At 47.2% G+C, this 143012-nt stretch overlaps 4 protein-coding genes across 4 annotated transcripts; 2 read left to right on the top strand and 2 right to left on the bottom strand.

Annotated features, from left to right (window-relative positions):
• Nucleotides 1–81867: 81867 nt before the first annotated feature.
• On the bottom strand, nucleotides 81868–83608 carry LOC132585123 (septin-7-like). Its single transcript, XM_060256881.1, has one exon. The coding sequence runs from the start codon at nucleotides 83419–83421 to the stop codon at nucleotides 82129–82131; it is 1293 nt and encodes a 430-aa protein (XP_060112864.1). The 5' UTR covers nucleotides 83422–83608; the 3' UTR covers nucleotides 81868–82128.
• A 147-nt stretch (nucleotides 83609–83755) lies between these two features.
• On the top strand, nucleotides 83756–91712 carry C16H2orf69 (chromosome 16 C2orf69 homolog). Its single transcript, XM_060256880.1, has 2 exons — nucleotides 83756–84116; nucleotides 90476–91712. Exons 1-2 carry the CDS (start codon nucleotides 83760–83762, stop codon nucleotides 91307–91309), a joined length of 1191 nt encoding a protein of 396 aa, XP_060112863.1. The 5' UTR covers nucleotides 83756–83759; the 3' UTR covers nucleotides 91310–91712.
• A 5478-nt stretch (nucleotides 91713–97190) lies between these two features.
• TYW5 (tRNA-yW synthesizing protein 5) lies at nucleotides 97191–112217 on the bottom strand. Its single transcript, XM_060257007.1, has 8 exons — nucleotides 111807–112217; nucleotides 110716–110870; nucleotides 106539–106608; nucleotides 104881–104925; nucleotides 102995–103132; nucleotides 101662–101749; nucleotides 100202–100318; nucleotides 97191–97467 (listed from the first exon to the last, which is right to left on the bottom strand). The coding sequence occupies exons 1-8, from the start codon at nucleotides 111930–111932 to the stop codon at nucleotides 97211–97213; spliced, it is 996 nt and encodes a 331-aa protein (XP_060112990.1). The 5' UTR covers nucleotides 111933–112217; the 3' UTR covers nucleotides 97191–97210.
• A 1962-nt stretch (nucleotides 112218–114179) lies between these two features.
• On the top strand, nucleotides 114180–131523 carry MAIP1 (matrix AAA peptidase interacting protein 1). Its single transcript, XM_060257044.1, has 5 exons — nucleotides 114180–114554; nucleotides 124051–124122; nucleotides 126006–126132; nucleotides 128418–128568; nucleotides 131290–131523. Exons 1-5 carry the CDS (start codon nucleotides 114180–114182, stop codon nucleotides 131366–131368), a joined length of 804 nt encoding a protein of 267 aa, XP_060113027.1. The 3' UTR covers nucleotides 131369–131523.
• The last annotated feature ends 11489 nt before the right edge of the window (nucleotides 131524–143012 follow it).

Genomic DNA, 143012 nt, shown 5'->3' with positions numbered 1-143012 from the left:
GAAGGCTTGGGTCCGTAGCTCTGCTGTGTGATTGACAGAGCCTGGCAAAGAAGAAGAAGATGATGATGATGATATTGGATTTATATCCTGCCCTCCACTCCAAATCTCAGAGTCACAGAGCAGCTCACAATCTCCTTTACCTTCCTCCCCACAACAGACACCCTGTGAGGTGGGTGGGGCTGAGGGGGCTCTCACACCAGCTGCCCTTTCAAGGACAACCTCTGTGATAGCTATGGCTGACCCAAGCCCATTCCAGCAGGTGCAAGTGGAGGAGTGGGGGATCAAACCTGGTTCTCCCAGATAAGAGTCCATGCACTTAACCACCACATCAAACTGACTCTCCCTCCCAGCAAGCTCTCCTTCCCCCACTTCCTCCCCAAGGGAGGAGCCTCAGTCAATGGAGAAAACAGACACTTTGCTCTGTAGCTCCTGTGCAATTGAGCAAACCTTGCAAAGCAAACTGTGATGCAGAAGGAAGCAAGAGGGAGGGAGAAGAAAGCAGACAACAGCCAGTTGTTCAGGGGCCTGATAGGAGCCCTTGGGCCGCTTATGTTTGATACCCCTGCCCTAGAGGTTCAAGGTGGTTTCTGTATAATACGCCAAAAAAAACCCCAAACCCACACCTGTATAAACAACAATAAAACCAAAAACATCTATATCAAATAATCCAAGCACAGATCCTACAATACGGAGAGACAATAAAAAATGCCCACTAATATGCATCTTCAGTTTATGTGTCAAAGTGACAAAAGTACAGAAACTAAATCTCACTCTCCACCCCCCTAAACAAGAACATTGTGCTTCTTGGGCAAGCAGGAAGAGTTTCTACCGGATGCCTAGACAACATGTTATTTCATGTGATGGCAGCAACGTTAACAGTTTCTTCTCATGTGAGCTTTGAACCCAAGTCCACGCACCATCTGGAACCACTAATGGTGTGTTTAGATCATGTCAGGGAATGCACACTCATTATTTACTCTCTGAAACCCTTCCTAATGAATGTGTATTTTCTTAGAGAGGATGAACTGATTATGGGGTAGGTGGATTCACTGCCCCAGCACTCAAGAGAGAGATCACCTGATTCCTTGGGGCTTGCTTCTGTGTTGTATGGTGTAGACTAAGCCAGGCAGCTGAAAAATAGGGTTGCCAACTTTTTAGGTGGGGGCTGGAAATCTCATATGAACATATGAAGGTGCCTTCTACTGAATCAGACCCTGGGTCCATCAAAGTCAGTATTGTCTACTCAGACTGGCAGCGGCTCTCCAGGGTCTCAAGCTGAGGTTTTCCACGCCTACTTGCCTCGACCCTTTTTAGTTGGAGATGCCGGGAATTGAACCTGGGACCTTCTGCTTACCAAGTAGATGCTCTACCACTGAGATCAGGTCCCCTGGAGAAAATGGTCACTTTAGATGGTGGACTCAGTGGCATAATACCCCATTAGGTCCCTCCTCTCCATAAGCCCCTCCCTCTTCTGGCTCCACCCCCCCCTCCAAATATCCAGGCATTTTCCAGCCCAGAGCTGACAACCCTACTAAAAAAAAGATGTTGAGTCCAGCAAGTCTAGCTACTACTAGATCTACTTCTGGCTTCCTGAAATTTTATTTGAACGGGTACCTGGCGCACCACAAAGTAGAGGTGGATGCAGGTAGGGGTGGAATTCTATTAGAGGCTCCTTTGAGTATTTGGCTACACCCCCCTGATGTAGCCAATATTCCAAGAGCTTATAAGGTTCTTTTTTGTAAGCTCTTGGAGGATTGGCTACATCAGGGGTGTGTAACTTAATATGCAAAGGCACTCCTGCTAGAATTCCACCCCCGGGTACAGGGTTTGTTTGTTTGTTTTTTGTAGCAGGAACTACATATTAGACCACACATATATCCAGTCCTCCTGGAGCTTACAGTAGGCTTTGTAAGAAGAGTCCTGTAAGCTCTTGGAGGATTGGCTACATCAGGAGTATGTGGCCTAATATGCAAAGGAATTCCTGCTACAAAAAATCTTTGGGTGGGTGTAAACTAATCTCCTGCTTTGTCCTGAGCTCTGGTCCAGCTTCAGGGGTGAGATCCTGGAGGGTTCAGAGAAGGGCTGGCACTGGACTTTGAGAGCTCTTGGAATGAGTACAAAGACGATGCTCCTGAATGTCTCCAAAGGTCTAGGAAAAAACCAGGGACGATACCCAGTCACTTTTGATGCATGGAATTTACGGCCCAAGGGTCTTATTTTTGACCTCATGCTTTCCTTCAGAGGAAACAGCAAGAATTCCAGATGTTTACGAGAAGGGGTGGAATTCTAGCAGGAGTTCCTTTGCATATTAGGCCACTCACCCTTGATTTAGCCAATCCTCCAAGAGCATAAAGGCTGCAGGAGGTGTGACAAAGCTCCTGCTGGGTCAGACCAGTGGTCCATCTAGTCCAGCATCCTGTGTTACATAGTAGCCAAGCAGTTCCTCTGGATGGCCAACAGCAGGGCACAAAGTCTGAGGCCTTCATAGGAACACCAGAAGAGCCCTGCTGGATCAGAACATTGGTCCATCTAGTCCAGTATCTTACCTCACAGAGTGGTCAACCAATTCTTCTGAAAGGGCATAGAGGCTGAGGCCTTCATAAAAACACCAGGAGAGCCCTGCTGGATCAGACCAGTGATCCAACTAGTCCAGTATCTAGTCTCATACAGTGGCCAACCAGTTCCTCTGGATGACCAACAGCAGGGCAAAAAGGCCAAGGCCTTCATAAGAACATCAGAAGAATCCTGTTGGATCAGACCAGTGGTCCATCTAGCCCAGTATCCTGTCTCAAAGAGTGTCCAACCAGCTTCTCTGGAGGGCCAACAAGAGGGCATAAAGGCCAAGGCCTTCATAAAAACATAAGAGGAGCCCTGCTGGATCAGACCAGTGGTCCATCTAGTCCAGCATCCTGTCTCATACATTGGCCAACTGGTTCCTCTCAAGGGCCAACAACAGGGCATAGAGGATGAGGCCTTAATGTATGGATCAGGCCTTAATGTAACTGGATCAGACCAATGAGAACATCAGAAGAGCCCTGCTGAATCAGACCAATGGTCCATCTAGTCCAGCATCCCGTCTCATACAGTGGCCAACCAGTTCCTCTGAAGGGCCAACAACAGGGCATAGAGGATGAGGCCTTAATGTATGGATCAGGCCTTAATGTAACTGGATCAGACCAATGGTCCATCTAGTCCAGCATCCTGTCTCAAGGAGTGGCCAGCCAGTTCTTCAGGATGGCCAAGAGCAATCATAGAGGCCAAGACCTCCCCCTGATGTCCCTTCCTGGCTCTGGGATTTAGAGGATTAGTGCCTCTGAATGTGGAGGTTCCCCATGATCACCATGGCTAGTAGTCACTGACAGACTTTTCCTCCATGAATCTTTCTAATCCACTTTTAAAGCTGTTTATTCCCATGGCCATCTTTGCAGCCTGTGGCAGCGAATTCCACACTTTAATTTCTCTCTGTTTCCAAGCCATCCCTAGGTCTCCTTAAACTGCCAGTCTGGAACCAGTCATAATAATATTGTATAAGGTGACATATGGGGGTGGAATTCTAGCAGGAGCTCCTTTGCATATTAGGCCACACACCCCTGATGTAGCCAATCCTCCAAGAGCTTACAAGGCTCTTTTTTGTAAACTCTTGAAGGATTGGCTACATCAGGGGGGGGTGTTCTAATATGCAAAGGAGCTCCTGCTAGAATCTCACCCCTGGTGACATATAAAGACTTTGTTGTATAGTTTGAGATACGTGGAGTTTTATGGTTTAGTGAGGAGTGATTGCAACAGCCTTTTGGCTTTTTTGTGCTTGACTTCAGGATACCAGACCCTCCCCGGTTTGGCCCACTTGGTGACTGGCAATCCTAGGGTCAGGGGACATATTGAATACTGGTCAAGGGCATGAGGTAGCCAAAGTTGCACACTTCTGAGCACGTGCAGAAATGGGTCTCATTGAAATGACTAGAAAAGGCTCACATTTGACTGGATGGTACCTCATCCTAGGGCTGCCAATCCCCAGGTGGATAGCAAACAGGTAAATGACTATGGAAAATCACGAAATGCAATAAATAGTAATTCCCAATACTTTAAACAAAATTCAAAAAGCAGCAGCAATAATAATTTCATAGAAAACTTAGTAAATATACAAAACACTAATCACTACAGCATCTATAAGATGATACTCACAACAATTCAACTAATAACATCACTCATAAATCATTATAAACAGTTCATTAATGTCCTAAAGTATGTTGTCCCTCCAGACGACTTCCAGAAGTTTAGCAAGGCGATCCTGCCGCTTCTCTTGCGGTGGATTAAAGGGCTCGTGCGCTCCAGCAGTCCTGCGGCCAATATCGGTCTTATATGTTGATAGATGTTTCAATAAGAAATTCAATCCAGTCAAAATCAAGGCTTCAGTTCTTGAAAAAAGAAACAAGTGGGTGTGTGGAAAACCTCTGACAGGGACGTGCATTTATCACCGTTTCCGACCCAGTCTTTTATTGAAGAGACTTCTCCCACTCATCAGCTAGCCCAGGTAACAACCTCACAGCGCTACACACGGAGAAACTCTCGAGAGGGGGGCTGTTTTTTTAGATAGTGGCACTGGATTTTCAGCATAGCATCCAGTGCCTCTCCCCAAAATGCCCTCTAAGTTTCAAAAAGATTGGACAAGGGGGTCCAATTCTATGAGCCCCCAAAGAAGGTGCCCCTATCCATTATTTCCAAAGGAGGGAAGGGTTTTAAAAGGTGTGCTGTCCTTTTAAATGTGGTGGCCAGAACTCCCTTTGGAGTTCAATTATGCTTGTCACAGCCTTGCTCCTGGCTCCACCTCCAAAGTCTTCTGCTTCACACCCAAAGTCCCCAGATATTTCTCGAATTGGACTTGACTGACACGCGAGTATCTGAGGCTCGGGGGGGGTGGCTGTTTTTTGAGATAGTGGCACTAATTTCCCACATAGCATCCAGTGCCTTTCCCCAAAATACCCTCCAAGTTTCAAAAAGATTGGACAAAGGGGTCCAATTCCATGAACCCCCAAAGAAGGTGCCACTATCCTTCATTATTTCCAGAGGGAAGGCATTTAAAAGGTGTGCAGTCCCTTTAAATGTAATGGCCAGAACTCCCTTTGGAGCTCAATGATGCTTGTCACAGCCTTGCTCCTGGCTCCACCCCCAAAGTCTTCTGGCTTCACCCCCAAAGTCCCCAGATATTTCTCAAATTGCACTTGACTGATATGGGAGCATCTGAGGCTCAGGGGTGGCTGTTTTTTGAGATAGTGGCACTAAATTTCCCACATAGCATCCAGTGCCTTTCCCCAAAATACCCTCCAAGTTTCAAAAAGATTGAACAAGGGGGTCCAATTCTATGAGCCCCCAAAGAAGGTACCCCTATCCTTCATTATTTCCAATGGAGGGAAGGCATTTAAAAGGTGTACGGCCAGAATGTGATGGCCAGAACTCCATCACAAATTGAACTTTGGAGTTTAATTATGCTTGTCACAGCCTTGCTCCTGGCTCCACCCCCAAAGTCCCCTGGTCCCACCTCAAAGTCTCCTGGCTCCACCCCCAATGCCCCCAGATATTTCTCGATTTGGGGTTGGCAACCCTACCTCATCCACAAGAGCATGACCTGAGAGCAGGGAAAGTCCATGGCTAAACTTTCCTTCAGACATGAAATCACCAAGGGTGGGAGACATAGGTAAGCCATTTGATCTCCACCTCTCTCCTCACAGCAATGTGGGTAAAATCAGGGCTTTTTTTGTAGCAGCAACTCCTTTGCATATTAGGCCACACACCCCTGATGTAGCCTGTTCTCCTGGAGCTTACAGTAGGCCCTGTAAGAAGAGCCCTGTATACTCTTGGAGGATTAGCTACATCAGGGGGTGTGGCCTGATATGCAAAGGAGTTCCTGCTACAAAAAAAGCCCTGGGGTAAAATAATCCCCATCGACCGTATAATGGTACCGCTGCTGAGATACCCGCCGTGCAGTAGTGGGAGCATCTGAAAAGCGCTACAGAAATGCTACTAAATCCTGGTGGCCACAAAATATTGAAATGTGTTCTGCAAGACTGAAAATCCAACAGATCATCGGCACGAAAAACAGGCAGGGAAGGATTTAGGGGCAGCGAATTGCACCGCAGCTCTGATCCCGTATCATTATGGGATGTTTCGAAGAGTAAACAAAGCCTGGATGTTTTGAGGATGAGCTTTGAGACTTTGCGGGTGTCGGGTGATCTGCGTTTCTCTGAGCTCGCTTTCAGGCTCCAAAGCTTATACCTCGGAAAACTGGTTAGTCTTTAAGATGCTACTGGACTCAAGTCTTGCTCTACCTCTTTATGTTTTGCTGTCAGGTCACAGCTGACTTACGGCAACCCCTGATGGGCAAAGCAAGAGATGTTCAGAGGTGGTTTACCCCTGCCTGTCTCCACGTCATGGCCCAGGTATTCCTTGGTGGTCTCCCATCCAGATATGAGCCACGGCTGACGCTTCTGGGCTTTCCAGGTCAGGGCCTTCTTTTGCTTCCTACCAGTTCGCATCAGTGGCATAATAAATCAGTTCTGAAAAGGGCTGCCAAGCTCTCACTGGGGTTGGGGGATCCCCCAGTCTGGAGGGCCCCAACTCGTCGGCAGGGAGCAGGCTGCCTGGGGGATCCCTGCCCCCAAAGAGCCCCATCGCTGCATGCCATCCACAGTGCAATGACGTCACCCAGAAGTGATGTCAATGTGCACAGAAATCTGTGTCAGACAACTCCAAAGGAATCAGGCAAAGCTTCTCTGAGGGAAAAGAGGCTGACAGAGCTGTGGACTGGTTGTTGTTAGGTTTTATAGTTAATCAAAATTGTGCTGCCTGAGACAAGCCTAAAACACAAAGAGACCGCTTCATACAAAAGCTTTGATACCTTTCACAGACACTCTTGCTTCACATATCAGCTCTCCAAAATAATTTAGCCTCAGATTTCTAAAGATCTGAACACCTGAGAGCCAGTTTGGTGTAGCGGTTAAGACCTGTGAACTCTAATCTGGAGAACCGGGTTTGATTCCCCACTCCTCCACATGCAGCCATCTGGGTGACCTTGGGCCAGTCACAGTTCTCTCAGAGTTGTTCTCTCAAGGGCAGTTTCTGTCAGAGCTCTCTCAGCCCCACCTACCTCACACAGTGTCTGTTGTGGGAAGGGGAAGAGAAGGAGACTGTACGCTGCTCTGAGACTCTGAGACCGATTCCCCACTAGCCTTACTCTGCTCTCACTCTCCTCCTCTCCATGGGGCTTCCATCAGATTTCGCACAAGATGCCCGGAAGCTGTAACTCGCTCCGCCTCTTTCGCGCAGCAAACAGAAACCGGTTTGTAAAGGATCTTGTTTGCTCTGTGAAAGAGGCAGAGCGAGTTGCAGCCTCGGGGCAGCTTGTGCGAAATTCGACGGAAGCCCTGCAGAGAAGAGGAGAGTCAGAGCAAGGTAAGGCTTAGTGGGGAATCAGTTCCAGTGAAGGGTGGGCTATAAATCCAATCTCTCCTCCTCCTCCTCCTGCCTCATAGCCACTAACAGACCTCTCAGCCATGAAGCTTTCTAATCCCCTTTTAAAGCTGTCTATGTATATTAAAGCCTATGTGTTTCCCAATCTCAAAGGAACTGGTTAGGGGGAATCTACGCATAGGACCATGGCTCTTTTTGTAACAGGTGCTCCTTTGCATATTAGGCCACACCCCCTTGATGTAGCCAAGGAGTTCCTGCAACAAAAAGAACCCTGCATAGGAATATCCTATTTTATCATCATGTCCAGACAGTAGTGTTTGCTCTGTTACACCCAGTGAACCTGGAGATTGAACAGTTCTTGAACTCGGGTCTCCCGGATCCAAATCCAAGATTAGGAGGTGATGGGGAAGTAGGCCTACTACTATTACAGAAAAGGTATCCCCTTGCTTTTCATTTTATGGAGCGTTCTTAGGAATTACTCTTCCGTTCATATCAGAAGTTTCAGATTCCATCTGTTTTGAGCAGGGCTTTTTTTGTAGCAGGAACTCCTTTGCATATTAGGCCACACCTCTCTTATGTAGCCAATTCTCCAAGAGCTTACAGGGCTCTTCATACAGGGCCTACTGTAAGCTCTTGGAGGATTGGCTACATCAGGGGCGTGTGCTTAATATGCAACCAAGTCCCTGCTACAAAATAAGCCCTGGTTTCGAGTCCCTTGCCCTTCAGAATCAACACATCAATTTCACCCTATAACAAGAACGCCGTTTTTCTGCGTTGGAGGAGAAACTCATTTTAAAATGTTGGCATTCCTGATAAATAAAACATTAATGCTTTCTGAAGACTAGTTATTATCTTTATAAAGAAACCATTCCAAGCAAACACGCACACACACCAATGCCCTCACAAGACTAGCTGGTGAGGCACCCAAGCCAAAAACAGTTCTCGGAGTTCTGCTGACTTATTAAAAGCAGAGGAAGTGGTTCAGTTAGCTGGTGGGTGTTCTGGCTGAGGAAGGTCATGACCATTTTTTCCCTCTCTCTTTCTCTCCCTGCCATACTGATTCCCCGACCTCTGAGGATCCTGACTAATACGTAGTTCTGCCAAAATAGTTCAAATCACATTTCTAATTGGAGATGTAACCAAACACTGTTTCCAGATGAACTGTTCATGCTAAGGCTACAGTAAATCCTTGGGCCCTGCCGTGAGGGAAAACTGCCGTTGTTGAAATTTTCATTTTTTGGAGCTGGCAAACAAATTTAAGGGTCGCGACGTGTTGTCTGCTGTGAGGAATCCATTTTGGGCTTTATCGGAGCTGCTTCGACCCTGTCCGAAAGAGTTCAGGGGCTGGTTGTTTAGAACTTTTTTATTTCAACGCTATCGGGTTTCCTTGAGGGGAGTAAGCAGAAAGAGTTGCCTGCTGCCCTTTGTGGTTGGGACTGTGAACTGAAGCAAGCTCAAATTCTTCAGGACTGCCCTGAATTTGTATTGAGCAAGTGGGCCACACAAGTTGGGCAGAATCTCTCAAAATCCCAGTACCCACACAGGGCTTTTTTTTGTATTTTCAAATAAAAGGAAACCACAGAATACAGCAAAACACTCAGGACGCTTTCATTCAGAATCAACCACCCTCGTAATATGTATGTTTCTCAAAGCTTTGAACAGAGAAGCTAGTTTGGAGGTATGTGCTTACTTCCTTCAATGTGTGTAGAACATCAAGTATGTGCACCCAGCTGTGGACACTGCTTATATGACCAATCTTCTAGTCTAGTGTAGTGCTTAAGAGTGCAGACTTTAATCTGGGAGAATTGGGTTTGGTTCCTCACTCCTCCACAGGCAGCTGCTGGGTGACCCTGGGTCAGTCACAAGTTCTCTCAGAGTTGTTCTCTCAAGAGCAGTTTCTATCAGAGCTCTCTCAGCCCCATCTACCTCACAGGGTGCCTGTTGTGGGAAGGGGAAGGGAAAGGAGATTGTAAGCTGCTCTGAGATTCCAAGTGAAGGGCAGGGTATAAATACCACCACCTCGTCCTCCTCCTACTCTTCTTCTTCTTCCTATTTTTCGTCAACTGGCCAAGCATACATTATATTACATATAATGCAAGTTTGGTGTAGTGGTTAAATGTGGGGACTCTTATCTGAGAGAACTGAGTTTGATTCCCCACTCCTCCACTTGCAGCTACTGGGATGGCCTTGAGTTAGCCACAGGTCTCCTAGGAGTTGTCCTTGAAAGGGCAGCAGCTGTGTATACCATCGCTTTGACTATACAGACTTTTGTTGGCAGGGTGAGGTCTCTACTTTTTATTATACTGCCCAGGTTCGCCATAGCTGTCCTTCCAAGGAGTAAACATCTTTTAATTTCATGGCTACAGTCACCATCTGCAGTGATCTTGGATCCCAGGAGTATGTAGAGAGAGGTTAAGATTATCCAATGGCTTCCCAGCCAATGTTCTCTCTAAGCTGCAGAGTCAAAAATTCTACTTTGTGAGCTACTAGCATGAAAGTTGTGAGCTACTGCAATTATTGTGCCCTGGGGTCATCCCTGGAAGGTCAGATGCTGAAGCTGAAGCTCAAATCCTTTGGCCACCCAATGAGAAGGGAGCACTCCCTGGAGAAGACCCTGATGCTGGGAAAGACAGAAGGCAAAAGAAGATGGGGACAGCAAAAGAGGAGAAGGCTGGACAGCATTACTGATGTAACTAGCATGAATTTGAGCAGACTTCAGAGGATAGTGAAAGACAGGGGCCTGGCATATCAGGGGGGCCTGATGGTACTCCCAGTAGTAATGTATGGCTGTGAGAGTTGGACCATAAGGAAGGCCGAGCGCAGAAGAATAGATGCTTTCGAGCTGTGGTGCTGGAGAAGACTCTTGAGAGTCCCTTGGACTGCAAGAAGATCCAATCAGTCAGTCCTAAGGGAAATCAACCCAGACTGTTCCCTGGAAGGTCAGATGCTGAAGCTGAAGCTCAAATCCTTTGGCCACCCAATGAGAAGGGAGCACTCCCTGGAGAAGACCCTGATGCTGGGAAAGACAGAAGGCAAAAGAAGAAGGGAACGGCAAAAGATGAGATGGCTGGACAGCGTTACTGATGTAACAAACATGAATTTGATCAGACTTCAGAGAATGGTGGAAGACAGGAGGGCCTGGCGTGACTTTGTCCATGGGGTCGCAAAGAGTCGGAGTCAATTGTGGAACTGAACACACAAAAAAGAGGGGCCATCCTTCCTGAGCTAAGACAAAAATATGTGAGCTGGAGGCTAAAAATCTGTGAGCTAGCTCACACTAACTCAGCTTACAGGGAACACTGTTCCCAGTATCTTCAAATTCTTGTGTTCAGCATTCCTCAATAAGACAATGATGAGTATTTCTAATTTTCTGTGGCATGTTTCTAAGTGTAACACTTTTTTTTTTTTTAGCTCCAGATTGCTGTTATTCCTTGTAAAATATATCTGTGATTAGTCAGGATTGCAGACCCCCGCCCATATTAGTTTCATAGCTTCTGAGCTTCAGGGTGTTTCTTCCTAACAGTCCCCCCACATTCCACTAGGCAGGCATGAAAGAGTTTGGTTTATTACATCTTCAGCCCTGGCTAGGGACTATTTTCTGGATGGCACTATAAGTAGAGTACCCCACTGTTCCCCAAACACACAGTGGGTGTTTGACTTTCCACAATTACAGATGGGAGACAGCAAAGTTGTGGCAGGATCAGTTTGGAGTTAACATCTTGATATTCACAACATCTGAAACCGGTTATTTTTTTTCCTTCCCCCCGCCACCCCCCTGCTGAGGTTTATCCTGCAGCTTCATAAACTTTCCATTTCAAATTACAGAGCTTCCTTTTTAAAACTATAATAAACTTTTATCTCGAAAAATGGTGTGCGCCTTTTAATCAGTCCGACGTATTTACTTTAATTAGGTTTTTAAAGCCGTACAGAAGACGGCACTGTTCTTAATTTGGGTGGGAAGGGGTTTTTTTCCAAAAAAGTTCAGCCATCAGCCGCTCGCAGCACCCCTGCAATCAGGGCGTTTCCCCCGGAAAAAGAGGTGCCGGAACTCTCTGGAAGGAAACGAAGGAGGAACACACGGGTGCCCCTCATGAACTTTTAAACGTTTTTTGAGAATTTCGTTTCCACAAAAAAGTTCCAGAACACCGTTCCACCATGTTCCTTCAGAAAAAAAACACCCTGCCTGCGATGATCCAGTGTTAGCTTGACATGTCATGGCTCACAACTCTATGTTAGGAGGCAGCGATGCTCACAGAGCCAATCTTCACCGGTGCTGATTGGATTCCTTCATATAATTCTGTCTGAAGCACGCAGACAGCAAAATGTATATTGTCCACGTTCCTCCTTTCCACACGGGATTCCGTTCAAATGTTAATCAGTTTGTTACTAGGCAGCCCAACAGCGTGACTTCATTCTTTCCTCAGTTCTAATTGGCCCAGGGACCAATTAGAAGAGGCAGAGGCATGCGTATCGTTATTAGCGCTTTCCATTGCAGAAGTTCAAAAAGAAGTCACTCTATACACATTTGCTGAAGTCATAATCCTAGCCTCGTTTACAAGCCAAATATTGTTTCCCCGAGTTCTACATTACTTGTTAATGCATAAGGAGTCTCTGCAAAAATACTGAATGTAGAGAATGGCCTATAACTTATACATCCCTTTGATATTTGCCCACAGTAGGGCTGTTTTGTAGCAGAAACTTCTCAGCGCAGCACATTTGAACCACATGATAACCATGGGCCTCAGTCAGAAGCTAGAAACAAGAAAACCCGACACTTGGCAATCAACTACCGTTATAACTGTCACTCCTATATTTGTTATATTCCTCATTCCTATATTTGCTATATTCCTCGTTTAAACCATTAGCGAGGTACTCCTGTCCTTAGTTGAAACATCATTGCCCAATCAGACATCCCAAACATAATCCACCTTGCAGAGTGCCTGTCCCATCGTTGACCAATCAGACAGCCTGGTCTTTGCGCATGCGCATAAGCAATGCCGCTGAAGGACAGGGTCTCCTCCTCCTCTTCTTCTTCCTCATGCTCCATCATGTTGGAGCTCTGGCTGGAGTTTATTTTGTAAAAAGAATGCTTATATTCCTTGTCTTCAGTATGGCTTCCCTGGTGGCTAATATACCATTTGGATACATCTAAAATTTCCCCCACTGACTGGACGTTTGTACAGTTAACATTTCTTGGGGTTCTCTACTGTACAATAAAGAATATTACTAAAGTATCTCTTATGGTGTGTACATTTATAATTGCTCTCCTGTGAGAGTTCCCTGGTGTCTAACAAAATCTGACCTCTTTTTTTATATGCTTTGGCACAGAGCTTTTTCTGTAGCAGGAACTCCTTTGCATATTAGGCTACACCCCCCTTATGTAGCCAATCCTCCAAGAGCTTACAGGGCTCTTAGTACAGGGCCTACTGTAAGCTCCAAGAGGATTGGCTACATCAGGGGTGTGTGGCCTAATATGTAAAGGAGTTTCTGCTACAGAAAAAGCACAACGACTGAGCATTTCCCCTGCAATCAGTGTAAGCGTGTAATAGCAGAAGAAGCAGGGGTGAAATTTTAGCAGGAGCTCCTTTGCATATTAGGCCACATCCCCTGATGTAGCCAATCCTCCAAGAGCTTACAAAAAAGAGCCTTGTAAGCTCTTGGAGGATTGGCTGAATCAGGGGTGTGTGGCCTAATATTCAAAGGAGCTCCTGCTAGAATTCCACCCCTGAGAACAAGCAGCAAAAAAATGTGGAGTTCCTAAAAACCAGTGACATCTGCATGTTTGCCAAAAACAAAAATATTTTTTAAAAAACCCCAAAGACATCCAGGGCAGCGAGATAGTCCAATATGACGTTCTATAACCTTATTTAAATTTTGTCCATAATTTTGTGGACTGAATTTTTAAAAGGTACCTCGTTCCCAGCTTATTTCAATAGGAATTGCAAAGTGTCATGCAGAAAAATCTGAAAAATCAACATTACATCACTTCGGCCCTGACCTGGATATCCCAGGCAAGCCTGATCTTGTCAGATCTTGGAAGCTAAGCAGGGTTGGTCATGGCAGGTACTTGGAAAGGAGACCTCCCTGAAATACCGGCAGTTGGGAGGTGGGGAAGGTGGGGGCAGCCAGTTTGGTGTAGTGGTTGAGTGTGCAGACTCTTATCTGGGAGAACCGGGTTTGATTCCCCGCTCCTCCACTTGCAGCTGCTGGAATGGCCTTGAGTCAGCCATAGCTATCACAGGAGCTGTCCTTGAAAGGGCAGCTCCTATGAGAGCTCTCTCAGCCCCACCTACCTCACAGGGTGTCTGTTGTTGGGGAGGAAGATAAAGGAAATTGTAAGCCACTCTGAGACTCCTTTGGCTAGCTAAATCCAATCTCTTCTCTTCTTCTTCTAGTCAGCCACCTCCCTGAATATCCTCCAGGCCCTCAGTAACCAGAGGTCACCATGACTTCCAGGTGTGCGCACGCATACACACACACATTTATTTATTTAGTCGATTTGTATTCCGCCCTTTCCCAAGAATGGGCTTAGGGCGGGTAACATCATTTAAAAATAACAATTTAAATTATACAGCTAAAAACAAATAAAATAGTATATCAAGTAACACACAAGTTATAAACCAAATTGTAGATGGTGGCATAGTTAATACATTTGCAACATGCTAAGATCTGTGACTGTTGCTAATAAGCGAAGGTAACACAGCAGATGGTGTCATAGCATCGAGGTTAGTCAATAGAGTGCACACGCACACATATATAAAATACAAAACATAAAATAACTTTGGTGAAATCATCACAGAGACTGAGAGGTTGGGCTAAAACTACTTCAGAGCTATTTCCTGCCACTTACCCTATTCGTGGGTCAAAACATTCTGAATTGGAATTCACGAGAGCATTGCCTCCAGAACAGCTATACAGTTCAGCTGTAAAATGAATGCAGAGCTGAAATAAATATCTCTCTCACATGCACACAAACCCTTTCCAGTCAATCTTTTCTGCTATCTTTGAGTACCATTCATAAAGCAGCTATGTGATCATGGAGATCAGAATTTTCTAGATCAGGGTTTCCCAAACTACGCCCCCTCCCCCATGGCCTGGTTTTTTCCCCATGGTCCAGGCAGAGGTTTTTTCTCTGTGGTCCAAACATCAGGGAGAGGCAGAGGAGCATGCCTGGCTGGCATGCAGTCTCAGTATCGCTCCCTGAGTGACACAGAGACTGCCTGTTGGCCAGGAGCTTTCCTCATCCTTCTCTGATGTTTCCGAACATCAGAAAGGAACAGGGGAGGGCTTCTGGCCAGTGCGCAGTCTCAGTATCGCTCCCTGAGCGTCCTCCAGGTGGAGGATGTTTAGGGAGCAATATAGAGACTGTGTGCTGGCCAGGAGTTTTCCCCACCCTCTCTGATGTTTCCAAAACATCAGAGAGGGACAGGGGAGGGCTTCTGGCCAGTGCACAGTCTCAGGATTGCTCCCTGAGCATCCTCCATGCAGAGGACAATCAGGGAGCGATACAGAGGCTGCACGCTGGCCAGGAGCTTTCTCCGTCCTCTCTGATGTTTCCAAACATCAGAGAAGGATGGGGGAGGGCTTCTGGCCAGCGCGCAGTCTCTGTAGTGCTCTCAGAGCGTCCTCCACCTGCACTCAGAGAGTGCAGTTGGTGGCAGCGTGAGGGGCAGGGGCTTGAGCACAGCGCCACATTGTGGCACCAAAGATAGATAGAGAGGGGAGGGGAGAGGGGGCAGTTGGGCCACCCCTGGCGACCTGGCATTGAGGCTTCTGTGGCCCGGTACTGGGTCACAACCCTGCAAATGAGAAATGCTGCTCTAGATGTATGGATCAGGGAACAATACAGACAATTAAATGAAATGTAAAAAATAAACATTACCAAACTGAGAAGAGTTCTTCGTTATTCTCAAGAAACTATCCAGGGCCACATAGAACTTTATTTCTGTATAATATGACAATAGCGGCAAGACTATTATAGGCTCAAAAATTGAAATCTTCAGTAATACCCACAATAGAAGAATGGACAGTGAAGATGATGGGACTTTCAGAGTTGGCTAAATTTACTTCTTTGATTAGAGAAAAGACATTATCCAAATTTATAGCTAACTGGAAACCCCTAATGGACTTTTTGCATGAAACAGAAAAAAATGAACTGATAATTTATGGTTTTGAAGACTAAAAGGATGAGAAATGGATTATAGACAAAAGAGAGGAGTTTTTAATGTACCAATAGGGAGAGTGAATAGAGAATTGAGTTGTATCAGTCACAGATGAAAATTGAGATTTATTCCCTCCTTTTCTCTCTTTTTCTTTTTTGCTTTCTTTATGGCTTCTCTTAATTCGAAATTTCATGTGGTTTGTGCATTTTGTTTAAAATCTTGATAAAAATTCATCCCCCCAAAGGAAAGAAAATATCCAGAGCAATCCTGTGCATTTCCTTCAATTGACCTAAACTTAACTCTGTTTAGGATGGTACAGTATGTAAGATTTTCCAGAAAAGATTCCAGAATGTATAGAATTTCCATTTATATTCGCTTCTCCTTACTCTCAAAATAATATCTTTTAAGGAGATTTTTTCTTACAGAACATTAAAATAGAGACGGATGCACACACAATATCAGGAGCTACTGCTAGGGGAATCTGTAAGTACACTTGAATCACAAGGGTTTTGTATTATTTCCTTCCTGCAACCAATTTATCAGGATAATTTTGTTCCTGAGGTAATTGTGTGTGGGGAAGATTTGTCTTGACTTATCATTTAGCCATCTCCAGAGTTCTAACCATTGGTGGACACTGAATCCAAGGTTGGGAAGGAAGTCTTGCAACTTTTTTGTGGCCAGCCATGATTCGCCACAAATAACAAACACTTGTAGCAGTAGTCACAGTGAGTTATTCATGAGGAACTCTCAGCACAAAATCCAGTCCTATAAACAATTTGTCAAAAGGATTTTTGAGTCACGGGCTAATTAGTAACAAGCGATGGCTGCGGAGGGAGGGTTAACTCATGAAGAGAAATCAGTCACAAACTTCCTGAATTAATTGCATGCTGGGATAGATCGAGTTGATTTGAGGAGAATTGCTTGCAGAATAGTTTAGTCCATTTTTCCTGAAGGATGTGAGATGCTCCAAGAGTCACAAAGCCAGGTTAAGAACAATGAAAACAACAGCAGGACATTTTGTTTGACAGTTGACCTTACTGTGTTCAGCTGTGGTGATCAGATGAGCCAACCACCAGTAGGTTTGGAAGTTCTTAGAGATTTAGGGGTGGGTCTTGACAAAAGCAGGGGAGGGGCCTTAGAGGGGTATAGTGCTATAGAGTCTGCCAATCAAAGCAGCCATTTTCTCCAGGTGAACTGGTTTCTGAGGTCTAGAGCAGGGGTGGCCAAACTGCGGCCTGGGAGCCACATATGGCTCTTTCACACATATCGTGTGGCTCTCAAAGCCCCCACCACCATGTCAGCCAACTTGGAGAAGCCATTATTCTCTTTAACTCACTTCTCCAAGCCAAGCCAGCTGGTAGTTTGGAGAATGCATTTAACATTAAAGTTGCTTTCTTTCTGCCTCCCCCTCCTTCCACCTCCCCATCTATTTGCCTGCCTTCCTGCCTTCCTTCCCACTCTCAAACATCTGACGTTCATGTCTTGTGGCTCTCAAACACCTGACATTTATTCTATGTGGCTCTTCTGTTAACCAAGTTTGGCCACCCCTGATCTATAGAAATGTAATTTTCATGTGCAAAGACACTGCTGATCCAAACAGGCAGGCAGTCAATAATTACTATCTGGGTTTATCCCAGACTCCTGGGTTTTTAGCTCCCTATTTCCTCTTTTTAACTGATCCTCACCAAAGAAGAGCATTCATGCTGGCCAGATTTAATGCACTACCATCGGCCATCCTCTCCGGAAGATACCACAGAATCCCCCGCAATCTTAGACGATGCCCTTGTAGCCAAGGAGTCATTGAAACGGTCTCTCATGTTCTTCTGGACTGCCCTTTCTATAGCAGTCCACGAGCAAGATACCTAGATGCTCTGCTCTTTGACCATCAAGGCCTCTCTGTTACTCCACGGGAAACACAATTTTGTTATTACTCACGTTGCTTGCTTTTTACAGGTTGCGATCCAAATCAGAGAGGCTTTTACTCATGCATAGCCCACAGCTATTTTATGTAATTTAACTTTTGCTGCTGTTTTTTTTTAAGGTTTTATCATATCCCACAGTGTTATTGTTGGTTTTTAAAGTATACTGTACCCTTATATCAATGCCAATAAAGGTCTATGATGATACTGATACTCAGATAAACCGGGAACTATAGGGTTTGAGAGTCTCAAAGCTCCCCCTTCTCTCTCCACAATAGGCGCCTTGTGAGGCAGGTGGTGCTGAAAGAGTCCCAAGAGAACTGAGACTGCCCCAAGGTCACCCAGCAGGCCTCATGTGTCTCAAAGCAGCTCACAATCTCCTTCCTTTCCTCTCCCCACAACAGACACCTTGTGAGGGAGATGGGTCTGAGAGAATCCTGAGAGCTCAAAGTCACCCAGCAGGTTTCATGCGGAGGGGTGAGGAATCAAAGCCCATTCTTCAGATTAGAGTACGCTGCGCTTCATTGCTATGCTACACTGGTCAAAAAGACACACAGAACCATCTCAAATGGTGACGAAGGTCTCAAATCACAGCCTTGCCATTTCTGTCCTTGCCAACAAACTTTTTTTCCCTCCAGGACCTTAATTCATCAGAACTTTTTGTTTGTTTGACTTGAATAATGCTCGCTCGCCTGCCAACGACAATCAAAGCAGTGCCACCCTCGTTCACCCGGTTCGAGGCGCTGCCGGAGCCGTCAGGAAATGCTAAATGAAGCAATCTGAAGCAAGCGTGGCTTCCACCGATGTTGAATATTTCATTCGCTGGGGTTTCAAACAGAAAGTCATTTGCAGTGGCATAACCGAAACCCATATTTATACGGAGCTGCGCCTCACTTTCCATCTAATGGCCTCAGCGATATACAGAAATTCACTATTTGATCAGCGGATCTGACTCCAGGGGCTTCATGGCTTGCAAACCACAACTCGCTAATAAGTACCCTGCAGCTTGTTTGTTAAAACAGATCTGAGCTGGCGGGGACTCAAAAACTCTCGCCTTTGAAAACTTAGAGCTCTTTAACTGGCCCAGCCTATTGTGCGGGAAGAAAGACAATAAACGCTCCAGCCCTTCTCAAGACTCAAACAATTAGACATAAGTTAGTTATCCAGCTGTGGTAAGCGAGATGGCTCGTTTCAACCTGATAGATAATTTAATTTCTTTCTTTCGGGAGGGAGAGGGTCATGTTTGCTGGAAACCAAAAGAGATCAGAGCGCATTTGTACGCATGCTAATGAGGGCATTTCTCTTCTGGAACAAAATGGCGGCTTCCTGTGAGGAGAAATCCATCAGCTGGGTGGCAGCAGGCTCTGCCTTTCATGGCTCTGAAGAAAACCAAGACCAAAATGACTCAGGCCTTCCTCTTCTAGACTGGAAAGACTTTATTCTTTGTTATCAGCAGTTGATGAATAGTAGGAAAGCAATGGATCCAGATTCACGTTTAAGAGGATTTTAAAAGTGACCATCACTGTAAATGACCTTGGTTTGCATGTAACCAGTTTGGTGTAGTGGTTGAATGCGCGGACTCTTATCTGGGAGAACCGGGTTTGTTTCCCCACTCCTCCACTTGCAGCTGCTGGAATGGCCTTGGGTCAGCCATAGCTCTCACAGAGTTATCCTTGAAAGGGCAGATTCTGTGAGAGAGCTCTCTCAGCCCCACCCACCTCACAGGGTGTCTGTTGTGGGGAAAGAAGGTAAAGGAGATTGTGAACCACTCCAAGACTCTGAGATTCGGAGCGGAGGATGGGATATAAATCCAGTATCTCCTTCTAACGTCATCTCCTAACAGAGAGATCTGTGCCATTAATTATAGGTGTGATTCATAAAATATGAAAGAGATTTTGAGATTTATGATAATAAAGGGTGCCCGGGTGTGCCGGGTCCCTCTTGATAATGGATGGGGGAACAAGGCAGGGAATCTTACTTCTCTCTCTCTCTGGCTCTTACTGCTTCTTATTAGTTTTAAGCAGATTACTAAAATATAGAAAAAGCTAGACCCCATTTGAATGAGTGAGAAAATCTGGGTCCTTTCACACACTAACTTACTCATTTTAAATCCACATTCAATGCACTTTGCAACTGGATTCTACTGTGTGAAATGGCAAAATCCACTTGCAAATGAAGTGGTTTGAAACAGCATAATTTAGTATATGTGAAAATGCCCAGTCTATCACTGATGCATAAAATGTTGCAGTTAAAAAATTGATGAATGGGTCTGCTATGATCTTCTAAGAAAAGAGGCAATGACTCCATGGGCGTTTTCGCACTCACCTTCAGCCGGCGCGACCCCCCTCTTCACTGCGCAGGATCTGTGCGGATTTCGCACTAAATGCCGCGGAGCAGCCAGAAGAGCTGGAAACTGCTTTTTGGCGGTTTACGTTTGAGCGGCTTTTGCGCCGGGAGCTTCCTGCGCGGTGAAGAGGGGGGTCGCGCTGGCTGAAGGTGAGTGCGAAAACGCCCCATATGATCCATATGGGGATCCATATTTTGGAGCAAAGGAAGAATCAAACGGTTTCTAGACTCAGAAAAGTAATTACATTCACCAGTTATGAGATAGAGGGGGTCTACACTACCTGCACCACAATCACATACTCTATCAGAGTGGAAGAAGAAGAAGATATTATAGCACTGGAAAAAGTGCAGAAAAGGGCAACTAGAATGATTACAGGGTTGGAACACTTTCCCTATGAAGAAAGGCTAAAATGCTTGGGGCTCTTTAGCTTGGAGAAACGTCGACTGCGGGGTGACATGATAGAGGTTTACAAGATTATGCATGGGATGGAGAAAGTAGAGAAAGAAGTCCTTTTCTCCCTTTCTCACAATACAAGAACTCGTGGGTATTCAATGAAATTGCTGAGCCGTCGGGTTAGAATTGATAAAAGGAAATACTTCTTCACCCAAAGGGTTGGATCAGGCCAATGGCCCATCCAGTCCAACACTCTGTGTCACACAGTAGCCCAAAAACCCAAGTGAGGGAGGCCCACCAGTGGGGCTCGAAGCCCTCCCACTGTACCCCCACAATAGAGGGAGACATTAATTTTCCTGGGGAGGAAGTTCCAGCATTTTGGTGCCACAACTGAGAAGGCCCTTTCTTGGGTTGCCACCCATCAAACCTCAGATGGGGGGTGGTACCCAAAAGAGGGCCTTCAAAGGTGACCAGAGTGGACGGTTGGGACCATAAAGGAAAAGGTGATCCTTAAGGTAGGGCTTTAACGGTCAAATCTGCTCTATTTGGGTGAGCCATAGCTCTCACAGAGTTTGTCCTTGAAAGGGGTTTGATTCCCCACTCCTCCACTTGCATCTGCTAGCATGGCCTTGGGTCAGCCATAGCTCTGGCAGAGGTTGTCCTTGAAAGGGCAGATGCTGTCAGAGCCCTCTCGGCCCCACCTACCTCACAGGGTGTCTGTTGTGGGAGAGGAAGATAAAGGAGATTGTGAGCCACTCTGAGACTCTTTGGAGTGGAGGGTGGCTTATAAATCCAATATCTTCTTCTTCATCATCTTCTGCACCTGCTGGAATGGCCTTGGGTCAGCCATAGCTATCACAGAGGTTGTCCTTGAAAGGGCAGCTGCTGTGAGAGCTCTCTCAGCCCCACCCACCTCACAGGGTGTCTGTTGTGGGGGAGGAAGATAAAGAAGACTGTGATCACTCTGAGATTCAGAGTGTAGGGCAGGATATAAATCCAGTATCTTCTTCTTCTCTACGTGCCAATATAGAACACCTTTATTGGCATAAGCAAAAGAGATATACAGAGACTTATCAGCCAAACAACAATCCAATATATCTGTTCAAAGCATGAAAGGCTAAAATAAGATTAAGAATCACAATAAAACCTGCTTAGAATCATTTTTGACAATTTCAGCCAAGAATTTGGCAACACCTCTTGTGATATCAGTTATGTTGTCATTTGGTAGGAAATGGCAATCAATCCTATTTTCTTAATTATGGTAAGGTCCACGGGTGGAATTCTAGCTGGAGCTCCTTTGCCTATTAGGCCATACATCCCTGATGTAGCCAAACCTCCAAGAGCTTACAAGGCTCTTTTTTGTAAGCTCTTGGGGGATTGGCTACATTAGGGGTGTGTAGCCTAATATGCAAAGGAGCTCCTGCTAGAATTCCACCCCTGGTAAGGTCAAATCCAGCATCTTGAATTAGGCTCAGAAGCAGATTAGGAGCCAGTGTAGATGGGAGAAGACTAAAGTGACCTGGTCCCTATGACGCATTCTAGACAACATTGTAGCCGCAGTGTTCTTTACCAACTGTTGCTTCTGGACAGTCTTTCAGGGCAGCCCCACATGGAGTACGATGCAGTAATCTAATCTAGATATTTCCAGTGCAGCTGGCACTTCAGGCCACCGCTGCCAACAGGAGGCCCGGGGCTAGCAGCATCCCCAAGCTATCAACCTGCTCCTTTAGGGGAAGTGCGACCCAATTCAGAACAGGAGATATCCAAATGGCCTCTCCCAGGGGCTCTATGTAGATGCTGAAAAGCATGGGGGGGGGGCAAGATAGGACCACATGCCTGAGGCCCTATACTGTCTGACTCCCTAGGCAAAGCTAACTTCTGGCACCCCCTCACACACACTGATAATGTCACTGAGTCACATGGGAGCACCCAATTTGGCACCCCCAGAAGGCTGGCGCCCTAGACGATCAGCTAGTTCACCTAGTGGCAGGGTCGGCCCTGCCTGAGGCCACAAGGTGCAGCAAGAGTCCCCCAGCTCCTCACTCAGAAACCAGCCTTTGAGGTAGGGCTGAAATCACTGCAGAAGACTCCACCCCGTCCCCAAAAGGCAATCCAGAAGAAGAAGAAGATATTGGATTTATATCCCGCCCTCCACTCCGAGCGGCTCACAATCTCCTTTACCTTCCTCCCCCACAACAGACACCCTGTGAGGTGGGTGGGGCTGAGAGGGCTCTCACAGCAGCTGCCCTTTCAAGGACAACCTCTGCCAGAGCTATGGCTGACCCAAGGCCATGCTAGCAGGTGCAAGTGGAGGAGAAGAAGAAGAAGATGAAGAGTGGGGAATCAAACCCGGTTCTCCCAGATAAGAGAGCTCTGGCTGACCCAAGGCCATTCCAGCAGGTGCAAGTGGAGGAGTGGGGAATCAAACCCGGTTCTCCCAGATAAGAGAGCTCTGGCTGACCCAAGGCCATTCCAGCAGGTGCAAGTGGAGGAGTGGGGAATCAAACCCGGTTCTCCCAGATAAGAGAGCTCTGGCTGACCCAAGGCCATTCCAGCAGGTGCAAGTGGAGGAGTGGGGAATCAAACCCGGTTCTCCCAGATAAGAGAGCTCTGGCTGACCCAAGGCCATTCCAGCAGGTGCAAGTGGAGGAGTGGGGAATCACACCCGGTTCTCCCAGATAAGAGAGCTCTGGCTGACCCAAGGCCATTCCAGCAGGTGCAAGTGGAGGAGTGGGGAATCAAACCCGGTTCTCCCAGATAAGAGTCCGCACACTTAACCACTACACCAAACTGGGTCTCCAAGAAGGATACAGTGATCAATCCTATCAAAAGTTGATGAGAGGTCCAGGTGAATTAACAGGGTCAAATTCGGCCCGTTCAATTCCCAGCACAGGTCATCTGCCATTTTTCTGTTATGTTGCATGTCTGAAACCTGCACTGTTTTGGAGGGGCCAGGGGGGCACCCGGTTTGGCAGCCCAGGGCTCTCGGCACTATAAGCTGCCTTGAGTTCCGCAAGCCATACCCCCCCCTTCGCCTGGGCAGTCACAGCAGCTGTGCTCCCCCCACCCCTTTCTTATGTATCCATCTCGCAGAGAGACAGAGAACACTTGACTCTCCCTCCCCTTTTGCTCTGCAAGGTGTGTTAGGGAAGGGGAGAGAAAAAAAGCAAAAAGACCAGCAGCAATGCTACTACTTGTTCAGAGTGGCAGTGAGCAAAGGGGACAGATTGGGGTTGAAAGGATGGGCCTAGCCCCTCCCAGGCCCCACTGTAGAGAAGACGACTGCAGATGTATACCCCGCCCTTCTCTTTGAATCAGAGACTCAGAGCGGCTTACAATCTCCTCTACCTTCTCCCCCCTCAACAGACACCCTGTGAAGTGGGTGGGGCTGAAAGGGCTCTCCCAGCAGCTGCCCTTTCAAGGACAACCTCTGCCAGAGCTATGGCTGAACCAAGGCCATTCCAGCAGGTGCAAGCAGAGGAGTGGGGAATCAAACCCAGTTTTCCCAGATAAGAGTCTGCACACTTAACCACTACACCAAACTGGGTCTCTACGGGCCTGACTGAAACCTGTCTTCTAATCATCTTTCCACAGGATATATAGTTTCAAAAGCAGAAACACACATTCTCTAGGATGCTGGTTAAATATGCATTCTGAGGACAGGATGAGTTTTTAATTTCATCAGTGGGGGTCCAGCTACATACCCCTATGAGTAAATGTGATAGTGATAGATCCAGGCGGGCAGCTGTGTTGGTCTGAAGCAGTAGAACAAAGCAGGAGTCAAGTTGGACTTTTAAGACCAACAAAGTTTTATTCAGAATGTAAGCTTTTGTGTGCTAGAAGCACACTTCATCAGACAATAGGATGGAATGGCAAGCAGTCCTAAATATAGAAAGTATGCAAAGACAGTGAGTATGCAAAGACAGTGAGTATGCAAAATCTTGGAATTTTTTTTTAGCAGATTAAAAGAATCACAAATTGGGGTCTGGTGATTTGTGTTGACTGGGCTGAAACAACAACAAAGACAATATACGTCGGAATAGCAGATTGATGTCTATGTCATTCGATATCCTGAGTGCGAAGTGCAATAAATAAGGGTCTGTTGTAATGTTAGCTCTGGGTTAAAATGAGGGCATTAGTTTCTCAGAGGTTTAATTTAAACATGTAACAAACATATTAAACATCATTTTAGTTTGCCATTAGAAAAAAAGAATACATTAAAATATAGTGGAAGATGGATTAATATATGTAATGAGTTAAACGGCCAACATCCCTTATTTGAGTACGTCAATATGAAAAACATTAATCTGATACACTATTCTAAAAGAGAAATACATTGGAAGACTGTGGATATATAGCTATATTTGGTGAAAGTGGGTTTAGTATATGCAGGGCTTTTTTTTTGAGCAGGAACGCACTGGAACGCAGTTCCGGCTGGCTTGGCATCAGGGGGTGTGGCTTAATACGCAAATGAGTTCCTTCTGGGCTTTTTCTACAAAAAAGCCCTATGTGAAACAATGGTGACATCAGGGAGTGTAGCCTAACATGCAAATGCTTTCCTGCTGGGCTTTTTCTACAAAAAAAGCCCTGCGTATTTGTAATAGTGATAGTTTCAATATCTTCATACCATCTGTTAACCCATTTTATGCTAAGTTACTGTGGCATTATAGACAATTATGAATTATGTAAGGAAATACATTGTTTTTGTAAAGTCAAACATCTTTCTCCAGTTAGCCAGTGTGTGACTTGTAAGGAAAGCTCTTTTTCCCTCAGTAGTCAATTATCACGTTACTGAGGAAATACAATTCCTTATTCCCTCGATGAAGATGCATTCAATGGAGTTTGCGAAACTGGAGATGAAAGAGAACAAGAGCAGCAAAATCAGAAGTTCGGAATAATTGTGCCTTCTCCAAACGATACCAAACATTTTTTTTTTTTTCTTGCAAGGGACAGTCTTGGCTACCAGTTTTGTCCAACAAAGGCGGCTTCGGCTCTCGAAAGCTGATACCCTGGAAATCTTGTATGGTCTCTATGCTACTGGACTTTAATCTTGCTCTTGAGACTATAAGAAGAGCCCTGCTGCGTCAGACCAATAGTCCACCTAGTCCAACATCCTGTCTCACACAGTGGCCAGCCAGTGCCTCTGGACAGCCAACAACAGGGCAGAGAGGCTGGAAAGGAAAGGAAAGGAAAGGTCCCCTGTGCAAGCACCAGTCGTTTCTGACTCTGGAGTGACATCGCTTTCACAACATTTTCACGGCAGACATTTTTTGTGGGGTGGTTTGCCATTGCTGTCATTGCTGTCCCCAGTCATCCACAAGCTGGGTACTCATTTTACCGACCTCGGAAGGATGGAAGGCTGAGTCAGCCTCGAGCTGGCTACCTGAAAACCCAGCTTCTGATGGGATCAAACTCAGGTCGTTAGCAGAGCTTAGGACTGCAGTACTGCAGTTTTAACACTCTGCATCATGAGACTGAGGCCTTCCTAAATCAGAAGAGCCCTGCTGGATCAGACCAGTGGGCCATCCAGCTCAGCATCTTGTCTGACACTGTGGCGAACCAGTTCCTTTGGAGGGCCAACAACAGGGTATAGAGGCCGAGGTCTTCATAAGGGGGAGGGACGGTGGCTCAGTGGTAGAGCATCTGCTTGGGAAGCAGAAGGTCCCAGGTTCAATCCCTGGCATCTCCAAAAAAAGGGTCCAGGCAAATAGGTGTGAAAAACCTCAGCTTGAGACCCTGGAGAGCCGCTGCCAGTCTGAGAAGACAAGACTGACTTTGATGGACCGAGGGTCTGATTCAATATAAGGCAGCTTCATATGTTCATCAGAAGAGCCCTGCTAGACCAGACCGATGGTCCATTTAGTCCAGCATCCTCTCTCACACAGTGGCCAACTAGTTCTTCTGGACAGCCACCAACATGGCATAGAGGCCAAGGCCTTCCTAAGAACATAAGAAGAGCCCTGATGGATCAGACCAATGATCTATCTAGTCCAGCATCCTGTGTCACACAGTGGCCAACCAGTTACTCTGGAGGGCCAACAACAGGGCACAGAGGCTGAGGCCTTCCCCTGATGTTGCCTCCTGGCTCTGGGGTTCAGAGGTTTAGTGCCTCTGAATGTGGAAGTTCCCCTCAGTTGCCATGGTTAGTAGCCTTTGATAGGCTTCTCCTCCATGAATCTATCTGATCCCCTTTGAAAGCTGTTTATTCCTGTAGCCATCATTACATCCCCTGGCAGTGGTCTACATTTTAATCACTCTCTGTGTAAAGTGGTATTTCCTTTTGTTTGTCCTGAACCTACTGCCCATCAGCTTCACTGGTTGTCCTCCGGTTCTAGTCTCTTGGGAGTGAGAGAAAATGTTCTCTTGGTCAGTGCTCTCCACCCCATGCACAATTTTATATCATGCCTCCCCCTTTTCTTTTCATGTCTCTTTTCTAAACTGAAAAGTCCCAAACTCTTCAGCCTTTTCTCATAGAGAAGGTGCTCCAACTGTATCCCCTCATCTGAAGAAGTTTGCATGTATACAGAAACTTACACTTTGAATAAAACTTTGTTGGCCTTAAAGGTGCAACTTGACTCTCAGTTTGTTAAAAAGACAGATTCCTTCTCCAAGCTGGCCGATGGGTTGGTGGGGGCTTCAAGAAGAAGAAGAAGAAGATGATATTGGATTTATATCCCGCCCTCCACTCCAAATCTCAGAGTCTCAGAGGGGCTCACAATCTCCTTTATCTTCCTCCCCCACAACAGACACCCTGTGAGGTGGGTGGGGCTGAGAGGACTCTCACAGCAGCTGCCCTTTCAAGGACAACCTCTGCCAGAGCTATGGCTGATCCAAGGCCATTCCAGTAGCTGCAAGTGGAGGAGCGGGGAATCAAACCCAGTTCTCCCAGATAAAAGTCCGCACACTTAACCACTACACCAAACTGGCATCAAAACATTCCACTGAAATTTCATGGGTTTTGTTGAGTCAGGCTGAGTTAACCTGGAACCGGCTACCTGAACCAGCTTCCACTGGGATTGAACTCAGGTCGTGAGCGGAGCCCTCTGCTCATGACCTGAGTTCAACTGGTGCTTGCACAAGGGACTACCTTTACCTTTAACAACAACTGGCGAGCTGTGAGTGGGAGAAGAGCCACACAATATGTGTGAAAGAGCCACCGTTTGGCTACCCCTGGGCTAGCCAGATCAGAGCATGCTATGTGGTGATATTTCCTTACCCTGACCTGGGTGGCAGGGGGATCCCCAGAGAGCCTCTGGAATCCATTCATTTGGCGTCCATCTTCACATCAAAAATTTTCCACCGAAATTTCCTAGGTTTTGTTGCTTTTTTACAACAACCGGTGAGCTGTGAGCGGGAGAATAGTCATCCATTACTTTATCGGGAAGCCAGAAGCACATAATGTTTATTAATAAAGAGCATGGTTTACATACATTTTACTATTATTGACCATAAACCGGTGTCTATTACAAGCAAGGGTGAAATTACGGGCTAATTAGCCTGTGAAGAACATGTTTAATGGAATGTATAAATCTCGCCTCTCCCGCGGCCATAAGAGTCTGATTCATTAAGTGTGCACATAGGCAACCTTTATGCTGAAGCAGGGGATTTTGAGACATAATTCAAGGTTAAATTATCCACCTTGAGATCGACAAAAATCAAAAACAGCTTAAGGCTTCAGTTCCTTTGACTCTAGAAAGCGGCCTGCTTCAAAAAACGAGGGTGTCTTTTTCAACGTATATTATTTGGGGCTACGGGAAACAGACATTTCAAATTTGTTTCCCTCGTTTATATCTCAGTGGGGACCCAAAATTGGCTTACATAATTCTCCTTTCCTCTGTTTTATCCTCACAACAGCCTTGGGTGGGAAGGTCCCCTTGTCACTCCAACGGGGAGGATTTGGGGAATGTTCCAGGGATGTCCAGGGTCGTTTGCGCAACATTGCGCAATGCACTGATGTCACCTGGAAGTGATATCATCACTTCAGCAATGACAGGGACAACACTCTGGCTTCAGGGCAAAGGAAAGGAAAGGTCCCGTGTGCAAGCACCAGTCGTTTCCGACTCTGGGGTGACGCCGCTTTCACGACGTTTTCACAGCAGACTCTTTTATGAGGTGGTTTGCCATTGCCTTCCCCAGTCATCTATGCTTTCCCCCCAGCAAACTGGGGACTCATTTTACTGACCTCGGAAGGATGGAAGACTGAGTCAACCTCGAGCTGGCTACCTGAAAACCCAGCTTCTACCGGGGATTGAACTCAGGTCGTGAGCAGAACTAGAACTGCAGTACTACGGCTTTAACACTCTGTGCCACGGGGCTCTTCTCTTTGGGGCAAAACTCTATAGTAAATTCACCCTCCAACCATAGAGTTTTGCCCCAAAACCACAGCGTTTCTACATGACATCCCTGATGTGATGACATCATTTCCAGGTGAAGTCATCGCATTGGGAATGTTGCAGATTAGGGGTGTGGCTTCCCTCGCCGGCCAGCTGTGGTGAGAAGCCCCCAAAACCGTGTGTTTGTGTGTGCATGTGATCCCCTGCTCAGACCTGGGGACTGGGAACCATAAAAACGCCCCGTGAAGTATTGCACCAGTCTCAGTGAGAGTGGGTTACATGGGTAAGCATCACCAATCAATGGGCTTTTGAAGTGCATTGGCTCTGTAGCATCCTGACTCCATGTGTGACTATACTTGCTGATCTGCTTGATTTAGTATATGCAAAATGCCCTCCACCCCCTCCCAAAAAAATCCCAAAATGTGTGTACACCGGGTGTGTTTTTTTAACCGTGAAAGGAAGACATATCCAGGTACAAAATTAGCCTCTGCTGTCCTCACATGAAACAAAAGGGAGGCATTCAAAGTGACGCTATTCCTAGTGGTTGGGTTGTTCACACATGGGCTGTACTCTTGGTGCTTGGGGGGCAAGAGTGGGAGGGCTTCTGGAGTCCTGGCCCCACTGATGGACCTCCTGATGGCACCTGGGTTTGGGCTGCTGCATGACACAGAGTGTGGGACTGGATGGACCAATGGCCTGACCCAACATGACTTCTCTTATGTTCTTATGCCTACAGCAGTAATGCTCTGCACTCTTGGTGCTGTAGACATAAGAACATAAGAGAAGCCATGTTGGGTCAGGCTCTAACCCAGAAAGTTCGCAGGCTCAAAAAATGTGGCAACCCCTGCTTGAAGTAAACATCTTCATTGACCTTCTGTGAACAGGACAGGTGAGATATACGGAAGTGTAGTTCTGACAGGGCCTTTGGCGTTCAGTCAAGAACTTGTTGAAGGGGGACATTTGTCAAATGCCACTTTTAAAATTCAACCTTGAGGGACATTCTTCAGAACTCTTCATCTCAGTGCTTGATGCTGAGGGTTTCAGTCAGTACCAGTGTTCCCTCTAAACTGAGCTAGGGTGAGCTAGCTCACAGATTTTTAGCCTCCAGCTCACACATTTTCATCTTAGCTCAGGAAGGAGGACCCCAGAGCCCACTAATTGATGCAGTAGCTCAGAACTTTAATGCCAGGAACTCACAAAGTAGAATTTTTGCTCACAAGACCCCGCAGCTTAGAAGGAACATTGGTCAGTACCAACATGTCAAATTCAATAGCTTACACCTCCCCCTGACCTTAAGAGGGTATCACGACTGTAAATTCAAAAGATGCTATTCTGCTTAGAAGCTCCATCAAAATAGTAGCCAACACTCTCGGCCCGCTGTCCCTCAGGTGACTTTTAATCTGTTTTGATTCATTTACTTCATTTGTGGGGCCCCAAAGCAGCTGACAGGAGCCCCGTGGCACAGAGTGGAAAAGCTGCAGTACTGCAGTGCTAAGCTCTGCTCACGACCTGAGTTCAATCCCCGGCGGAAGCTGGGTTCAGATAACCGGCTCAAGGTTGACTCAGCCTTCCATTCTTCCGAGGTTGGTAAAATGAGTCCCCAGCTTGCTGGGGGAAAGTGTAGATGACTGGGGAAGGCAATGGCAAACTGCCCCATTAAAAGTCTGCCATGAAAACGTTGTGATGCGACGTCACCCCAGAGTCGGAAATGACTGGTGCTTCCACAGGGGACTACCTTGACCTTTTAAAAGCAACTGACATCATTCTCCTTTCCTCCATTTTATCCTCACAACAACCCTGTGAGGTGGGTGAGGCGAGAGTAAGTGACTAGCCCAAGGTCACCCAGCAAGCTTCCCTGGTACAAGTGAGGATTTGTACCTGAGTCTCCCAGACATTAGTCCAATGTTTGCAATTACTACCCCTGACATTTGTTGGATAATGTAAGTCTACATGGAAAAGGACCTATTCTGGCAGGCCATGAAGACATAGCGACCAGGGCTCTCTCTCTCTCTCTTTTTGAGCAGGAACGCACAGGAACGCAGTTCTGGCTGGTTTGTCATCAGGGATGTGTCTGCAAATGAGTTCCTGCTGAGGTTTCTTGCTCTGTGTGAAACAATAGCAATGTCAGCAGGTGTGGCCTAATATACAAATGAGTTCCTGATGGGCTTTTTTTGCCCTGTGTGAAACGATGGCAATGTCAGGGGTGTGTGGCCTAATATGCAAATGAGTTCCTGCTGGGGGGGTTTCCTACAAAAAAAGTCCTGGAAACAGCCATGCTGATTGGAGGGGGGGGGTTGTTATTTGTCTATTGCTGTTAAAATGCCCACAGATGAGGTGAAATAAGACATTTTGGTGGACAGATGTCCCAGGTTGACATACTCGCATAAATCAGTGGTACAGTCATACCTTGAGGGGGAAAAAATTTGGCCACTGTGTGACACAGAGTGTTGGACTGGGTGGGCCATTGGCCTGATCCAACATGGTTTCTCTTGTGTTCTTATGTGAAACAGAGTGTTCCTCAAAGATGTTCAGATTATCTTGTGGTCAGGATTCTGCATTCTGCCCAACCCTCAGTGGGTTACAAAACTCGTAGAACTGATAAACAAGCCACCATTTAGCAGTATCCCGGTGGAGAAGCGGGCGAAAGTTTACCCGGCACTTTGAATGAATCCTGCCTCTTGGCTCCATCTGTGTTTGCTAATCAGACCAATATGAGCCTCCTCAGTCAATGAGATGTGGAGCGCAAGAAACCTTCAGTCCAGCACGGGTGGTCATCAAAACCCAGAGACCCACTGGAGCAACTGCCTCCCACTGAATCCGACCTAGGGTTGCCAAGTCCAATTCAAGAAATAACTGTGCACTTTGGGGATGGAGCCAGGAGACTTTGGGGGTGGGGCCAGGAGACATTGGGGTGGAGCCAGGAGCAAGGTTGTGACAAGCATAATTGAACTCCAAAGGGAGTTCTGGCCATCACATTTAAAGGGACCACACATCTTTTAAATGCCTTCCCTCTGCTGGAAAAAATAGATACGTCCGCCTTCTTTCGAGGCTGATAGAATTGGATCCCCTGGTCCAATCCTTTTGGAATTTGGAGGGTGTTTTGGGGAGAGGCACGGGATGCTATGCTGAAAATTTGGTGCCTCTACCTCAAAACACAGCCCCCCGGAGCCCCAGATACCCGTGGATCAATTCTCCATTATATCCTATGGGAATTGGTCTCCCTAGGGAATCATGGAGTGCCCAGTAAACATTTCCCTCTCCCTCCCCGCTTTCTGATGACCCTGAAGCGAGGGGGGGGGGAGGTACCCAAACCCGGGGATCCCCTGCTGCCACCTGGGGATTGGCAACCCTAATCTGACAGCTCTCCGGTTCTTATTGGCGGGCGAGAGGTTTCGTGCCTGATCCTGGCCGTTCCTGGCAAAGGAGAGCGTCGCCCAACTGAAGTTCTGCCAGGTTTCACAACAGTCCCCCCCCACACACACACACGGCCTGCTTAGTGAGGGAGAATCTATCGTGGCCAACCAGTAATGAAGATTTCCTCTTGGTGGCAGCCAGTTTGACCAGGTCTTTAGAGGAGGAAATTGGAATGCTGGCGAAGAAAAGTCGTCTTTGGACCAAATTAACCTCTACCCGTTTTCCCCCAAGCTGATTCTCATTTTATGTTTTAAACAAGTAAGCTCAGGAATGTATGCGTTCCCAAAATACTTAAGGCCCCGGTCCTATCGCAGCCAGCATACCTGAGGCCTGGCCCAATCAATCCGACTTCGCCTCAGAAAGATAATATTACATGACACCAAGGGGGGGAGGGGAAGTCTGTAATTCCAGATTACAGATTTACTCTGTCAGAATTGAGGAGAGATTCTGGTTTTAACAAACCAAACCCTAGGATTTGTGTTCAGGAAATGTTATTTAGCAAAGCTTTTGGACTCTTTCCCACCAAGATTAAAGCCTTTTCCTTTTTACGGTTGCCAGCGTGGAAAGGCGCTGCTGTTGCATCATTTGAAGTTTAATGCTGCCCTCTACTGAACATTTTGAGGAGTGCAGTGCCTTTCCAGATGTTCCGGAAAGGCCGAAACAAATGCCCAGTGATTAAAAAAAATCCTGCTTTTTGAGATTCCTTTTCTGTTCTAAAACTATTTGAAGCTAATAATACAGTGAAAATTTTAAAATAAAATATGCCACCAACCCATGGCATATTTGATAAGAGGCAGTGTGGTGTAGGAGTTAGAGTGTCAGATTAAAATTGTGGGAGACCTGAGTTCAAATTCGCACTTTGCCACAGTGGAGGAGGGGAGAACGATGTAAGCTGTTTTGAGTCCCCATTGGGGAGAAAGATGGCATATAACTGCTGTAAAAATAAATAAATGGTTGTTGGAGACGGTCAACCCGGTACAGCCTAGATCAGGGGTGTAAAACATGCAGCTCATGGGCTGAATCAGGCCCCCAGAGGGCTCCTATCAGGCCCCCAAGCAACTGGCTGTCCTCTGCTTCCTTCTCCCTATATCTTGCTTCCTTCTGCATAACAGCTTGCTTTGCCAGGCTCTCTCAATCGCACAGCAGAGCTACTGAGCCAAGCCTCTCTTCCTTCTATTGACTGAAGCTCCTCCCCGCCCCCCAGTCTCTGGGGAAGGAAGGAAAGGGCCAGAGCTTCCTTTGTCCAGTTCCCTGGATCCCATGGGAGAAATACAAAGAAAGCACCTTTAAGACCAATGAGTGCTCACGTTTTAAGCATGTTTTAAGATTTTTTAAAATATATATATTTGTGCTTGCCTGTGTCCTTTATAAAATTTATATCTCTGCTACCTGATCTTAAATAGGTGCACACATGGCCCAGTGTGACATGGCCCAGCCCAAAAAGGTCTCATTTATGTCAGATCCGGCCCTCATCACAAATGAGTTCGACACCCCTGAATCTTCCTGCCTGCCTCTTTCTGGTGACTGGATATATGAGAATAGAGATACTCAGGGGTCATTTTGTAGAAAAATAGGTGGTGGAGCTCATCCAGGGATTGTTATGCAGCTGCACCTACTATTCAATGGACAAGGAAGTGGAACTCTCAGAAAGGTTCAGGAGCTGCGCTCCTGTTAGCTCCCACTGAATTCAAGGCCTGGTGATACTTCAATTTGGGCTGGAACCAGTCAGAACCGGACCCCTTTCCAGTCTCCTCTTTGGATTAAACCAAAACACTCAGCCCAATAGCTGGGCAAAGGCCTCCGATATAGTAAGGGAACTACTTAATGTGCCCTTGGACTCTGAAACATTTCTAGTATAGAATGACTGAAGATCGATCTCGCTCTGGACTCTCCCCGGGCTCTTTTTTTGTAGCAAGAACTCCTTTGCATATTAGGCCACACCCCCTGATGTAGCCAATCCTCCAAGAGCTCACAAAAAAGAGCCTTGTAGGTTCTTGGAGGATTGGCTACATCAGGAGTGTGTGGCCTAATATGCAAAGGAGCTCCTGCTAGAATTCCACCTTTGCCTGTTAGGCCACACCCCCTGATGTCGCCAATCCTCCAAGAGCTTACAGGGCTCTTAGTACAGTAAGCTCCAGGAGGATTGGCGACATCAGGGGGTGTGGCCTTATATGCAAAGGAGTTCCTGCTACAAAAAAAATGCTCTGCCCCAGTCTATGGGCTGTTGGAATGCTCTGCCCTCTGCCCTCTCCTTGAGTCCTATCCTCTGCCCTCTCCTTGAATCCTATCCAGGGGTGGGATTCTAGCAGGAGCTCCTTTGCATATTAGGCCATACACCCTGGATGTAGCCAATCCTCCAAGAGCTTACAAAAAAGAGCCCTGTAAGCTCCTGGAGGATTGGCCACATCAGTGGGTGTGTGGCCTAATATGCAAAGGAGCGCCTGCTAGAATTCCGCCCCTGATCCTATCGGACTTCTCTCTGGCTTCTAAAGAGAGAAGATTAACCGCCAGAACACTTAATGCTCAGCAGTCTAAAAATAACCCCCTGCAGTTCAGACTGTTCTTTATTTTGTTTCCCCCTTTAATTAAAAATCACTTGAACAGGAGGCATTACCTACTTCCTCCAGGATGTCAATTAATCAGGGGTGTATATAGTACTTTGTAATCCAATTCTGGGAGCCCGCCGTGATGCTAACGGGCACTTAATCACAGAGCGTTCAGTCGCTTGGGCAGGTCGTCCACAGCGGCCGTCCAAGATGCCCCCGGAAGGCTTTCTGCCCTCGTGCAAAGGGTTACCATTTCCACCTTGAAAATGCCGGCTGAGACCGCGTTTGTTGAAACATTACAAAAGGGAGTCACCAACCAAGGGGAAAGGAATCGGCATTTGGAAGAAAAGAACTGTAGCTTTTGCCTTGACCTGGGTAGGCCAGGCAAGCCCGGTCTCGTCAGATCTCGGAAGCGAAGCAGGGTTAACTCTGACAAGTACTTGGATGGGAAACCTTCTTGGAATACCAGCAGTCGGGAAGTGGGGACAGGCTTTATTTAGCCACCTCCCTGAATATCCTCCAGGCCCCCAGTAGGAGTCAGTCACCAGAGGTCGCCATGACTTCCAAGTGAGTGCACACACACACAGACACAGAGTCATATAAAAATACCAAAAATACAGAGAGAGAGAGTGAAATGTGGCTTTTGCTCTCTAGTTATTGTTGTTGTTCAGTCACACAGAGTCCGACTCTTTGCGACCCCATGGACAAAGTCACGCCAGGCCCTCCTGTCTTCCACCATCCTCTGAAGTCTGCTACTGATATTAGTTACATCAGTAACGTTTTCCAGACATCTCATCTTTTGCCGTCCCCTTCTTCTTTTGCCTTCTCTCTTTCCCAGCATCAAGATCTTCTCCAGGGAGTGCTCCCTTCTCATTTGGGGGCCAAAGTATTTGAGCTTCAGCTTCAGCATCTGACCTTCCAAGGAACAGTCAGGGTTGATTTCCCTTAGGACTGACTGATTGGATCTTCTTGCAGTCCAAGGGACTCTCAAGAGTCTTCTCCAGCACCAGAGCTCAAAAGCATCTGTTCTTCTGTGCTCGGCCTTCCTTATGGTCCAACTCTCACAGCCGTACTACTGGGAATACCATCGCTTTGACTATACAGACTTTTGTTGGCAGAGTGATGTTTCTACTTTTTATTATACTGCCCAGCTTCGCCATAGCTGTCCTCCCAAGGAGCAACATCTCTAGTTATTAGAGCCCCGTTAGTTCCTATGGTGGTAACCAAGCAAACTGTGTAGGGTGACCCAAGCAACTGGGCACCCCCACATGACTCAGTCACATTATCAGTGCGGGGGGGGGGGGGGGTGCCAGAAGTAAGCCTTGCCAAGGGTGCCGGACAGTCTAGGGCCATCCCTACACCCAAGGAGATGTGATAAAAGCCACTCGGATATCTGAACCCTTGTTATTCATCTACTAAGGCTGCTCAGTAAGTCGGAGGTTCTGAAATATCAGGTTGACAAAGTACCTGATATTCACACATTATTTTTTTATTATTTATTTAACTTAACGAATCGCCCCAACCTGGCCAGTGTCAGGCTCTGGGCAATGCACTATGGAAAAATAAAATACATATATCAATATCAATAAAATTCAGTTGCATTAAAAAGAAATTATAAACCCCGATGGTGTAAGTAATGCAACTGGGAAATAATGCACTTCCAATCCGTTTTCAGTACACTTCCCAACTTTTGCCAGTTCACACAGTAAAACCCAGTTGGGAAGTACATTGGAAGTGGATTGAAAGTTTGTCATTTAGTGTTGCCAAGTCCCCCGTAGCCTCCTGCGAGGGACTTTTTCCGTGTGCATAGTGTGCATGGCGTGATGACATCACTCGCAAGTGACATCATTGCGTGCCAGCCGCTCTAGAAGAAGAAGAAGATAGAAGATATTGGATTTATATCCCGCCCTCCACTCCGAAAAGTCTCAGAGCGGCTCACAATCTCCTTTCCCTTCCTCCCCCACAACAGACACCCTGTGAGGTAGATGAAGACATTGGATTTATATCCCGCCCTCCACTCCGAAGAGTCTCAGTGCAGCTCACAATCTCCTTTACCTTCCTCCCCCACAACAGGCACCCTGTGAGGTGGGTGGGGCTGGAGAAGGCTCTCACAGCAGCTGCCCTTTCAAGGACAACCTCTGCCAGAGCTATGGCTGACCCAAAGCCATGCTAGCAAGTGCAAATGGAGGAGTGGGGAATCAAACCCGGTTCTCCCAGATAAGAGTCCGCACACTAAACCACTACTAGGAGCTTCCGAAGAAACTCTATGGTTCTCCTGGATGCTCTAGCAATTTGGGAGCAAAACGACAGAGCAGGGGTGTTGAACTCATTTGCAATGAGGGCCGGATCTGACACAAGTGAGACCTCGTTGGGCCGGGCCATGTCAGGCTGGCCCATGTGTGTATCTAAGATTAGGGAGCAGAGCCACAAATTTTATAAAGAACACAAACACAAATATTTTAAAAAACTTAAAACATGCTTAAAATGTTAGCACTTGCTGGTCTTAAAGATGCTTCCTTTGTATTTCTCCCATGGGATCCAGGGCAAAGGAAGCTGTGGCTCTTTCCTTCCTTCCCCAGGGGACTGGGGGGGAGCCTCAGCCAACAGAAGGAAGAGAGGCTTGGCTCAGTAGTTCCACTGTGCAATTGAGAGAGCCAGGCAAAGCAAGCTACTCCTCTCCCCTTCCTCTCCAAGGAAGAAGCCTTAGCCAATGGAAAAAATAGAGGTTTTGCTCTGTAACTCCTGTGCGATTGAGCAAGCCTGGTAAAGCAAGCTGTGATGCAGAAGGAAGCAAGAGAGAGGGAGAAGGAAGCAGATGACAGCCAGTTGCTTGGGGGCCTGATAGGAGCCCTCCGGGGGCCTGATTCAAGAAGATATTGGATTTATATCCCGCCCTCCACTCCGAAGAGTCTCAGAGCGGCTCACAATCTCCTTTACCTTCCTCCCCCACAACAGACACCCTGTGAGGTGGGTGGGGCTGGAGAGGGCTCTCACAGCAGCTGCCCTTTCAAGGACAACCTCTGCCAGAGCTATGGCTGACCCAAGGCCATTTCAGCAGGTGCAAGTGGAGGAGTGGGGAATCAAACCCAGTTCTCCCAGATAAGAGTCCGCACACTTAACCACTACACCAAACTGGCTCCCCTGAACTGCATGTTTGACACCCCTGCTATAGAGTTTTCCCAGAAGCTCCTACAGCAGCTGGTGCGCGATGTCGCCGGTGAGATGATGTCACTTGTGAGTGACGTTATCGCACCGGTGACATAGAGAGGGGATTCTCCCTCCTGGCCCACTGGAGGCCAACGGGTTGAGGACCTCTTAAGCGGGAGGACCCCCCCCCCACCCTGGAGCTTGGCAGCCCTATATCTCTTTTAAGCCTCATTTTGGGAAGGAGCTCACAGAAGCAGAGCTCTGGAACCTCTGCATTTGATTGTCAGATCTTAGAGTTCAGCAGAATTCTCACAGGGGGTTGGAACAATGGAGCCCAGAAGCAAGTATTTCTTCTGGGGGGGGGGGAGTTAAGAAAGAGCACAATAAAATTTAGATGTTCCGAAGCTCCGCACCTGTGAGCTCCTGCCCAAAACGAGGCCTGGCTATGACCCCTTCTTGGGGAGTGCATCGAGAGCACAGACTGCATCGCATGCGTGGGATACAGTCTCCAGTTAATTATTAGTTTAACGTCATAATTACAAAGCCACAATATTTACATGTCTTTCATCAAAGCAGCTCATCTCAGAGCCTGAGAAGTCTGTTCGGGAAGGGCTGATCCAGACCTTGGAGAAGGGAAGGAGCACCAAATCCCTGCTGGCAAAACTCCCAGTCATGTTCTCCGTCCAATGAAGAGGTGCTTGTTCTCCATTCGCCACCCCCCCCCCCCCCGCTGTTCAAAGAGGTCAGTGGTTTAGACCAATGATTCGTGGCCACCGTGGCTTGTTTCAGTTGACTTTTAAAGATGAAAGCGCTCTAAATAAAACAAATGCGCATACAAAGTTAATTCCCATGACCGAATCTCTCAAGGAGCAACTTCTGTCTCTGATGAAACAGATGCATTTTCTTTCACATCTCTGGACTCAGGATTTGACTCTTGAGCCTCACAGGCCAGCTGTGACTTTTAAGAACATCAGAGGAATCCTGCTGGATCAGACCAGGGGCCCATCTGGTCCAGCATCCTGTCTCACACAGTGGCCACCCAGTTCCTCTGGAGGGCCAACAACAGGGCAGAGAGGTTGAGGCCCTAATAAGAACATCAGAAGAGCCCTGCTGGATCAGACCAGTGGTCCATCTAGTCCAGCATCCTGTCTCACACAGTGGCCAACCAGTTTCTCTGGAGGGCTAACAACAGGGCAGAGAGGCCAAGGCCTTCCTAAGAACATCAGAAGAGCCCTGCTGGATTAGACCAATAATCCATCTAGTCCAGCACAGTGGCCAACCAGTGCCTCTGGAGGGCCAACAACAGAGCAGAGAGGCCAAGGCCCTCCTAAGAACATCAGAAGAGCCCTGCTGGATCAGACCAATAATCCGTCTAGTCCAGCATCCTGTCTCGCACAGTGGCCAACCAGTGCCTCTGGAGGGCCAACAATAGGGTCTCAGCCTTCCCCTGATTTTGCCTCCTAGCTCTGGGATACAAAAATTGACTGCCTCTGAAAGTAGAGGTTCCATTTGATCATTATGGTTAGTAGCCATTGATAGACCTATCCTCCGTTAATTAACATAAGAACATGAGAAGCCATGTTGGATCAGGCCAATGGCCCATCCAGTCCAACACTCTGTGTCACATAAGAACATAAGATAAGCCATGTTGGATCAGGCCAGTGGCCCATCCAGTCCAACACTCTGTGTTACATAAGAGCATAAGAGAAGCCATGTTGGATCAGGCCAATGGCCCATCCAGTCCAACACTCTGTGTCACAGAAGAACATAAGAGGAGCAATGTTGGATCAGGCCAATGGCCCATCCAGTCCAACACTCTGTGTCACACAGTGGGCAAAAAACCCAGGGGCATCAGGAAGTCCATCAGTGGGGCCAGGACATTAGAAGCCCTCCCACTGTGCCCCACAAGCACCCAAAATACAGAGCATCACTGCCGCAAACAGAGAGTTCCAACGATAAGCTATGGCTAATAGCCACTAATGGACCTCTGCTTCATTATGTTGATCCAATCCCCTCTTGAAGCTGTCTATGCTTGTAGCTGCCACCACCTCCTGTGGCAGTGAATTCCATGTGTTAATCATCCTTTGGGTGAATAAATATTTCCTTTTATCCGTTCTAACCTGAATGCTCAGCAATTTCATTGAATGTCCAAGAGTTCTCGTATTGTGAGAAAGGGAGAAAAGTACTTCTTTCTCTACCTACTCTATCACATACATAATCTTGTAAACCTCAATACATGTCACCCCCTCGATACATGTCACCCTCTCAGTTTCTCCAAGCTCAAAGCCCCAATTCTAATCCCCTTTGAAAGCTGTTTATTTCTGTAGTTGTCACTATATTCTCTGGCAGCGAATTCCACGTTTTGATCACTCTCTGTGAAAAGAAGTATATTCTTTTGTCCATCCTGAATCTACTGCCCATCTGCATCACTGGATGCCCTCAAGTCCTAGGATTTTTGGAGGAGAAAAATTTCCTTGTCACCGTGCATAACTTTATAAACTTCTAGCACATCCTCCCTTTCCTAAACTGAAAAGTCCCAGACTCTTCAGCCTTTCCTCATAGGGAAGGTGCTCCAATCCCCTAATACGGGGGTGGGGAACCTTTTTTCTGCCAAGGGCCAATTGGATATTTATAACATCATTCATGGGCCACACAAAATTATCAACTTTTTAAAATAGTGCTCCGCCGAGGGAGAACAATTCAGGCCAGCAAAATTAATGCAAATAATTGTTTTTCTATTTGAAGTCATGTGGGGAGAGCCTAATTCAGCACACACACACACACCCCTGCCTGCCACCCTAGGCAAATGCCTAGGTCCAAGCATATTAGACCACATCCCCTAATATTAGCATATTAGGTAACACACTCATTAGCATATTAGGACACACCATCTGGGATAATCATACGCAAATTGAACTGGTGGTATCCGGCTCCCACCTTCCACCCTGCCAGCCCTTCCTCCCTCCCTTCAGCTGCTCCCAGCAGACCTTTAAAGGAACCCACATACCCCAGCAGCAGTCCTTCACAATGCCCATGAGAGGGGGGTCTTGGCCCAGCAAACCCCGAGGGTCAGACCAAGTGATCTCGAGGGCCGTTTGCGGCCCTCGGGCCTGATGTTCCCCACCCCTACCCTAATCATTTTGGTTGCCTTCCTCTGTAGTTTTTCCAATTCTACAGTATCCTTTTGGAGATACGGTGAGCAGAACTGAACACAGTGTTCCATATGAGGCCACACCATATATCTCTACAGTGGCATTACAACATTGGCTGTTTTATTCTCAGTCCCTTTCCTAATCATCCCTAACATAGAGTTTGCCTGTTTCACCGCTGCTGCACACTGGGTTGACACTTTCATTGAGCTGTCCACCATGACCCCAAGATCTTTTTCCCTCTGACACCAATTTCCCACTAAAAGAAGAAGAATTGCAGATTTACACCCCGCCCTTCTCTCTGAATCAGAGACGCAGAGCGGCTTACAATCTCCTATACCTTCTCCCCCCACAACAGAAACCCTGTGAGGTGGGTGGAGCTGAGAGGGCTCTCACAGCAGCTGCCCTTTCAAGGACAACCTCTGCCAGAGCTATGGCTGACCCAAAGCCATTCCAGCAGGTGCAAGTGGAGGAGTGGGGAATCAAACCCAGTTCTCCCAGGTAAGAGTCTGCACATTTAACCACTACACCAAACTGGCATTTAGCTTTGCCTTTTTCATGCGGCAAACAGAAACTGCTTTTTAGATGATCTTGTTTGCTGAGTAAAAGAGGCAGAGTGAGTTGCATCCCCGGAGCAGATAGTGTGAAATCCGACAGAAACCTCGCTGAGAAGAGGAGCGTAAGAGCGGCATAAAGCTAGTGGGCAATCGGCCTCAGTCTTTGCAACTGGGGCGAAGCACGCTTTGAGATGTGATCCACGATTCCCATACTTCCCAACCATTTGCTGTGTGAAAAGTCAGTCCTTAGATGTGCTTAACAGGAGAAAGGGAACAAGCATTCTTCAACAATTAGAGCTCGATTCCTTGGGAAATGGAGAGATCCCTTGTATTCTGAATTTTGCACAAAATTCTCGTTACGGTGTTCGTGTTGGCATTTCTAGTGCTATTTCTAGCAACTATAAATTTTTTTCTTCTTCAAGTTAGATCCTCAAGAATGAACAAAAGAATGGATATGAGTGCCAGTTTCCACAGTTCTATATCACCTTTTCTGCCAGATGGAGCTCATATACATGTTAGGTCATCCTCAAATATTTTTATGGATCGTGCAGTTTGGGAGGTTGTCCAAGTGAAGCAATGGCCCTCCTTTTCTAGGTTCGTGTCTGCTCTGAAGGAGACCATGAGGGATCTCCTTAACGGCCACTAAAGGCAAAGGATTATTCTCAAGATAACCCCACCCCGACGTAGAAGCCACACCCACCCAAAAGAACAGCTAGTGCAGCTGGATTTAATGTAGCTAGGGGGATTTGAACTCTGACCTCCGTAGCCTATGCAATCCTGACCTTATCAGATCTTGGAAGCGAAGAAGGGTTGACCCTGTCAAGTATTTGGAAGAGATAACCCCCCAAGAAATGCCAGGGTCATGTCACGGAGGCAGGCAATGGCAAACCACCTCTGAACATCTCTTCCCCGGAAACCCTCATGAGGTTACCATAATTCGGCTGTGAGTTGATGGCACTTTCCACCACCACGGGGGAGCCGGTTGTAAAGAAGCAACTCTTCCATAAGGGGATGGTGGCATCCAGAGCTTATTGTGAGCAGGAACTCCTTTGCCTATTAGGCCACACACCCCTGATGTAGCCAACCCTCCTGGCGCTTACAGTAGGCCCTGTGATAACAGCAGTGCCAGACAATTCTCAAGGGATCACATCCAGGGTTTTCAGTCTCCCTCTGAAATAACTTTCATATAAATAGTTCCCTTCCCACACATAACCTTATCAAATACTCTGTGGGGGAAAGGGTGGGATACACATCGCCCCTTTGATTTGGGGTAAGAGGGAGATGAAGAGATACAAACAAACAGTGGTGTGTGAAATACAAGTGACCTTAAACGGAACCGTTTTGGCTTACCACCGAGGAGAGCAAATCGCCTGAATCAGGATTATTTTTTTCCCTGAGTTTATGACCCGTGAGGACGCTTAGGCAACCGCTGAGCTGCTAAATGCCGCCGTTTATGAGACCCTTCCATCTGTGGGGAAGGGAGAAACAATCATGTTCATTTATGCGCCAGGGCAGCACGCAATTCCCTCCATGACAGGGATTATCAAGAAAAATACTCCGAGTAAAAGGCCTCTGGCAGAGGTGGAGATCAGAATGGATGATCAGAAGGATCGCCACGCCATTACGACGACCTTGCCTCATTGGCCCAATCATCAATCCCGTTTAACTGGAAGATGTGTCAGGATTACTGTTTCAGAAAGCCAGTGTGGTCTAACGGTTGAGAGCGGAGGACTCTAACATGAAGAACCGGGTTTGATTCTTCACTCTTCCTCCACATGAAGACAGCTGAGGGACCTTGGGTCAGTCACAGCTCTCTCGGCATTCTCTCAGCTCCACCTGTCTCAAAATGTAACCACTATGGGGAGGGGATTGTAAGCCACTTTGGACACCTGAGGCCTGCTGGGTGACCTTGAGCCAGTCACGGTTCTCTCAGGGCTCTCTCAGCCCCACCTGACTCCCAAGGTACCTGCTGAGGGAAGGGAAGGCGATTGTCAGCCACACTGAGACTCCTTAAGGTACAGAAAAGTGAGGTATAAAAACCTACACTTCAGCAGGGACCCCTGCCCTTTTTGTGTACAGTTTCTTTGCTTAGGTGGTCGAGCGGCAACACTAGAAACTGTGGCTGAGCCCCGCCCCCACCTCACCAGGTTACCAAAACTGCCTCAGGAGGAATCTGATCCTCTCTTTCATTCTGATCAGTCATACAGAAGATGGGATCACAGTTCAGGCACTTCATTTGCCAAGTCCAGTTCAAGAAATATCTGGGGGCTGTTGGGGTGGAGCCAGGAGACCTTGGGGGTGGAGCCAGGAGACCTTGGGGGTGGAGCCAGGAGCAAAGTTGTGACAAGTATAATTGAACTCCAAAGGGAGTTCTGGCCGTCACATTTAAAGGGACCGCACACCTTTTCAATATTTTCCCTCCATTTGGAAATATAATGGATAAGGGCACCTTCTTTTGGAGCTCATAGAATTGGACCTCCTGGTCCAATCCTTTTGAAACTTGGAGGGTATTTTTAGGAGAAGGATCAGATGCTATGCTGAAAATGTGGTGCCTCTATCTCAAAAAACAGCCTCCCTCGAGACCCAGAGATTAATTCTCCATTATACTCTATGGGAATTGGTCTCCATAGGGAAAAATGGAGTGCCCAGCAGACATTTCCCTCTCCCCCCCACACACACTTTCTAATATTTTTCCCTGCACACAAAAGGGGAAATAACCAAAACATATAAAGCAGACAGGTGGGAATCTTCATCATGCCACTGTGGCCTGGATAAATTCATTTAAGTCATTTAATGGAAGTAAGGTTTTATTATAACAATTATACAGTATTTTTTGCACCATAAGACTCACTTTTTCCCCCCAAAAAAGTGGAGGGAAAAGTGTGTGCGTCTTAAGGAGCGAATACTGCAAAAAATTCACACAAATGCCTCTAAATTCACACAAACGGCTCCAAAAACTAGGTGCGTCTTATGCTCAGGTGCGTCTTATGGTGCATTTAAGGTATATGCTGAGCTGATATCATTTAGTACACTTTCGGATGATGTCAGGGGTGTGTGGCATATGCAAATGAGTTATGCAAATGCATTGTGTTAATGAGCTCCGGCACCTCTTTTTCCACAAAATGACCCCTGAACAGGATCAAAAATCCACTCCCCGCACAGACGCCGACAATTGAAACTCCCAAAGAATTCCCTGCACATAGCCCCATCCCAATATGATCTGAGCTACCGAAAGACAGCCGAATGAGAGCCGACACTTTGGAACAGGGATGGTCAAACTGCGGCTCGGGAACCAGATGTGGCTCTTTCGCACATATTGTGTGGCTCTCAGAGCCCTCACTGCTTCATTGGCATTTGTCTCTTGAAATCACTTCTCCCATCCAAACCAGCTGGCAGCTTGGAGAATGCATTTAAAGTTAAAGTTGCTCTCTTTCCACCTCTCTCCCCTATTTTCCTCCCTCCCTTTCTTCCTCCCTTCCATCCTTCCTTCCTTCTTCCCTCCCTCCCTTCCCATCTTTCCTTCCTTCCTTCCTCCCTCATCTTTCCTTCCATCCTTCCTTCCTTCTTCCCTCCCTCCTTTTCTTCCTCCCTCCCTTCCCATCTTTCCTTCCTTCCTCCCTTCCTTCCCATCTTTACTTCCTTCCTTCTTCCCTCCCTCTCTTTCTTCCTCTCTCCTTCCCTCCCTTCCCATCTTTCCTTCCTTCCTCCCTTCCTTCTTCCCCCCCTCCCTTCCATCCTTCCATCCCTCCTTCTTCGCTTCCTCCCTCCCTTTCTTCCTCACTCCCTCCCTTCCCATCTTTCCTTCCTTCCATCCCTCCTTCCTTCTTCCCTCCCTCCCTTTCTTCCTCCCTCCCTTCCCATCTTTCCTCCCTTCCTTCCTCCCTCCCTCCCTTCCCATCTTTTTTTCCATCCTTCCTTTCTCCCTTCCTTCCTCCCTCCCTTCTTCCCTCCCTCCCTTCCATCCTTCCTTCTTCCCTCCCTCCCTCCCTTTCTTCCTCACTCCCGCCCTTCCCATCTTTCCTTCCTCCATCCTTTCCCATCTTTCCTTCCTTCTTCCCTCCCTTTCTTCCTCCCTCCCTTCCCATCTTTCCTTCCTCCCTCCCTTCCCATCTTTCCATCCTTCCTCCCTCCCTTCCTTCTTCCCTCCCTCCCTTCCTTCCATCCTTCCTCCCTTCCTTCCTCCCTCCCTTCCCTCCTTCCTTCCTTCCTTCCTTCCTTCCTTCCTTCCTTCCTTCCTTCCTTCCTTCCTTCCTTCCTTCCTTCCTTCCTTCCTTCCTTTCCTCCTTCCTCCCTCCCTCCCATCCTTCCTCCCTTCCTTCCTTCCCTCCTTCCTCCATCCCTTCTCTCAAACATCTGACACTCAAGTCTTGCGGCTCTCAAACATCTGACGTGTACTCTATGTGGCTCTTCCGTTAAGCAGGTTTGGCCACCCCAGCTTTGGAAGAAGCTGAAACTCTGCACGGTTTCCCCCTCCCCCATTTGCCATGGTTCTAGACTAAAATACCAGGGTGATCCCACACAGCTCCCTTCCTTATGCCCCCCTTGGCGAAAGTGAGTGGGAGAGAGAGAGCATTATTAAGAGCCCGGCTTGAGAATCGCATCCCTGCCAAATCCGTTTTCACAGAACAGCTCTCCTCATCGCAGCTGCCTGCTAACCGAGAGCTTTGGCAGCCGGCTCCTTCTTGGCACGAGTGGTCCAGGAGGCAGCTGGGCGGCTTCGAGCATCGATATTTTGCAGCTGGCCGCGGGGGCATTTGGCAAAAGCTGGCCGTCCAGATGGATGCTAAATTTCCTTTAATGTTCATAACATGTCAAAAGTGAATAATCCTATGTCAAAACGGCTTAGGAGCGCATTTATCTATCTGTTTGCAGATACGTGGTTCTGACAGCAAAGGGGCTGCCAGAGAATCCATTGGAATTAAGGCCTGAGCTGTCAACTGGTCCCCATAGCCTGAACTCTCCCAGAGTGAAGTATAATCCATCCTTCTTGCTGGGTCTGTAGATTTGCCTGCACCAAGTCCTCCTCTCCCACAGGGGGTGCTCAGAGTGTTAAATAATCCATCATTTATTTATTATTTCAAAGAAGAAGACGATAACAACATTGGATTTATATTCCACCCTCCACCCTGAATCTCAGCACCTCACAATCTCCTTTATCTCCCCCCCCCCCCACAACAGACACCCTGTTGGGTGGGTGGGGCTGGGAGAGCTCTCCCAGAAGCCGCCCATTCAAGGATAGCTCTGTGAGAGCTATGGCTGACTCAAGGCCATTCCAACAGTTGCAAGTGGAGGAGTGGGGAATCAAACAATTGCAAGTGGAGGAGTGGGGAATCAAACAGTTGCAAGTGAAGGAGTGGGGAATCAAACCCGCGCACTTAACCACTACACCAAACTGGATCTCCATGTATTAGTCTACTTTCATCCTTCCAAAGCTCAAGGTGGATAACAATATAAAATACATAAAACACACAAAACCCATAATTTGAAAATCATAATTTAGGACTGCCGGCAGGGCTTATTTTATAGAAAAATACCTGGTGGAGCTCATTAGCATAACTCATTAGCATATGCCACCACCACCACCACCAGCCAAAAGCAACCTAATGCAAGAAAGGAGAACCCTGGGTGAGCAAGGCCTGCTTGGGCTAGCTAGAGATCCAGCCAGCTCAAGCAGGCCTCGCTCGCCTGGGGCTCTCCTGGGCTACCCCCCTTTCAGTCAAAAGGCCAGCAAGCCACCTGCCACCCAAAATCACATAAGTAGTGGAGAAAGAGTGGTGTGGGCTTCTCCAGGGGTTAATGAGGGCTGCTGGAGGTGTGGCAAAGCCCCTGGTTGCTGGCTGGCTGGCTGGCTGGCTGCTCTCCTAATCCAGTAGCTGCACCTACTATTCAACGGACAAGGTAGGTGGGGAGGAGGAGGGGGCATTAGAAAGGTTCAGGAGCTATGCTCCTGGGAGCTCCTACTGCATCCGAGACCTGATGGCTGGTAAACTTAATTGCATGAGGACTGAAGTAAAACAGTCTTCAACGGCCACCTAAAGATCAAAAATGACAAGGCCAGGCACACCTCTCTGGGGATATTATTCCAGAATCGTGTGGCCGCCACTGAAAAGGCCCTGTTCTGTGTACCCATCCAAATGAGCTTCTAGGATGGAAAACCACCGCCTTCCCAAGATTGCCCTGTATGGCGAACTCTCCACCGGCCATCGAAATAGAGGGGCACCAAAGAAGAGGTACAAGGACTCCTTGAAGAAATCCCTTGGCACCTGTCGCATCAACCATCACCAGTGGTCTGACCTAGCCTCAGATCGCAAAGCATGGAGACACACCATCCGCCAGGCTGTCTCTTCCTTTGAGAACGCACGCATAGCTGGTCTTGAGGACAAAATGAGACTGAGGAAGAATCGCACTGCTACAGCACCAACCCTAAATCAGACTTTTCCCTGCAGCCACTGTGGCCGGACCTGCCTGTCCCGCATTGGTCTTGTCAGCCACCAGCGAGCCTGCAGCAGACGTGGACTATTGCACTCTCTTAAATCTTCGTTCGCGAAGCCAAGCCGAGAGAGAGATTGATGGGACATGGTTGCCTCTGTTCCCTCACTGGCTGTCTCACCCAGCCTCTTTTCCCACTTTCTCGAGCCATGAAGATCCCCATTATGTCTAAGTGTACTTTTTGAGGGGAGGAGAGCAGGCATGAGGGTGAGGGCATGAATAGGAAGGGGTTGTGACTTAGTGGCAGAACATCGGCTTTGCCTGCAGAAGGTCCCAAGTTCAATCCCCAGCATCTCCAGTTGAAAGGATAAGGTAGGAGGTGATGTGATAAACCTCTACGTAAGACCCTGGAGAGCTGCTGTCAGTCTGAGCAGACAATACTGACTTTAAGGAACCAACGGTCTGGTTTAGGATTGCAATGTCCAATTCAAGAAATATCTGAGGACTTTGGGGGTGGAGCCAGGAGAATTGGGGGGGGGGGGGCGGGAACCAGGATCAAGGTTGTGACAAACATGATTGAACTCCAAAGGCAGTTCTGGCCACCACACACCTTTGAAATGCCTTCCCTCCATTTGAAATCATGGATAGGGGCACCTACTTTGGGGGCTCAAAGGATTGGACCCCCTGGTCCAATCTTTTTGAAACTTGAAGGGTGTTTTGAGGAGAGGCACTGGATGCTATGCTGTAAATTTGGTGGGTCTACTTCAAAAACAACCCCCCAGAGCCCCAGATACCCACAGATCAATTTTCCACTATACCCTATGGGAATCGGTATCCATAGGGAAGAATGGAGTACCCAGCAGACATTCCCTCCCCCTTTCTGATGACCCTGAAGCAGGGGGAGGGCCTCGACACCAGGGTATCCCCTGCCCCCACCTGGGGATTGGCAACCCTAGTCTGATTAAGTATAAGGCAGCTTCATGTGAAGGAAAATTCACCAACCAGAACGCCACTGTGTACCTTGCTGCATCACATATGGCCAACTCTTCCAGGGTATGAAGGTACATGACATTGTTTCATGGCTTGGAGGCAAATCCCATCATCTAGTAGATCATATCCCTTTTAGCCTCAATTAAAGGGACAGGGCATTTTTTTTCCAGGTCTGCTGGCAACCCTAATCTGGTCATACCAAACAGAGCGATTTCGCACTAGGGCTTGTTCTAGATAGCGAAGAAGAAGAATTGCAGATTTATACCCCGCCCTTCTCTCTGAATCAGAGACACAGAGCAGCTTACAATCTCCTTTATCTTCTCCCCCCTCAACAGACACCCTGTGAGGTGGGTGGGGCTGAGAGGACTCTCACAGCAGCTGCCCTTTCAAGGACAACTCCTATGAGAGCGATGGCTGACCCAAGGCCATCCCAGCAGGTGCAAGTGGAGGAGTGGGGAATCAAACCCAGTTCTCCCAGGTAAGAGTTCACACACTTCACCACTACACCAAACTGGCTCTCTTTTGCTCCTAGAGCTTCTTTTGGTTTTTGCACAAGCTGCCCCAGAGCTGTGACTTGGCGACTGCTTTTCTGCTGCAAGTGAGATCCTCTTTCAAGCGGTTTCTGCTTGCCGCAGAAAAGCGGCAGGCCAACTTGTAGCTCCAGGGCAGCTTGTGCAAAAACCGAGAGAAGCACTGAAGGCAAAAGGGCTTGTTTGACCCATGGCCCTGGGAGTAAGTTACTGCCTGCACCAGACTTAGAGACAGCCAACAGACCCGGGAGGGGGGGGGAATAGAAGTTTGGTGTGTGAAAATGGGCTAAGCCTCTATTTTTTTTATTTTGAATAACACAAGCAAAACAATATATTATGTAACATCAGGAAAGGAAAGTTCCCCTGTGCAAGCACCAGTCGTTTCTGACTCTGGGGTGATGTTGCTTTCACAACATTTTCATGGCAGGCTTTTTACTGGATGGTTTGCCATTGCCTTTCCCAGTCATCTACACTTCCCCTTCCCTGGGGACTCATTTTGCCGACCTCGGAAGGAGGGAAGGCTGAGTCAACCTGAGCTGGCTACCTGAAAACCCATCTACACTGGGAATCGAACTCAGGTCATGAGCAGAGCTTAGGACTGCAGTACTGCAGCTTTAACACTCTGCACCACGGGGCTCATAGATGTAACATCAACAGAGTAATAAAGAATCGCTAACTGATACAACAATTAGTAGGAGAATAAACTTACCAGGTCTTTTTAATATCTGTCTGAAAGACATAGACACAAAACCTCATGGTATCAGCACCTAAAAATGGATAAGAACTGTGAAAAAGCAAATCGTTGTTTGCATTAAATTCTATTATGGGGTAAAAAGGTAAAGGTAGTTCCCCTGTGGAAGCACCAGTCATTTCTGACTCTGGGGTGACATCGCATCACATTTTCACAGTGGACCTTTTACGGGGTGCTTTGCCATTGCCTTCCCCAGTCATCTACACTTTCCCCCCAGCAAGCTGGGGTCTCCTTTTACCAACCTCAGAAGGATGGAAGGCTAAGTCAACCTTGAGCCAGCTACCTGAACTCAGCTTCCACTGGGATCGAACTCAGGTCATGAGCAGAGAGGTCAGACTGCAGGACTGCAGCTTTAACACTCTGCACCATGAGGCTGCTCTATTACAGGGTACCATAGTTCAAAAAAGTGGGATATATAGGGACTATTGTCAGTTTGTGATTGAGTGAATATTTTCTCCATTATGTAATAATCCCAAACCCACTGATACCAAACTGGAATCGCTGGACTAATATTCTTGCATGAAATGGCTATTTCTTTGCGGCTGTGCACAGAAAAGCTATCAGATCTCAACGAATTGAGGGGATCTTAGTAGATTGCCGAAAATTCAGAATCATTGGTTTCCTCCAGGCAGATGATCCTCTTAGCTACACCAGACAGACGGCTTTGAGCTCCCGGCTGCCTCTGTTTTCTGTCTCATTGGGCCACACTATGGCATTGTAAAGGGGTGGCCAAACTTGCTTAACGTAAGTGCCACATAGAATAAATGTCAGATGTTTGAGAGCCACAAGACATGAACATCAGATGTTTGAGAGCAGGAAGGGAGGGAGGGAGGGTTTGTAACATTGTCAATACTTGAATTGTTCTCTATGTGTTGGTTCCTTCTCCCTGGTCCCAGTGGGGAATCCAGTTTCACGGCTCCTCTCCACCACGGAGCAGCTGGCCAATGGGGAAAACCCCTCCCCTAAACAGGGAAGTGATGTCATTGTGTCAGGGACATCACCCAGGGACATTCTGGTATTTAGGCCAACTCTACGGTTTTTTCACCCTCAAAGCCATAGAGTTTTGGCCAAATACCAGAGCATCCCTGCACTATGCCCTCAATGTGATGATGTCACTTCCAGGTGATGTCAGTGTGTTGGGGAGTCAAGCGACATCCCCCCTACCCTCGGAACACCCACCAAATCCCCCTGCTGCCGGACAGGCAAGGAGACCTGGAAACCCTAAGAAAATGGCTGTTTTGGAGGGTGGACTTCACAGCATTATACCCCACTTTGGTCCCTCCCCTCCCCAAACTCTGCCCCCCCCCCAGGAATTTCCCAACTTGGAATTCGCCACCCTATTCCAAGGCCTTCAATGTGAATCGGGTTTAGTCCTCTACCGAGCACACGTTTCAGTGCCGTCATCCCATGTGTGGTTTTCACAAACGGGAATAATCTTCAAAGTTTGTTTTTTGAGAAGCTTCGCTGCCACCACTCTGGCACCGAGTGCACTGCAATGCTCTCGCGCGTGTCCCTCGCACAAAATGTTCTTTCTGCTGCTCAGTAAGGCGGCCCTCTTAATTGCTCCGATATTAAATTGACGTCCCAGAAGGAACGTCGGCTCCTAGCAATAATTTCCGTCTTGCCTTTGGAGGCCAGGCTGACATGTGCAGTGAGCGACATATGAGGAAACATTAAGTACTTAATATCTGCGGTTATTGTGTGCGGAGGAAGAAGAAAGCAATATTGTGGGGCCGGCACAGTTTCCAGATGGAAGGCTTTCACTGTGATAAATAGGAGACAGATATATATATAAAAATTACTCGGCTTTGGAGACAAGGAAAGAAAAGGAGATCAGTGAAAAGCCCCAGAAACCAAGAGGCTTACTCGCCAGAGATGTTAGATCTTCTAGCCAGGGAATTCCTCTCACATTGTAAACAACTCTGGTCCAAAGCATGCTGTTGAAGTAGGGTGCCAACTTCCAGCTTGTGGCTGGAGATCTCACACTATTACAAGTGACCTCCACATGACAGAGACCAGTTCCCCTGGAGAAAATGGCCACTTTGGAAGGTGGACTCTATGGCTTCCGATCCCGCTGAAGTCTTTTCTCTAATCGAACCTTTCCCTCTTCAGGCTCCACCCCCAAAATCTATAGATATTTTCAACTCCGAGCTGGCAACTCTACGTAGAAGTCAAGACAGACTGAAGGGATCCTGTCTCAGAGTTTTCTGAGCAAAACTCTGAGAATATGTGAAGACGGGGCTCACATCTCCACAGCTTTAGTTAGGAGAGAACCTGTCCCGTGGGACTTCGGAAGTCTCCAAATCTGTCTTTTGTGATAAAGCAGGTTAGCTTGAGGAAGAGACTGTGGACAGAGGCCTCTGCGTAGAAATACTGGATTTCCCTAGTTGTCTTGCATCCAAGCACAAACCAAGGCCAGTGCTGGTTAGCTTCCAAATTTTGAAAAGCACCAGCTAGGCTGGGCTAGCAGGCAGAGGGAGGAGGAGGGTTGGATTTATACGCCGCCCTTCACTTGGAATCTCAGAGCAGTTTACAATCTCTTTCCCTTCCTCTTCCCACAACAGGCGCTCTGTGAAATAGGTGGGGCTGAGAGAGCTCTGAAATAACTGATCAGAGAACTGATTAGAGAACAGTTCTCGAACTGTGACTGACCCAAGGTCACCCAGCAGCTGCATGTGGAGTATTGGGAGAGCAAACCTGGATCTCCAGATTCGAGTCCACTGATCTTAAAGACACTGGCTGTTTTTTTAAGAACTGCTCCAAGCAAATTATAGTATGTTTCAGTTTGTGTGGTGATTTGGGGTCATTCGACATACATGCATAAAGCATACCCCAAAATTTCCAGGAATTTCCCAACCTGAGGTTGGCAACCTGATTCATAACTTCCTGTAGCCCTAAGAAGTTCTCAAAATGAAGCCATGTTCGTGTGAAGCGATCCCGATGGAGGCAAATTTAACTTGAATTTTCAGAAACATCCGCCTGTTATCAGTATTTTTCAAATGTTATCAGTATTCTTCTTCCAAAGATCCACTTTGGTGTAGTGGTTAAGTGTGCAGACTCTTACCTGGGAGAACCGGGTTTGATTCTCCACTCCTCCGCTTGCACTTGCTGGAATGGCCTTGGGTCAGCCATGGCTCTCGTAGGAGTTGTCCTTGAAAGGGCAGCTGCTGTGAGAGCCCTCTCAGCCCCACCCACCTCACAGGGTGTCTGTTGTGGGGGGAGAAGATATAGGAGATTGTAAGTCACTCTGACTGATTCAGAGAGAAGGGCAGGGTATAAATCTACAATCTTCTTCTTCAAGAGTTTTGGAGTTTATCAGTAGTCCATGAGAGAATGATGTACTTGTTTGACAGATAGATGCCCTGCAAAGACAACTTTCCTCTTGCACTTTCTAGCCCCAGGAGAGGGTGGTCTATGAAAGTTTGGGGGACAACCTGCCTCATGCATTGTCTGTGCAACCTGAATCAGTTCCCCCACTCCAAGAATTAGGCTTACCACATTGTCTGATATAGCAAGCAGCTTCCTGCACCTGTTGTCCTGCTCCCTCACTACCTCTCAGTGCAGCTGTGGAAGCAAAACCGTGGGTGGAGATGGTGCTGCTTACAGGTGACGACATCACCTCCAGGTGAAGACCTGGAAGTGTCACCTTATTGGGTGATGCTCTAGGAATTCGCCCAATGTCTGTGGTATTTACCACAGAGATTAAGTGAATTCCTAGAGAGTTGCTCACCATGGTGACATCACTTCCAGGTCTTCACTCAGAAGTGATGCCGCCTCGTTGAGCAGCTTTCCCTGACCCCATGCCCCACCCTTAGCCTCCAATGCTACAATGCAATGCACAGGAGACGAGATGGAAATGGACTCAAGTCTTTTTGGTTATTGGGAAAGATCATCACGCTGAACATTCGGCAAACGAAATATTCAGCACGAACATCTCAAGATCATCATTTTGATCAGCATGTTCTTCCATTGTTTTCAACGAGGCATTGGCCAATTAGCCTGACTTGTGTTGCTTCCTTGTTAAGTAGATAATTTACACCAGATTTCTAGATCAGTGTGTACAATTAAATATATTTTAAGCAGCATTAATCACTAATCTCTCTGCACATGTTTCACATTTGCAGAATGATCAAACAAAAATACTTACAACTGATGTCATTCCAGGAGAGGATTCTTTCCCCACTATCAGCTCCAGAACCCCACCATTCCCTGACGCTTCCCTGCCCCCCCCCCCCCCAAAAAAAAAGCCTGGGAAAAAAAAGATCAGCCTGACAAATAGACCCAAGCATGTTTATAATATTAGCCTTTAAAACTGCTGGGGAAAACAATGTTCTGTTAAAATTCCTTTCAAAGCTGTCATCCTGGCATTGCTGATTGGTTTTAGCGAAATATTTCATACGTATAAACCCATGCCTCATTGGGAATTTTTATGGGTATTCTTATATGAAAGGAATACAGCATTTCCATTTCAAAGTTTTCATTCATTTTCCAAAATATAAAAGAGACAGAATAAAGAGCTAAAAAGAATTAGAAATAGAAAAATCAATACAAATATAATCTAATCTGCATGAAGCTATTTCCTTAAGAACAGGTATGATCAAATATTAATATCAATTTAAACTATATCATGAAAATCTAAATAAAGCGTTTTAGCAATTGTAAGTCTTCATTCAAATTATCTATTTAAGTTTACATTTCTAGTACAAATATATGATCATATGGTATATATTGCCTGAAAGATAGAAAATAAAAGATCACACCAGAGAATCTTAAGTATATAACCAGGTATAAAACTTCACCCAGTATTTTCTTGCTTCTTCCTTAAGTTTCCCAGCCAGTTTTCAGAGAAAGGGCATGCAATTCAGCAAGATCCTTCAAAAGAGGGAGGGAGATGACATGGAAATCTGGGTTCTGGGCTGTGGAGCAGGCCTGTAGCTACGGCGGGGCACTTGGGGGCATGCCCCCTCAGTTGTGAACAACGCCCCGCACTGCCTCATGCCTCACCCCTGCCCCAAAGGCCAGCTCATGCGGGAGCGCAGGATGCACTCATTTGCAAGGAGTGGGCCCCTGGCACAGCCCAACACCGGCCCCCCCATGGAGCTGACCCAGTGGGGAGAGCTGTCAGGGAGGCAAGATTGAAGACCACTCGGGAGAGAGCCTTCTCTATAGCGGACCCCAATTGATGGAACCAACTTCTGGAAGAAGTAAGAGCCTTGCGGGACCTTGCCTAGTTCCACAAGGCTTGCAAGGCAGCTTTATTTCAACTTGCTTTTAATTGATAGCTACATATGAGGATACTCGAGAAGACTGAAGTTATTGGAATCTACCATTAGCACCAAATTGTTTTAAAATGTTTTAATTGTTATGCTGTTTCAGGTTTTAATCCGTTAATGCTCAATATTTGTAAATGTTTTTATTGTTGTAAGCCACCCTGAGCCTGCTTCGGTGGGGAGGGCAGAATATAAATCCAATAAAACAAAATAATAATAAATAATGTCAATTCTGCACTGAATCTCACTGAGTGATCTAAGGTCAATCACTCTCTCTCTAAGACTGCCTAACATTCCACACTGGGTTGTTGTGAGGATAAAAGAGGGGAAGTGAAACCCAGGGATGTTGACCTGAGCCCCCTTGAAGAAGGGTGGGATGAGATAGACCAGGGTTCTCCAACGAGGCGCCTGTGGTCACTGTGGTGCCTACCGATGTCTCTCATGGTGCCTACCATGTATTTGTGGGTGAGTCAGGTGGGGCTTTTCCCCATCAGGGCTTCTGATTGCCTAACGGAGATTTTATTGGATGAGCAGATTATCAGAGTTTCTGCCTGGAATGCTGAAGGGTTGCTATTAAGGCAGCCTCACTGCCTGACATTCTGAGGTTGGCTCTGCCTGCTGTGGTAGCAATTTTATTTATTTATTTATTTTTATTTTAGTATATTTCTATTCCGCCCATTCCCGTAGGGCTCAGGGCGGAGTACAACATATGATAAAACAATAAAAGCATTCTATAAACAGACAACTCAACAGCACTCGGATTACTCTGTCATCACATATTGCCCAGCCTAGCTGTCTCACATCATGACAGTTTTTATTCCACTTCCTAGCACAGGTGACAGTGCTGGCCGGGGAGGCCAACCAGATCAAGAATAGACGCCCACAGCCTCAGCTAAAAGCCTGGCGGAACAGCTTCGTTTTACAGGCCCTACAGAAGGCTAATAAGCCAGGTAGGGCCCGGATCTCAATAGGGAGCTGATTCCACCAGGTCAGAGCCACGACTGAAAAAGCCTTGGCCCTCGTTGAGGCGAGGCGGGTGTCTCTTGGGCCGGGGACGGCCAACAGATGTTGGAAGGCCAAACATAACGCCCTCCTGGGCATATATGGAAGGAGATGGTCCCCCAGGTATGTTGGTCCCAGGCCATGTAAGGCTTTAAACGTTAGAACTAAAACCTTGAAGCTGACCTGGTACTCAATGGGCAGCCAGTGCAGACTGTGGAGCGCCAGCCGAATGCCCACCCATAAAGGTGGTGCAGTCAGCAGATGAGCCGCTGCATTCTGCACCCCCTGCAGTTTTCAGATCAGTCTCAAGGGTAACCCAGCGTAGAGCGAGTTACAGTAGTCTAGTCTGGAAGTGACCATTGCATGGATCACTGTAGCCAGGTCCTGGAGGGATAGATATGGTGCTAGCTGCCTGATCTGCTGAAGATAACAAAAGGCAGACCTGGCAACCATTATGATCTGGGCCTCCATGGAAAGGCAGGCATCCAAGGTCACTCCAAAGCTCTTCACCGGTTGGGCATCAGTGTGGCACCATCCAAATCTGGGAAGTGTAACGTACTCGAAGCGGAGACGAGAGTAGGGCAACATGGTTTATTAGGAGCACGTTGCAAGAGAGCGAACACGCGGGCCGGGTCCCGCTTATATACAATCCCCGGTACAGCCTACAGGGTTGGTCAGGCCAATCCTGACCCGTTGAACTTCCCGCCACAGCTGTTGATGGGCGGGGAGATTCGCGCCCTGCGCTCGGTCGCATATTATTTACTGATACACTACACCCCTCCCCCCCTGGTTAATGAACATAGTCTTGCAGATATGCGGGAGGTCGGCGCTCTCTGGTGGACCGTCTGGGGAGGTCCTGTGGGGGAGGCGCCGCCACCGCATCTGATGCTGCGGGGGACCCTGGTGCGGACGGTGGCGGCCGGACTGGTTCTTCGGCACCTTCGGGCTCTGGCGGTTCCGGTGCTACCTGGGCCGGCGTTAGGGGTGATGGGGCCGCGTCCTCCGGTCGGTCCCCGATGAGCTCCTCTCCGGCTCTTGCCTCTTCTGTGTCTGCCAGTTCCTCTGGTAGCGTGCGGCGCCTCAATTGGTCTATGTGCCGCCGTAGTACCTGGCCCCCCTCAGTTGATATGTCGTAATGGCGGGACCCGGTGACTCGTAGCACTCGGCCCGCCACCCAATTGGGCCCCCTGGCGTAGTTTCGGGCGTAAACCGGGTCGCCCGCGAAGAAACCCCTGACTGCGTCCCGGACCTCGGGGCTCTCTCGGGTGTCTGACGTCCGGTCAGGGTGTAGTCTGTCCAGCCGAGTTATGAGCTTTCGCCCCATGAGGAGCTCGGCCGGGCTAACCCCTGTGACCGGGTTGGGGGTGATCCTATTGTCGAATAGGAATGCTGCTAATCGGTGGTCCCAGTCTCCCTGTACAATACGGCCCAGGGCTTCCTTGGTGGTGCGGACCATCCGCTCAGCCTGGCCGTTGGTGGCTGGGTGGAAGGGGGCCGACCTTATGTGCCTAATAAGGTATCGCTGGAGGAATGCCTGGAAGTCTGCGGACGTGAAAGCGGTCCCATTGTCCGAGACTATGGTGTCCGGGATACCGTGTGTGCTTAAGACCCTGCGTAATGCTCGAATTGCGGCTGTGGACGAGGTGGACCCTACGGGGATGACCTCGAGCCATTTGGTGTAGGCGTCCACAATTATCATGAAGATCTGCCCCTGGAATGGCCCTGCGAAGTCGAGGTGGAGTCTCGACCATGGTTTCCTGGTGGACTCCCACCTAGTGGCGGGGGCGCTGGGAGGCTCGGGCCGCGACTCTTGGCACGTCTGGCACCGGCGGACCCAACTCTCTATTTCCCCGTCCATTCCCGGCCACCAGACGTAGCTTCTGGCCAGGGCCTTCATGCGAACTATGCCGGGGTGGGTCTCATGGAGGGATTCTAGAACACGCCTTTGCAGCGGGGGCGGAATCACCACCCTACTCCCCCATAGTAGGCACCCCTTGTGTGCCGCTAGTTCCTCCCTCCTGACCTTATAGGGTTTGAAATCTTCCCCCATGTTCCCCTCTGGCCACCCCCTCACCACCCAGTCGAGCACCCGTGCAAGTGTCTTATGTTTCTGGGTGGCCTTGGCGACCTCCGCTGCGTGAAGGGGCGGCTCTGGGAGGCTTTCCATCAGCATGACCTGGTGTGCGGGGGCGGGGTCTGGACCCGTTTCCGGAAGCGGCAAGCGGCTGAGCGCGTCAGCGTGACCCATAGCCTTGCCGGCCCGGTGTACCAGTGTGTAAGTGTAGGAGTTGAGGAATTGATTCCACCTCAACACGCGCTGTGACAGGATTTGGGGGGTTTGTCGATCTGGGGCCAGCAGGCCTAAGAGGGGCTTGTGGTCCGTGGCTATGGTGAACCTCCGCCCGTACAGATACTCATGGAACTTGCGGACCCCCGCCACGATCGCCAGAGCCTCCTTGTCTATTTGCGCGTAATTGCGCTCTGCCGGTGTCAGTGTGCGGGAGTAGTACGCTACCGGCACCTCCCTCCCGTCCGGGAGTTGGTGCCCCAGGACTGCTCCCACCCCATACGGCGACGCATCGCAAGCCAAGATGACGGGGAGGCCCTCGTCAAAATGGTGGAGCACCGCGTTGGACACCAGAACGTCCTTGACCGCCTGAAACGCGGCGGCTTGTCGTTTGCCCCAAACCCAAGGGGCTTTTTTATCCAGTAGGCGGTGAAGGGGCTCTGCTAGGGCTGCCTTGTGGGGGAGGAATGAGTGATAAAAGTTAAGGACCCCCAAGAAGCTTTGTAGCTCCGCTTTGCAGGTGGGGGCCGGAGCTTGCACGATGGCCCGTGTCTTTTCTTCCGTGGGGTGGATACCCGCTGCGTCCACGGCGAACCCCAGGAACTCCACCCGCGGAACCCCCAGCAGGCACTTCTCCCTCTTGACTTTTAGCCCCGCAGCCTGGAACCGGCGGAGCACCTCTCTTAGGCGGTTGCCGAATTCTTCGGGGTCCGGGGCGGCGACTAAAACGTCATCGAAGAACGGCTGGACTCCGGGGATCCCTTTAAGGAGAGCGTCCATTATACTCTGGAAGATCCCCGGAGCGACGCTTACCCCGAACTGTAGCCTCCTCACCCGGAAGGCCCCCCTGTGCGTTACTATCGTTTGGGCTTCCGCCGTCTTAGCATCTACCGGGAGCTGTTGGTAGGCCTGTGCCAGGTCCAGCTTCCCGAAGATCTTGGACCCCGCTAGGGCCGCCAGAACGTGGTTTACCACCGGCACTGGGTAGGGGTTATCCTGCAGTGCCTTGTTTATCGTGCATTTATAGTCTGCACAGATCCGCACCTCCCCGTTTGGCTTGATGGGGGTTACGATGGGGGTCTCCCAGGTGGCATAGTCCACAGGCTCCAGGACACCCTGGGCTGTGAGGCGGTCTAGTTCGGCCTCTATTTTTGGCTTTAAAGCGAACGGGACCCTCCTTGCCTTGAGCCGGATCGGCCTGACCGTGGGGTCTAGGGGCAGGGAGATGGCCGGCCCCTTGTAGCTTCCTAGGGACCCATCGAATACTTCGGGGAACTCTTTGCAAATCTCCCCGAACCCGCTGGGCGTTAAGGTTTGCCCCACCCCCTCCACGCGTATCCCCAAGGGTTTGAACCAATCCAGCCCCAGCAGGGTGGCAAGTTGGCGCTTTACCACCAGGATGTCCAGCGGCCCGTAGAAGGACCCCCTCTCAACTTGCACCCGCGCCCACCCCGCGATTTGCACCGGGTTCTTCTGAAAGTCCCGGAGTATGAAGTTCGCCGGCCGTAGTTGCAGCCGCTGCCGGGGGCACAGTTCCCTCAGGGTCTCCTCCGCTATGAGGGAAATGGAGGAACCTGAGTCCACCTCCATTTGGCAGGGGTTCCCTTCGATGAGGACTGCCACTTTAATTTTATCGGGGGTGGCGTGGGGCAAGTTCAGTACCTGTAGGGACGTGGAGTCTGCTGAGTGGGACTCCGCTGACTCGTGGTGCGTGGTCGGCCTCCGACGGTTGAGCTTGGCCCGGCAAGCCCTGGCGATGTGGCCGGTCTTCCCGCAACTCCGGCAGTCCCAGGTCCGGTACTGGCAGTCTCTCCGATCTTGGGAGTCGCCGCAGCTGGCGCACTTGGTGGCCGGGACCCTCTCCGACGCTGGTGGTCGATCGGCCGCTCGGGGGCGTTGGGCCGCTCTGCTGGGTGGGCCGGCGGGGCGACGCAGCTGGTAGGCTTCTCTCTCCTCCATGTGGTCGTGGTCCAGCTCCTCGTGGTGGACGGCGTCTGACCGGGTCTTGGGAAAGGTCCTGGAGGTCCTCTCGAACGCCACCGCTTCGCTGAAGGCGCTCTGGAGGGTGAGCTCTTCTTTGGCGAAGAGCTTCTGTTGGAGCCTCTCGTCGCGGAGGCCCCACGTGAATCTGTCGGCCAGGGTGTCTTCCAGCTGGGGAAAGTTGCAGTTCCCGGCGATCTTGCGGAGGGCCGCCAGATAGTCGGCGGCCGATTCTCCTGCCGCCTGGTCCCTCCTGTGGAACAGGAATCTGCGAGCCACCCGAGAGGGCTGCGGCAAGAAGTGGCCCGTGAGGAGTCTGATGATCTCCTCGTAGGATTTCTCCGCCAGGCGGGCGGGCGCCGAGAGACCCTTTGCGATCTCGAACGTGGCAGGCCCGCATACGCTCAGGAGAACATCCCTCTTTGCTCCGGCGTCGGTAACCTTGTTGGCCCGGAGGTAGAACTCAACCCGTTCCGAGTAGGACTCCCAGCCCTCTGGATTTGCGGGGTCGAAGGGCTCGAGGTGGCCGGTGATTCCGCCCTGGTTGGCCATGGTGGCGGCGGCGGTCGTGGCCGGTCGTTCGTTGCCCAAGATCTCCGTCGTAGCCGATAAGGCTAGAATCCCACCTTCGTCGCCAGTGTAACGTACTCGAAGCGGAGACGAGAGTAGGGCAACATGGTTTATTAGGAGCACGTTGCAAGAGAGCGAACACGCGGGCCGGGTCCCGCTTATATACAATCCCCGGTACAGCCTACAGGGTTGGTCAGGCCAATCCTGACCCGTTGAACTTCCCGCCACAGCTGTTGATGGGCGGGGAGATTCGCGCCCTGCGCTCGGTCGCATATTATTTACTGATACACTACACATAAAGGTGGTGCAGTCAGCAGATGAGCCGCTGCATTCTGCACCCCCTGCAGTTTTCAGATCAGTCTCAAGGGTAACCCAGCGTAGAGCGAGTTACAGTAGTCTAGTCTGGAAGTGACCATTGCATGGATCACTGTAGCCAGGTCCTGGAGGGATAGATATGGTGCTAGCTGCCTGATCTGCTGAAGATAACAAAAGGCAGACCTGGCAACCATTATGATCTGGGCCTCCATGGAAAGGCAGGCATCCAAGGTCACTCCAAAGCTCTTCACCGGTTGGGCATCAGTGTGGCACCGTCCAAATCTGGGAGCGTGATGCCCATACCCACCTCACCCCACCTCCATCTTAGCTGGATTCAATTTCAATCGCCTCTGTTGTAACCAATTTTGTGGCTGACTCCACTTCCTGTGGTGGCCATTTTGTCAGAATTCCAAAGGTGCCCATAGGTTCAACAGGCTTGTGGGAGGGGATTGAGATGGACCAGTGATTTTAAAAAACTGGAAATGAATGGGGGGGGGGACTTGAGATGGACTGGTGATTTTTTAAAAACTGGATATAAATTTAGGAAAGGGGAATTTAGCTGCACTTTTCCAGGAGATTCCCAGTTTTGGAACTGGACAGGTGGGGAGATGTCCCTTTAATTGAGGTTTCGTGAGTGGGAAATGGCAGCGGAAGCGATTCCCAGCATGAAATGAAATCATATCACCTGCAACTACTTGGAGATCAAAGTGATGTGAAAGGGAGAGCTAATGGGAGCACCTTCCAAGCTGGCAACCTATTTCTTCTCAAGTTTCCCTGATACGATTCAAGAAAACCCGGACTGGAAATATTGAGCTTGGCATGCTCTGGTCTCCAAATCACTCTGGACTCAGAGGGCTTTCTTCTGAGTAAACATTTAGGATTGCTCTAAATGGTGACTCACAGGATGGGGAAGGCAGAAGGCTGGTTTGGCAGCCCCCCAAGTATTCGACCAAATCGCTCTCACAATCTGCTGCTGTACCCCATGGCCAGCTCAAGAGAAAGGGTGCATTCGGCAGGTTAACATGTTTCATCGCCTTAGCAAAAGTCCTCCATCCTCGTCCAAGTAAAACATTCCAGAGCATGGATTTCCCCCTCCCCTGTGCATTAAGCATGAGCTTTTGCTTCCAAGCTTCTCCAAAAAAGCACTGGGATACCATCCGTCACTGCCTGGGAGGAAGCAATGGGTATATTTTTCAGAGACAGAAAAGGTTGAAAAATAACTGAATCTAGTGAATTGATTAATTATCATATGCATTGTGTGCAGAATAGCCAGGAGATTCGAAGTTTGTCTGGCGGCCACAAGTTCTACTTCTTGCGGCAGTGAATTCCACATGTTAATTACTCTTTGGTTGAAGAAGTACTTCCTTTTATCTGCTCAGAGGCTGCTGCTCATTAATTTCATCGAGTGCCCATGAATTCTGGTCTTGTGAGAAAGGGAGAAAAATCCTTCTTTTCTTGGCCTTCTCTATCCCATACATAATTTTGTAAAACTTTATCATGTAGGGTTGCCAAGTCCCTCTGCTGCTGTGGCGTGGGCGCTGTTGTCTTGTGAGCACAAATCGCACACAGTGTGATGACGTCACCTGGAAGTTATGTCATTGCACCGGGGACATCACACCGGGGATGCTCTAGGAGTTGTAATAAAACGCTATGGTACCATAGAGTTATCTTGCAATTCCTAGAGCATCACACCAAGGACGCTCAAGGAGTTGTGGTAAAACTCTATGGTACCATCATTTTTACTGTGAGTCCTAGAGCATCCCTGGCACGATGCCCCCAGTGTGATGATGTCACTTCCAGGTGATATTATCGTGCCAGGGACGGTACGTGGCAATGGGGCTCTTCGGGGGCAGGGATCCCCCAGTGGCCTGCTCCTTGCCAGTGGGTTGGGACCCTCCAGACCAGGTGATCGCCCACCCCTGGCAGAAGCATGGCAACCCTATTATCATGTCACCACACAGTCATCATTTCTCCAAGCTAACGAGCCCTAACCTCTTTAACCTTTCTTCATAGATGCCTTAAATACCCCTTGGAGGACACAAAGAAGCGGGCATAAACAATTGGCTAAACATTCTTCGTTGGACATTTTCAAAAACGGGTGACAATCTGGGGCAAGCCCTTGAGTCTAAATGGAAATTATTTTAGGTATGGAGAAAGCCATTTCCTTGGGATCACTGCAGGTTTTTACAGGTACGAGCAAAACACCCACCCCCTCACCAGGATCCATCTCTGTATGCAAGGATACAGCACAAGTCCTGGATGGGACATGACCCCTGATTCTGGCTCCAAACCACCAGCTGACACAATCCTTCTTTTTGTGCCAGTCAACCGGCCGCAAAGCTCATTGGGCAATTTTCTACTGCGCTCTTAGCCTAATTAATTGGCATACATCCCACACGTCACCAGTGCCAAAACGAGCTCAATAAGTGCATCTGGCCACCCAGGAGAGTTTAACCTCATCTGTGTCTCCGAGTTGTATGCGATCTTTCCTTGCTTGTTTTAGAACCAGACTGTCGTTTTTCACTCAGAGCGGCTGATCTTGCAGTTGACATCACCTTCAAGCAGGGGGCCAGCTACCATTTTAAAAGCCACCCCCCCACACACACAAAAAAAGGATTGCTAACCTCTAGGTATTGCCTGGAGACCTCCTAGAACAGGGGTGTCAAACTAATTTGTTATGAGGGCCGGATCTGACATAAATGTCAGGCCAGGCCATGTGTGTCATAAAATGCAATCCCAGGTGGTGGAGATATACTGTAAACTTTATAAAGGACACAGACAAACACAATTAAAGATTCTTTAAAAAACTTAAAACATGCTTACAAGATTAGCACTCTTGAGTTTATTTTGTTTATTTAACAGTTTCTGATAACTAATACCTCTTGCTCTGAATTATTGCATCAAAATCTGGAGACATTGTCTGTGCTGTAGCAATCTTGAGTATGCTGTTCAGGCGTTGTTCAGGCGTTGTTCAGGTGTGTGCCTGTAAGTTGCAAACCTACTTTTGATTACAGCAATTTCGTGGTCAATGCTTTGAGCCTGACCTGGGGAAAACATGAAGTGGCTGGGCATTGTGAGCTTTTGTACATAAGTTTCTTCATGCAATGGTCAGCCAATGGAGAAAATAAAGACTTTGCTGTGTAGCTCCTGTGCAACTGAGAAAGCCTGGCAAAGCAAGCTGTGATGCAGAAGGAAGCAAGCGAGAAGTAAGGTGATGACATTGAGTTGCTTGTGGACCTGATAGAAGCTCTTCGGGGGCCTGATCTGGCTCTCAGGCTGCATATTTGACACCCTTGTTCTAGAACAGGGGTGGGGAACCTTTTTTCTGCCAAGGACCATATGAATATTTATAACATCACTCGCGGGCCATAAAAAACTTTAAAAATAGTGCTTCGCCGAGGGAGAATGATTCAGGCCAGCAAAATTAATGCAAAAAATTGTTTTTCTATTTGAAGTCATGCGGGGACAGCCTAATCTGGCGCGCACACAAACACACACAGCCTACTGCCCTAGGCAAATGCATAGGTCCAGGGCTTTTTTGTAGAAAAAGCCCAGCAGGAACTCAGTAGCATATTAGACCACATCCCGTAATATTAGCATATTAGATCACACACTCATTAGCTTACGAGGCCACACCATCTGGGATAATCAAGTGCAAACTGAACTGTGACAGTAACTTTTCCAGGCCCTGTAGCAATTCTGGCTGGCCAGCCAGGCCTCAGGGAGGCTGCCGCACAGTACAACTGGGCCCTGTGATCCCTGCCTGGCCCTGGGGAGGCAGCCACACAGGGCAGCTGGGCTCCACGATCCTCACTGGCCAGCCAGGCCCCAGAGGGGCTGCCACATGACTTGGTTCAGTCCAGCAATCCTTGAGGGCCACACCAAGTGACCTCGAGGGCCATATATGGCCCTCGGGACAGAAGTTCCCCACCCCTGTCCTAGAACTACAATTGATTTCCAGGCTACAGAGCCCATTTCCCCTGGAGAAAATGGCTGCTTTGGAGGGCAGACTCTATGACATTATATTCCACCAAGGTCCTCCCCTCCCCAGTGGAGAGCCAGTTTGGTGTAGTGGTTAAATGTGCGGACTCTTATCTGGGAGAACCGGGTTTGATTCCCCACTCCTCCACTTCCACCTGCTAGCATGGCCTTAGGTCAGCCATAGCTCTGGCAGAGGTTGTCCTTGAAAGGGCATCTGCTGGGAGAGCCCTCTCAGCCCCACCCACCTCACAGGGTGTCTGTTGTGGGGGAGGAAGGTAAAGGAAATTGTGAGCCACTCTGAGACTCTTCGGAGTGGAGGGTGGGATATAAATCCAATATCTTCTTCTTCTTCAAGCCCTACCCACCCTCCAGATCTCCAGGAATTGCCCAACATAGAACTGACAACACAATGCTCCTGAATTTGTTTCAAAAGGTAGCATTCCAAAGTTCTCTTTCTTACACCTACAGAGAAATGCTGACTGTCACTTTGGGTTCAGGAAGCAGTTTTTCTTTAGGTCAGTTCGGCCAGGGATTCTGGAGGGTTTTTTTGCCATCTTCTGGGCATGGAGCAGGGGGTCACTGGGGATGTATAGGGGGGGAGTTATTTGTGAGTTTCCTGCCTTGTGCAGGGAGTTGGACTAGATGACCCTGGAGTTCCCTTCCAACTCTATGATTCTATGATTCCACTGGCTCTTGAGTATACAGCAGCTGGCCAGAGTAATTATTGTGCATTCGGAGACTATATAAATCTGCACATACTATTGCTTACACACACAAATTAATAAATGGAGACCATTACACTGCACAAAACAAAGCAGTAATATTCGTATACTACCAATAGCATATTCTTTGATCTGGAAAAAAGAACTTTTTGTGTTGTGTTGTGTAGTCCCCCAATCGGCCACTGGGTGGCAAAAAAACAAGAGTCAAGCAAAAGCTAAAACCTTAGTTCTAAGGAAGCTCTTTGCAAGGCAGCAGTTACACTGCTCTCTGGTGAACCCACAAAGAAAGGCAAGTGCTAAGAAACCCCAAATTGTGTATTTCAACTTTTTCTCAAGGTGGCATTTTTAACTGCTCGTTTTGAAGGGGGTTTTTAAAGACACCAAGGTACCATTTTTAAACAGACACCTGAAACAGGAAACGGCCGACCCACTCTATCTATTATGAAGCTGTGGTTTCCGACATTGTTCATATGTAGGGTTGCTAACCTCCAGGTGAGGTCTGGAGATCTCCTGGAATTAACAACTGACCTCCAGACTACAGAGATCAGTTCCACAGGAGGAAAAGGCTCTTTTGGGATGATGATGAAGAAGAAGATGATGATATTCGATATATACCTCACCCTATACTCTGAATCTCAGAGTGACTTACAATATCCTTTACCTTCCTCCCCCACAACAGTCACCATGTGAGGTAGGTGAGGCTGAGAGAGCTCGCCGAGAAGCTGCCCTTTCAAGGACAGCTCTGCGAGAGCTATGGCTGACCCAAGGCCATTCCAGCAGTTGTAAGTGGAGGAGTGGGGAATCAAATCTGGTTCTCCCACATAAGAGTCCACACACTTAACCACTACACCAAACTGGCTGTACGTCATTATACGCTGCCGAGGCCTCTCCCCTCTCCCAATTCTCCCCACCCCAAACTCCACTCCCAAATCGACAGGAATTTCTCAACCTGGACTTGGTAGTCCTATTTGTACGTAGCATAGTTATAACTTCCATCATTAGCTACACCTCAGTGCCCTTCCAGAGAGCCAGTTTGGTGTCACAGCTAAGTGCACAGACTCTTATCTGGGAGAATTGGGTTTGATTCCCCACTCCTCCACATGCACCCGCTGGAGTGACCGCCAGACAGTCAAAACTCTCTCAAAAGCTGTTCTGCTCAAATGCAGTACTGGGAGAGCTCTTTCAGCCCCAATGGAGGGAAGGCATTTAAAAGGTGTGCGGTGCCTTTAAATGGGATGACCAGAACTCCCTTTGGAGTTCAATTATGCTGGTCACAACCTTGCTCTTGGCTCCACCCCCAAAGTCTCCTGGCTCCACCCCCAAAGCCCCCAGATATTTCTTGAATTGGACTTGGCAACCCTAAAGGAAGCCCAGGGCTGTGCCACAGAGGCAGGCAATGGCAAACCGCCTCTCAATGTCTCTCACCACGAGGGGATCGCCATATGTCAGCTGTGACGTGGCAGCCATTTCTGAATCTTAGAACATAGTCAGGTGTTTGTTTGTTTTTAAAGGCCAAAATGAACAGGCAGCCGACAGAAGCCTTTGCCAGGACACAAAGCCCACCCCACAGCCACAACCACCCCGCCTCTTCAGAGCACAGGATCTGAGGCTGCAGGATGGAGACCAAAGAATGCAGACAACCTCAGAACAGAATTACCATTGTGACAGGACTGTTCTTGAAACTGAGGGGACCCCCCCCTCACTGCCCCTCTGACTCATCTGGAAGACCTGCTTAGTTGTGAGATATAAACAGCGCTTTCCCCCCTCCCCCGGGGGGAACACAGTAGAATGGAGTTCTGGAACCTCTTTGTGGAAACAAAATCCTCAAAAAATGTTTAAAAGTTCATGAGGGGCACCCAGGTGTTTCTCCTTCATTGCCCTCTTGAGAGTTCCAGCACCCCAGTGGAGGCAGGGGTCCCCTACCAGGCCCTGCGGCCCCCCACTGATCAGCTGGAAAGTGTGGAGAAGTTACTCCGAAAAAGGAGGCCCAGCCAACATTTCAGCAATGTGCCCGTGTTACTTCCAGAGACATTAGGGTGATGCTCTGGTATTTTGGCAAAAACTCTACCGTAGAAGCCACGTTGACCATAGAGTTTTTACCTAAATCCCAGAGCATTCCCCAATGTGATGCTTCCGGGTCACATTGGAAGTGATGTAGGCACATCACTGAAACATCGGCTGGGTCTCCCTCCTGCTCCCGGTAAGTCCACCCTCCCATCCCCTGCCGGTTGCCAAGAGGGACCAGGCAACCAAATCCTGAGCTACCTCAGGAGAGAGGCCTAGCAGTAGCCCACCGGCCCTGTGTCGGCACAACCAGCCCATGAGTTCGGCGCCTGCCCTCCAATGAACGCGAATTCTTCGAAAAACCGTCCTGCTCGTAAACAATTCAAGAGAAGGGGGTGGGAAGAACTCACTTAGGATAAATAAGCGCTGCAAAATGTTCTACTTAATATATACTATGGACGAGAGAAAGGGTTTAATGTTTCTCTGAGGTTTTTGCCTCCCCTGCCCCCTTTAGAATATCTGACTCATTGTCTTTACAGTTTATGATCCAGAGACTCTGGAAAGAAACAAAGATCTTTACAGTGAACAGAGGAATAATGCCAGATTGCTGAGGTAGAGGAAAAAATAAAAACAAATGCGCTAATTAACATCTGGTGTGTATTCTTTTTTCTCCCCCTGCCTCTCCCCTCAGACATAAATGTAGTATTTGTGTTACAGCCTTTGCAATAATGGCTGTGAACTCTACTATTAAGTCTGTTTTAAGGATTCTTGTGGCGGGGGTGACGTCTCAAGAAACACAAAGCGGGGGGGGGGGAGAAATAATAGATTCAGACAAAACAATGGTGAAAAGCCCATTAGAAACATAGAAAGCGGTGATCACAGAACATGAAATGGTGGTGGTTTTTTCCCCCTCTGCATTTTATTCACATATCGTAATTGCTCTGGATCCAAGCGCTGCCATTTTCAATCAAAGGAAAGGCGCCCAAAGTTTTTTTTTTTTTAATCAAATATAAGCAGACACTGCTAGCTTTTTAAATAAATAAATAAATATCTAAATTGTTGTTGTAGATTTTCCGGGGTGTGTGGCTGTGGTCTTGGCATTGTGAGAGCTGATGTTTCACCAGCAACTGTGACTGGCATCCCCAGAAAACTGGAGTTCTCTCTGGGTCAAATTGAGAAGAAGTTGGTAGGCAGGTAATTTATATCGACTCAGGCAGGTGGGGTAGGACTGAGTCATTGTCTTGTAGGAGCTTCCTGGGCTTTGACATGCTAATAGAGGAGCTTACCTGAGGGGGTTCTTTTGTATATGGATTAGCTATTGAAATTCTAATCTTCTCTGTAGTGCTGTTGTAAGTTGTAAGGCATTTTGTGTTTTTCAGGACTGGAAGCCATGCCCTATTCATTTTTAAACTTCCTTCCTGTTGAATTTGTGTTTAAGTTTATGGATGGCTTCTCTGTGTAATCTAACATAGTAACTGGATGTGTTGTCTCGTATTATAGTGTCTTGGAATAAGATACTGTGTTCTGTTTGAGTTCTGCCGATATCTAGGGTTCTTACTGAAGGCTACTGCATGAGGCTTGGTTCAAAAGTGTTCTTAAAACTGCATGGTTAGTTAGGCACAATCCAGGAAAAGATAATAGGGTTTTCCACCTCCAGGGGAGACCTAGAGATCTTCTAGAATTAGAGTTGATCTCCAGGCTACAGAGATCAGTTTCCCCGGGAGAAAATGGCTGCTTTGGAGGGCGGACTCTCTGGGGCTATAACCCGCTCAGATCTCTCCCCTCCTTAAACCCTACTCTCCCCAGTTTCTACTCCCAAATATTCAAGTATTTCCCAACTCTGATGTGGAAATCCTAGACAACTGGCAGCCAAAGGGACTAGGGTTGCCAGGTCTGGGTTAGAAAATACCCAGAGACTTTGGGGGTAGAGCCAGGAGAGGATGCGGTTTGGAACACGGAGGGTGCCATGGTCCATCCTTCAAAGCAGCCATTTTCTCCCGGGGAGCTGATCTCTGCCAGCTGGAGATCAGTTGTAAAAGCAGGAGATCTCCAGGCCCCACCTCGAGGCTGGCAACCCTAGAAGGGGCCCAGGTCACCCTCTTCTTTGATTAAAGGCATGTTGACTCTTGAAAGCTTATACCCCCAAAAATCTTTTTGGTCTCTTAGGGGCTACTGGACTTAAAATTAGCCACACACAAAGAGGTATTCTGGCTGAAGTGAGAAATACACAGTGGAGGTGGGGGCTGAAATCCAGTTCTGCACTTTGAATACGTGATTTTCCGTTCCTGATGTGGAAACCTGATGTTTGCCATTGCACAGCAGCATCCCAATTAGGCAGCAGGTTTGGAGAAAGCTCCGTTTCATATGAAACAAAGCCCTTCACGACCTCAGACCCTCGTATCTGCAAGACTGACTCTCCCCCTGTGCATTGTCAGGTCATCTGAGCAAAGTCTTCTGCAGGTGCCTCTGAATGGACAAAATCAACAATTGCTGGGACAGGGCTCTCTCTGTTGTGGCTCCCCACCTCGTGGAACACCTTCCCTGAGGAGGTCAGGAAGGCTCTCCAGTTCCAATTCCAAAAACCTTTATTGGCATAACAATTTAAAAAAAAAAAGTAGCAGTGCAAATCAGCCTATATGTCAACAAGGAGAAACAATCAAAGCACACCGATTGGTAGCATTATGTGTAGTAATAATAATAGGACAAAGTGATAAAAGTTTGGAACAATAATCTCAAATAGTACAGTAATTAAAATGGTTATAGTAAAAAGCTTACGGTAACTATCCAAAGAGGAATCATAGATACACCTTATTTCTCTCACTTGCTCTTCCCGCCCTTCCTTCTTTTCTTTCCACTTTTTCTTGGCCCCTGAGTACATTTGTCAGGAACTCTGCCACCTGTTCAGGAACTTGAGGGGTTTTGTCTGCTAGCAAGAACTCAATGCCTCCATTGGTCGCAGTCTTAGAGAGTTGAAAAGGAGGACTAATCAAATATAAACGTAGCCGAGTAAACAGCGGGCAGTTTAAGAAGATATGCTGAACAGATTCGGGTTCATTACACAGACATCTGCAGGGTCTTTCCTCATAGGGGATACTCTCGTATCTGCCTGTAACCACAGCTGAAGGGAATATGTTGAGTCTGGCCAGCAAAAATGCTCTGCGTTGAGAAGATATTGTTAAGCTGGAAAAGTACTGAGCTGTAGAGTTTTGCCGGAAGGCAAGGCCCAGGAAATGGGGGGAACATGTCGCCTCTGCTCCGGCTTTTATTAGTTGTAAATCAATGTCCAGGATTCTCCTTTGAATTGTTTGGAATATATAGGTTTCATTGGAGTTAGCCAGGGAGTCTAAATCAATACATAGAGTTAATTTTCTTCAGCAGCAGGAGGCGGAGGAGATGAAGAAGAAGATGATGAAGAAGAAGAAGAGTTGGATTTATATCTCGCCCTTCACTGGCAACTCTGCCTACAGCTTGGGATTCTGGACCCAGCTCTTTAGAAACAGTAATATTTAGTTTGGCTTTGGACCTAAGTCCATGGAAATCAATGGGCACAGAAGGACAGGACTCCATTTTGGATTGCCTTGTAAGTCTACTGTACTGATTTGCATGTGACGTGAAACCAAGAGTCAGCCAAAACTGCTTTTTCGCTTCTGTGTCTTTCAGTGCCATCCTAAGGAATTTACTTGAAGGGCAAAACTCTGCTTACGGTGGCACTGCCCAGACCCTGAACGTGAGACATAGGGTTGCCAGCTGTAGGCTGGGAAATACCTGAAGATATTGGGGATGGAACCAGGGGTGGCAGGGTTTAGGAAAGATAGGGACCACAGCAGGGTACAATGCCATAGAACCCACCTTCCAAAGCAGCCATTTTCTCCACGGGAACCGATCTCTGTAGTCTGGAGCTCAGTTGTAATAGCAAGAGATCTCCAGGTGCCACCTAGAAGTTGACAACCCTTGTGAGACCCCAGCTTATGGAAAAAGTGGAAATATCCTCAGAACTAAAACTGCTACATCTTGGCAGAAGGTAAATGGGCTTCTAATCGACTGCGCCAAAGCATCCCAAGAAGACCAGAGTCACTAGAAAAGAAAGGGCTTTTTCTTTAGAAGACTGCAGATTTATATCCCGCCCTTCTCTCTGAATCAGAGACTCAGAACGGCTTACAATCTCCTATATCTTCTCCCCCCCACAACAGACACCCTGTGAGGTGGCTGGGGCTGAGAGGGCTCTCACAGCAGCTGCCCTTTCAAGGACAACCTCTGCCAGAGCTATGGCTGACCCAAGTCCATTCCAGCAGCTGCAAGTGGAGGAGTGGGGAATCAAACCCGGTTCTCCCAGATAAGAGTCCGCAAACTTAATTACTACACCCAACTGGCTCTCATACCAAACTCTCTCAAACAGGGTCTCACACCAAACCAGTTCCGGCTGGCTTGGTGTCAGGGGTTGTGGAAATGAGTTCCTGCTGGGCTTTTTCTACAAAAAAAAGCAGTGCGTGAAACAATGGTGGTTTCGTGGGTGCGCCTAATATGTAAATGAGTTCCTGCTGGGCTTTTTCTGCAAAAAAAAAGCCCTGAGAAAAGACAATCATGCTAGGAAAAGTTGAAGGCAAGAGGAAGAAAGGATGACCCAACATGAGAGAGATGGACTCAATCAAGGAAGCGAGGCCCCTCAGTTTGCAAGAACTGTTGCAAGAAGGCATTAATCCATAGGTTGGTATAATATAGTGGGTTCGACGCAAGGAAGAAGCGAGGTGGTAGTGACCATAGCTCTTTTAGTAAGCATAGCATGGCAAGGGCTGAACTCGAAGACTGTAGAACTGGGCCAACAGGGCCAACTATATACACATCAAGGTTCCCGCCTAAGGACACTATTGGATCATTCAAACCAGCAGGGGGCCGTGATTGGAGCAGGGCAGCAGGGATTTGGATCCTACTGCCCATTGTTCCTGAGACCCCAAGATCAGTCCTAAAGGCTCCAATGAGCCAGGACTAACACACAGCTTTAGTTCATATATACAACAATTGGCCACAAGTCAGAAGCAAATCGACGGCGCTTCAAACACATCAAAAACAGTACAACACAGTTTTCCAACAAAAAGGGGCAAGGGGGATTCAGTTATGCATTGCTTACTAAATGCGAACGAAGTTCAGTCACCCTTGTCCGAAACACAATAAAGTTTTAATTAAGAAAAACACAAAGAAAGGGAAAGGAGAATAACCGTTTCCCAGCTTCTCCTTGCAGCATTGAGAAAGTCCTCCCACTCTGGTTGACTTGAAACATTTTTTTTTTTTTGTGAGAAATTTCAAGGTCTGGCAAGTCTTTCTAACAAACCTACCCTGAAAGGGAGTGTGAAATGTAGTGATGCGCTACAAAGATACTTGTCATCTGGCCGCCTCTGCTGCTGAATCAAGCTCAACAAAGCATTATTTGTGCTCAAGTGCTCGATGCAGCAGTGTTAATATTTGCGACCACTTGACATCTTCCTCTGCTAACTTGGTCATATGAACCTGCTTTTGACTCCCACCGCAAACATCTATACACGGTGTTTGTTCCAAGGAAAACAGACAAAAGAAAGCACCTGTTATGGTGGTCTCCAATTCAGCAATAATTCCAAAACGAGTTTACCCTTCGTGAAAATAGTGTATTACTTGGGTCGGGGAGAGAAAGCTCTTGAAAAAGTAAATAGATGTTTTAAGGACACAAAATCTGCATGATACATCCCTTGTAAATCTGAATATCAACAGACAGGAAGAGTCCATCTGGGAAACACTTACTAGCACCTATATTTTAGGACAGTGGTTCCCAACCTTTCTGAGGCTCTGAGCACCTTTGGCATTCTGACACAAAATGGCTGCCACAGCAGGCAGAACCAGCCACAAAATGGCTGCCACAGCAGGAAGAACCAGCCACAAAATGGCTGCCACAGCAGGCAGAACCAGCCACAAAATGGCCACCACAGCTGAGCTTCAGTCAGGCAGTGAAGACTTTTGTGTTGTGGCTGCAGCTGCTGCCAAAGCAGTGTTTTTTAAAGATCTGTACAGTCAATCAAATCTTCCATGGCCAATCAAAAACCTTGCTGGGAGAAAGCTTCACCAGGCCAGGGCCGGCCCTAGGGCGCATGGCACCCCAGGCAGACTCATGGCCCACTGCCGTCCTCCACGGTGGCACACCCCACCGCTGGCACGGGTGACAAGCTGCTGGTGGCCCTTTCCTAGCTCCCCAGCCTCCTCCCTCTCTTCTCCACCATTTCAATGCCCGGAGAGGGGTGGTGGAGCACCACGATTCCTAGGCTGTTTAAAGAGCCCCCCACCAATCAGCTGATTGTTGGGTAAAAGGGCGCCGGAGGCCCACTGCTCCTATGCCGGCCCTCCAGCGTAATCAGTATCAGTGTGGGGTTGAGGGGGCAGCAGCAGCGGGAAGAACGAGAGAGCCACTGAAAGAGTGGCCACCACCACTGCCTCCTCCTCCCCCCCTTCCTTCCCATGTGATCCAGGGCATTGAAATGGTGGGGAAGGAAGGGAGGACGAGGCTGGGGAGGGCAGACTTCAAGGCAAATGAGGGATTTGCCTAAGAGTTTGGGGAGGGCCGAATTCGTCACACATACCCCGCCAGTGCCCTAGGCAAATGCACCTGGCCTCACCTGCACCCTGCACCTGGCCTCACCAACTTTCCTAAAACACCAGTGCCAAATGGTTAAACTTGGACCTGTCAAGCACAGCATACACCAAGGAGGTAATGCTTGGAGCAAATCAATCATTCTTCCTTCTGTTTAGAGAGCCCAGTTGCGAACTTCAGAAAGCGGCAGAGACAATTGTTGCGTCCAAAACCAAAAAACTCTTCTAAGTTCATTTTGAAGCTGTGCTGTCTACGTTAACCCCACAATAAAGACCATAAGAAAGGCTGGATAGCTTATGCAATCAATGAAACCCTAGCGGTGAAAAAGAGCCGGACGGTGAAAGACATGCTCTTGAAGTTTGCAGATTCATGCTAGACTCTGCAGCGCCATCTGGTGGTGTCCAAAGGCCATTTCTCTGTTTTAGAAATACCAGTTGGATGTCCAAATCGAGTGCAGTCGCACCTTCCAGGTGGGTAGCCATGCAGGTCTGAAGCAACTAAACAAACTTCGAGTCCAAGACCAACAAAGTTTAATTCTGGGTGTTAGCTTTCATGTGTCAAGCACTGACAAAGTGTGCTTGAAGGAAAGCAACTTTACATGCATTCTCCAAGCCACCAGCTGGCTTGGCAATGTGATCCAAAGAGAGAAATGCCTTCTCCAAGCTGGCCAATGGGGTGGGGTGGGGGGCTTCAAGAGCTACACAATATGTGTAAAAGAGCTGCATGCAGCTCATGAGCTGCAGTTTGGCCATCCCTGCATTATATTCTGCTGAGGCCCTTCCCCTCCCCTCCCCAAACCCTGCCCTCCAGAGCCTCCACCCCCAAAATCTCCAGGCCTTTCCCAACCCAGAGCTAGCAATCCTAATTCCACCTGATGCACAAGAAATTAGTGATATTCATCATATAGAGTACTTGAATGCAAGACACACATAGATTTTTTTTCATTAAAAATTAGCATCCTGATCATTTTGTATATTAACTTGGTTTGCTATGAAGTTGGGTATTGGTGACTGACATTATTTTTCAGCACTTTTGTCCCATTAAAGTTCAGTTGTTAAGTAATTATAATAAATCTTCATATGTTCAAATTAGCATATATAAGTGACCATGAAGAGTTGCCAACTCTGGGATGAGAAAATCCTGGAGACCTGGGGGAGGAAGTTGGGGGTATAGGGTTTCGGAGAGGAAGGAACTCAACACAGTGCCATATATTCCACACCCAAAGCGGCCATTTTCTCCAGAGAATGGATCTCTTTCATCTGGAGATCAGATGAAAGATTCCAGATCTCCAAGCCTCACCTGGAGGTTTAAACGGCAAAACCTGAGAAGAGTCACACACGGACTGGAGAACTGGGAACAAGCCATACCGCTCCATGCCAAAAACACCTCTTGAGTCTCTTGTACCAAATAAAGTGATTTTTTAAAATAAAGTTCAAAGTGATTACAAAATGTTTCAGATTCTTATTTGTTGAATATCAATTCCCACGGAACATTTTGTAATCACTTTGAATTTTATTATAAAGATCACTTTCTTCGGTACAATAGATCGAGAGGTGTTTTTGGCAAGGAGCATTGTTGCCTGTTCCCAGCTCACCTGGAGATTGGCTGCCCAAGGTCAGTTCGAGTGTTTTCCACAGTAGTAGGCAATAGTAGGAGGTTATGGTTCCACTGTTTTGGTGTTAAATTGCACCCTGATACTCAGAAATGCAACAGGTTTATTTCTTCAATATTGACCTTTCCTAAGGATTGTATAATTCCAGTTCGAAACCACCCAGTGATGTAAGATGGGCAGAGAGATTGTGACTGCTCAGGGCCACTGAATGAGAAGAGGCATCTGGACGCAGGGTTACTTTAGTCACTACACAACACTGTCTTCATATGAACACATGGAAGTTACTTTGTACTGAGATACTTTTGTCAAGCTACTTCAATCCTGGTCCACTGATCCCAACCCAGTCCTGCTACTTGTGATGCTTTAACTTAAGAAGCTGAGGACTAAACCTTGAAACGTTTGTGCGTGTAAAGCAAAAATCCAGTTAATTTCAAGGGGATTTGCTTCCAAATAACTGAAGCCATGAAGGCTCCTTTGGGAGTTAATGCCAATCAATAAGCCCTGATTGTTCCATTCTTTTCCATGGTTTGTGGGAGCAAAATCCTGAGGGGATGTGCTCTGTCTCGACTCTTTTGGGACTGCAGGAGATGATATTTGCCAGCAGATGAACTGCAAGTGAGTAATTGCATCATTCAAGGCTCCACTATATTAAGAACTCCCGGTAACTCATAGACAGATACCGTCATCTTTCTCCCAAGTGTATTAAAAAAAATACTTGCTAAGAGTCTTTACCTGGAACAAAGTTAAGAAGCTGATGATGCCTTCAACTCATTTGATCACCTCATGCTGAGGCAAAGGGAGACCAAGGCAGAGAAAAGGGTCCTCACTTGAGAGGGTTGCCAACTTATAGCTAGGAAATACTTGGAGCTTTTGGTGGTAGAACCACGGGAGGGGCAAGAGCTCAGTGGGGTATAATGGCATAGAGCCGACCCTCCTGAAATAGACATTTTCTCCAGGGGAACTGATCTTGCCTAGAGATCAGTTGTAATTCTCTGAGATCTCCAGGTCCTACAGATGCTTGCTAGGGTTCCCAGTTCTAAGCTAGGAAATACCATCCTGGAGATTTTGAGGGTGGAGATTGAGGAGGGTAGGATTTGAGGAGGGAGAGACTTCAATGGGGTATAATGCTATAGAGCAGGGGTCCTCAAACTACGGCCCGCGGGCCAGATGCGGCCCGTTGAGGACGTTTATGCGGCCTGCCGGGTTATGACAAAATTAGACCGGAAGTGACGTTCGACCTAAACTCGTTAGCAACGCACACTTCCGGCACTGGGCTGAGGCGGCGGAGACAGAGTGTGAGGCGATACCGAGGTGAGGTGAGTTCCCAGGCCGGGGTGTGTGGTGTGGGGAAGGGAGAGAGATGCAGAAGACAGAGAACTGATGGCCCACGGCCTTGTACAGTAACGACAGCCACCACAACAGACAGGCACAGGGGATGTACAGTGCATGCTGCGCATGTCACGGCCACTGCAGGGGAATAGATGGGCTGTGTCTGGTGCGCGGGTATAGTAACAGTTAGTACTACAAGTCCCAGCTTGACCTTATCATTGTCATTATGCTGTAATGACAATGTAACGGCTTCCTCTCTAGCGCATGTTGCGGTACTGACTGCTATTGTCACCCAGAGTGAGGTTCCTGGTACCAGGCCGTGGCCCTGTATCCATAGTGACCTCATGTCTGGGTGTTGTGGTCATCAGTTTTATCATTGTGTGTGTGTTGTTTCATAAAGAGATGGAATATTGCTAACACATGTCATCACCTTATAATCACTGGGGGTCTGACCTTAGTGCCCCCCACTTATCCTGAGTATGAAGGGGTGCAGAGCTGGTGTACTTCTTCATCCCCCTCCAGATTCTTAAGGTCCCCATACACTTGTGCAGCTTCAAGTCACATGATGACCTCCCCCGGAAGCCCCAATGTACGATTTGTCACTGAAGCTCATTCTGCACATACAATATATCGCACAGTTATATACATATATGCACAGTCTTGCCTGCGATTATGATAAATTACGAGTGCAGCACATACGATCATGCAGTGCTGGATCTTGAGAATTGATCCCAGGATTCAGAGGAAGCCAGGGCATTTGGGAGGGCCGCCTGAGCGGTGACTTGTGTGCAGTGAAGGTCAGAAGCGGGAGCGTGAAGAGCGGGAGAGAGAGTGCCGGAAACGGAGGCATCACAGCGCAGAGGCAGCTTGGAGGAAGTTGGGCATTGCAGTCTGTATGTCTCTGTGTGGGCAAAGTTATTGCTGGTATATTGTTTTTGTAGCGCTGTATATATATTTTGGTATTTTACTAATAGCAATTTGGAATCCCTAGGAAATAATGATGTCAAGAAAAAGAAAAATTGACTCGGAGTGTAGGATATTCAAAGAACAGTGGACTTATGATTACTTTTTCATGCAGTACAAGGAAAGAGCTGTATGTCTGATATGCCAGAATATAGTGTCTGTGTTCAAAGAATATAATTTACATCGACACTATGAAACTCAACATAAAGATAAATATGATTGTTTGGTTGGAGAAGTGAGAAAAGATAAAATATTAAAACTGAAAAATACATTGACAACTCAGCAAAATATTTTTGTGAAGCAGAAGCAGCTAAATATTTCATCACTGCGAGCAAGTTTTCACGTTGCCAAGCTAATAGCACGCACTGGCAGACCATTCGTGGAGGGAGAATTTGTTAAAGAATGCCTTCTTTCTGTTGCCAAAGAGATGTGTCCAGAGAAGGCCGATTTATTTAGTACAGTGAGTCTTTCCGGACCTACAATTACATGGAGGATTGAAGAAATGGGAGACAATCTGCATCAGCATTTGCAAAACTCCACAAAAAAAATGTCATATTTTTCCTTGGCACTCAACGAAAGCAATGATGTTCGTGATTCTGCACAACTTCTAATTTTTATTCGTGGGACGAATGATTATTTTGAAGTCATAGAAGAGCTTGCTGCACTGCAAAGCATCAAAGGAACAACTACAGGAGAGGATATCTATGAAAAGGTTTGCCAAACTATGAATGGTTTGGAGCTGGACTGGGCTAAACTAGCCAGTGTGACAACTGATGGTGCTCCTAGCATGGTGGGGTCTAAGAAAGGAGTAATTGCTTGCATTAACCAAGAGATGGACAAACATAACCATTCTCATCCAATAGCCATACACTGCCTCATCCACCAACAAGCGCTGTGTAGTAAATCACTGAATTTGGACTCTGTTATGAAAATTGTGGTATCTTGTGTTAACTTCATTAGAGCTAATGCACTAAATCACAGACAATTTCAGGAATTTCTGTCTGAGCTAAATGTTGAGTATGAAGATGTTCTATATCACACAGAAGTCCGTTGGCTGAATCAAGGGAGAGTTTTGGAACGTTTCTATGACTTACTTCCACATATTACAACTTTTCTGCTTTCAAAAAACAAAGAAGTACCAGAGCTCAATGATGCAGAATGGAAATGGCACCTTGCCTTTCTGACAGATGTAACAGAGCTACTCAACAATTTCAATATGCAACTTCAAGGAAAGGGGAAGCTCATCTGTGATATGCAATCACATGTCAAAGCATTTGAAGTAAAATTAGGCCTCCTCATCAAACAAGTGAAGGAGGAAAACTTCTGCCATCTCCCCACAACTCAAAATCTGTTAGCGGAAAAACCGCTGATTGCATTCCCAAACAAAACGTGTGGATTCACTGGAAAAATTGCAAAAGGAGTTCTAATTTAGATTTAAAGAGCTTCATCTCCATGAACAGGACATACAGCTTTTCCGTAACCCATTTTCTATTGACACTGAAAATGTGGATACAATTTACCAAATGGAACTGGCTGAACTGCAGAATTGTGACTCTCTGAAAGACGCATTCAAGTCAAGCAGCCTTCATAATTTCTATGCATCTCTCCCCTCTGAGATATATCCTCATCTCAGGAACCATGCACTCAAAATGGCAACCATCTTTGGCAGCACTTATGTCTGTGAACAGACTTTTTCTAGAATGAAACATCTGAAATCTCCAACCAGATCAAGACTAACGGATGCACACTTGCATCACTTGTTACGACTAGCAGTGACAAATACGGAACCAGACATTGACCATCTCATTAGCCAAAAGCAGGCCCATAGTTCCCATTGAAATACTGGTAAGTTTGTTGATTTAACTTTACTTCATATTAAATATTGTATTTGTTCCCGTTTTGTTTCTTCACTTCAAAATAAGATATATGCAGCGTGCATAGGAATTTGTTCATAGTTTTTGTTTTTACTATAGTCCGGCCCTCCAACAGTCTGAGGGACAGTGAACTGGCCCCCTATTTAAAAAGTTTGAGGACCCCTGCTATAGAGTCTACCGTCCAAAGTGACCATTTTTCTCCAAATGAATTGTCTGTCACCTGGAAATCAGTTGTAATAGCTGGCAGTGGAATCCTATCATGTGACCATCAACCCTCAGCAGGAGGAGAGGCAATAAAGTTAGCTACTGAATGAAAACATGTATTAAGCTTTACAGATTCACTTTCTTGGTTGCAGCCAACATACAAATGCACCTAATGGCCCCTGACAGCACAATCCCACACCTAATGGCCTCTGACAGCACAATCCCAAGTAGATTGTGGTATCTAGTGTTGTCAGTTCTGGGTTTGAACAATCCCTGGAGAATTGGGTATAGAGCCTGGGGAGGGCCCTCAGATGAGTAGTGCCACACTGCCTACCTTCCAAAGCTGCCATATCTCCAGGGGAACTGATCAGAGTAGTCCAGACATCAGTTGTAATTCTAGGAGAGCTCCACGTCCTACTTTGAGATTGGCAGCTCTAAATGATAACCGACAAAATGGGTGTTCCTTTGTCTGTAACCCAGTTATCATAAATAAAATAATCATTCAGGTCTGAGGTCAAGATTACTAAAATAATTGGATTCCCATATGCTTTTCCCTCTCAACCCCTCATAAGAACATAAGTAGGGTTGCTAGGTCCCCCTTGGTCACTGATAGAGGATGATGGGGTAGAGTTGCCAGATTCAAGTTGGGAAACTCCTGGAGATCTGGCGATACAGCCTGGGGAGGACAGGGACCTCAGTGAGGTACAATGCCAGAGTCCACCCTCCAAAGCATACATTTTCTCCAGGGGAATTGATCTCAGTAGTCTGGAGGTAAACTGCAATTACAGGAGATCCTCAGGTCCCACCCGGAGGCTTCTGAAAGAGATCTCTCAGCCCCACCTACCTCACAGGGTGTTTGTTGTAGGGAAGGAAGATAAAGGAGATTGTGAGCCGCTTTGAGACTCTGTGGAGGGTGGAATATAAATCCAATGTCGTCTTCTTGTCAAGAATAAAAGTCAACGTATTGTTCCATTTAACTTAAAATTGTTTTTGTTTTTTAAGTGCCCCCAATCTTTTTTAAAAATTAAGATAACTTTTATTTTTAATACGGTACTTAGAACTGTTCTGTTCCAAGCATACAACCTAAACAATTCAAGGCAACACAATTGTCATCAAAATTTAAAACATTTTTGTCATGGTATTAAATTCATATATTTAACATAAACAATTTAATATTAATAATTTAACATAGACTGCTGCAAGACTGGTCAAACAGATCCAACACACACCGATGTCCAGGCTAGAATACTGGCAACAAACATTAACTGGTGGATTTAAAACAGCTTCCTGTTCTGTTCCAAAGTTCTTGGAGAATTCTGTTTTTCCAAAATACGTTGTAGGGTTTCCCAGTTTGCTTTCTCCTCCTCAAACTGGAGGCGTTTTTCATCCAGTTCTTTGTCATGGGCCTCCCAGTTCTTTTTCATTTGCTCATGACGCCGCTGGAGCTCTGCTTCAGTGTCCCTCAGTTTCTGCCATTTTTCATTGTACTTCATTTCAAAGTCCTGCTCCTTTTCCATTTCCATTTTCTTCATCTTTGGCAGGTACTCTCTCCGTTCTTCTATTTGTGCTTGAGGGCTCATGCCTTCTACTCTGTCAAATTTTGTTACCTGTCCTTTGTTTCTGCTGTTGTCTGCTCCACTGTATGCAACCGCTGCCAATTTCCTGCTTCTGTAGTTCTCATAGTGGATATGATTAGTGAAATCCTTCAAGTCTTGCATGTGGGTTCTTATCAACATGTTCCTGAGAACTGTGAAGTCACTGTACTCATCATTTTCAACTTCTGCAACTCCCCAAGGATACCGCCTTCCCCTAACTCTCCTGCCTCCGACTTCAACTATGGTATTGCTACCTACTACAGCAAGAGGTAAACGGTCCTTTATCTTTTTAACCAGCTTGTTTTCGTCTTCATCACCCGTTTCGGGGAATTCATATATTTTAATCTTGTGCTCTAGAATTTCTTTCATGATCTGTTTCTTAAACCACTGGCACTCTTCAGGAGTCAGCGTGTCTGCTTTGGCAATAAGCGGAACGATATTCACTTTTTCATGTAGGCGCTTCATAACCTCAACATCCAGCAGTTTCAGCCCACGTCCTGAAGGAGAAATGAAATATAAGCAACAGTGCACTCTGTTGTCCACCACCTGCCGTCTGTCCACCCGTGACTCGGCCCTGAGGTAGTCTTCAAAACGACTGTCAATGCAGTCCACTACAGGCTGCCAGCAATTGCTATTATCCAGGGCATCTCCAAATCCTGGGGTGTCAACAATGGTTAGCAACAGCTGGACACCCCCTTCTTTCAGGAGAACCCTCGACTGTTCAACCTGCACCGTCTTTTTAATTCTCTGGGAAGGTCCCGGATACTCTGGAGAATAGAAGTCTGCCAGAAACAAGGAATTGACGAGCGTCGATTTCCCCAGTCCAGATTCCCCGACGACCATGAGGGTAAATTCAAACCCTCTCTTCACAGCCTTCCTGTAAATTTGATTGGGGAGATTGGCAAACCCCACATATCTTTCAGGAGTCTTTGGCAGAGTCATGACACCCGCGGCGGGGGTGGAGTCGGTCATGGCTGGTCAAAGCTACTTCTCACGAAGCGACAGAACGCTCCGACAGCGCGAGCCGTTAAAAATCCGTTACGCGCGCCCAGCAACGCGCATGCGCCACTCCGCGCGCCAGCCTCGTCTCCCCCCTCAGCCAACCCCGAGCCTCTAAGCTTCCCGCTCTCGTTCTCTCTCTCTCTCTCTCTCTCAAAGGCTACAGAAAGAGCGCCGAGCACGCCAGCCAATCACGAGAGAGGAGGCGGCGTCCGCGCGCCCTCTCGCTCCTCCGTCCAGCCCCGCCCCTGCCTTTCCGCGGCTGCGCGGTGGTGCGTGAGGCGCCTGAGGGAAGGTGTGCGAGAGCCTCCATGAGCGGCGGCCGGCGCTGCCCGCCCGTCGCCTCCGTCCTGAGGGGGCTCCTCGGCTCCGCTTTCCTCTGCCTGGCGCGGAACATGAGCCTGCGCGGGGGGCCGGCTGCCTGCCTGGCGGGGCCCTCGAGCGGCGGAGGGGGCGGCAACCGCAACCACTTCGCCGACGCCACCTCCTCCCCCGCCCGCCTCTCGTCCGCGTCGGCCCCCCGCCTGGACCTGCCCTGGCTGCGCCTGCCCGCTGTCCCGGGCGCCGAGCCCTCCCGCGGCAACGACGTGCTGCTCTTCCTGCCCCCGCGCCCGGAGCCCCCGCCGCCGCCGCAGCATCACGTGATCTATTTCCCCGGCGACGTCCAGGTGAGGCCCGGAGGGGCGCTGCGCCACGCTGCAAGCCTTCCCTGCCCCCTCCCGCCCCAAGGTTTAGGTACCCAGGAGCAGCTGCTCTCCTTTAAAGGGTCCTTGAGTTGTGGTGATGGGGGGGGACTTCAGGTCTATAGCTGCTGTGGGGGCCCTGCCCCCTGACTTCCTGTCTGATAGCTTCCCTCTCCCCCGTCTCATTGCCCTCCCCCATGATTTAAAATGGCATGGGAGGGGGTACCCAGTAGCAGCTGCTCCCCCCCCCCCCATGCCATTTAAAAGGTCCTAAGGTGATGGGGGAACTTCAGGCCTGTAGCTACAGGGGGGCTGTGGGGGCCCTGCACCCTGACTTCTTGTCTGGTACCCCCAACCTGCCTCCTCCCGCCCCCATGATTTAGATTGCATTGGAGGGGTACCCAGGAGCAGCTGCTCTCCCCCACCCACCATTTAAAGGGTCCTTGAGTTGTGATTGGGGGGGGGGACTTCAGGCCTATAGCTGCAGTGGGGCTGTGGGGGCCCTGCCCCCTGACTTCCTGTCTGATAGCTTCCCTCTCCCCCATCTCATTGCCCTCCCCCATGATTTAAAATGGCATGGGAGGGGGTACCCAGTAGCAGCTGCTCCCCCCCCTGCCATTTAAAAGATCCTAAGGTGATGGGGGAACTTCAGGCCTGTAGCTACAGGGGGGCTGTGGGGGCCCTGCACCCTAACTTCTTGTCTGGTACCCCCAACCTGCCTCCTCCCGCCCCCATGATTTAGATTGCATTGGAGGGGTACCCAGGAGCAGCTGCTCTCCCCCACCCACCCACCATTTAAAGGGTCCTTGAGTTGTGGTGATGGGGGGGGGGGGACTTCAGGCCTATAGCTACAGTGACTTGCTGTCTGATAGCTTCCCTCCCCCCCATCTCCTTGCCCTCCCCCATGATTTAAAATGGCATGGGAGGGGGTACCCAGTAGCAGCTGCTCCCCCCCCTGCCATTTAAAAGATCCTAAGGTGATGGGGGAACTTCAGGCCTGTAGCTACAGGGGGGCTGTGGGGGCCCTGCCCCCTGACTTCTTGTCTGGTACCCCAACCTGCCTCCTCCCGCCCCCATGATTTAGATTGCATTGGAGGGGTACCCAGGAGCAGCTGCTCTCCCCCCCACCCTGTCCCCTGACTTCCTGTCTGGTAGCTTCCATTCCCCCCATCCCCTTGCCCTCCCGCATGATTTAAATGGCATGGGAGGGGGTACCCAGGAGCAACTGCCACCCCCCCCCCGTGCCATTTAAAGGATTCTAAGGTGATGGGGGAACTTCCTGTCTGGTAGCTTCTCTCCCTCCCATCCCCTTGCCCCATCCCTCTCCCATGATTTAAATGGCATGGGAGAGGGTACCCAGGAGCAGCTGCTGCCCCCCCCCCCCGTGCCATTTAAAGGGTCCTAAGGTGATGAAGGAACTTCAGGCCTATAGCTACAGGGGACCTGTGGGGGCCCTGCCTCCTGACTTCCCGTCTGATACCCCCAACCTTCCCTGCCCTTTCCCGCCCCCGTGATTTAAATGGTATGGGAGGGGGTACCCAGGAGCAGCTGCTTCCTCCCCCCGCCCCTGGTGCTGTTTGAAGGGCCCTCAAGTGGTGATGATGGGAACTTTAGAGCTATAGCTACAGGGGGGCCTGTGGGGGCCCTGCCCTCTGACTTCCTGTTGGGTACCCTGTTCTCTGACTACCTGGCCCTTCTGATGGCACCTGTGTTTTTTGGCCACTGTGACACAGAGTGTTGGACTGGATGGGCCATTGGCCTGATCCAACATGGCTTCTATTATGTTCTTAACCTTTCCTTCAATCTGAGGAGCTGGGGGTTGCCAGCTCTCCCCCATGATTTAAATTGCATGGGAGAGGTACCTAGGAGCAGCTGTCAAACGTCTGACATTTATTGTATGTGGCTGTTATGTTAAGCAAGTTTGGCCACCCACCCCTGGGCTAGATGACCCTGGAGGTCCTTTCTAACTCTGTGATTCTAAGCCGACTGGACAGGGCAGAGAATACTTCTGTGCAGTTACTTACTTATACTGGGGTCACATCTTTGTTCTGCTCATATTTATTGGATTGCTATGTTTTCCCCCATGAGCTGAACCCAAACAGATAATAGCCATATAACTAAGCTTTTAATCTGTTAAAAACATCTTCATTTTTCTGTGTACAATTTTACTTCCCATTCTCTATATGTTTGTCATATATGTATGACTGTTGTTTCTGTTTCATTGTAACTGATAAAACGTGTGTGCACACAGTCTCATACCTTGAATAAAACTTTGTCTTAAAGGTGCCACTGGGTTCTAACATTGTTCTGTTGCTTCAGACCAACGCAGCTGGCTGCCCACCTGGATCTAACTCCTGTGCAGAGTTACTCACATGAAACTCCTTTATTCTGGGTCAGACCCTGAGTCCCTCAAAGTCAGTATTGTCGACTTGATGGGCAGCAGCTCCCCAGGGTTCAGCTCAGATGGGTCATTCACATTTCCCAACGAGAGATGCCAGGGTTAGAACCAGGGATCTCCTGCATACCAATCAGATGCTCCACCACCCAGTCGCTTCATTAAGGCTTCGAGTGGCACAGCGCTGTGTAGGATTGCACTGTAACCCATCCTGGACGCATGCAATTTGGCAGTCAGCGCCATTGGCCGTAGTGGGGATTGGTTTTGCATAGCCATGCATAGAGTTATGCTCTGACATTATTTCTTTTTTAAAAGCATTTTCTGAAGGGGCGTACCTCCTTTATCAGATGCTAAAGAGGAACTGTGAAGCTGCAGGACAGAGTAACCAAAACAGAGGAGTAATTTGAGAAGGCTGGGGAGGTTAAAATGTCTACTTAGAGAGGTTCAAGTAGGAGCCATATTGTTCTGAAGCAATGGAATGAAGTTTGAGGCCAGTGGCACCTTTTAAGCCCCACAGAATTTAATTCTGGGTGTAATCTTTTGTATGAAGAAGTATACAGGCAGAAAAAAAGCTTACACCCAGAATTAAACTGTGTTAAAGGTGCCACTGGACTCAATATTTGTTCTGCTGTGAGAGGAATGTGTGTATTTCAGGTGTCTGTGGGTTTATTGATTTTTGTGAAACTGTAGCCCAGTTTGCTGCATGTAGATTGCTGATAAATAGTTATCTACATAATAAGAGTAGCAGTGCAGGTGTGTCCACTATTGATGTAGGTTGTGTCAGTGAAGTCCCAAAACTGGTCTTGATTATAGAGCAGTTTCCATTTGGGATGGGGGGACTTCTGAGTAAGCATGCTGAGGACCAGGCTGCACAAGAGTCTGTTGGCACCTGTGCAGAATTGCTCCAATCTTAGCGTATTGATTTCCATGGAGGGAGTCCACTTCTCTGCACAGTTTACATTAAGGCGAGGCTGAACAAATATCAGCTCACCATGGTGCCTAGAAATTTCATTCTGGCATCTAGGAATAAAAAATTGAAATATCAGTTCCTGCAGAGTGAAAGGAGACCAGCTCCTAAATATTTGGGGTGGGCAACAAAAATATTGGAGCAACATTTGGGGTGGAGCAACAAAAAAAAAATGTTTTTGGCAAAGGCTGGCTTAGAGGGCAAGTAACACATCATGGTGGATGTTCCGTCAATGTGCCTTCAAATTTAAGCTCTGTGGGCTAGTGAAAAAATAATTGTAAGGCCTTTTGGTTTAATATGTTGAAGGGGCTGACTAGTTTGGGTTTTTTGGGGGGGAGGACATATGAAGAGCCCTGTTGGATCAGACTAATGATCCATCTAGTCCAGAGTCCTGTCTCACACAGTGGCCAACCAGTTCCTCTGGAGGGCCAACAAACGGGCATTGAGGCTGAGACCTTCAAAGAACATAAGAGGAGCCCTGCTGGATCAGATCAGTGGTCCATCTAAGTCTAGCATCTTTTCTTATAGTGGTTGGTCAGTTCCTCTGGACAGGGTAGAAAGTGAAGAATTGCTAGTATTGCCCCTCCCATTTTTTCATGAAGTGAATTGCTTTCATGGGGAATTAACAGTGGACTAGTTGTCCTCAGAGAGAGTGTACAAAGCAAGGCTGGACAAATCCCAGGTTGTCATGGTGCTTAGAAAGTTCATTGCAGCACCTATTGTTTTTCATCAAGGATTTTCTTGTGGTGTCTCTCTGCAGTTCCCGGGGGCAGCCCAAAGGGCAGGATCCAGCCAGTTTTTTGTGCTGGTGAGAAAAGGGAGGGAGGGGTTTTCTTTGACCACCAAAGGAGGCTTTTTGGAGGATTATGGGATCTGCATAGACCAAAGCCACGTGAAACGGGGGGGCTGAAATAAGGAGGGGAATTGGGTGAGAGTGTGAAAAAGTGGGCCAGATCCAACCCAAAGCTCCTTTATTGTTTCGCATCAGCGTGTTTTGTGGTATGACATAAAAACCAGCTTGCATGATGTTCATTGCCATTGCTTGTTTGTATGTAAATTTAACTTTATACCCTTCAGTGGCAGCAGAGGAATTCATTTTTTAGGCAGTTGCTTTCTTTACTGGTGCTCTGATTTTCAGTTAAATGTCAGTTTTTAAAGCAGTAATGGAATCTGGAGAAACTGGCGAGAAGTTAGGCTGAGCTTAGCAGCAGGCTTTTTGTTTTTGTGATAATCAGGATTACCCCAGTGGTTCTATACCACAGCACTTTTGTCATAGTTGTAGTGAAATTAACAAGAGATTTCAGGGATTGATAGAAAGCCAGTTTGGTGTAGTGGTTAAGTGCGTGGACTCTTATCTGGGAGAACCGGGTTTGATTCCCCACTCCTCCACTTGCAGCTGGTGTGAGAGCCCTCTCAACCCCACCCACCTCACAGGGTGTCTGTTGTGGGGGAAGGAGATTGTAGGGCAGGGTATAAATCTACAATTCTTCTTCTTCAAGAGGCTGGGGGTTAGGTTTTGCAGATTAGAAAATTTGGTTGCTAAAATACAAAATTCTGAAGGCTGAGAAATTAATCCCGCTCCTACATTTTGGGGCTGGACCCAGCTAAGAACAGGCAATGGCTTGATCACCGGTGATCCCAGCAGCTTGGAGGAGGAGGCAGCAAGGAGGCCCCCGACAGCCAAGCAGAAGCATGACCAGCACCACAAGGCACAGAAGGTGTCACGAGGCAGACAAGCATCCACCAGGGATGGCATCATGGCTGCCTCCTCCTCCTCCTCTTGGTTGGGGCGGGGAGGGTGTCCCGATAATGGTGTAAGAGTTGTGGGGGAGGAATGGCTTTCCAGGTCTTACCACACTTAGTGCAGCACTTAGTGCAGTTACCACACTTAGTGCAGTTGTTCTAGGAAGATCCGTAGGTACCATGATGGTGAAAGCTAGCCCTTTTAATTTAGATGCACTGTGAGGTTAATGTAGAGGTTCAATTGAACTGTCATGGCTGTTGGTAGAACTGTATTCCATTAACTTGCTTAACTGTTTTTGAAACTTCTGAAGTTATAAGACAAAAATACACTGTTATTCATAACAATATATATCAGTCACGGCTTTGGCTCAATGGAAGAGCCTCTCCTATGCATGCAGAAGGTCCCAGATTCAATCCCTGAAATCTCAAGTTTAAAGGAGCAGAGGGGTGGTGATGTGAAAGACCTCTGCCTGAGACCCTGGAGAGCTGCTGCAAGTCTGAGTAGACAGTATTGACCTTGATGGATCAAGGGTTTGATTCAGTATCAGGCAGATCTTCATGTGCTCCCTTTTAGTTGCCCTTTGCTAAAGGAAAAAGCTGTAGCATAATCTTTCTTTTATCGCATGGAATATTGTATAAGATTTCATTGCTTTAACTGCCCTTTTTCTGTTTCTGCTTTCAATATCTCTTTGAAATGAGATAGCCAGAGTAACTCAGATACAGCCATACTATAGATTATAATAGATTCGAGTGGGCAGCTTTTTTGGTCTGAAGCAATAGAACAAAGTTTGAGTCTAGTGGGACCTTTAAGGCCAATAAAGTTTCATTTTGGGTATAAGCTTTTGTGTGCATGCACATTTCTTCAAAACTTTCAAAAAGCTTATGCCCAGAATTAAACTTTGTTGGTCTTCATTGGTGTCACAGGACTCAAGCTTTGTTCTATAAACTATAATGGCAGTGTGATAATTGACCTACTTTTAGCCCCCTTCTTAAAGACAAACATCTTCAGTTTCTTTTGAATACAATTCTCATTCACCGATTTAATGCTGTCTGCCTTAATATCTTTTTATTATAGTTTTTTTAGGCAGCGAATAACCTGTCGCATGTAGTAAGAAAAAATATCATTAGTGGTTATGCCAATAAAGGCTTTTGGAATTGGAAAAAATTGGAGCTATCATTAATGGCTTTACAAGACATGTCCAGACTCTGTGCTAAGATTTATCTGTTGTCTCATTTCAGAGCTATCATGAAATTATGGTTTGCCATCCAGAAAATTTCCAGTGGGAGCGCTGGTGCTTGGAAAACATTGCTGCTATTCTCGGCCATCGTTTCCCCGGCAGTTACATTTGGGTTATAAAATGCTCTCGCATGCATTTGCACAAGTTCAGCTGTTATGACAATTTTGTGGCCAGCAATATGTTTGGAGCGCCTGAACACAGCACTGACTTTGGAGCCTTCAGGCACCTCCACGCGCTATTGGTCAACGCCTTCAAAACAGCACAGAATTTTCTGCTATCTCAGAAGACCACCCATGGATTTAGCAAGGATGAAAAGGCCACCCTGTACAAATCCCCTGATGCTCCTACTACCAACGGATGCCCAGCGGTGGGAAAGGAGCCAGACTGTGAGCCTTTCAGCAACTCAACCATGAACTTTATCGAACCTTCTGTCATCGGCGGAGCATCGTTCACTTTAATAGGTTTCAGCAAAGGTTGTGTTGTCTTGAACCAGTTGCTTTATGAACTCGAGGAAGCAAAACAGGACAAGGACCTTGCTGCCTTCGTAAAAAACATACAAGCAATTTACTGGCTGGATGGTGGTCATTCTGGAGGAAGCAATACCTGGGTGACCTGTCCTGACGTGCTGGAAGGATTTGCACAGACCGGCATTGCCGCTAACACTCACGTCACACCATACCAAGTATTCGATATGATGAGGTCATGGATTGGAAAAGAGCACAAGAGATTTGTACAAGTTCTTGAGGAGTTCGGCGTGAACGTCCACAGCCAGCTTCATTTTGCTGACGAACCCCCTTCCTTAGAGAACCACTTCAGAGTCCACGAAGTATTCTGACACTGTGAATGTATTGCAGTATTATATCAACTGCAAAAGCACACCTTGGGCTGCGACTTGACAGGCTGAGACGCTGGCTTCTAAACCCTGGAAAGGGAAAGTACTATAACGTGTACTAATGTTTACTTTTTTAAAGTAGGACTGGGCTTTAATCAAAGTCTGTGTTGCATTTGCACCTTGACAGCCTCGTATCTATGGCTTAAAGATGAGGATTTTTGTTGGGATTGGTATGACTGCTGACGGAAAGCAACACGGGTTTCTCTGAAAATACTCTTTGTGACGTCAGAGGAAATGCTGGCTTAATACTTGCTTTTAACTACGGATGTAATTTGTGGCCAAACCTTTACAGCCAGTCTCTAGAAATAGCTTTCTAGAAGTTCTAGGTGTTCAGGATCTGGGGAAAGCATATGCAGAGAAGCCTCAGGTGAAGACCTGTGAAACACAGGTATTTGGGCTGCATTAATAAGATTGGTTTCTAGCACTTTGGCATAGCACAAGAAATGCAATGTTGGTTATATTGGCACCATCTAAGTGTATGTACAGTGAAAACTTTCCTTAGGGGCTGAGATTCAGCAAGGTGTTGTGCAATTTTCTAACCATTACTAAACATCTGTTACTAGCTTTTGTTGGAAACTTAACAAATATTAGACATTTCTTAAGTGACCAAGATTGCGTAATCTAACCCCTGTTCAACATTCCCTATTAATACTGAAGCTGATTAACTCTCTAACACATTTTAAAAATTTTGTATCTTGAGACTGTTGGACCCTTTGGAAACAACTGTGTGTTGACCTTTTCTTAAAAATTGAACAGCAGACATCTACAAGAGGTTGATATAGTTTAGATTAGAGTAAATCTTAGAATAGCTTTACTTGCAGAGGTGTTTGGTAAAGTTCCTAACAGAGTGATTGCCATCTGTTAAATACACTGAAACAGGTTTGATAAACAAAACAGAAAGAGATGTAGTTTTCTATATAAAACATGTCCTTGGAGAAGACTGCAAAAGTTCCATAGCATAAACCTTCAATGCCAGAATTTACCTGAGATTATCAGAAGCGCATAAATGGCCTTATTCTCAGTCTCCCCCCGCCCCCGAAAAGCCCTTCATATTGTAACGGGATTGCTGGAACACAGAATCAGTCTAAACTTTTAAGGGACTTAACAGTCACATATAATTTGGCCCTAACTCTGCAGGCAGTTTGCACTGTGGAAGATATTGGTGGCAGGAAACGGTAATCAAATTGGAACTGTGAACAAAAGCTATGCAGTCCTCTCATCTTTAATAAGCCAACGATATAAATACGATATAGAGAGCATAAGCCATAGAAGGGACAAAACAGCATCATGCATCAGAAAGAGATGAAATCAGGTTGTTTTTTGGGGAGGAGCGAGAGGGGCTTTCATGAAAATGTGAGACTGAATTCCTGTCTGTTCAACGCAGACACTTGGTCCTTATCTAGCAATTATTTGCTGGACCAGAGTCACGTTCACTTAAGTTCAGGCCTGCACACAAAGGGACATACTTGTTGAAGGGAAAAGAGAACCTAGCTCATGCAGGTGCTTTAGGTACGCCCAGGACTTTTTTGCATATTAGGCCATGCCCCCATGACGTAGCCAATCCTCTAAGAGCTTACAGGATTGGCTACATTGGGGGTGTGGCCTAATATGCAAAGGAGTTCCTGCTGCAAAAAAAGCCCTGGGTATTCCTCAAAGTACATGCGAACCTCTGCCTCGGGGCGTTTGAAGTCACTATACTAGTGTGCATTCTTGGACGTGAACTATACCTTTGTCATAACACATTCCAGTCACATTTCTGCTGCACTTTGAATTACATGAGAGATAACAGGCAGAGGTTTTTCCACTTCAGTTTGAGGAGCTAGGTTTTTTTAAAAAAAAAATACAAATTTGATTGGAGGTAGCTTAATTATCCATCCTGTGACCAAAATCCTTAGCTTTTTAGCAATCACAGTTTTAGTATCAGCTTGAATATGGAGACTGAGAGCTGGACAGAACAGTGATTGCATAAGGGAGTACCTTTCATTAGGAAAATTGTTTCAGAGAGATGAAGCTGTTTTCTTTGCCAAGACATATGGCATACAGCAACTACTGTTGGCCTTCGAAAGTTTTGTGACCCTGGGGTTTTTTTTAAAGTACATAAGCACTTTTCTCCAGCAGTAGGTATTGACCTTTTTGAAATGGTTGCTCTAAAGTTAATTTTTTCCAGAGTACAGCTAGCTATGAAGTTCAGTTTCTTGAGCTAGATGGAGGAAGGTTGGATTGTGCTTCTTATTATGATGTATGAGAGAAATACGCAAATACAAAAAGTCGAGATCCTTGGATATAAATACCATGAATGTAAGAAGAATGAAATATTAATAAATTGTTTTGATATTTTGCCAATGTCCACAAATGTAATGTTTTGAGATTTCAGAATTATCTAAATATTTGCTTATAATCTTTTAATTCAGTGTTATAGTTAAATCTGAAAAATAAATTTATCTTAATAACCAGCTTGAAGTTTTTTCCTACTAAAAAACTGGAGGCAGGGCCCTTTTCAGGACTATTTTGGCCTTTGTGGGAGGACTCGGGGCTTCATTTTAGGCATTCATTATGGCTCCACATTGCAATGTTGTCACAAAGCTTGAGGTCTAATGAGGGTGCCTCTTATCTCCATAATACAAGGTAAAGATCCCTGTAATATTCAAAGGAAAACATACAAAAATCTGTTCTGTTCTAGAATGGTACCCCACTGGGCAAGCACACTGGTAGAAAGATGTCCCATCTTAAGTCCATTAGAGCAGGGGTGTCAGACATGTGGCCCACGGGCTGAATCAGGCCTCTGAACAACTAGCTGTCATCTGCTTCCTTCTCCCTCTCTTGCTTCCTTCTGCAAAAACTTCCTTTGCCAGAAAGCTTTTGATAGTTCCTCATCAAAGGCTCCTTAGTAAGCTCAAGAGTCATGGAGTAAAAGGACAGGTCCTCTTGTGGATCAAAAACTGGCTAATTAATAGGAAGCAGAGAGTGAGTATAAATGGGCAGTCTTCACAGTGGAGGACGGTAAGCAGTGGAGTGCCGCAGGGCTCAGTACTGGGTCCCATGCTCTTTAACTTGTTCATAAATGATTTGGAGTTGAGAGCAATGAAGTGGCCAAGTTTGCAGATGACACTAAATTGTTCAGGATGGTAAGAAGCAGAGAGGATTGTGAGGAACTCCAAAGGGATCTGTTGAGGCTGGGTGAGTGGGCGTCAACGTGGCAGATGAGGCTCAATGTGGCCAAGTGCAAAGTAATGCACATTGGGGCCAAGAATTCCAGCTACAAATACAAGTTGATGGGGTGTGAACTGGCAGAGACTGACCAAGAGAGAGATCTTGGGGTCGTGGTAGATAACTCACTGAAAATGTCAAGACAGTGTGTGATTGCAATAAAAAAGGCCAACACCATGCTGGGAATTATTAGGAAGGGAATTGAAAACAAATCAGCCAGTATCATAATGCCCCTGTATAAATTGATGGTGCGGTCTCATTTGGAATACTGTGTGCAATTCTGGTCACCACACCTCAAAAAGGATATTATAGCACTGGAAAAAGTGCAGAAAAGGGCAACTAGAATGATTACAGGTTTGGAACACTTTCCCTATGAAGAAAGGTTAAAACGCTTGGGGTTCTTTAGCTTGGAGAAACGACTGCGGGGTGACATGATAGAGGTTTACAAGATTATGCATGGGATGGAGAAGGTAGAGAAAGAAGTACTTTTCTCCCTTTCTCACAATACAAGAACTCATGGGCATTCAATGAAATTGCTGAGCGGATAAAAGGAGGTACTTCTTCACCCAAAGGGTGATTAACATGTGGAATTCACTGCCACAGGAGGTGGTGGTAGCTACAAGCATAGCCAGCTTCAAGAGGTTAGATAAAAATATGGAGCAGAGGTCCATTAGTGGCTATTAGTCACAGTGTATGTGTGTGTATATATATATATATATATATATATATATATATATATACACACACACACACACACACACTTCTGGCCACTGTGTGATACAGAGTGTTGGACTGGATGGGCCATTGGCCTGATCCAACATGGCTTCTCTTATGTTCTTATGCTGTCTCAATCGCACAACAGAGCTACTAAGCTAAGTCGCTCTTCCTTCTGTTGGCTGAGGTTCCTTTCCCTCCTGGTCCCCTGGGGAAGGAAGGAAAGAGCCACAGCTTCCTTTGCCAGTTCCCCGGATCCCAAGGAAGAAATACATAGAGACCGAGTGCTGATGTTTTGAGGGTATTTCAAGGTTTTTAAAAAATCTTTTGTGTCTTTTAAGTTTGTAGCTCTGCTAACCTAATCATAAATAGATACACACATGGCGCAGCCCAACCCGACATGGTTTGGCCCAACAAGGTCTCATTTATGTCACATTTGGCCCTCATAACGAGTGAGTTTGACACGCTTGCATTAGAGTATTGTTACCTATTCCTCTGATAGGTGTTCATTTTCCCTAAACTGCTCCCACTCACAAAAGAATGGGCTTAATGATCTCTCCCATATTGCAAGAGTTTTTTAGGTAAGTTTCACAACTCTTGATAAACTGCATTCCTGTGTCCTTTAGAAAAGGGCAGGCTGAACAGAGCAGTATTGGGGAATCATTTTGCCCTGTAAGTTTTTATTCTTCCGAACTGTGCAAAATCAAAAGCCTTGCAATTGGATGTATTTTTGTTATGCAATTGTGTAAATGTTTCTTACTTTACCTCTTCCACAGTCATATTAACATAGCAGTTATTCTACCATTCTGTAAGGCTTAGAATCTGTTATGTGAATCTATTAAACAAATTGTGTTCTAACCAAAGTTCCCCCTAAACTGAGCAAAAATTCTATTTGTGAGCTACTGCATAAACTAGTTTGCTCTGGGGCCATTTTTCCTGAGCTGAGACAAAAATGTGTGAGCAGGAAGTTAAAAAATCATGAGCTAGCTCACATTAGCTCAGCTTAGAGGGAACACTGGTTCTAACATACTTTAGACCAGGGGTGTCAAACATGTGGCCTAGGGGCCAAATCAGGCCCCCTCCAAGCAACTGGCCCTTGTCTGCTTCTTTCTCCCTCTCTCTTGCTTCCTTCTGCATCTCAACTTGCTTTGCACGGCTTGCTCAATCATACAGGAGTTACAGAGCAAAACCTCTTTTTTCTTCATTGGCTGAGGCTCCTCCCCTTCCTGGTCCCCTGGGGAGGGAGGGAAAGAGCCAGAGCTTCCTTTGCCCAGTTCCCTGGATCCCCTGGGAGAAATACAAAGAAAGCACCTTTAAGATCAAAAAGTGCTAATGTTTTAAGCATGCTTTTAAAGTTTTTTAACAAATCTTTAGTTGTGTTTTGTCCTTTAAAAAGTTTATATCTCTGCTACCTAATCTTAAATAGTACACACATGGCCTGGCCCAACATGTCCCAGACTGGCCTGACAAGGTCTCATTTATGTTAGATCCGGCCCTCTTAAATGAGTTTGACACCCTTGCTTTAGACTATTAGAATTGGTTTTGTACCCTGCCCTTCACTATGTGAAGGAGTCTCAGAGCGGCTTACAATTGCCTTCCCTTCCTCTCCCCATAACAGACACCCTGTAAGGAAGGTGGGGCTGAGAGTTTGGAGGGAGCAGTGACTGGCCCAAGGTCAGCCAGTTGGCTGCATGTGGAAGATGAGCGTGGAATCAAACCCAGTTCTCCAGATTAGAGTCCACTGCCCTTCACCACTACACCAAACTGGCTAAAGAAATAAGGTTCTCAGTGCACAGTCAGGAGAATATTATACTGGCTGTACATTTCCCAATTATGAAATAGTCAACTAAAATGAAAGATAAGTTCTGTAACTATGTGCAGTGTTTGTACATAAGACAAGGTCTGAAGATCCAGCATTCTCCTTTATTCATAGTTCGCGCTATATGTTTTTTCTTGGATACGTAAAACCATTCTGCGGCCGTAGAAGTCTTTGTATTCCTCGGGCAAGTCGTCGAGTGTCTTCAACGCCCTCTCCAAAATCTGAGCTGCTCTTGAGGCCGCAGCAAGGTCTTTGTTTCCATAAGTGTCTGTCTTGTCATAACACTCGGCAGGAAGGTGTTTCCAAAAAACATTGACTCCAACCCCGAACTCTTCCGAAGTCACGTTGTGGAACCACAGAGCTGCAAGGAGAAGATACCGCTGAAAGAAACTGTCGGGCAAAAAATGCAGGAAGGTGGTGTTGGGTGAAGTTGTATGTTATCAAAAGGCGGTTTACGCTTGCCTTCTAAAAATGCAGCTTAGTTTTGTAATCAGAAAACGAATTGATTAGCAAGAGCATTTCAGAGTGACCGAATGGGACAACGCCGTCGAGTTGCAGGTGACTTATTGCAACCTCAGAGTTTTTGAGGCAAGAGACATTCAGAGGTGATTTAACGTTGCCTGCCTCTGTGTAGTGACCCTGGATTTCCTTGGTGGTCTCCCTCAAATGCTAACCAAAACTGATCCTGCTTAGCTTCCGAGATCTGACAAGACTGGGGCCAGCCAGGTCAGGGCTAAAATTGGTTCTACTGTATTTTATATTCCAGGCTACATGCTGTTGAGGAGAGACTGTTCTGTTATAGAAACCCATTTTCCAAGAAAGATGAGGGCTGGGTTGATAACAGCCCAACTTACACATTCTCCCATAAGATAAATGAGGTTCAATCATGAAAAACCTCTTAAGAGAAAGATGTTGTTAGTTTAACCCACACTTGCACGATAACAGACTTATATTACCTTCGTTGTTGTTTCAGCCCGGTCAACACAAACGAACAATCACAAGACCCCAACTTGTGGGGTTTTTTTTAATCTGCTAAAAAACATTTCCATGATTTTGCATACTAATTCACTGCCCACTTTCTCTATATTAAGGACTCTAAACTTATTACTCCTTACAACTAAGTAACCTTATGCCAAAGATTCACCATCATTCTCCACTTCTGGCATGTTTATTGCCTTTGCTGTTCTCCCCAATTGAGCCCATGCAGATAATAACCAGAGACCAAACTTGTTATTCTTTTAATCTGTTAAAGACATTTTCACTATTTTGCATGCTAACTCACTACCTATATGTACCACTGTCTGGTGAAGTCAGCCTGCACATGAAAGCTTACCCTGAATAAAACACTGTTGGTCTTAAAGGTGCCACCAGACTCACACTTAATCCAGTGAACACTTTTCCATACCGCTGCATCTCTAGAGCTATTTCTGTTGATTCAGCATGGGTCACAACAAATCAAATTCAGGCCGAGAGCAAAAAGCTGCATCATATGGATGAACTGGACAGCTGTACTCAGCACGTGACTGGGCCAACAATGCTTTTGTTCCTATTGCTAATTGTAAAATAATTGCTGACAAGCTCAGAGAAGAACTCGGGGAGGCTGAACAAAAAGAACACAGGTGTCTAAACGTGCCACAGAAGACACAAAGGACGGCCACAAAATGCTTCCTTGCATGAATCGAAGAATTGCCAGCATGTGTGCTGTAGCCAGTGGTGCAAAGGATTGGTTTAATTTTTTTTTTTTTTGGGGGGGGGGGGGGAGGGTCAAAGTCTATTTTTTTCTTCCTCCTTTCCCCATATTTACTTATTTGACATTCATTCAACCAACATCATGAACAGGACATGCAAACAAAATACTGGTGGGATTTAGCAGTCCAACGAGCCATGGCTACTATCAAATATTTTGGGACCTGCCAAGTTATTTTGTTGTTCTTTGCCACTTAGCAACTGTGAAACGTTCACCTCCGCAGAAACAAAATTCTTTCCAATCAAGGAAATAACTCATTTCTAACTTCTAAAAGCCAAGGGCATTCAAGAAGAAGATGATCAATACTGTCAAGATCTTAGGCCTACTGTGGCCTACAGGCTCCAGGGAAGCCTGTGTTAGAGTAGCAACCAGGCCTACATTTCTCAGAATCCCTTCTGGCTCGCTGATTGGTTGGGCAGAAGTTTTGGAGGGGGAACACTTGCCCAATGAAGAAAGGGGGTGGGACCTGGAAGGAAGCAATAAAAGGACTAGCTAGAGAGGGAACTGTGTTCTCTCTGGAAAATCTGAGCTAGAGAGAGGGTGCAGCAGGAGAGTTCCCACATCCAAAGAGTGGTGAGTCAGTTGGAATCAGAAGGTAGGAAACATATATCAGGGCAACCATTATTGGGGCTACACCAAGTGAAACAAAAAGTTCTCTAACCACTGGCAGAAGGCAACAACAGGGAGACAAACGAATCAAATGTCTCACTCAGTTACCATGTATAAATCAGATCGAAGATGGACAAAGGGGTGTCAAACATGCGGTCCGGGGGCCAAATCAGGCCCTCAAGCAACTCACTGTTATCTGCTTCCTTCTCCCTCTCTTGCTCCCTTCTGCATCACAGCTTGCTTTGCCAGGCTTGCTCAATCACACAGGAGCTACACAGCAAAGCTCCTCCCTTGAGAAGGAAGTGGGGGAAGGAGACCTAGCTTTGCCAGGCTCTCTCAATTGCACAGCAGAGCTACTGAGCTAAGCCTCCCTTTCTTCTGTTGGCTGAGGCTGAATAAGCCATTGAGGTGTGTTTGTCCTTTATCAAGTTTTGTGTTTTTGTGTGTGCCTGTCTGTGTCCTTTATAAAATTTATATATCTCCCTACTTGGCATTACATTTTATAATACATGTGGTCTGGCCTAACAAGGTCACATTTATGTCAGATGTGGCCTGCATGAGTTTGGCACCCCTGTATACAATAATACTTTAAAGGGGGGTGGAATCAATGCCTACAACGATGTCCAACAAAGTTTAAAGCCTTTCTCTGCTCAAAGAGCTGCTTCCAGTGGAAGAAGACTTGAAACTACGCAGATTGGAACAGGAGGACACAAACCTACAACTGCATGCATCATCTCACCTGGTATGAACAAAACTTCTCCTGCATTGAGAAAACACTCAAAACGTTTGGCCTTAGCAAAGAGAGGATATCTCTTCAAGTCTGGCTTCTCCACATCCAGCACCTCTGACTTGGTGCCTACGAAAGATAAACAATGGCTATTATTGCTTCTGTTAAGTGACACTGGTGTCGTGGCTGCCCACCAGATATGCCAGGGGTGGCCAAACTTGCTTTATGTAAGAGCCACATGTCAGATGTTTGAGAGCTGCAAGACATGAACAAACATTACACACATCTTTATTAAAACTCTTAATACTTTCTTTGCACAGAAAGATAAAATAAATATGTATGCACTTTACAACATGACCATGCTAAAAGCAGACTTTTTTAAAAAACAAAAGCTGGGAATAGCGGTCCCCATAAGAACAGCATAGGGGAAGGTTAAGGAATTATTTTGTGGCACCAGTGGGAGAAGGAAACACACGTGTACCATATAAATCACTGACCTCCAGTTGCATCATCATGCATCTCTCTTCGCCTTGACACTAAAGTTAGTAAATACAGCTCCTACAAAAGCTATGAAACAGGGGGAACGCTGTGCAGCGCTCTTTAATTCTGTCCCTCCTTCCAGAGGCTCCCTCGACTCTTGCACTCTCTTTCTCCATTCTAGGTCTCTGGGCAACCTCTGTGGCTCTGCAAACCAGAACTGTATCACCAAGCTTATGGGTGAGACCAGGAGAGCTCCTATTTAGCCTGCTGCTGCTTCTCCTCCCTTTCTTCCCTGTGGAACAGTGTTAACAGTTTATGCGCCATCTGTTCAATGTTTGAATTCGTATGTTATAGATCTTAACTGTATTCTAAACTGCTTATTATACGTTGTGATCTGCTCTAAGCTCCACGATCGAGGGGGAGAACGGAATATAAATTGACTAAAAAATAAATATCTACAGAAGATTCCAGCTCTGGACATGTTTCAGTTGCTCTGTATTATTATTATTATTATTTACATTTGATGAATCACCCTATCCCAGCTAGCGGCAGGCTCAGGGCGATGTACAACATTAAAAAATACATATATATAAAATCAGTTACGTTAAAAAATTACAAACCCTGATGGCACCTTTAAAGTGCTCTTATTCGGTTATTGGATCACATCAGGGGCGGGGGGGATCCCCCCAAGAGGAGGTGGGGAGGAAAGAGGTGCCAGCACGGCAACCGTCACTGTCCTCACACTAAGGCTTGGCGGAACATCTCTGCCTTACAGGCCCGGCGAAACTCTAAAAGATCCTGCAGGGCCCTGATGTCTTCTGGCAGAGCGTTCCACCAAGTCGGAGCCAGGACTGAAAAAGCCCTTGGGAGGGCTTCTCATAAGCCGCCAACTCTCTCTTTTCAATACGTCCCCTCCAGGCGGTGCTGAGTTTTTTAAAAGCCTGCCCATGCCCAGTACTCAACATTCAATCATAAATAAAAATGCCACGGACCTGACAAATACAAATAAGGGGCATCCCGAGGACTATATAGCACAACCCGTTTCTTCCCTGTCACTTGAATTAAGAAGTTATCCATTACCTGCAAGAAAGAAAAGTGATAAGTTTGGCCAGGGCTTTTTTTTTTGGTAGGGAAAGCCCAGCATGAACTCATTTGCATATTAGGCCACACCCCCTGACATCACCATTGTTTCACAGCAGGCTTTTTCCTAGGAAAAGTTCAGCAGGAACTCATTTGCATATTGGGCCACACCCCAGGCATCACCATGGTTTCGCACAGGGCTTTTTTGCAGGAAAAACCCAACATCCACCAGAGAAAGGGCCTTCTCTGTTATGGCCCCTACATGGTGGAATCAGCTGCCGGAAGAGGTGAGGGCCCTGCGGGACCTTGGTCAGTGCCCTGCCCTTCACTCGGAGTCTCAGAGCAGCTTACAATCCCCTTCCTCTCCCCACAGCAGACACCCTGAGAGGTAGGTGGGGCTGAGAGAGCTCTGAGAGAACTGTGACTGCCCCAAGATCGCACAGCAGGCTGCATGCGGAGGAGCAAGGACTCAAACCCGATTCTCCATATTAGAGCCCACTGCCCTTAACCGCTACACGAAGCTGGCTTTGGAGTGGAGCGCTTGACCAGGCATTCATTGGCAAACCAATCCATTTCACCAGTGAAGAGTACTGACACCCAGAGTGCAGAACAGATACCAGAAGCAGAATGAAAAACATCCAGGGCTTTCGGCCTGAAACCTCTAGCCCAGCATCGATAGGAAGAACACTGAACCAAAGTGCAAAACTCAGCAAGGAGCTCTTTGTCCACAATGAAGAAGAAGAATTGCAGATTTATACCCTGCCTTTCTTTCTGAATCAGAGACTCAGCGGCTTACAGTCTCCTTTATCTTCTTCCCCCACAACAGACCCTATGTGAGGTGGGTGGGGCTGAAAGAACTCTTGTAGCAGCTGCCCTTTCAAGGACAACTCCTGCGAGAGCTGTGGCTGACCCAAGGCCATTCCAGCAGCTGCAAGTGGAGGAATGGGGAATCAAACCTGGTTATCCCAGATAAGAGTCCGCGCACTTAACCACCAAACCAAACTACTCATATAAGCAGGAGTGGAATTCCAGCAGGAGCTCCTTTGCGTATTAGGCCACACACCCCTGATGTAGCCAATCCTCCAGGAGCTTACCAAAAAGAGCCTTGTAAGTTCTTGGAGGATTGGCTACATCAGGGGTGTGTGGCCTAACATGCAAAGGAGCTCCTGCTAGAATTCCACCCCTGCATATAAGCGAGCTCGGCGTTATTCTCTGCTACAAAATGTTGAGAGGAGTGCTGCCTACATCGTAATGCGTCCAAAGCTGTATTCCTGCTGAGCTGATGCGGAAAACCGTGGAGAAGAACTGCTCCTTCTCAAAGTATTCGGGGATCCAAATGTCTTCCGCCAGCAGGGGAAACTGTTTTCTGAGATCAGCAATATCCTGAAAAGAGAAGACCACGTTCAGACTGCCTAAATGGTGCTACATCTTTTGAAGAGAGAAGAGTCCATTCAAAGGCAAATGTATTGAAGCTCTATATCAGGGGTGGCCAAGTTTGATTAACATAAGAGCCATATTGAATAAAACATCAGATGCTTGAGAACCGCAAGACAGGAACGTCAGATGTTTGAGAACCACAAGACAGGAAGGGAGGGAGGGAGGAGGAGAAGAAGACTGCAAATTTATACCCCACCCTTCTCTCTGAATCAGAGACTCAGTGGCTTACAATCTCCTATATCTTCACAATGGACACCCTGTGAGATGGGTGGGGCTGAGAGGGCTCTCATAGCAGCTGCCCTTTCAAGGACAACTCCTGCGAGAACTATGTCTAACCCATTCCAGCAGCTGCAAGTGGAGGAGTGGGAACACACTACCAGATTCAGTTTTCGCTTTGCTACATGCACTTTCTAGTTGTCTCCTCTGTAAAGGTGCTCCTGGTTTTTAGTGGTTAACTGGAGCCTATCAATCCTCTCAGACACCATCTCATTATTCTACATAATTGGCTGTGAGGCCAGAAAAAGAGCTGTCCTGTTTTCTGAGAGAAAGGGAGGGGTCGTTTTGTAGAAAAATAGATGGTGGGACTCATTAGTATAACTCATTAGCATATGCCGCCCCCCCAGCCAAAAGCAACCTGATGCAAGATAGGAGAGCCCCGGGCAAGCGAGGCCTTGCCCAAGCAGGCCTCACTCACCTAGGGCTCTCCTTAGCTGCCCCCTCCATGGTCAAAAGGCCAGCAAGCCACCCGTCTCCCAAAATCACATAAGAAGTGGAGAAAGGGTGGTGTGGGCTTCTCCAGAGGTTAATGACGGCTGTTGGGGGCGTGGCAAAGCCCCTGGTGGCTGGCTGCCCGGTCTCCTAATCCAGGGAATGTTATGCAGCTGCACCTACTATTCAATGGACAAGGTAGGTGGGGAGGAAGAGGGAGAACCCTCAGAAAGATTCAGGAACTGCGCTCCTGTGAGCGCCTGCTGAATTCAAGGCCTGGAGGAAGGAATTTGCATTTTGTAAGATGGCTCCTTTAAAACAACCAACTCCTGGTCTAAGCTGGAGTAACAAACTAACTCTGCCACCGTTCCCTCTCAGACGCTTGAGTACTTAACCACTGTTTCCTGCCCCAGAGCTATGTTGCTCTGTTCCCATGTATTTAAATTTATGTTTTTGGAAAGATTCAGGTGGGGTAGCCGTGTTGGTCTGAAGCAGCAGAACAGAGTCCTGTGGCACTTTTAAGGCCAACAAAATTTCCTTCTGGGTATAAGCTTTCATGTACATGCTCTAGCCAGTTTGGTGTAGTGGTTAAGTGTTCAGACTCTTATTTGGGAGACCCAGGTTTGATTCCGCACTCCTCCACTTGCAGTTTCTGGAATGGCCTTGGGTCAGCCATAGCTCTCGCAGAGTTGTCCCTGAAAGGAGAGCTTTTATGAGAGCTCTCTCAGCCCCACCTGCCTCACAGGGTGTCTGTTGTGTGGGGGGGCGGGGGGAGGTAAAGGAGATTGTAAGCCGCTCTGAGACTCAGAGTATAGGGCGGGATATAAATCCAATATCATCTTCTTCTTCAGATCTGAAGAAATGCACACACACACAAAAGCTTATACCCGGAATAAAACTTCGTTGGTCTTACAGGTGCCACCAGACTCAAACTTTGTTCTGTTTTTGGAAATAAAACGTTGATGACGTGAGAGAACATCACTCACCTTCCGAGGGTCTTCTCCAAGAGAGCGTAGGTAATATTTTTCATCCTCAAAAACAAAAACACCACAAACTATATAAACGGTGTGCAGGGCTAACCATCTTGCTAAACCAAGGACGCATCTACATTTGGGGGGAACTTTAAAAAGCTCAACAGAAGAACCTGTCCAATTCCACTAAGTTTTGTTTGTTTTACATTTATACCAGGGGTGGCCAACGGTAGCTCTCCAGATTTTTTTTTTGCCTACAAATCCCATCAGCCCCAGCCGGCATGGCCAATGGCTGGGGCTGATGGGAGTTGTAGGCAAAAAGCATCTGGAGAGCTACCATTGGCCACCCCTGATTTATACTGTTTTTAAACGATGAATTGATCACCTAGAAATCAAGGGTGCAAGATTTTTAACCTCCAGCTCGTATATTTTGTTTTGTCTTAGCTGAGGAAGGATGGCCCCAGAGGAAACTAATTTACGCAGTAGCCGAATCACTCACTCACAACTATAATCCCAGTCGCGAACGAAGTAGAATTTTTGTTTTTAGAAGACTTCACAACTTGTATATTCTAATTTTAAATAAAGTTTAAAAAAAAAAGACTCCACAGTTAGAGGGAGCTTTTATCCCAATCCATCTTGGAGTTTAATTATGCTGAGTACCAGTCAAGGAAATAACTGGATAACTGAAATTGTTTTTATTAGGACTGTAAGCCACTACTTGCGGAGCAGGCGACGTATAAACCCAAGGTAAATAAATAAATTAAGCAAGCTATCTCAAACACTAGGATAAAGCTAGGCCATCTCACATCTGGCATCTAGTTGTGAGAGGAAACAAATCAGGCTTTGAAAAGAAGAGCTGCCAAGATGCATGAGAGAGGAGGATATTCTCTTGGACTCAAGGCAAGCACCAGCCAGTAACAAAGATGGAGCTACAAAGGCTATACAAATGCCCATTTAAGTGGGTTCAAACTCCACTGACCTCATTTGGATTTACTTTAAAGCAGGGGTGTCGAGCTCATGAGGGCCAGATCTGACATAAATGAGACCTTGATGGGCCGGACCATGTCGGGTTGGGCCGAACCATGTTGGGCCGGGCCATGTGTGTACCTATTTAAGATTAGGTAGCAGAGATATAAATTTTATAAGGAATACAAACACAAATATATATTTTTTAAAAACTTAAAACATGCTTAAAATGTTGGTACTCTTAAAGTCTTAAAAGATGCTTTCTTTGTGTTTCTCCCATGGGGTCCAGGGAACTGGGCAAAGGCAGCTCTGGCCCTTTCCTTCCTTCCCCAGGGGACTGGGGGTGCAAGAAGCTGCAGCCAATAGAAGGAAGAGAGGCTTGGCTCAGTAGTTCTGCTGTGCAATGGAGCAAGCCTTGCAAAGCAAGCTGAGATGAAGAAGAAAGCAAGAGAGAGGGAGAAGGAAGCAGATGACAGCCAGTTGCTTGGGGGCCTGATTGGAACCCTCTGGGGGCCAGATTCGGCCCCCGAACTGCATGTTTGACACCCCTGCTTTAAAGTATACACATTTATGATTGTATTGCCCATATAACTTCATCTGGGGAGTGCTGAACTGGGGTTCATCTTCTGAATTACAACTACATTTTTCCTCACAAAAATTTAACTTCCAAGGCAATTTCAGTACCAGTCAAGACACTGCATAGTTACCTCAGAAATGTAGTACTCTGTGTGTTTGGCTTCAGCTGCTCTCTTCACAAATACATCAAAGGGCAATGTTCTGAAATGAAAACAAGAAATATATTCAAGAGGCACGAATAAAAGAATTAACAATGCATTTCACAAGGAAAGGAACTGTTTTTTTTTTAAATACTGTGATATCAATGCTCTCCAGACTTCCTGCTTCAGTTCCATATGGGAGGTGGAGGGCTGTGCCTTCTTCACTGAGGAATGACTGTGAAGTAATTTATACCTCTGATATGCTCGACTGACTGTTATTTATGAGGGAAAAGTGTGTTCTTCAACCTTGAAGAAGGAGTTCTCCAAAACAGGCTAATTTTAGCCAGCTTCCTGTCATCATGTGTTGTTTAAAGCAAGATTTATGCATCAGAAGTTGAGTAGTGTCTGCAACACAGGGTCCTTCTCAACCATTCATTGTGCTGGTTATTTATATCGAATGGACTTTGAATACAGCACATTGTACAAACCTGAGACTTTATACAGAGATCGAATTGCAAATTTATATTGATAAAATGCACTATTAACTTTATTGTTATACTAAAATAAAAGAACCCCGTGGCGCAGAGGGTTAAAGCTGCAGTACTGCAGTCCTAAGCTCTGCTCATGACCTGAGTTCGATCCCAGCAAAAGCTGGTTCAGGTAGCCGGCTCAAGGTTAACTCAGCCTTCCATCCTTCCGAGGTCGGTAAAATGAGTCCCCAGCTTGGTGGGGGGAAAGTGTAGATGATTGGGGAAGGCAATGGCAAACCACCCTGTAAAGCATCTGCCGTGAAAACGTTGTGAAAGCAGCGTCACCCCAGAGTCAGAAATGACTGGTGCTTGCACAGGGTACCTTTCCTTTCCTATACTAAAATAGAATACACACAAACAGAATATATGGAATTTATTTATTCTTTTGTCTTTGCAGTTTGCTTTTGGATTGTTCAGTTCCATGCAAAGCAGAAACCTTTCCATCTAAATGCTACTGATCGACACAGCAATCCTAAACACAGTTAAGTCCTAAAAGCTGTATCTGTAAGTCCTAAAATCAATGGTACCTACTTGGGCTAAGACAGCTTCACTGCTTCATGGCTTACTTTATTTAATTCATTTATACCACACCTTTCTACCCAATGGAAATCCAAACTGGCATACATCATTCTGCACTCTTCCATTTGATCCCACAACAACCTTGCAAGGTAGGTTAGGCTGAGTGTGACTGGCCCAAGGTCACCCAGTGAACTTCCACCGCAGACTGGGGATTTGAACTTGGATCTCCCACTAACCATGACACCATATTAACTTTGCATGATATTACTGTTTTTATGTTTCTTTTAGGTCACATATGCTGGGCTTTTTTTTTGGAGCAGGAAATCCTTTGCATATTAGGCCACGCCCCCCTGACATAGCCAATCCTCCAAGAGCTTCCAGGGCTCTTAGTACAGGGTCTACTGTAAGCTCCAGGAGGATTGGCTGCATCAGGGAGGTGCAGCCTATTATGCAAAGGAGTTCCTGCTACAAAAAAAGCCCTGCACGTATGCCATGCTGAACTCCAACGGGACTTAACTTCCCAAGCATATTTGCAGAAGGTCTGATTGTTAATCCCACTAACCACCCTAAAACTAGTTGGTGGCTTTAATTTCTGCTCATGCCTTAGCATAGAAGTACTGCTTTCACGTTTCTTCTACGTAGACCACTGACTCTTTATAAGCCTGCAGTGTAAGCCAGAGCCCATGCTGCCCCCACTGGGGGTTCAAACTGGTCATGGTTTAGACAAGAGGAAAGACATTGGGGAAGACAGCCAAGGAATTTTCACAGGCAAATGATAGAAGACAACTGGATGTCCTGAATTCTGTTAGTCCCATCGGTTCAACGGAAAAATATTTCGGTTCAACAGAAAACAAGAGGCACAATTCTTCACAGCCGCAGAGAAACAAAACAGGTCTGTGAATCAAAGGGAAAACGTCTGACAATAAGGCTTTAGAAAACAGTCCCAACTAATTGAGGAGATGTTACGGTGGCACTGTGCTTCTCAACACTGATGCCAAACAATTTTTTTAAAAAGAATCTGCCTTCTTCCTTTTAGCAATCGTAGTGGTGCATGGTGGGAGAGGGGGCTGGCCAGCAACACTTTGGAGAACTCTCAGTCTGTTCTTTTCAGGTCGTGTGTGTGCGTGCGTGCAGCTCCCATGGCAACCCACTAGAGCAGGGCTGTCGAACTCAATTGTTATGAGGACCGGATCTGACATAAATGAGACCATGTTGGGCTGGGCCGGGCCATGTTGGGTTGGGCCATGTGTGCACCTATTTAAGATTAGGCAGTAAAGATATAAACTTTATAAAAGAGGCAGACAAACACAATTAAGTTTTTTTTGTTTTTGTTTTTTAAAAAACCCTTAAAACATGCTTAAAATATTAGCACTTGCTGGTCTTAAAGGTGCTTTCATTGTATTTCTCCCATGGGATCCAGGGAACTGGGCAAAGGAAGCTCTGGCTCTTTCCTTCCTTCTCCAGGGGACAAGGCGGGGGAGGAGCCTCAGCCGATAGAAGGAAGAGAGGCTTGGCTCAGTAGCTCTGCTTTGTGATAAAGCCTAGCAAAGCAAGCTCTGCCTCCCCCACTTCCTCCCAAAGAGAGGAGCCTCAGCCAATGGAGAAAATAGAGGCTTTGCTCTATAGCTCCTGTGCGATTGAGCAAGCCCAGCAAAGCAAGCTGTGATGCAGAAGGAAGCCAGAGAGAGGGAGAAGGAAGCAGATGACAGCCAGTTACTTGGGGGCCTGATAGGAGCCCTCTGAGGGCCTGATTCGGCCCCCGGGCCACATATTTGACACCCCTGAACGTGAGTTTTTAAGACAAGGAATTAGGGTTGACAACTCCCAGGTGGAGGCAGGGGATCCCGGTTTGGAGGCCCTCCCCCCGCCTCAGGGTTATCAGAAAGCGGGGGGGGGGGGAATGTCTGCTGAGTGCTCCATTAGTCCCAATGGAGACCCATTTCCATAGGACATGATGGAGAATTGATCTATGGGTATCTGGGGCTCTGGGGGGCTGTTTTTTTAGGTAGATGCACCAAATTTGCAGCATAGCATCTCCTCAAAAGACCCTCCAAGTTTCAAAAAGATTGGACCAGGGGGTTCAATTCTATGAGCCCCAAAAGAAGGTGCCTCTATCCATCATTTCCAATGGAGGAAAGGCATTTAACAGATGTGCAGTCCTTTTAAATGTGATGGTCAGAACTCCCTTTGGAGTTCAATTTTGCTTGTCACGGCCTTGTTCCTGGTTACACCCCCAACGTCTCCTGGCTCCACCCTCAAAGTCTCCTGGCTCCACCCCCGAAGTCCCCAGATATTTCTTGAATTAGACCTGGCAACCATGCAAGGAATGAAGAGAGGTGGTCTGTTTCGCTTCCAAGATCTGAGGAGATCAGGCAATCCTGGTCTATTACCAATAAAATAAAATCACAGGGCTCATTTTGTAGCAGGAGCTCCTTTACACATTAGGCCACACCTCCCTGATGTAGCCAATCATCCAAGAGTTTACAGTAGGCCTTGTAATAAAAAGCCTTGTAAGCTCTTGGAGGATTGGCTACATCAGGGGGGTGCGGCCTAATATGCAAAGGAGCTCCTGCTACAAAATGAGCCCTGAACATTGATATACCATCAACTGCCCTCAAACATAAAATATTCTGCAGAATGGTATCAAGGAACTGCCCCTGTATCCAGCTAACACTGCTGTACCAAGCTGCTCTGCACAGGATGGTTTGGTGTAGTGATTAAGTGCAAGGACTCTTATCTGGGAGAACCAGGTTTGATTCTCCACTCCTCCACTTGCAGCTGCTGGAATAGTCTTAGGTCAGCCATAGCTCTCGCAGAGTTGTCCTTGAAAGGGCAGCTGTTGTGAGAGCTCTCAGCTCCGCCCACCTCACTGGGTGCCTGTTGAGGGGAGGGGAGAGAAGGTAAAGGAGACTGTGACCGTTCTGCGATTCAGCTTATAGGGTGGGATATATATCCAATATCATCTTCTTCTAAAACTTGCCTGGCAGAGCGAGATGGTAACCCAGCTCCCTTTTGGAAAAGAAAATAATTAATGCCACAAAAAGCTCCAGTCGTAAATACAGAATCTCTAGCTGTTAGACGTGTTCCACTAAAACAGAATAAGGCTTGGAATGAAATACCTATACACAAAGTTCTTACTGAGGAAATCCATCTGCGGTACAGCGGAGACATGGACTTTGACTTCTTTGTTTCCTACAGCTTGACTAAGGTAATCCACGGTCCATTTGGCTGTGCAGGGGCCCAAATCTATTCCTTTCAGGACTGCTGGCTTTCTCTGAGAAGGGAAGGGAGAAAAATAGAATCACTGCATCATAGAGCTTCCTTTCTACTCCCTTTGCCCATCTCTTGACCCACGCACTATTCTTAAATGTGATCAGTCCAATACTTAATTGATCTAGCATCAGGTAGTATAATAGAAATACAGGCGCTTGCTTTAAAGCAGAGGCTCTCATTCAAAAGAGTCTGCATTGTAAGATTCTGTATTACATCACTGTCAGTATCAGCATCAGTTATATAGCCATTAGCATAGTACCTTAATCAACTTTATCTCGTTTTCCCTCATGACATCCCTCTGAAGTGATCACAGGGAACTACATGATTCTCACATATGAAGCTGCTTTATATTAAATGAGGGTTGGTTGCCAAGTCCAATTCAAGAAATATTTGGGGACTTCGGGGGTGGAGCCAGGAGACCTTGGGGGTGGAGCCAGAAGGCATTGGGGGTGGAGCCAGGAGCAAGGTTGTGACAAGCACAACTGAACACCACATTTAAAGGGACCGGACACCTTTTAAACGCCTTCTCTCTTCTGAAATAATGAAGGATAGGGTCACCTTCTTGGGGGCTCATAGTATTGAATCCCCTGGTCCAATCTTTTTGAAACTTGGAGGGTAGTTTGGGGAGAGGCATCGGATGCTATACTGAAAAATTGGTGCCTCTACCTCAAACAACAGCCCCTTGAGAGCTCCAAATACCCACAGATCAATTTTCCATTATACCCTATGGGAATAAGTCTCCATAGGGAATAACCGAGTTCCCAGCAGCCATTTCCCTCCCCCCCCCCCTCCCCGGCTTTCTGTTGACCCTGAAGAGGATCCCCTGCCCCCACCTGAGGATTGGCAGCCCTAATCGCATACAGATCCTGTTCTGCAGTGGTTAGAGGTGATCCCTCCATTGCGGGAATGAATTTAGGCCCTTCCAGTCTTTTCCTACCAGCGGATAGATCTCTTGCAGGAAGCGCTCCCGGGTGATTCCATCGTAGCGAGCCAAGGGGACGGTGACCACCGGCTGCCTTTCCAGGACCCCCGCGGCGCCCGTCTCCGCCGGCCTCTCGCCCATCTCCTCCGCGGCCCGCCGCTCTCGGGGCTTCCTCCTGCTGGCCACCGGGCCTCTCCAGAAGCGGCCTCCGGGCTCGGGGATGCAGCTTCCAGAGAGTAAAAATATCTTGTTCAGCTCCCCTTGCTGGTGGATTTGGAGACGCTGGTGGATTTGGAGATGCAGCAGGATCAGGGCTGAATCCAACACCAAGCGAAGAATTCAAAGCAGGGATCCCTTTCATAAGCGTCCTGGGGTTGGGATCGCAAGCGCACCGCCTCCTCCCCGGGAGTAAGCGGCGCCGGATGCGGCGGTGGGTGTGGACTTCCGAATAGATCTTGAGCTCAGGCTTTGCGCGCTGCGGCTGCTTCGCGCCAGCTGGCAGGCGTGGAAAGAGAGCGCCCCCCAACAGGTCTGCTCGGAAGCCTGCTGTTCAGTGGGCCTTGCTGTCTGGTGAATGCTTTTTGGAATAGCTGCTAGGGTTGCCAACTTCCAGGTAGTCCCTCTCCAGGTACTACTGACCAATGTTCCCTATGAGCAAAAATTCTGCTTTGTGAGCTACTACTGGTATTATAATTGTGAGCAACTGGCATTCAAGCTGCAAAAATTATTGTGCTCTGGGGGGTCATCCTTTCTGAGTTAAGACAAAAATGCATGAGCTGGAGGCTAAAAATCTGTGAGCTAGCTCACGCTCACTCAGTTTAGAGGGAACACTGCTACTGATCCCTCCTCTCCAGGGACTTCCCTACCCAGTTGGTACCGCTAGGTGGCATGCAATGTTCCCTCATGGCTGCAGAGTCTTGTGATCAAAAATTCTACTTTGTGAGCTACTCGCATTAAAGTTGTGAGCTCCTGCATCGATTAGTTTGCTCTGGGGTCCTCCTTCCTGAGCTAAGATGAAAATGTGTGAGCTGGAGGCTAAAAATCTGTGAGCTAGCTTACACTAACTTAGCTTAGAGGGAACACTGTTTGGTTCTGTTTTAAGGATAGGCTGTTTTCTTTCCTTCCCCCCCACTTCAACTTCTCTCTCCTTCTCTCCCAAAGTGATCTTGCCTACCAACCTATAAATGGTTACTAGCCATGGTGACAAAATGGAACCTCCAGAGTCAGAGGCACCAATCCTCTGACTACCAGAATCAGGGGTCAAAGCAACATTGGGAGAAGGCCTCAGCCTCTATGGCCTGTTGTTGGCTCTCCAGAGGAACTGGTTTGGCCACTGTGTGAGACAGGATGCTGGACTAGATGGACCACTGGTCTGATCTAAAAGGGCTCTTCGTATGTTCTTATGAGGGCCTCAGCCTCTGTGCCCTGTTGCTGAACCTCCAAAGAAAGTGGTTGGCCATTGTGAGACAGGATGCTGGATTAGATGGACCACTGGTCTGATCCAGCAGGGCTCTTCTGATGTTCTTAGAAAGGCCTCAGCCTCTCTGCCCTGTTGTTGGCCCTCCAGAAGAACTTGTTGGCCACTTAGTAAGACCTGATGCTGACAAGTATTCAGGCACACTTCTGGATCCTTCTTCATGGCATCACATTAATTTGCTGTTCAGGCTCTCTCTATAAGTCTGAATGGTTTTCTTCCATTTCATTATATCTGACTGAAAAAGGATGCGTGCACACCAAAGCTCGTACCCTGAAAAAAAACTTAAAAGGTAAAAAAGGTAGTCCCCTGTGCAAGCACCAGTCGTTTTCGACTCAGAGAGGCTTACCATCTCCTCTGTCTTCTCTCCCCACAACAGACACCCTGTGAGGTGGGTGGGACTGAGAGAGCTCACGCAGAAGCTGCCCTTTCAAGGTTTACAATCTCCTCTATCTTCTCCCCCCACAACAGATACCCTGTGAGGTGAGTGGGGCTGAGAGGACTCTCCCAGCAGCTGCCCTTTCAAGGCTTACAACAGACACCCTGTGAGGTGGGTGGGGCTGAGAGAGCTCACGCAGAAGCTGCCCTTTCAAGGCTTACAATCTCCTCTATCTTCTCCCCCCACAACAGACACCCTGTGAGGTGGGTGGGGCTGAGAGGGCTCCCCCAGCACCTGCCCTTTCAACGACAACCTCTGCCAGAGCTGTGGCTGACCCAAGGCCATCCCAGCAGCTGCAAGTGGAGGCGTCAGTCCGCGGGGCTTCCTTTCGAGCCCAGCCAGAAGCAGGCGCGCGGAACCTTTAAGAGGCGGAACCCTCCTCGCGGGGCTCCAGTTCCCGGCGGGGCTCATTTGAAGGACGGACCTCGGTGGAGGCGTCGCAGGGGGAATGACGGGCGGGCTGAGGCGGGCGGCGATGGCGCTGCCGCTGCTGCCCGCGGCGGGGCTCTGCTGCAGCCGGGCTGTGCCCGCCGCTGCCCGTTCCCGTCAATTCCTCCTCCTCTCGGCCGCGCCTCAGACCCAGTCCGGCTGGCTCGGCCTTCCGCCTCCTCCGCGGCCGGCAGCTCCCGGCTCTTCCCTCCGGCTGCCCCCGCTGCAGCCCCCCGCCCGGCCCTACAGCAGCGGCGGCGAAGAAGGGGGCAGCGGCGGGGGCCGCGGGAAGCGGAGCGTGGTGGTGGTGGGCGTCCCCAACCCCCTGATGTGGCTCCGCACCCGCGCCTACTTCTTCCTCATCCGCGCCTACTTCGACCAGGAGTTCAGCATCCACGAGTTCACTCAGGGCGCCAAGCAGGTAAGAGCCGCCAGCTGCTGCAGGGTGCCCTCTAAACTAGGAAATGCACGTCCTTTTGTTGTTCTTAGACTTGTCGCAAAAGCAGTTAACAGGCAACTTTGATTACCTTTGGTTGGGTTCCCACGCAAATGCTACCCAGACCAAATGGCCTTCCACTTTATTACACTGTTTTGCCATTGGGTCCTAACTTGGACCCGTGGCGCAGAGTGGTAAAGCAGCAGTACTGCAGTACTGTGATCTGAACTCTCTGCTCACGACCTGAGTTCTATCCCAGCGAAAGCTGGTTCAGGTAGCCGCATCAAGGGTTGACTCAGCCTTCCATCCTTCCGAGGTCGGTAAAATGAGTACCCAGCTTGCTGGGGGGAAAGTGTAGATGACTGGGGAAGTCAATGGCAAACCACCCAGTAAAAAGTCTGCCCTGAAAACGTTGCACAACGTCACCCCAGAGTTGGAAATGACTGGTGCTTGCACGGGGGACCTTTCCTTTCCTAACTTGGTATCAGTTTACACCTGGGGTGGACAAACTGTGGCTCGGGAGCCACATGTGGCTCTTTCACACACATTGTGTGGCTCTCAAAGCCCCCGCCACCCTGTCAGCTGGCTTGGAGAAGGCCTTTGTCTCTTCACATCAGTTCGCCAAGCCAGCCGGTGGCTTGGAGAATGCATTTAAAGTTGTTTTCTTTCCACCTATCCCTCCCCCCCCCATCTATTTGTCTTCTGTCTTGTAGCTCTCAAGCATCTGATGTTCATGTCTTGCGGCTCTCAAACATCTGACATTTATGCTCTTATGTTCAGCAAGTTTGACCAGCCCTGGCTTACACTCTTGTTAAAACAATTTATTATAATGTAATATATTGTAATAGCATAATATCATTTGTTATTAAAAGTTAATACATATATATAACCTTTTCTCCACCCCACCCCCCTTTTGCTGACCCCCAGCAATGCCAAGCCCCTTAACAAACAACTCCCTATTACTATTTTATTTAATTTGTTATAAGGTAATAAACTATATCTATTAAATAATCTTTCTTCATAAAAAAAAACAGAAAAAGAAGTACCAAAGGCTATAATTATAGTCCATCTTCATGAAAGTCCTTCTTATTCACTAAGAAACGAAAAAGTTATAATCCAATAATCCCATTTTTTAAAACTGTAATCCATATGTAGTTTCTTTAAAAGTTAAGCATTGTCAAAGATCACCAAATGTCCTTTAACGTTCCATTGTTTTTCAATATACCTTTGGAACTTTCCCCACTCATTTTTAAACTTTTCTAGATCTTGTGCTTTTTAAATTCTTGTAAGTTTGTCCATTTCACTCCAATGCAGCCCTGGTTTACACTCTTAACTCACCAGCTGTATGTAGTTCTGCTCACTGCAACTCATCCCCTCATCTGAAGAAGCATGCATGCATACGAAAGCTGACATTCTGAATAAAACTTTGTTGGTCTTAATGGTGCCACTGGACTCCTACTTTGTTCTACTGCTTCAGACAGCTGTCCACTTGGATCCCTGGAAGCTGAGTTAGTGTGAGCCAGGTGCAGTGTTCCCTCTAAACTAGGAAATACATAACCTTTTGTTTTACTTAGACTTGTAGCAAGAGCAATTAACAGGCAACCTTTAATACCTTTTATGGGTTTCCCACGCAAATGCTATCCAGACCAAATGGTCTTTCAGTTTGTTTATTACACTATTTTGCCATTGGATCCTAACTTGGTGTCAGTTTACACTCTTAACCCACCAGCTGTATGTAGTTCTGCTCACTGCAGCGCATTCCCTCGCCTGAAGAAGTCGGCATGCATATGAAAGCTTCCATTCTGAATAAAACTTTGTTGGTCTTAAAGGTGCTACTGGACTCCTACTTTGTTCTACTGCTTCAAACGGCTGTCCACTTGGATCCCTGGAAGCTGAGTTAGTGTGAGCTGGTGTGAGCCAGGTGCAGTGTCCCTTCTAAACTAGGAAATACGTGTTCTTTTGTTTTACCTAGACTTGTAGCAAAAGCAGTTAACAGGCAACTTTTATTATCTTTTATTGGCAACTTTTATTATCTTTTATTAAGGTGCTACTGGACTCCTACTTTGTTCTGCTTCAGACCAACATGGCTGCCCACTTGGATCCCTCTAAGTTGTGAACTAGCTCACAGTCTTATTAGCCCCCACCTCACACATTTTTGTCTTAGCTTAGGAAAGATGGCCCCAGAGCAAACTACGTAATTGATGCTGTAGCTCACAACTTTCATGCCAGTAGCTCACAAAGTGGAATTTTTGCTCACGAGACTCCACAGCTAAGAGGGAGTATTGGCCAGGGGTGTGCTAGAAAATACCTGGAGACTTTTGAGGGTGGAGTCGGGAGAGAGCACGGTTTAGGGAAGGGAGGGGAAAGTACAATGAAGTCCACCCTTCAAAGCAGCCATTTTCTTCAGGGGTAATACAACAGCACAGGTACCAGTGTATTAAGCACAATATATCCTTCAAAACCTCATTGGTTGAATTATCATTCACACACAAAAAGTGTGTGAGAGCCAGTAGCAGAGACTTGAGCATGTACGCATTGATCCGTGATTGAATTCTTTGTACTGTGGCTCCAGTTAAAACAGCATTGAGAGAAGACTGATGACAGGTGAAACCAACGAAACCGTAGGAAATCCAGGAAACGCGGTCTTTTGAACTCTTTGTGAAAAGTTGTGCAGAACGACGCCCCTGTCTCCACCCAGATACTGAACTGCGAGAAGTGGCTGAAGAAGTCTTCAGTATGGACGTCTTAGACCTTCAGGATAGCTTTTTGTTGTGATTATAATAACCAGACTCACAGCTATGTTTATATAGAAGAGCGCTTTTGTAATGGTTGAACTAACATGAGACATTGTCCAAATATCAGGACCTGTTTTCAAGGTAGCAATACCTTAGAATGTTTGGTCATTAAAATACAAAACCCCATAAGGGCTCAAAAATAAGTTCTGGATCTGTTTCCTTGGTCCAAAGAAAATGTATCAAGGTCTGTTTAGGCTGCAGTGAGCTTGCAGGGAGTAAATGCTATTTATTGCAGTTGTCCTTCTTTCTGAATAACCATGGATAGTACTGGGCTATACAAGAGCTGTTTCTCCAAAGGAATTAACACAAGTCAGCTAATCCTTTTGGCTGTACTTAATGATGCTTTAATAGGAACTGGCTGGCCTCTGTGTGAGACAAGAGGCTGGACTAGATGGACCACTGGTCTGATCCAGCAGGGATCTTGTTATGTTCTTAGGAAGACCTCAGCATCTATGCCCTGTTGTTGGCCCTCCAGAGGAACTGCTTGGCCACTGTGTGAGACAAGAGGCTGGGCTAGATGGACCACTGGGCTGATCCAGCTGGCCTCTTCTTATGTTCTTAGGAAGGCTTCAGCCTCTATGCCCTTTTGTTGGCCCTCCAGAGGAACTGGTTGGCCACTGTGTGTGACAGGAGGCTGGACTAGATAGACCATTGGTCTGATCCAGCAGGGCTCTTCTGATGTTCTTTGGAAGGCCTCAGCCTCTGTGCTCTGTTGTTGGCCATCCAGAGGAACTGCTTGGCCACTGTATGAGACAAGAGGCTGGGCTAGATGGACCACTGGCCTGATCCAGCTGGCCTCTTCTGATGTTCTTAGGAAGGCTTCAGCTTCTATGCCCTGTTGTTGGCCCTCCAGAGGAACTGGTTGGCCATGTGTGAGACAGGAGGCTGGACTGGATGGACTATTGGTCTGATTCAGCAGAACTCTTGTTATGTTCCTAGGAAGGCCTCAGCTTCTGCCCTGTTGTTGGCTGTGGAGAGGAACTGGTTGGCCACTGTGCAAGACAGGATGCTGGACTAGGTGGACCACTGGTCTGATCCAGCAGGGATCTTCTTATGTTCCTAGGGGTAAAACAATAGTAGGTTTTCATACAGATTTTTCACTGGCAATTACAGGGACTTCAGTGTGCATTTGGATTCCAGGATGGGAGTGCTGTTTGAAACTGTGAAAACTACAGTTCTTTGTCTGTGTTTTGAGAGTTAATTATTAAGAGGTCTGTGCTGAGGGATTTGCTCACAATTCCAGGTTTACCAGGGTTTATGGACTCCCTTCATTGGCTCCCATTGTGACCTTCCGGTTATTCCACTTAGCTGTCTTGTCTGGAAGCTTTTGCAGCTGGCTCTTAGTCAGATTGCAAGGCTTAAAGAAATGTCTTGTGTTCTTCAGGGATTAGAACTGGAAAGTGGATCTTGAAGGAAGAGGCATATTGGACAGACTTCGTACAACAGCTGGGCTTGTGGCTAGAAAATATTGCGTGTTAAGAGATCCTTCCACTTTATTTTCTTCTTAGTATGGGTGCATTTTTCTTTCCACTTCTTTCCTTTTTTTTCAGCATTAATATTTTATTAAGTGTGCATATATCAACTTATTTATACATCTCAAATCAATACATTTCATTTTTTGCTTATTACGTTCTACAAATCAAACTGAATACTAACAGCAAATAAACAAACCCCTTCCTCTTTATCTTATTTCCTTTCTTTACCCGATTTCACCCGATCCCTGTACCACTTTTCCTAATTCTTATTCTAATCATAGTTATAGTCTTTCTTTTTGTTTCCAAAGCTTCTTTACTTCTTCACGGACTTCCATCTTTTCATGCTAAATTTTTAAAACTCTTAACTATCTTCTCTCGTGCCTGCAAAAGAAAGCTGGACAGAGTTACCTCCAGAACTGGGTGCTGCAGAAAAATCTCTACAGTTGGAGGTTTGGGGGGGGGGCACACCCACCACCTCCTTGCTACTCCATTAGCTTTAACAATTCATTTCCCATTTTCCATTCCCATTTATCATATCTTTAGCCTATCTTCTAACTATATACATATTCTCCTATTAATACTCCTCAAGAAAACATAATTTCCCAATTCAAAACATACTTTCCCAATTCAAACTCTTGCAGACTTTAGTTTAATTACGCTATTAGTTCCTTGCTAGATGCCTCATTATAAGCAGTAAAAGTTTGATTTTCCATGGCCTAGTGGTAACCATCTATACATAATTCCTTCGTCATGAAGAATCTTTGTTGTTCCTCTCAATCTCCTTCTTGCATTAATTACTTCAGCTGGGATATCAGGAAATAAAAAAACTGTATTGTCTTCAAGGCGCAGTCCTTGTTTTTCCCTGGCGATTTTAAACAATTTGTTCTTCATCTGTAGTTTAAATTCAACAACAATATCCAGGGAAACGTTGTCAGGAGCCTTCTTGGAAATATTTAATTGGAAGGCAGAGGTAACACTGTCTTGGGAAGGCTCTGCTTCTCCTTCTGTGAGAAGAATCTGACTCAGCCATCTATTTAAAGCTGTAGTAAGGTGTTCCGTCTCTCCAAAATTTACAGATATTCCATGAAGTTTGGCCTTTCTTTCTCTTAATTTTAACTCCTGGAGTATAATCTTATTTTCGACCCAAGAGTCCTTAAAGTTTTTCAAATCCTCTGTTGTCTTTTTTGCCGTCTGGTATGCAGCTTCAGTTTTCTTATCCGTTGTTTTCAACGCTGCAGAGTTCTTCCAGTTTCTTATTAATTGGTTCAACTGACTGTTTGAGAAGTCCAAGTTCCTTTTTTAATTGTCCAACCTCTCCACTAAGAGACCTTAAATCACTCTTAATTTCATTCTTTATCTCTGTAAGGGCATGCAATATCTCAGTCTGTTCACTTTGGGGAGGATTACTCCCTTCGGCCGCCATTTCCTCTAACAGAGAAGTCTCCAAGTCAGAATCTTCAGATTCTAAGTCAGTTTTACCCTTTCTGGGAGATCTAAAGGGAGGGTTTTTAGTACCTTTTTTTGCTCTAGTCCTTCTCATGCTTGACTTTGATGTTCTTTCCAAAATTGGCTGTGTATTCAGGGAATAGTCGTTAATCTGCAGGAATAGCAGGAGAGTAGGAGGGATGCAACCAGCCTGAAGCTCAGTCGCCACGCCCACCCACTTCTTTCCTCATACTCCATTTTTACTCACACTGTTTCACCAGAACGGAAAAAAAAATTGTGCGATAAAAGAGACCTCTTCTTGGTTTTGAATGGTTTAAAAGGCAGTTCTACTTCCTAGCAGTGTTCCCTCTAAGATAAGTTGTTCGTGTGAGCTAGTTCAAAGCTTTATAGCCTCCAGCTCATACATTTTTGTCTTAGCTCAGGAAAAATGGCCCCAAAGCAAACAAATTTATGCAGTAGCCAAATCGCTCTCTCAAAAGATTAATGTCAGCAGAGTTTTTGCTCACAAGACCCCATAGTTTAGAGGCAGTATTGGTTTCTAGCTCTGCCTTGTATTTCAGGCCTTCGCCCTCCTGTTCCATATTTTTTTGGGGGGGACAGATGACTCCTGTCTCATCTTTGTACACCGCCTAGTGTCTTTTCTCTGTATTTGGGGTGGTTTCTTTATGTTGGTTGGAGCTGCATGATACTTGAACTGTCTGTTGTCACAATGCTACTTGTTAGGGCTGTGCTGAAGTAATTTGTAAAGAGCCCCATGGCGCAGAGTGGTAAAGCTGCAGAACTGTAGTCCAAACTCTCTGCTCACAACCTGAGTTTGATTCCAGCAGAAGCTGGGTTCAGGTGGCCGGCTTGAGGTGGACTCAGCCTTCCATCCTCCTGAGGGCTGTAAAATGAGTACCCAGCTTGCTTGGGGGGAAATGTAAATGGGTGTTTTTACACTGAACAGTTTGTGACTCCCTATCATCACATTGGAAACTCACCTTTTACATTACCTATTGTTCTCACAACTGTTTTGCATAGTTGCTGCCCGAAGCATCTACATTTGTTTCGGTGAGATGAGTTTCAGAGCTGCTGCTGCAACGTTTTTCTCCACACTAGTTTTGATCTGATCTTTTCTCTACAGGCGTTTCAAACTCATTGTAGAAGTTTTCATGCATTTTAAGACTTCTCCAAAAGCCACCATAAGGTGCAGTACTTCGCATGAGAACTGACAGGACTTGAAATTTTTACATATCATTGCTTGCCTCATCTAGTAATTTAAATTTGTATTGTTTTTGCAGTGTTGACACGATTTCCAAGCAATCGTATACATTTAACTAAGCACTGGTATTCCGGCTGCCCTCTGATCAAAGACTACCCCCCCCCCCAAATTGAAACGCTTTCAGCAGGAAATATAGAAGTTTCGCTACACAAAATGAGCAGAGCAAATCCACCAATGTAAAAGGAAAATAATTAAAGCGGAACAGTGGCAGGCGATTTAAAGACTCTAAAACTCTGGATCAAACTGAATGTAGAAACACCCAATGACTGGTGAAGGCTATGGTAAACCACCCTGTAAAAAAAAGTCTGCCGTGAAAACGTTGTGAAAGCAGCATCACCCCAGAGTTGGAAACCACTGATGCTTGCACAGGGGTCTACCTTTACCTTTTAGAGTAATTGGTAAGTGGGGACCTGAACTCTTATTCTTAGTATGTTATTGTGCTCCCAGATCTGATAGGAGGTCTGCTGGCCCTTGGTTGTCAAGTCACCGCTGACTTACGGTGACCCCATGGGGTTTTCAAGGCAGGAGACGTTCAGCGGTGGGTTGTCCTTGCCTGCCTCTGCATGATCACCCTGGACTTCCTTGGTGAATTGCCTTCCACCCGCTTAGCTTCGGAGACCTCACAAGATTGCGCTAGCCTCAGCTATCGAGGTCAGGGCGCCCGCCTTTGTGCTGATGATAAACGAAGAAGAAGAAGATATTGGATTTATATCCCGCCCTCCACTCCAAAGAGTCTCAGAGCGGCTCACAATCTCCTTTACCCTCCTCCCCCCCCCCCACAAAAGACACCCTGCGAGGTAGATGAAGATATTGGATTTATATCCTGCCCTCCACTCCGAAGAGTCTCAGAGCGGCTCACAATCTCCTTTCCCTTCCTCCCCCACAACAGACCCCCAGTGAGGTAGATGAAGATATTGGATTTATATCCTGCCCTCCCCTCCGAAGAGTCTCAGAGCGGCTCACAATCTCCTTTACCTTCCTCCCCCACAACAGACATCCTGTGAGGTAGATAAGATATTGGATTTATATCCTGCCCTCCACTCAAGAGTCTCAGAGCGGCTCACAATCTCCTTTCCCTTCCTCCCCCACAACAGACACCCTGTGAGGTGGGAGGGGCTGAGAGGGCTCTCACAGCAGCTGCCCTTTCAAGGACAACCTGTGCCAGAGCTATGGCTGACCCAAGGCCATTCCAGCAGCTGCAAGTGGAGGAGTGGGGAATCAAACCCGGTTCTCCCAGATAAGAGTCCGCCCACTTAACCACTGCACCAAACTGGCAGCCGTGGTCTACTTGCAGATGAAGTAGTGGTTCTCACATCCTCACGGGACTCCCCAAGTAAGCAGGAGAGCATGCAAATTAATCACAAGGGTCTGGTGAGAACTGAAAATTCTCCCAAAAGGATTGGAATGATGAGAGTATCAAGCTGTCGTTTGTTGGTGTATGTGGGGGGGGGGGGGGGACTGCCTGCTCAACCGCTGGAAGCTTGCAGATCGGAAGTGTTTGGTAGCATTTCCAAATTGTCCTCCCCTTTCTCACAGCCCCTTTTGGGCTTCCAGCTGGGTGTTATTTATAAAGCACCTAAAATCGTACAGGTTGTAAACAGTGTTCCCTCTAAGCCAGGGGCATCAAGCTCATTTGTTATGAGGGCCAAATCTGACATAAATGACATAAAATGTAATGCCAGGTAGCAGAAATATAAACTTTATAAAGGAGACAGACAAATGCAAAGATTTTTTAAAAGTTTAAAATAAAACATGCTTAAAACATTAGCGCTCATTGGTCTTAAATTGTTTTCTTTGTATCTCTCCCATGGGATCCAGGGAACTGGGCAAAGGAAGCTCTGGCTCTTCCCCAAGGGACAAGGAGGGGGAGGAGCCTCAGCCAATAGAAGGAAGAGAGGCTTGGCTCAGTAGTTCTGCTGTGCGATTCAGAGAGCCTGGCAAAGGAAGCTATCCCTCCCCCCCCCTTCCTCCCCAAGAGAGGAGCCTCAGCCAATGGAGAAAACAGAGGTTTTGCTCTGTAGCTCCTGTGCAGTTGAGCAAGCCTTGCAAAGCAAGTTGAGATACAGAAGGAAGCAAGAGAGAGGGAGAAGGAAGCAGTTGACATCCAGTTGCTCAGGGGCCTCAAAGATTCTATTTTGTGAGCTATGGGCATTAATATTGTGAGCTCCTGCATACATTAGTTTGCTCTGGGACCATTTTTCCTGAGCTAAGACAAAAATGTATGAGCTCGAAGCTAAACTACTGTGAGCTAGTTCACACTGACTCAGCTTAGAGGGAACACTGGTTGTAAATATAAGCCCTGCGGACAGAGATATAATCAAAGCGTAAATGGAAAACACATCCCATCAGTGGCAAATGAAATAATGTGCATTTAAATGTGCTTAGGCCCATATTTTCTAAGTCATAGATCATATGCAAGAATTCTATCAGCATTATCGTCTTCCTCAATATTTGTGGAAAATAAAATAACTGGATCTCCCCCCCCGGCCCGTCTTGTCTTTCAGGCCTTTGCTCTTGTTTCGAAGTTGATTTCCGAGTGTAAATATGATTTGCTGGAAGGATTGATATCTAAAGAGGTAAAAAAACACAAACCCTTAATGCCCATTGCTGGGTTGAAAAGAACTCCTCCTGTTTCTTAATCTGTTTTTTTAATCTGCTTCTGTTTCTTAATCTGAAAAAGAAAAACAAGCCTATTAAAGGGCATGGGGGACTGCTCTGGATACAGTTTGTGCAGTATTTTCTCCGCTGCAAAGCGCTAGGGGGAATCATTTGTTGGTAGCACCGCGAGAACCTGATTGGGTGCCTGGCCTCTGCATTTCTAAAGAGAACGGGGAATGGATTCTTCCTTCTCCTCCCTGTGCTGCTGCTGTTACCTTCTGCTCCATCCCTCCTTATTTTCCCAGTTTGGGTACCACCCCCGCTTGACCATTGCTCTAGAAGCCTTCACATGCAGCCAGAGCCAGATTAACAATTAGGCCAAGTAGGCACTGACCTATGGGCCCCAACACCTTTAGGGGCCCCAGGCCAGCTCCCCCCCCCCCCCCCGGTTTCCCCCCTGCTTGCAGCCCTCCCCGCCTGCACGCGCAGCCAGCAACTGAGCCGCTCTTTGCCCAACTTGCCTGGTGCGGCTGCTGCTAGCGTTGTTGCCAAGTTTGCCTCTCCCTTGCAGCTTGGTAGAAGGGAATTTTTAAGAAGGTGCCTGCAGGCTTCAGCAGGAGCTGTAGGTGGTGGGGCGGGCACTCAGACTCTGAGATAATTTGCAAGAAGGCCCACAAGATTTCGACTGCCTAGGGGCCTCCACAGGGTTTAATCCGGCACTACATGCAGCACCGGCTCTAGGTCCCGTGGCGCCCCAGTCAGACTTCCTCCGCATCAGAGGCTGGGCCTGACTGGCTTTGATGAGGGTGACGCGCTATCTAATCCTTTGAAGCGTGCGCGGGAGAAGGCTTCTCCTCCCTGCTTCGTGGAACCGGAAGTGAGGGGGAGCAAAGCCTTCTCCCGCGCACGCTTCAAAGGATTAGACGCCATGCCGGCCACATCGAAGCCGGTTGGACCCAGCCTCGGTGTGCTCCTCTGATCGTGCCAGGGGGCGGGCAAAGCACAAGGGAAGGGAGGGGACCGGCAGGCAAGCAAACTACGCAGTTGTTGTGGGCACTGGGGGGGGGCAATTCAGCGCCTCCTCTTCCCAGCACCCTAGGCAGCCACCTAGTTTGCCTAGTGGGCGAGCTGGCCCTGACTGCATGCAACTGAATGAGAGACAGGAGGGGTACTACTGTAGTTTCGGACCTCATCTGAAGGAGAGTTGTCTTTAAAAAAATTTCCCCAGTTGGAGAAAAGGCTGTAGTACCATCAAGGGAAGAACATTTGATGAAAATTTCTGAGACAGCCAGAATGGATATTTTAACAGAACTCTTAAGAGAAAATGGCAAAAACGAGATAAAAGAACTCTGGAAGCCGTTTTATGACGGGCTGGAGAAGACGTGAAAGCGGGCTTTGTAACTTGCTTTTCAGTGCTTTATTTTGTATTTATTTTCTACTTGTGAGAGCAGATGGTGGTGTAGACACTGCTATATTAATGATCAGGGGTCGTTTTGTAGAAAAATAGGTGGTGGAGCTCATTAGCATAACATTAGCATATGCTACCACCACCACCCCAGCCAAAAGCAACCTGATGCAAGAAAGGAGAGCCCCGGACGTGCGAGGCCTGCTTGGATTGGCTAGCGATCCAGCCGGCCCAAACAGGCCTCACTCACTTGGGGCTCTCCTTGGCTGCCCCACCCCCATTCCAAAGGTCCTTTCCCTTTGAAAAAACCAATAAAATGCTATAAAAACAAATTTTTCTCCAGTTAAAAAAATCCCCAAGCTCTGATTCTGATAGGCAGCAGTAGCTGGCTCTGTGGGTTGGTTTCAAGGCTCCCGTATCCTACGAGCTCAACATTAAGTTCTCCTCCTGCATCAGATGCTTCAGGTGCTGAAAGAGAAGCTGTCTCGGCTATCGGAGGACCACAGGAACGCCCTGGCTGCCGACGTGGATGAAATAATGTACACCACAGCTGGAGACGTTGGCATTTATTACGACGATAGCGGTACGTGTCCCTTTTAAAGCGTTCATGCGAACAGGAAAGAAAGCTGCCTCCTGTTGAGTCAGGGCACCGGTCTGTTGGGGTCAGTATACTGATGAAGACAAAATTGGCCACACCAGGAGGCAAAAAAAATGTAGAAAACCCAATAAAATAATACTTAAATTCTCGTACATCTACAAGAACTTAAATATTATTTCGTCTTGTACCCGGTTTTCTACATTATTTCTCCTGGTTTTCTACATTTTTTCCCCTGCTCTAACACTGACCATCAACTGCTCTCCAGGGTTTGGGGCTGGAGTTGTTCTTTATACCCCCCCCCCCCACCCTCCACATACTGTCTGGTCCTTTTAACTGGAGACACCAAGCGTTAAACCTTGAACTTTGCACATTCAAAGCTGATGCTCTGCCAGTGATCCACAGCCCTGCCCTCTGTGAGCCGTGGTCTCTCCCCCTAAGTTCTTTAGCCACTCTTACAGAAAACTCCCATGGCATCATTTCCAGTTCAAATGCTATTGCTTTGGTGTGTCTTGGAATCCTGTTTGTGCTTCCTAGCCTAGTTAGTATAGCATAAGAATGTAAGAGAAGCCATGTTGGATCAGGCCAGTGGCCCGTCCAGTCCAACACTCTGTGTCTCAAAAGAACAGAAGAGAAGCCGTGTTGGTTCAGGCCAGTGGCCCATCCAGTCCAACACTCTGTGTCACATACGAACATAAGAGAAGCCATGTTGGATCAGGCCAATGGCCCATCCAGTCCAACACTTTGTGTCTCAAAAGAACAGAAGAGAAGCCGTGTTGAATCAAGCCAGTGGCCCATCCAGTCCAACACTCTGTGTCACATAAGAACATAAGAGAAGCCATGTTGGATCAGGCCAATGGCCCATCCAGTCCAACACTCTGTGTCTCAAAAGAACAGAAGAGAAGCCATGTTGAATCAAGCCAGTGGCCCATCCAGTCTAACACTCTGTGTCACATAAGAACATAAGAGAAGCCATGTTGGATCAGGCCAATGGCCCATCCAGTCCAACACTCTGTGTCACATAAGAGAAGCCCTGTTAGATCAGGCCAATGGTCCATCCAGTCCAACACTCTGTGTCACACAGCAGCCCAAACCCAGGTGCCATCAGGAGGTCCACCAGTGAGGCCAGAACTCCAGAAGCCCTCCCACTCTTGCCCCCCCAAGCACCAAGAGTACACAGCATTACTGCCATAGGCGTAAGAACATAAGAGAAGCCATGTTGGATCAGGCCAGTGGCCCACCCAGTCCCACACTCTGTGTCACACAGTGGCCCAAACCCACGTGCTATCAGGAGGTCCATCGGTGGGGCTAGAACTCCAGCAGCCCTCCCACTCCCCCCCCTCCAAGCAGCACGAATACAGAGCCTCACTCTATTCCATCTACAAGATGGATTTCCACAGTGTTGCAACAATGCCTTGTGGCTAAGAGCCACTGATGGGCCTCTGCTCACCATACTAACCCTGCCCAGCATTTGCATCGGCCCCAAATAAAACCTCAGTATCTTTTCTAAAGTGGTAAGGGCAGCCCACGTTTTAAATGTAGGTTTTTAATGTAAGGGTTTTAAATGTAGCTCCCAAACTGGAAGCCCAGTCCCTTCAACACTCATTTGAGATAGTTTGGTGGGGTGGTTAAGTGCGCGGACTCTTATCTGGGAGAACCGGGTTTGATTCCCCACTCCTCCACTTGCACCTGCTGGAATGGCCTTGGGTCAGCCATAGGTTTGGCAGAGGTTGTCCTTGAAAGGGCAGCTGCTGTGAGAGCCCTCTCCAGCCCCACCCACCTCACAGGGTGCCTGTTGTGTTGTGGGGGAGGAAGATAAAGGAAATTGTGAGCCGCTCTGAGACTCTTGAGATTCAGAGTGGAGGGCGGGATATAAATCCAGTATCATCATCATCTGCATTTGGAGAGAGACTGTCGCTTGGCAGGTTCTGGCTTTCTAATCTGTGCTAATAATCTGAGGCAGAGAATTATAGCCATTCCCACCGACCTTGACCCAGCGTCCAAATATCAGAAAGTAACGCTACAAATGATGTTTCATGGCCCATTGTGTGATGCGAAAAGCTTGTCGAGAGCTCTCAAGCTCTGCCAGCTTTGTTACTTTCACAAGGAGCAAAATGTGAGTGATTATTTCACAAATCAACAATGCAGTATCATTTATTTTTTTCAAAACGATGCGCTGCTCTGTTTCTGCTCTGCCCAGCCCATCGTTTTGAGCCGCAGAACTCGCTTTTTCTGCTCTGTCTCCAATTTCTCCTCCTCCTCCTTGCAAACAGGAAGGAAGTTTGTCAGCATCCTGATGCGTTTCTGGTACCTGACCAGCGCTGACCTTCCGGACGAGACTCCCGATGGAACCAAAGTCTTCCAGGTTGTTTTTGGCGATGAAACGACCAAGGAAACGAAGCGCCTCTTAACAGCAAACTACGAGTAAGCAAACTATGAGATCCATCAGTGAGAGCCAGTTTGGTGTAGTGGCTAATCTGGGAGAACAGGGTTTGATTCCCCACTCCTCCACTTGCACCTGCTGGAATAGCCTTGGGTCAGCCATAGCCCTGGCAGAGGTTGTCCTTGAAAGGGCAGCTTCTGTCAGAGCCCTCTCGACCCCACCCACCTCACACGGTGTCTGTTGAGGGGGAGGGGTAAGGTAAAGGAGACTGTGACCACTCTGAGACTCTGAGATTCAGAGTATAGGGTGGGATATAAATGCAATTTCTCCTCCTCCTCCTAGCATTTTGTAGGGGTAGATCGAAATGCGTGGCCGTGCTAGTCTGTCTGGAGCAGCAGAAAAGAGCAAGAGTCCAGAAGCACCTTGAAAGGCTAACAAAATTTGTGGCAGGGGAGAGCCAGTTTGGTGTAGTGGTTAAGTGTGCGGACTCTTATCTGGGGGAACTGGGTTTGATTCCCAAAGGGCAGCTTCTGTCAGAGCTCTGTCAGCCCCACCCACCTCACAGGGCATTTGTTGTGGGGGAGGAAGATAAAGGAGATTGTGAGCCACTCTGAGATTCAGAGTGGAGGGCAGGATATAAATCTAATGTCGTCATCTTCTTTCTTGAGCAGGTGAGCAGTGGCCAGTGTTCCCTCTAAGCCGAGTTAGTGTGAGCTAGTTCACCATTTCTTAGCTTCCAGCTCATGCATATTTGTCTTAGTCCAGGGGAAAATAGTCCCAGAGCAAACAAATTGATGCAGCAGCCAAATCGTTCACTCACAACTTTAATGCCAGTGGCTCACAAAGTAGAATTTTCGTTCACAAGACTCCACAGCTTAGAGGGGGCGTTGGCAGTGTCTCGCGAACGTTCGTCCCCTGCCACAGATTGTGTTAGTTGTTAAGGCGCTCCTGGATTACTCTGGCCCTTTTCTACTGAAGAAGCGAGCAAAATTTGCGGCAGGGGATGAAGAAGAAGACTGCAGATTTATACCCCGCCCTTCTCTCTGAATCAGAGACTCGGAGCGGCTTACAATCTCCTTTATCTTCCTCCCCCACAACAGACACCCTGTGGGCTGGGTGGGGCTGAGAGAGCTCTTACAGCAGCTGTTCTTTCAAGGACAACCCCTGCGAGAGCTATGGCTGACCCAAGGCCATTCCAGCAGCTGCAAGTGGAGGAGGGGGGAATGAAACCTGGTTCTCTCAGATAAGAGTCTGCACACTTAACCACTACACCGAACTGGCTAAGCAGGACCGACCCCAGCAAGTACTTGGATGGGAGACGTCAGGGGCAAGCCACCTCTCTGAACATCCAAGGCCCAACTAGGGGTTATCAGAAGTCAACGCACACAACATATTCAACAAAACAACAGAAAAAAGGTGTTCAGATCTGTTTGGGCCAACTCTGGGATCCATTTTTTAGGCGTTCCAGTGTGTGGTGAAATCCATTAAAAATCCTAGCTTTTTAATGTACAGCTGTTAATGCCTGTCAAGAGTCACTCTGTCTTTGTTCCTCTTGCCATATATATTCAATGTGTAATCCTTTGATGCTAACACTTGTGTTATGCTATGCTGGCTTTGAAGCATCCCCGCTGCTTATCGGGAGGGAGGGTAGCCTGTCTGGGAACTTGCTAGTTACTACACAATCAAGGTCAAAGAGCTGGAGGAGATGAAACCAAGGGGCGATAACATGCACCTGGGGTGATGACTGAACAATAGTGAACCCGCGCAAATTCCCCACTTTTGTTGGTGCGCTTGGCTTGAATTATAATGGTCAGGGCGAGGGGTTATAAGAGCAGGGAAATGGCGGGAGCGCCAGTTCAGACAACGCCTGCATCTGCCTATGATGCTGGAATAAAGATCTTGAACTTTACTTGTCTTTTCCTTGCCTCTGAATCTGACAATGCCAAGGTGCTGTCCACTAATAAAGTATTCAGATAAATAGTTAGCTTTTTGAGTCCTTGAGTGCCTTTAGATTTGATATAAATGTTTCCCGCCCTTAGGGATTAAACAGCTGATTCTAAACTATAAGTGCTATAAGATCTACTGGGCCTGGACTCATGTCTGTGAGGCAAAACTGGACCTGGGTCATGTCTGTGAGGCAAAACCTGCCATTTTAGTCTATTGTCGTTCTGTAGTTTAAAGTGCCCCGTGGCACAGGGTGTTAAAGCTGCAGTACTGCAGTGCTAAGCTCTGCTCACAACCTGAGTTCGATCCCTGGTGGAAGCTATGTTTTCAGGTAGCCGGCTCGAGGTTGACTCAGCCTTCCATCCTTCTGAGGTCGGTAAATTGAGTGCCCAGCTTGCTGGGGGGAAAGTGTAGATGACTGGGGAAGGCAAGGGCAAACCACCCCATAAAAAGTCTGCCATGAAAATGTTGTGAGAGAAACTACTGGTGCTTGCACAGGGGACCTTTCCTATTTTCCATTCTGTAGTTTTAGATGTTATATATTTAAATTAGTCTTTTATTGTTTTTATTGTTGATTGTTTTATGATGTAACCCGCCCTGAGCCTGTCCTATGGGAAGGGCAGACTAAAAATTTAATTAAATAAATAAATAAACCAGCTCTTACATTTTTTTAGCTGCTTAAGTTTTTACTAATGAGCCAATATTTTGTTTGTGCCTTCAATATTCACTCAAGTTGCAATAGTACTAAAAGCTCTATAAAGCTATTTAAATGATCTTACTACCTCCACTTATATTTCCTTGTTTTTGTTTTTCCCAAGGTTCCGAAGAGAATTTACCCAGGGTGTCAAACCGGACTGGCTGATTACACGGATAGAACACCCAAAGCTTTTAGAATAAATTCACCGAACACACAGTTTCATGGACAATTATCGATGTTTGGACATATCGATCGTTTCAAGATGGAAGCGATGTAGTCCCTCGGGGCTAGTTTTGTACTTTTCTGAACACAGTATACAGCTGTGATGCCTAATAATAAAATGTTTTCCACCAGACTTGGGGGCAATACCATGCACATTTATTCTTGATCATCCCCCAAAGGCATCTTCCAAGACCTCTACCTTAGGAAGCCTACTGGGCTGTTATACTCAGAAGATGGACAGCAATTGGCAGTCAGTAGTGGAACAGGCAACAGTGTTCATATTGTGAAATGGGTGACTGAAAATTACCAGGGCGGGGGGTGGGAACGGACTCAGAAGTGATTTCACCAAAAGTAATTACAGGCTATAGTCAAAAGCTGCAGTTTTAGCCTTGAACTAGTTTACTGAAACTTTACCATTGTCATATCTGATCTGTATAAAGCTGCAGTACTGCAGTCTGAACTCTCTGCTCATGACCTGAGTTCGATCCCAGCGGAAGCTGGTTTCAGGTAGCTGGCTCGAGGTTGGCTCAGCCTTCTATCCTTCCGAGGTCGATAAAATGAGTCCCCAGCTTGCTGGGGGGAAAGCAGAGATGACTGGGGAAGGCAATGGCAAACCACCCCATAAAAAGTCTGCTGTGAAAACGTTGTGAGAGCAACGTCACCCCAGAGTCGGAAACGACTGGTGCTTGCACAGGGGACGACCTTTTTACCATTTCCTTGTGAAAGAAAAGGTAGCTTGGTAGGCTAAGTCATTGGGAAACTGATGACTGACCTTGCTTCACTGTCTTTTTGTTTTTATCTACATTCTGTGCATGTTTTAAATCTGTAGAGAGAGCCAGTTTGATGTAGTGGTTAAGTGCGCGGACTCTGGGAGAACCGGGTTTGATTCCCCACTCCTCCACTTGCATCTGCTGGAATGGCCTTGGGTCAGCCATAGCTCTTGCAGAGCTGTCCTTGAAAGGGCAGCTGCTGGGAGAGCTCTCTCAGTCCCACCCACCTCCCAGGGTGTCTTGTGGGGGGCGGGGAGAAGATATAGGAGATTGTAAGCTGCTCTTGAGTCTCTGATTCAGAGAGAAGGGCGGGTATAAATCTGTAGTCTTCTTTTCTGTGCATGCATAGTAAGCAGTGTTTTCAGATCTTGGAAGTGGTCCCTGGTTAGTACTTGGATGGGAGACCACCAAGGAAGTCCAGGGTCATCACAAGGAGGGCAGGCATCTCTTGCCTTAAACCCATGATAAATCGCTATCCGTCAACTGCGACCAGTGTTCCCTCTATTCAGAATTAGTGTGAGCTAGCTCAGTTTTTTAGCCTCCGACTCACTCCTTTTTGCCCCCAAAGTGAACTAATTGATGCAGTAGCCCACAACTGGAATGCCAGTTACTCACAAAGTAGAATTTTTGCTCACAAGACTCCACAGCTTAGAAGGGGGTATTGGCTGCAACTTGATAGGGGTTTCTGCCACCACAATAGTTAGTGGTGGTAAATCAAAGGCTTATGAGGGCCAAATCTGACATAAATGAGACCTTGTCGGGTCAGGCCATGTGTGTACCTATGTAAGATTAGGTAGCAGAGATATAAAATTTATAAAGGACACAAACACAATTAAATTTAAAAAAAAACCCCTTAAAACATTAGCACTCGTTGGTCTTAAGGGTGCTCTCTTTGTATCTCTCCCATGGGATCCTGGGAACTGGGAAAGGAAGCTTTTCTTCCTCCCCCAGGAGGGGGAGCAGCCTCGGCCAATAGAAGGAAGAGAGGGCTGGTTCAGTAGCTCTGCTATATGATTGAGGGGGCCTGGCAAAGCAGCTCTCCTTCCCCCCCTGCTTCCCTAAGGGAGGAGCCTCAGCCAATGGAGAAAATAGAGGCTTTTCTCTGTAGCTCCTGTGCAACTGAGTAAGCCTGGCAAAGCAAGCTGAGATGCAGAAGGAAGCAAGAGAGAGGAAGAAGGGAGCAGACAACAGCCAGTTGCTCCGGGGACTGTTAGGAGCCCTCCAAGGCCCTGATTTGGCCCCCCTGCCTTACATGACAACATGTATTCCAACATGAGCTTTCATGAATCAATTTGCTTTTGCAGATGTCTACAGAAGTGGGCTTTGACTCAAAGCTCAGGCTGGAATAAATACTGTCGGGTGGAATTCTAGCAGGAGCTCCTTTGCATACTAGGCCACACACCCGTGATGTAGCCAATCGTCCAAGAGCTTTCAAGGCTCTTTTTTTGTAAGCTCCTGGAGGATTGGTTACATCAGATTGTGTGGCCTAATATGCAAAGGAGCTCCTGCTAGAATTCCACCCCTGCTATTGGTCTTTAAGGTAGCCCAGATTACCATCTTGTTTTGGTACAGTAGATCTAGACTGTGGTATGTGCTGTGGAAAACTTGAGGCCTCATTAAAGGGGAAATTCTGCAGCATCCCATATGACACGCTGACGTGAACAGAAGCCTCGGCAAACTTTGTAGGCAGCCCCGTCAATGGAATTTTTCACTTCCAACGGCAAACCTTGAAAGATGGTAGATAAGGTGTAATTGCAGTTGGAGACTTAAGGTTGCTTGGACCAAAAGGATATTCCTTTCTTTTCCCACTTTTCTAAGGTCACTTCTGTAGAGGCTAATTACACTGACCCTACCCCACAGGGTTGTGAGGAATGCGTAATATTTGTGGAAGGGTTTTGAGACAGCCCAATAGAGGGAGAGAAAGTTAGTAAAATGGCTTAATGAAGGGGGTCTTCTGGCAAAAGGAGGATGCTGAAGCCCCCACCTATGGGCCTGGAAGTGCTGAACCTAAGAGTGATTGGCATGTTGTCTATACAAGAGAGGGCTTTTTTGTAGCAGGAACTCCTTTGCATATTAGGCTATACCCTCCTGATGTAGCCAATCCTCCTGGAGTTTACAGTAGGCCCTATAAGAAGAGCCCTGTAAGCTCTTGAAGGATTGGCTACATCAGGAGGGTATAGCCTAATATGCAAAGGAGTTCCTGCTACAACACCCCCCCCTTTCCAGGGCTTTTTTTGTAGCAGGAACTCCTTTGCATATTAAGCCACACACCCCTGCTGTAGCCAATCCTCCTGGAGCTTACGGTAAGCCCTGTAAGATGAGCCCTATAAGCTCTTGGGGGATTGGCTACATAAGAGGGGTGTGGCCTAATATGCAAAGGAGTTCCTGCTACAAAAAAACCCCTCGTTCGCTTCCCCCCCCAGCTTTTTTGTAGCAGGAACTTCTTTGCATATTACACCGCACACCCCTAATGTAGCCAATCCTCCAAGAGCTTACAAGGCTCTTTTTTGTAAGCTCTTGGAGGATTGGCTACATCAGGGGTGTGTAGCCTAATATGCAAACATAATATACATCAGGGGTGTGTAGCCTAATATGCAAACATAATATACATCAGGGGTGTGTAGCCTAATATGCAAACATAATATACATCGGGGTGTGTAGCCTAATATGCAAACATAATATACATCAGGGGTGTGTAGCCTAATATGCAAACATAATATACATCGGGGTGTGTAGCCTAATATGCAAACATAATATACATCAGGGGTGTGTAGCCTAATATGCAAACATAATATACATCGGGGTGTGTAGCCTAATATGCAAACATAATATACATCAGGGGTGTGTAGCCTAATATGCAAACATAATATACATCGGGGTGTGTAGCCTACTATGCAAACATAATATACATCAGGGGTGTGTAGCCTAATATGCAAACATAATATACATCAGGGGTGTGTAGCCTAATATGCAAACATAATATACATCGGGGTGTGTAGCCTACTATGCAAACATAATATACATCAGGGGTGTGTAGCCTAATATGCAAACATAATATACATCAGGGGTGTGTAGCCTAATATGCAAACATAATATACATCAGGGGTGTGTAGCCTAATATGCAAACATAATATACATCGGGGTGTGTAGCCTACTATGCAAACATAATATACATCGGGGTGTGTAGCCTACTATGCAAACATAATATACATCGGGGTGTGTAGCCTACTATGCAAACATAATATACATCAGGGGTGTGTAGCCTAATATGCAAACATAATATACATCAGGGGTGTGTAGCCTAATATGCAAACATAATATACATCGGGGTGTGTAGCCTACTATGCAAACATAATATACATCAGGGGTGTGTAGCCTAATATGCAAACATAATATACATCAGGGGTGTGTAGCCTAATATGCAAACATAATATACATCAGGGGTGTGTAGCCTAATATGCAAACATAATATACATCGGGGTGTGTAGCCTACTATGCAAACATAATATACATCGGGGTGTGTAGCCTACTATGCAAACATAATATACATCGGGGTGTGTAGCCTACTATGCAAACATAATATACATCAGGGGTGTGTAGCCTAATATGCAAACATAATATACATCAGGGGTGTGTAGCCTAATATGCAAACATAATATACATCAGGGGTGTGTAGCCTAATATGCAAACATAATATACATCAGGGGTGTGTAGCCTACTATGCAAACATAATATACATCAGGGGTGTGTAGCCTAATATGCAAACATAATATACATCAGGGGTGTGTAGCCTAATATGCAAACATAATATACATCGGGGTGTGTAGCCTACTATGCAAACATAATATACATCAGGGGTGTGTAGCCTAATATGCAAACATAATATACATCGGGGTGTGTAGCCTACTATGCAAACATAATATACATCGGGGTGTGTAGCCTACTATGCAAACATAATATACATCAGGGGTGTGTAGCCTAATATGCAAACATAATATACATCAGGGGTGTGTAGCCTAATATGCAAACATAATATACATCGGGGTGTGTAGCCTACTATGCAAACATAATATACATCAGGGGTGTGTAGCCTAATATGCAAACATAATATACATCAGGGGTGTGTAGCCTAATATGCAAACATAATATACATCAGGGGTGTGTAGCCTAATATGCAAACATAATATACATCGGGGTGTGTAGCCTACTATGCAAACATAATATACATCGGGGTGTGTAGCCTACTATGCAAACATAATATACATCGGGGTGTGTAGCCTACTATGCAAACATAATATACATCAGGGGTGTGTAGCCTACTATGCAAACATAATATACATCAGGGGTGTGTAGCCTAATATGCAAACATAATATACATCAGGGGTGTGTAGCCTAATATGCAAACATAATATACATCAGGGGTGTGTAGCCTAATATGCAAACATAATATACATCGGGGTGTGTAGCCTACTATGCAAACATAATATACATCGGGGTGTGTAGCCTACTATGCAAACATAATATACATCAGGGGTGTGTAGCCTAATATGCAAACATAATATACATCAGGGGTGTGTAGCCTACTATGCAAACATAATATACATCAGGGGTGTGTAGCCTACTATGCAAACATAATATACATCAGGGGTGTGTAGCCTAATATGCTACAAAAGCCCTGGTTCTAGCCATTTCCACGTTTCCTGGACTATCAAAGGCATTCTTATTAAAGGGGGGGGGCAATCTAAGGTGGTGTAGTGATGCCTTCCCAGACACTTGGGACAACCAAAACTCCCAGCCTTGACCTGGTAGCCCAGGCTAGCTCAGTCTCCTCAGATCTTGCAAGCTAAGCAGGGTCAGCCCTGGTTAGTATCTGGATGGGAGACCATCACGGAAGTCCAGGGTTGCAACGTAGAGGCAGGCAACAGCGAACCACCATCATTTGGCTGTGGACTTGATGGCATTTTCTGGCACCAAACGCTCAGCCCAGTAGTGCTGTGTATAAGCAGCTTGCGTTGTAGCTCTTGGTCCTTTGGTTCTTTATTGAAAAAGTAATGGTGGTGGTCAGGGGTCGTTTTGTAGAAAAATAGGTGGCAGTGCTCATTAGCATAACTTATTAGCATATGCCGCCGCCACCCCCAGCCAAAAGCAACCCAATGCAAGAAAGGAGAGCCCCGGGGGAGATCCAGCCAGCCCAAGCAGGCCTCGCTCACCTGGGGCTCTCCTTGGCCACCGCTCCCCCCCAGTCAAAAGGCCAGCAAGCCACCCGCTGCCCAAAAACACTTAAGAAGTGGAGAAAGGGTGGCGTGGGCTTCTCCAGGGGTTAATGAGGGTTGCTGGGGGTGTGGCAAAGCCCCTGGTGGCTGGCTGGCTGCCCGCTCTCCTAATTCAGGGATTGTTATGCAGCTGCACCTACTATTCCATGCACAAGGTAGGTGGGGAGGAGGAGGCGGAACCCTTAGAAAGGTTCAGGAGCTGCACTCCTGTGAGCTCCTGATGAATCCAAGGCCTGATGGTGCTTATATAAGTCCAGTTAGCTAAATGGAAAAGAGCCAGAATCCAGGAGCACCTTAAAGTCTAACAAAATTTGTGGCGGGGAAAAGCTTTTTTGAGTCACTTCTTCGGATACAGGGTATATCTGACTTCGTTGGTCTTAAAGTTGCCTCTAGACTCAACCTGCATCTCCTTTATTACACTGCATGCTAATTTGTTGCTATTCACAGGTCTTGCCAATCGCCTTCATGCAGTCTTAGCTATGTTTACTGCTCACTTACGCATCTTGGTGCTGATTGGCCCTTTCTGGCAACACCCATCTCACTCCCTACCTATATGTAAAGGTTGGTGACTAGTGTTCCAATGTACCTGAAGAAGTGTGCATGCACACAAAAGCCTGTATCTAGAATTAAACTGAAGTGTGCCTATACAGGAAAGCTTATATCCAGAATAAAACTTTTGTGGGTCTTAAAGGAGCCACTGGGCACAAACGTCAGCCTGGCAAAAAGCTTGCCATAATACAACTGGCCACCAGAGGTCAGTGTATACCCACATAGACAATTTAAAACCTGCCACAGAGAAAATGTGATTGCATAAATATGACTTGGATTTGGCAATGACAAATTGAAAGCTGGAGAGGGTTTCCTATGAGGAAAGGCTAAAGTGACTGCGGCTTTTCAGTTTAGAAGGAAAAAAGGTGGGGGACATGGAAAGGAAAGGTCCCCTGTGCAAGCACCAGTCGTTTCCAACTCTGGGGTAACGTTGATTTCACAACATTTTCACGGCAGACTTTTTATCGGGTGGTTTGCCATTGCCTTCCCCAGGGTGGTTTGCCATTGCCTTCCCCAGGGTGGTTTGCCTTTGCCTTCCCCAGTCATCTACGCTTTCCCCCCAGCAACCTGGGTCCTCATTTGACCGACCTCGGAAGGATGGAAGGCTGAGTCAACCTGGAGCCGGCTACCTGAAAACCCAGCTTCCTCCGGGGATCGAACTCAGGTCATGAGCAGAGCTTAAGACTGCAGTACAGCAGCTTTAACACTCTGCGCCACAGGACTCTTTTTAGGGGACATGAGATTTGTACAATTATGAGTTGGAAAAAGTAGGTGGGGGTGGAATTCTCCCTCACAAGGCTCTTTTTGTAAGCTCTTGGAGGATTGGCTATATCAGGGGGTGTGGCCTAATATGCAAAGGAGCTCCTGCTAGAATTCCACCCCTGGTTGTCCCTCTTTAAGATGTATTTTTTTCCTTATTTACTTTATCCCTGTGGGCTGGAGTCCAGTCTTTTCCTTCCTTAGATACAGATTCTGAAGAAACATCAAACACGATGTGTTTGGATTCCACATCTTTGGTATTGAAATGCTGAGATTTTGAGTACCTTTAAATCATTTTTAAAAGGTGGGACTCACATTCTTCTGCGCCCTTAAATGAAAGGCACAGATATTCCCATGGGTATGGAACATCCAGTTCTCTTTTGTTAACTGCTATTCTAAGCTGAGTGGGTGGGTGTGTTTCTAGGATAAGTCTGTTAAATCCCAAATGTGCACTTCTCTGAAGGTCTTGGATTTTTCTTAAAGGTTTCTGTAGAAAGAATTTGATTAACTGATTTGTTGTTTTCTAAGACCCTGATGCTGGGAAAGACAGAAGGCAAAAGAAGGAGACGGCAAAAGATGAGACGGCTGGACAGCGTTACTGATGTCACAAACACGAATTTGAGCAGACTTCGGAGATGGTGGAAGACAGGAGGGCCTGGCGTGACTTTGTCCATGGGGTCGCAAAGAGTCGGACTCGACTGTGCGACTGAACAACAAAAAGAAACATTTTCATTCTTCTTAACATTCTACTTCTATCTAGTACTGCTTATACCAGGGGTGTCGAACTCATTTGTTATGAGGGCCGGATCTGACATAAATGAGACATCATCAGGCTGGGCCACGTGTGCCATAAAATGTAATACCAGGTAGCAGAGATAAAAACTTTATCAAGGACACAGGCAAACACAATTAAAGATTTTTTTATTGAACAGTCTCGGATAACAGAAGGAAGCAGACTTGCTTGTGGGCCTGATAGGAGCCCTCCAGGGGCCAGATTCGGCCCCAGGGCCACATGTGTGACACCCCTGCACCAGCCTCCCCACCTCCACTTTAGACATTCGCACTCCCTTCTGATATAAAACAGGCCGTCTTTTCTTTCCTTTCACTCATTCCAGAGAATCTGAAATAAGATCTACAGTAGCTGGGACTTCCTCCTACGCTGTTGTGCTGTCTCTTGCGGTTTTAGAAAGTTCTTCTCCAGGAATTTATGATCATTTGGTAATAATACCCTCTTTAAAAAAAAAAAATCTTCATTCACAATAGCTTGCCTGTTTCAGCCATTCGCTTTCCTGTTTTCTTGACACGCAGCACTCTCTGTAATGTGTTTTCCATCCCCGCACTGTTCTTGAATGGTTGGGGTAGCTCTTTTTTAAAAACCAAAAAAGTGCCATGTTTGTGTCTCTTAAAAGCGCGCATGCAAATATTTTTCAGTCCTTAGGGGCGGTCTTCTTTGAAAGCCGTAGTCTTTTAAAACAATCTGGGCGTTTTGCATTTCCCCATTGTTTGCATCTTGCACTCTACTCAGGTTCAGTGTATCTGTTCTGCAAGCCTAATCCCATTAATAAAGTTGTCAATCCCCAGGTGGGGCAGGCAACCAGCACAAAGGCATCCATGAAAAACCAGCCTCTAAAAATTTTATACAAAACCATAGAGTGCTTACTACTCAGTACAAAATAGTTCAACCATCATGAGGCTTCTACAAGCTTCAAAAACCATTATACAATCTTCACAAGAGACCATTACTTTGCTGGTAAATTGTTGGAATTTATCTGTAAAGTGTTTTGAAGCAATTGTCTCTTGTGAAAATTGTATAATGGTTTGTGAAGCTTGTAGAAGCCTCGTGTGAAACAGGGCGTCATATACAACCCTGTCACGGTTTTGTCCCTGGCTGCAACTTGTTTCTACACCGGCTCTGCTTGAAAGGAGCATTTGGAGCATTGAACTCTGTACAAAACAGCTTGTCACATCACTTCCTGGACCCGCAACTTCGGAGAAAGTAGAATTAATTGCAATTGGAGAGACTTGGGGTACGGGTGTAGTCAGCGTTCTGATGGTTGAACTATTTTGTATTGAGTAGTAAGCACTCTATGATTTTGTATAAAATTTGTTGTAAGTGTGTTTTCTATTTATTGAGACTGGTTTTTCATGGATGCCTTTGTGCCTGCTCCAATGTCCACATTACACTGTTTTGTTACCAATCCCCAGGTGGGGGCAGGGGATCCCCCAGTTTGGGGAGAGGAAGGGAAAGTGATTGTTAGCCGCTTTGGGATTCCTTAAGGCAGGGGTCCCCAACCCCTGGGCCATGGACTGGAACCGGTCTGTGGCCTGTTGGCAACCAGGCCGCACAGCCCCGCTGCCCTGCCCCCTTCCACAGCGACATGCAACCTCACCATCCTGCCCGCCCCCACAGCATCTCCTCCTCCCTCCGTTTGTACAAGTTTAAGGCCAGAGAAGGCGGCGGTGAAGCACTCCCTGGCTCTTTAAAGGCCAACCTCTCCCCCCCACCCCCGTGGCAGCACGGGCGACCAGCTGAAAAAGCTGCACTGCCCTTGCCTCCTTCCCACTCCCAGGAAGGAAGTGGGGAGGAGGCAAGGCAGTGCCACTTTTTCAGCTGGTCGCTCGTGCTCACTGCTGCAGTTTCACAGCCACCTTCCCCAGGCTTAAACTTGTACAAACGGGGGGAGGAGGAGGAGCCATGGGGGGGAGGCCGAATTTGGTGCCCCCACCCTGCCGGCCCTGGGGGCACGGTTGGCTGGCTGGCCCTGGGGCCAGTCCCTGGGGCCAAAAAGGTTGGGGACCACTGCCTTAAGGTAAGGAAAAGTGGGGTATAAAAACCTACCACTACAACAGCAGCAGCACAGGTAACAAGGGGAAGTTCCCAGCTCCCTTGGAGATTTGAAGATGGAGCCTGAGGAAGGGAGGTTTGGGGACAGGAGGACATTCAGCAGGGTACAGTGCCACAGAATCTACCCTCCAAAGTAGCCATTTTCTCCAGGGAAGGTGATCTCTGCCTTCTGGATATCAGCTGTAATCCTGGGAGATTTCCAGGCCCCTTTGGAGGCTAGTCATCCTATGGCCACATTTATCTTTTAATTGCAGGCTCTGCTGGTCAACCAAGAACACTTTATTGCAAGAAGGAACAGTCACAAACAGCACAGGCACTTCACTCATTGTATACACTCTGGCCATGGTTAACCACACCCCCCCAGTAGGGTTGCCAAGTCCAATTCAAGAAATATCTGGGGACTTTAGGGGTGGAGCCAGGAGATTTTGGGGGTGGAGCCAGGAGACATTGGGGCGGAGCCAAGAGCAAGGGTGTGACAAGCATAATTGAACTTAAAGGGAGTTCTGGCCATCACATTTAAAGGGACAGCACATCTTTTTAAATGCCTTCCTTCCATAGGAAATAATGAAGGATCGGGGCACCTTCTTTGGGGACTCATAGAATTGGACCCCCTGGTCCAATCTTTTTGAAACTTGGGAGGTATTTTGGGGAGAGGCACTAGATGCTATACTGAAAATATAGTGCCTCTATCTCAGAAAACAGCCCTCCCAGAGCCCCCGATACCCGCAGATCAATTCCCCATCATTCCCTATGGGAATCGTTCCTGGAGGTGCATGATGGCTGTGGGGGTGGGGCTTCCCCCGCCGGCCAGCTGGCTGGGGGAGGGGGGAAGCCTGTAAAACCAGGGGATCCCCCTCTGGGACCTGGGGATTGGGAAGCCTAACCCCCAGCAGGCAACAGTTACTCCTATTGGCTCACTCCAGAATCCTTCATTTGTATCTCTTTGTTACAAGTTGTTACATGCCTAGTATTCTGATTGGCCAGTTCTTCCAGGCTTCAGGATCCTGGTTTGCAAGGACTGCCTGTCTCAAGCTCAGGCAACAGGAACCCAGTGAGATGTAATACATAACACCAGGGCTTTTTTAGTAGAAAAAAACTCAGCAGGAACTCATTTGCATATTGGACCATACTCCCTGACATCACCATTGTTTCACACAGGGCTTTTTTGTAGAAAAAAGCCCAGCAGGAACTCATTTGCATATTAAGCCACACCCCCTGACACCAAGCCAGCCGGAACGGCGTTCCTGCTCAAAAAAAGCCCTGCATAACACAGCAGATACATAACAACCTGACTGACCTCATAGGGTTGCCAGGTCCCCACCCCCGCCACCAGCAGGGCATGAAGGGTGGTAATGTTGCCAGATCCAGGTCGGGAAACTCCTGGAGATTTGGGGGCAGGGCCTGGTGAGGACAGGAACCTCCACGG

Source organism: Heteronotia binoei, chromosome 16, assembly GCF_032191835.1.
Source record: "Heteronotia binoei isolate CCM8104 ecotype False Entrance Well chromosome 16, APGP_CSIRO_Hbin_v1, whole genome shotgun sequence".
In the NCBI taxonomy this organism is placed as follows: Eukaryota; Metazoa; Chordata; class Lepidosauria; order Squamata; family Gekkonidae; genus Heteronotia; species Heteronotia binoei.
The sequence above is the reverse complement of the archived record's forward strand: the minus strand, read 5'-3'. Positions and strand labels throughout refer to the sequence as shown.

Coding starts and splice junctions, on each gene's coding strand:
- MAIP1 (XM_060257044.1), top strand. CDS start 114,180: ATGGCGCTGCCGCTGCTGCCCGCGGCGGGGCTCTGCTGCAGCCGGGCT. Junction 114,555..124,050: donor TCACTCAGGGCGCCAAGCAG/GTAAGAGCCGCC, acceptor CTTGTCTTTCAG/GCCTTTGCTCTTGTTTCGAA. Junction 124,123..126,005: donor AAGGATTGATATCTAAAGAG/GTAAAAAAACAC, acceptor CTCCTGCATCAG/ATGCTTCAGGTGCTGAAAGA.
- TYW5 (XM_060257007.1), bottom strand. CDS start 111,932: ATGGGCGAGAGGCCGGCGGAGACGGGCGCCGCGGGGGTCCTGGAAAGG. Junction 106,609..110,715: donor AGTAAGAACTTTGTGTATAG/GTATTTCATTCC, acceptor TTTTCATTTCAG/AACATTGCCCTTTGATGTAT. Junction 103,133..104,880: donor TTGGAGAAGACCCTCGGAAG/GTGAGTGATGTT, acceptor TTCTCTTTTCAG/GATATTGCTGATCTCAGAAA.
- C16H2orf69 (XM_060256880.1), top strand. CDS start 83,760: ATGAGCGGCGGCCGGCGCTGCCCGCCCGTCGCCTCCGTCCTGAGGGGG. Junction 84,117..90,475: donor ATTTCCCCGGCGACGTCCAG/GTGAGGCCCGGA, acceptor GTCTCATTTCAG/AGCTATCATGAAATTATGGT.
- LOC132585123 (XM_060256881.1), bottom strand. CDS start 83,421: ATGACCGACTCCACCCCCGCCGCGGGTGTCATGACTCTGCCAAAGACT.